Source organism: Columba livia, chromosome 6, assembly GCF_036013475.1.
Source record: "Columba livia isolate bColLiv1 breed racing homer chromosome 6, bColLiv1.pat.W.v2, whole genome shotgun sequence".
Classification (NCBI taxonomy): Eukaryota; Metazoa; Chordata; class Aves; order Columbiformes; family Columbidae; genus Columba; species Columba livia.
The window spans coordinates 38,801,569-38,944,543 of NC_088607.1; the positions used below are offsets into that span (position 1 = coordinate 38,801,569).

The 142,975-nt window shown below is 45.4% G+C and overlaps 6 protein-coding genes across 26 annotated transcripts; 4 read left to right on the plus strand and 2 right to left on the minus strand.

The window, feature by feature from the left end:
• Window positions 1–8,529: 8,529 nt before the first annotated feature.
• On the minus strand, window positions 8,530–20,598 carry CISD1 (CDGSH iron sulfur domain 1). Its single transcript, XM_065068195.1, has 3 exons — window positions 20,465–20,598; window positions 14,609–14,814; window positions 8,530–10,520 (listed from the first exon to the last, which is right to left on the minus strand). The coding sequence occupies exons 1-3, from the start codon at window positions 20,493–20,495 to the stop codon at window positions 10,431–10,433; spliced, it is 327 nt and encodes a 108-aa protein (XP_064924267.1). The 5' UTR covers window positions 20,496–20,598; the 3' UTR covers window positions 8,530–10,430.
• On the plus strand, window positions 20,567–41,624 carry UBE2D1 (ubiquitin conjugating enzyme E2 D1). 19 transcript variants are annotated; one of them, XR_010473595.1, is made up of 9 exons: window positions 21,314–21,368; window positions 29,165–29,228; window positions 29,324–29,355; window positions 32,524–32,641; window positions 34,142–34,219; window positions 34,476–34,581; window positions 36,037–36,130; window positions 38,001–38,250; window positions 39,148–40,001. XR_010473595.1 is itself a non-coding variant. In XM_065068189.1 (8 exons), exons 4-8 carry the CDS (start codon window positions 32,591–32,593, stop codon window positions 39,191–39,193), a joined length of 375 nt encoding a protein of 124 aa, XP_064924261.1. In that variant the 5' UTR covers window positions 21,312–21,368; window positions 29,165–29,228; window positions 29,324–29,355; window positions 32,524–32,590; the 3' UTR covers window positions 39,194–41,624. The 19 variants fall into 19 exon arrangements, 14 of the variants coding, with proteins under 14 accessions (XP_064924256.1, XP_064924257.1, XP_064924253.1 ...); XR_010473591.1 differs by lacking the exons at window positions 21,314–21,368; window positions 32,524–32,641 and adding an exon at window positions 20,567–20,659 and having other exon boundaries at window positions 38,685–40,001; XR_010473592.1 differs by lacking the exons at window positions 21,314–21,368; window positions 32,524–32,641 and adding an exon at window positions 20,567–20,659.
• A 136-nt stretch (window positions 41,625–41,760) lies between these two features.
• TFAM (transcription factor A, mitochondrial) lies at window positions 41,761–49,424 on the plus strand. Its single transcript, XM_065068180.1, has 7 exons — window positions 41,761–41,904; window positions 41,989–42,122; window positions 44,485–44,555; window positions 45,779–45,928; window positions 47,037–47,132; window positions 47,643–47,699; window positions 48,665–49,424. Exons 1-7 carry the CDS (start codon window positions 41,837–41,839, stop codon window positions 48,881–48,883), a joined length of 795 nt encoding a protein of 264 aa, XP_064924252.1. The 5' UTR covers window positions 41,761–41,836; the 3' UTR covers window positions 48,884–49,424.
• Window positions 49,425–50,496: 1,072 nt separating this feature from the next.
• Window positions 50,497–53,275, plus strand: DNAJC9 (DnaJ heat shock protein family (Hsp40) member C9). 2 transcript variants are annotated; one of them, XM_065068199.1, is made up of 5 exons: window positions 50,497–50,753; window positions 50,831–50,971; window positions 51,064–51,318; window positions 51,913–51,996; window positions 52,601–53,275. In XM_065068199.1, the coding sequence occupies exons 1-5, from the start codon at window positions 50,574–50,576 to the stop codon at window positions 52,718–52,720; spliced, it is 780 nt and encodes a 259-aa protein (XP_064924271.1). In that variant the 5' UTR covers window positions 50,497–50,573; the 3' UTR covers window positions 52,721–53,275. The 2 variants fall into 2 exon arrangements, with proteins under 2 accessions (XP_064924271.1, XP_064924272.1); XM_065068200.1 differs by lacking the exon at window positions 50,831–50,971 and having other exon boundaries at window positions 50,517–50,753.
• FAM149B1 (family with sequence similarity 149 member B1) lies at window positions 51,324–69,375 on the minus strand. Of its 2 annotated transcripts, XM_065068197.1 has the most exons (15): window positions 69,220–69,375; window positions 68,021–68,125; window positions 67,313–67,436; window positions 66,206–66,348; window positions 65,480–65,599; window positions 64,743–64,913; window positions 63,169–63,356; window positions 62,768–62,898; window positions 62,144–62,197; window positions 61,566–61,678; window positions 60,757–60,963; window positions 59,060–59,186; window positions 58,611–58,736; window positions 57,567–57,648; window positions 51,324–55,953 (listed from the first exon to the last, which is right to left on the minus strand). In XM_065068197.1, the coding sequence occupies exons 1-15, from the start codon at window positions 69,267–69,269 to the stop codon at window positions 55,898–55,900; spliced, it is 1,797 nt and encodes a 598-aa protein (XP_064924269.1). In that variant the 5' UTR covers window positions 69,270–69,375; the 3' UTR covers window positions 51,324–55,897. The 2 variants fall into 2 exon arrangements, with proteins under 2 accessions (XP_064924269.1, XP_064924270.1); XM_065068198.1 differs by lacking the exon at window positions 62,144–62,197.
• ECD (ecdysoneless cell cycle regulator) lies at window positions 69,345–80,609 on the plus strand. Its single transcript, XM_065068196.1, has 13 exons — window positions 69,345–69,606; window positions 69,702–69,819; window positions 69,978–70,065; window positions 71,867–72,045; window positions 72,791–72,983; window positions 73,856–73,984; window positions 74,474–74,599; window positions 75,538–75,623; window positions 76,399–76,502; window positions 77,357–77,534; window positions 78,667–78,734; window positions 78,861–79,081; window positions 79,735–80,609. The coding sequence occupies exons 1-13, from the start codon at window positions 69,411–69,413 to the stop codon at window positions 79,963–79,965; spliced, it is 1,917 nt and encodes a 638-aa protein (XP_064924268.1). The 5' UTR covers window positions 69,345–69,410; the 3' UTR covers window positions 79,966–80,609.
• The last annotated feature ends 62,366 nt before the right edge of the window (window positions 80,610–142,975 follow it).

Consider the following 142,975-nt stretch of genomic DNA (forward strand, 5'->3'; position numbering starts at 1 on the left):
CCACGACTTGATTAATTCTCTCACTGGGGATGTGCCAGCTTTATTTGTCAGCGTGTAATTGCTACCTTTTCTTTTGCTGTTTCTTTCCTTAACAAAATCAGCTGAACTGTGTGAATATTAGACCTATGCTTTTGCCCTGGTACCCACCAGTATTAAGTGTTTAGCATTAGCAGGACACAAGAATGGGAAGTCCAGGCTGGAGACAGGAAAACGATTTTAGCAGGTACATGACGTTTCCAAAGACTGTGTAAAAATGGGTGGATGCATATCAGTATTGACATTAATGGAATGACAGTTCCTCTAATAGCTCAGCTATTATGTGCCACCTCTTCCCCATCCCAAAACCTGGAGGTGTGGCAGGTGGTTGGGAGAACTGGATGGCGGTTTGGGGGGTTTTCTGGGGAAATTGCAGTGTCAAAGGAACAGGAAGGTCACACAGGGAAGGAGTGTTCAAGAGTGAGAGGAAGGAGCATAGCATGTAAATCTGTCAAAACTGAGTTTCATTAGTTAGTTGTTCATGGAATGATTTCTTTCACTCTCTTAATTGGGTAATATGGGGAAGACAGTGGTAACAACTCAGCAAGATCCTTCCTGAATTAACAAGGCTGGTCTGAGAAGTTTTGTTTCTCCCTCCTGGATATTCCCTTCTCATCATTCATTACTGTCCAGCCCTAAAAATGAGGTATCAGGTGGTTGTAAGCGTAAGCTCCTGTCTTTAGTTCCCCAACACAGAATTTTCCCAGGGGGATGCTGACACAGGAGAGAAATTCCACAGGTTGGTCAACCCTTGCACAAAACATAAACTACCGAGGAGTATAGCGAATGTAAAAAAGCACAAGGGGTACATGTTTGGCAGAGAGGAGGCTCCTGGTCTCGGTAGCAGCAGCTGCTACAAGGTGCGGATGCCAACCTGAGCCTTGCGGAAAGATATTTCCCCCTGCAGAGATGTGAGGCGCTTTGTCTGATCTGGGTCTAAACGCAGAGAGAGAAACGCAGATGCCCTTTCAGACTTATAACACTGCGATCTACCCGAGCTCAAAATCTAAATGGAAAAAGAAAAAAGGAATTAAAAGGCAAAATATTGGAATTTAAAGGCTATTTAAGTACCTAGTCCTGAACTACTACCTTCTAGATATCCTTAGAGCTAACAGAAGTGGATCTGGAGGGGATTAAAAGAAATACGAAGGCACGAGCGACTGGAATAACTCAACTCCAACTGTTTCCTTTTCCCTGATACTTGGTTTAGTCAGATTTATGCACAAAGAAATAAAGTGACGCAAGACTCTGTCTTACGCTCACTCGCTCCACGCTCACGCTTCAGCACACAGAGTTCACTAATCTTATCTGGGAACTCCTAAAATAAAACAAGCAAAACCAGAAGAATACCAGAAATAACAAATAATTCATTTATCCACAGAGTGTGATACTGTAGGAGTTTGCGCTGAAAGCTTAACCTACCAGCAAGGTTCCCAAGGAAACTTCTTGTCTCTGGGCTGTGCAATCGCACTCGAAGAGAAAGTGAAAGATGCTGCAAACAGCTCCTAGAGGTGGTTGGAGGTCTGCCCCCCCCACCCCAACAAAATGCGTTTGGCAAAATTATGCTTAATTCTGGATTACTCTTTGTTGCTGGAAAACAATCGTACCTCACCCAGTCTGGCAAAAATGTAAACACTAACAATATAATCATAATAAATGTTAGGCACTCATTTATTTTCCACAAAGTGGTTTGTGCTGCAGGAGGATGTCTCACTGGCAGATTGCAACTCTCCCCTGAACTGAGCGAGGATTACAGAATAATCACTTTCTGCTGAAATAAAGCCCTCTTCCAAATGCAACAGCTAGTTAATAACTAACCGCAAGACACACAGCAGTTTAGTGCAGGAAATAAGCTCATACTTCAGTGGAAGTTCAGGGGGACAGGCGAGTGGGGCGAGATCTTGGCCAAAATACTGGTACCTTAGAGCTATGCCGACAACAAGCATCGCTGGGTTTTTCAGTGTCCCTTTGCAGGCAGCCGCGCTCGCCAGGCTTCTGCCGGACCAAAAGATTGCGACAGAGCCAACCCGCACCGTCCGTATGGTCCTGATAAGAGACATCGATCAGTGAAATGAGCAATTTGTCCTGCTCGTTGTCACAGCAGCGTGGAAGTGGCAGCCACGTTGCAGTTCTTTCTTTTTTTTTCTTGGTATTCTCTTAAAATAGCTCATGGCTTGTAACGCTTTGATAAATTCGCAGAAGTTCTGTGCTCTTTTGTTCTTGTTAAGTAAAGGAAAATCTAAACTGCCCTTTGTTGTAGCTGTAAAACTCAATGGTGCTGCTGTCCCGCTTTCTTTCCTAGCTACTGCCTTGTCACTTGGGCGTCATATCACACAATGATTAATATTTTACTTGGCTCTGACTGATTTAAACTCTTAGACACTACTCTCCTCCCTGGCAACCAGGTACAGCTGGGCTTTTCCATGATGGGGACAGCGTCAAAATTCAGCTTACCCTCTCCGGGGATAATACAGCACATTTTGGAAGTGACAGTGAGGTTAATTCACAACAGTTGCGTATTTTATGGATCACCTTTTCTACAAACAGAACTGCAGCTGTAAAATTTCGGGTGGTCTGTTTTGTATTAGAAAGTACAAGGACTACAGAGGTGAAAGGCTCATTCCAATAGTTAATTTCTTCCTCAGGGTCCTTGGATTTTTTTGTTGGTGGCGGTGATCATTAAACTAAGCCCAGAAGTTGGAGGAAAGGTTCCTTTTTGGCCTGAGAGGAGGTTAAGGGCTGGGAAGCAAATGGAAGGGCTTTCATGGTGGAGAAGAGGCAGCAGCGGGTGTTTGCTGAGGCTGGTTTTATTCAACATCTTTATTCACAATCTGCACAAAGTCTCCAGGTCTGCAGATGCTCCTGACCTTGTTGGGCACCCAAAGGCCACGGTGACGGCAAAGAAATCCTGCAGGATCTCACAAAACTGGACGGAAGGAACAATGTTGGCAAAGGAGCTTCAGTGGGGATAAACGTAGGACGATGCCTGGAGAGGAAAATAATCAAAACCAAAGCTCTTTGATGCTGATTCTGGAATCATTCTCTGATGGGTAATAGGAACATACCATTAATTAATCAATGAAGAAGATGGAATTAAACCGTGATTTATGGAGAGTCTGAACAAACGAAACATATTTTAGCTGGCTCCAGCCCTAGAAAAGGGCAGTGAGGATGTGTGTGCTTTGACGTCCTTGGGCAAGAAGTTGTGGTTCTTTCTGAAACAGAAGCGCTAGAGCAAAGTCTTCAGCACCATCTCCCGATCTCATGCCTTACAGGTAGCTAAAGATTCCTCCCTTTGTCCCTCTACACAGAGATGTTCACAGTATGATGCTGTATCTCTATCAGGGGGTTGCTCAGGGTTCACAAACGTATGGTGGCATTTTACCAGTCCCATCCTAGTGCTTTAGGGTAACCCCAGTACTTGATTTAAGATGATTAACATGCCAAGCATTTTAATGGGTCCAGATGGGATGCATCCGCGGGTGCTGAGGGAGCTGGCTGAAGCCATTGCTGGACCGCTTTCCATCATCTTTGCCAAGTCTTGGGAAACGGGGGAGGTGCCTGAGAATTGGAGGAAAACAAATGTCACTCCAGTCTTCAAAAAGGGCAGGAAGGAGGACCCGGGTAATTATAGACCGGTCAGCCTCACCTCTGTCCCTGGGAAAGTAATGGAACAGCTTATCCTTGGTGCCATCTCAAGGCATACCAAGGATAAGAGGGCTATTAGGGGCAGTCAGCAGGGCTTTACCAAGGGTAAGTCATGCTTGACCAAGCTCATAGCCTTTTATGAGAATGTAACAAGGTGGATGGATGATGGCAGAGCGGTGGATGTGGTCTACCTTGACTTCAGTAAAGCCTTTGACACAGTCTCCCACAGCATCCTCACAGCTAAGTTGAGGAGGTGTGGTCTAGACAATAGGGTAGTGAGGTGGGTTGCAAACTGGCTTAAGGAGAGAAGCCAGAGAGTGGTAGTCAATGGTGCGGAGTCTAGTTGGAGGCCAGTATCTAGTGGAGAGCCTCAGGGGTCAGTACTGGGGCCAGTATTATTCAATATATTCATTAACGATTTAGATGAGGGAATAGAGTGTACTATCAGCAAGTTTGCTGATGACACTAAGCTGGGAGGGGTGGCTGACACACCAGAAGGCTGTGCTGCCATCCAGAGACCTGGACAGGCTGGAGAGTTGGGCGGGGAATAACCTGATGAAATTTAACAAGGGAAAGTGTAGAGTCCTGCATCTGGGCAGGAACAAGCCCAGGTTCCAGTATAGGTTGGGAAATTACATATTAGAGAGCAGTGTAGGGGAAAGGGACCTGGGGGTCCTGGGGACAGCAGGATGACCATGAGCCAGCACTGTGCCCTTGTGGCCAGGAAGCCAATGGCATCCTGGGGTGTATTAGAAGGGGGGTGGTTAGTAGATCGAGAGAGGTCCTCCTTCCCCTCTACTCTGCCCTGGTGAGACCACACCTGGAATATTGTGTCCAGTTCTGGGCCCCTCAGTTCCAGAAGGACAGGGAACTGCTGGAGAGGGTCCAGCGTAGGGCAACAAAGATGATTAAGGGAGTGGAGCACCTCCCTTATGAAGAAAGGCTGAGGGAGCTGGGTCTCTTTAGTTTGGAGAAGAGGAGACTGAGAGGTGGCCTTATTAATGTTTATAAATATGTAAAGGGTGAGTGCCATGAGGACGGAGCCAGGCTCTTCTCGGTGGCAAACAATGATAGGACAAGGGGTAATGGGATCAAGCTGGAACACAAGAGGTTCCACTTAAATTTGAGAAAAAACTTCTTCTCAGTGAGGGTGACAGACACAGGAACAGGCTGCCCAGGGGGGTTGTGGAGTCTCCTTCTCTGCAGACATTCAAAACCCGCCTGGACATGTTCCTGTGTGACCTCACTTAGGCGTTCCTGCTCCAGCAGGGGGATTGGACTAGATGATCTTTTGAGGTCCCTTCCAATCCCAAACATACTGTGATACTGTGATACTGTGATTTAAAATGCCTTTCTCTAGAGACTACTTACATTGCCTCCACCTGCAGCAGGATCAAGCACCTGTTTATTGACTAAACCCACTGCCAACTGGCATTAAGAAGTGTCTCTTCTATTAAACAGTATTCTACTCCCAGACTTTGAGAAGCAACAGAATTTCAATCCTTAAAAAGCATTTTAACGTGGGCAGACGTTGGAGCCAAGAACAAGATTGAAACAGCAAGATCACACTGTTTGAAAAGAGCAACAAATTTAATAATTACTGAAGTGAAAGTCTGTTCTGGCCGTTGTTTTACTACATGAGTCTCCAGCAAGAGTCCCGGCAGTGAACAGACAGTGCGTCTTGGCCATGTCTTATCCTTGTATGGTTATATTTGCCAGCTGCAGAAAAGTATTTGAGAAAAGTTACGCAGTCAGTGGCCTTATCATTAATTTTGCTGTTTCTGTTGCCAGCCAACTTGACAGAACAGCACAAACATTCCAGCTACTGAGCAGATCCTTTGCAGTGCGCTGGATTTTGAATGCTTCACACATTAAAGCTGTAATTTCTGGCATGCTCAGGAAGCTCCTCTTTTCTGCACAGGCTACTCCAGGAGAGCAGAAGGCCTCTTGTCTTTTTATTCTGTATAAATCACAGAATCACAGAATCAACTGGGTTGGAAGAGACCTCAGCGATCATCGAGTCCAACCCTTGGTCCAACTCTAGTCCGTTTACTAGATCATGGCACTAAGTGCCATGTCCAATCTCAGTTTAAAAACCTCCAGGGACGGTGAGTCCAGCACCTCCCTGGGCAGCCATTCCAATGCCTGACCACTCTCTCTGTAAAGAATTTCTTTCTAATATCCAGCCTCAATTTCCCCTGGTAGAGTTTAAGCCCATGCCCCCTTGTCCTATTGCTGACTGCCTGGGAGAAGAGACCAATCCCCACCTGGCTAGAACTGCCCTTCAGGTAGTTCTAGAGAGTGCTGAGCTCACCTCTAAGCCTCCTCTTCTCCAGACTAAACAACCCCAGCTCCCTCAGCCTCTCCTCATAGGTCTTATGTTCAAGTCCCATGTGCCATGCATTCAAAACCACCAAAATAAAACGGCAGTCTGCATGACAAAGAGGACGCAGAGCAGATTAAGGGCAGCGCAATGTCAAATCAGAGAGGAAGGATGTTTCCACCTTCAGCTGGAAAAATATAACAGCGGAAACAATCCCTCTGTGCTTAAGTGGGACATATGTAATTTCTGTGTATGGAAGAAAACAGAAGTTGCTTGAGAACCCCCAGGAATCCTTTCTTACCAGTCCAAACTGCACATGAGAAAGGTGGATTGAATTCTGCTTTGCTACAAGCAGGTAAAACCACTGTGATTTTACTGACTCCAGGGAGCATACTGGTAAATACTTCTATTTATTATAATTACACATCTAATTAAATACTTTACAAAGGTGGGTGTGTGGGAGCGTCAGACTAACCGGGGACCCATAGCATGAGCGTGTGTTGCTTTCTGTCCAGTACTGTGGGATTTCACAAACAGTTCAGGAGGAAAAAATGCACTAACAGATGTCTGCTGGAGATACACAACCCTGAAGTCTCAGTTCTGAGGGGTTTTGGCTCACAGAACCACTTTGATGAACAGCCACTTCGTACATCTTGTGCTTGGTCTCTTAAGAGATCTAACAAAATGCAACACATCATTTTCTGTACTTTGATTTATTCCTTTAGCCACCACCTAGCAATGCTACACAGTGCTAAATCTCTTCTAGCTTATGCTCTCCTCCCGTCTGCGATTTTATTTCTTCTTTCTCCTTCTCGTTTCTCTCTGCACGTTTGATTTATGTTATTTAGTTTTTATTCAGCTCCTCCCTGCACTACCCTCGTCATCCTGCCGGAGAAACACACTGTGCACCACAGTGACCCCACTGGTACAGGGAACAGCAGGGAGCTTCAAGCAGCACCTCCCCGTACCCATCCTAAATTAATGATGGCTCTTGGAAAACTATCGTTCTCCTGCTGGTGCAGAGAAGCCACTCATCAAAGCAGGAAAACCAGGGCTGAACAAGCCAGGGGACACAAAGCAATTGGGAGAACCAGAGAGTGGCTGAGCACTGATCAACTCAGCTACAGGGAGATTGTGCTCTTCCACCTGATCCAGCCAGGGTGTGAGGTGGGTTCAGTCAGCTTTGAAGCTTCAGGAGTTGAAGCAAAAAGCAATTTAGTAAGAGACTTCCATGCTCAGGGTGCCTAGAGACAAACCAGCCGACAAGAAAGTTTCTTTGCAACTTCGATGTTTAGTTTCACGCCTACGTTCTTATCCTTCCTGCTGTTATAAAATGTTCTTCCATCACTGGAGTGAGTGACTGTGATACAGCAGTGACTCACAGCTCCACGTCTTTATCTAGCTGCATTACACTGAGAGGAAAATCCTGATCCAACTGCTGCGCAAAATGGATTTTACAGACGAGCAAGAGAAAGAGGTTCAAACTGCAGCAACGTGGTGAAAATGTTAGTAGGGCCTGCGGTCAGATATGGCTGTTGGGAGCTAAAACAGCTGCTAGATTCAAAGCGTATGAGCCTCCGAGCACAGAAAGCTGCTTAGTTGCAAACGTGTTAACGCAGCACTTCCAGATGCCTGGGCTCTGACAGGCAGCAATGCTGCTAAGAAAAAATGCACATAAATATATGTATGTATAAAAAAACCCTTTAAACCGGCATTGCCCACACCAAGGAGTGTATCCATCCACAGCGTGTGTTTCCTCCTAGTGGGCTGGTGTAGGATTGCAATGCTGGCCTCCATTGGAAATTAGCTGTTCGATTGACAGTGCCTGAATTAAATGTGCAAAAAAATACCTGTGCCTTACAGCCATCTCCTCTTGAAGAATACGGATTCTAGAAGCACTTGAATATTTGACATTCACATTATTTTGATGAGTCACTCTCACACTCTCAATTACTGCAGAATCGGTCCTTTGCTTACCTTATTGATGAACACTTACATGTTGAAACAAAACAGAAATACAGATTTCCCCTGGGACAGGAAACCCATCTGTCATGGTACTAATGAAAAGAATGAAGTGTTCTCTGTGATGCTCATCAAGACTGCTGGCAAGTTTGTCTTTTCATGATCACGTTCAAACATGAGTAACAGGAACTTCCAGGTACGGTACAGAAAGTTGCACGTACATCACAATCAAGTTTAACCACTTTATATCAACATTTATAACTGTGACTGTTCACAAAAACAAACTCACCAGGATGTAAATTAGCCATCTTTACTTCCCAGGATCACAAACTTCTCACGGAGCACACGTCCCTGGTGCCCAAACTTCAGGAGGTAAGTTTTATGAGTCGAGAGACTTATTTGAACATTAATGCGGCTTTCAGTGAACTTTGCTGCTACCAGGAAAGGGAGTCTCGGAGGAGAAGCCAAGCCCGACTCAGGTTTATGATCACAGCAGCACTGGCGTACAGCACTGCTCACAGTGTAACCCACCCTGAAACACAGACATGACAACCTCGAGATTAAGATGAGCTCTGTGTATTTGACAAAAATACAGAAATATCCAGTGCCATATTCTAATAAAACAGAAATAACTTTGTTTTCAATAAAAGCAAGATATTTGATAATTTAACGTTAAAACAGCTTTCCATATGCATCAGTACTCAGCCACGTAAAAAATAACAAGTACCTTTACAGTCAAGACAGGAAAAAAAGACGGAACTAAATCTATTTGACTGCCGCTTCTTACAGGCAGAGGTCTCTCACAGACAGCGGTTGCCCCAAACCCTTTCTCCACCTCTGTGGCACCTTCTCTTCTCTTCTTTTTGTGCCTTCTGCCGAAGTTCAGACCAGTCAGCCAAGACCTCGGCCTCTGAAAGTCTCACACTGAGAATACGCAAAACATTTTCTTTAATCAGAACCAGTTCTATCAACCAAACCCTTTAAAACAAAACAAAACCAAACGTCTACTGCCCCAAACACGTGGAAGAATCCTTTAGGATCCAGGTTGAAATGTCAGTTTTTGACAAGGCCTTTCTCCAGCTCTGAGGTAGTCTCTGTCCCAGGACACCGAGACTAACAGACCAGGTTTAATACAAAACTGCCCTCTGCCACCCCACTCTTTGGGTTTTGCTTTGTAGTCATTTGCATGTTAATAAATCAGAGCTATTTAATTTAAGGAAACCAACATGATAGCCATTAATGCAACCATGTCAGACAAGGGCCATACGGAAGAAGGGTAAGAGCTCTCCTTGTCTCATCCTTTCTTTCCCCTTTGTTTTTTGCTGTCGTCAAAGCCCTTCCGTGTCTATGTCAGTTATTTCGGTAAAATTAGCTGAACCACATTAACAGGTAGCCCAGGGAGGAAGGAGTTTTAAGACACAGAGCCTAAGGCCACTTAGTAAGAATGGTGTACCTCCCCTCCGCAGCAGGACAAGGCCTCCGGAACCAGCCAGAGCAAGGATGGAGCAGACACTAAGAGTGTGGGTGGCATTTTAGTTTTTATTTTTGCTTCTGGAATAAATTGGCATAGCCTCCCCCACAGAAGTGTCCTGTGGTCTGGGGACATTAGCTTAAACTGCTAGAGACCGCAAGTGAAACTAAGGCTTTCTGGCAGCAAAGACAACTCTGCCAACCCCTGCCCATCACTCTTGGAGCACTCGGAATCATCCCACTCGCCCGTTAAGAAAGCTCTCGCAGAGACCACCTTCCTAATCCCGCTCTAAACACAGGTCTGCAGTTCCAGTAGTGTGTTCAGTAGTACGGTACGTATGGTAGTAGGGTCAACTTTCAACACTGCTGTAAAATCAAAGGTAAAGTTGCCCTTTAGCCTCATCCTGCTGTAAGCCTTTAATGTTTGTCTGTTCATAGTTAGCAATTTAAAATTTGTTCTTTTACAGAAGCCACACAGAACAGCAGTGTAACGGGCCAAACATGACACCTGCAGAAAATGCAGCACAATCAGAGGTTAAGCTGCATTTTGGCCCCATGACTTCTCCCCTGACATTGCCTTTTACATAGAAATCTATCCAGACCTGTGACTTTAGAACCTCTCCAGGATTTTAGGACCTACATTTTGAACACACATTCTACTGAATAGCCTCATAGTACACGTGTATTTGAAAAAAATTTAATACCTATTTTCTGATGACGTACATTCTGTGCGTCATTTTAGTTTCATACTCAATTAGATGGTTCAGCTACTTCACAGGACAAAAAATTTAAACCATGGCTATTTAGTAAATTATGCATTGTAGTGATTAAAACAAGACAAGCACCAGAAAAAATACACATGCTGAAGCCTGATGTATAGACTACACTGGAAAGGCTTCAGCGACACGACAAAGAATTTGTGGTTTTTCCCCCGGTTACAAGTGAGCAGAGGATTTGTCAGACATTCATTTTGTAGCTTCTACTGTCGGCTCTACGCCTCCTTCCTCTTGATGATCAGAGGCCCAACGTTGTCACCAGTTTCCTCGTTGTGCTTTATGTGAGAGCCATCACACAGCGGGAACTGCAAAAAAAAAAAGGAAAACAAAAAGAAAATAAACATATCTAAAGTACATCCAAAGTCGGAATTAAGAACCTAGGCTGAAAGTTCATTAGAACATCCTCATTAAACCCATTGCGACCTGCGAGCACAGCTTCTGTGGTGCTATCTTGGGTCTCCCTGAGTTCTGGCTGAACGCTGGTTTTGTCCGTGTGAGCAGAGAGGGGATGAGAGGCCTGTTATGAAAAAACAGCAGCTCAGCTCCACTCTATCGAGTGTTCCTGCCTCAGCCAGCATTCAGCGCTATCCCACCTGCAGGGTCTTGCTCTCAGCCTTGCCCCACACTCTGTTTTCCCAGGTGACAGCTGGAGTTTGGTGCAGTCACAGAAGTGGGGTGAGGAAGAGAAACAGCAGGAGATCCTGAGCTGAATTTCCTTCCTGTTTTTCCACAGCACATGATGAGGAAAAGCACAGTTTCTGTAGCTCATCTCTTATTTAGGAGAAACACATACATATTAGTCTTGCCTCCAGGCAGCTCGAGTGGTGAGCTGCCTTTGCTCCCTCCCAACACAGCTAGCTCAGCTCACAGACAGTGTGCAAACTGGTTCTCACATTAGGATGTTGAGCCATTAATGGAAATGAACTGCACTTCCACCTAACATGGCTATCCAAAGGCTCTGAGGAAGTAACTTGAACCACACAGAATCCCAGAATGTGAGGGGTTGGAAGGGCCCTGGAAACCTGATCCAGTGCAATCCCCCCATGGAGCAGGAACACCCAGATGAGGTTACACAGGAAGGTGTCCAGGCGGGTTGGAATGTCTGCACAGAAGGAGACTCCACAACCTCCCTGGGCAGCCTGGGCCAGGCTCTGACACCCTCACCGGGAACAAGTTTCTTCTCAAATTCAAGTGGAACCTTTTGTGTTCCAGTTTGAACCCATTACCCCTTGTCCTATCACTGGTTGTCACTGAGAAGAGCCTGGCTCCATCCTCCTGACACTCACCCTTTATGTATCTGTAAACATGAATGAGTCCCCCCTCAGTCTCCTCTTGTCCAGCTCCAGAGCCCCAGCTCCCTCAGCCTTTCCTCACACGGGAGATGCTCCACTCCCTTCAGCATCTTGGTGGCTGCGCTGGACTCTCTCCAGCAGTTCCCTGTCCTGCTGGAACTGAGGGGCCACAACTGGACACAATATTCCAGGTGTGGTCTCCCCAGGGCAGAGCAGAGGGGCAGGAGAACCTCTCTGACCTACTGACCACCCCCTTCTAACCCACCCCAGGTACCATTGGCCTTCCTGGCCACAAGGGCCCAGTGCTGGCTCATGGTCATCCTGTTGTCCCCAGGACCCCCAGGTCCCTTTCCCCTACGCTGCTCTCTAATAGGTCATTCCCCAACTTATACTGGAACCTGGGGTTGTTCCTGCCTAGATTCAAGACTCTACTCTTGCCCTTGTTATATTTCATTCAATTTTTCCCTGCCCAGCTCTCCAGCCTGTCCAGGTCTCTGATGGCAGCACAGCTTCCAGTGTCAGACACTTCTCCCAGCTTGGTGTCATCAGCAAACTTGCTGACAGTCACTCTATTCCGTCATCCAAATCATTGATGAATATATTGAATAGTACTGATCCCAGTACTGCCCCCTGAGGCACTGCACTAGATACAGGCCTCCAACTGGACTCTGCCCCATTGACCACAACTCTCTGGCTTCTTCCCTTCAGCCTGTTCACAGTCCACCTCACTACCTGATCATCCAGACTGCACTCCCTCAGTTGAAGAAACTTGAAGAAATGTTTGTTCCATAAAAACCCCCCTAAAACAGCCTGGCCAGAGCAAGACCCACGGGGACTCATTCAGCCAGCCCAGGTCCCAGACCAGGGGCAAGTGCTCTGCTCCTGGGCAGCTCTTTTCTTGGGCAAGAGCCAAGAGACATTATGCAAAGCAACCAGAGTGAGGCTGGATCCCATCGCTTCTCAAGGGTGTGTTTTCAGGGTTATTCTTCCTCTGCAGGGGAAACTCTGGAGACAACCGCAGAAACCACACAGCAGTATTTTGCATTCAGTTACTATTTTGTTTACTCAGAAGTGATAGTAGTCAAAGTTGGGCATTACTCAGCTTTTGCCTTTGCAGCAGTGTCACAATCAGTCTTTGACACTCCACTGATCCCAATGTTCATGCCTCACTCATAGCCCTTGAAAATAAATAATGCCCTATCACCCATGTTTAATTAGAATATAAGATTTCAAAGTACTGTACAAAACCAAAAACCAAAGCCCAAACCAAAACAAAGAGCTCTAGAAATAAAGCCATATGCCCTGTAGGGTAGTGTTGGGGGGCAGAGGTGTGAGGTGGCCTTTTTTCGTTTTTCACAGGTACAAAATGTCAAAGCCCACACTAAAAATAGCAGGTGATGTTTCTAAATAAAGAATCCCTGAATCTGGAGAATACACGTGTAATCTGATTCATGCAGGAACTTTATCACCACATCAGTCATTTGCGACTCAATGAGCAGGTACTGACAGATCCTTGGAAAAAATCTGAGCAAACAAGAATATGTGTTCATGGGACGCTGACTGGCTTCCAACCCAGATGCTCCCAGGCCGGCTGTTTTCCTAAGCAACACCACAGGTCTTCACAGAAGCGTCAGCTCCATTTCCATCAGACAATAACGTCTCACATACCCCAAGGAAGCTAGACCAAGGCACACCTACAGTAACATCATCACTTCAAGTTTGAAAGTGATGAAAAAGTCACAGGCTTCGGATAGCACTGCGAAATCTTCAACAACTACTGACTGATTGCTCCGAATCATCCTCTGGGTCAGCTGGTCTCGGAACTGCTGGCTCCCAGAGGCTGGGACACTAGACTTGAGCTTCTCAGGAAAAAACCAAAATACCACCACTTCGCCAGAGGACCAGAGACTGAACAGATGAATCCTGGACCTGACACAACACATCTTTGATTAAGATCAAGTAGGCTAGCAAGAGCAGCCAAAGCTCAGAGCCTGGGGGAACTGCACAGTGATCTGGACAGCGCAGCTTATTTCCCTCGGCACTGAATGGGTTTGGATTCTCTGCCACTATGTTTTCTCATGTTCTGCGGCAGTATTCCTTGACCCACAGCTGGGGACTAATACTTATCTGGAAGACACAGAGCTTGCAGGTCATTGCAAAAGAAAGCAAATTAAATTTTTCCCCCACCAGCTCACACACTTAAAAATGCAGAATAAGAAAACAAATGTTCTAACTGTAAACTAATTACAGTTGGGTTTTACGACAAAACTCTTGTCTCTACACTGGTAAATCTGAACACTGTCTTTTCCCACAACACTTGACAGGCAGTGCTATGAAGTACCTGCAGAGCACAACACGGAATGGGAACGGGTCACTTAAAGAACTACCTACCACCTGCTTTAGAAGATAATTACATCCCAAGACAGACTTATTGGAAGATATGGCCTGTCTTTTTTTTTTAAATACATCCACTCCACAAGACTTTGAACAGCACAAACAAAATAACCTTCGAAGTACACTATTTCAGAAAAACAAAACAGAAAACGAAACAAAGAAACAAACCAAACAAAAACAAACAAACCCCCAACCAACCTGAATATATTCCTGCTTATTTTTTAAGAATTACTCCCAAACACCCTGGCATGGACCAACTGTTCTGTTATTCCCTATACAGGAGGAATGGCACACGAAGTCGGCTGTAGTGCACGCACCCCAGCCAGGCTCTTCCCAAAACAATTCCGCACTCGCTCGGTCTACAAGATTTAACGATGGGCTCACACGTCGCACGTGACAATTTGACACTAGCTTCTTAGTGTTATTAACACCGTGAACTGGTAGCAAGGTACTTTCTGACAGAGTGAGCTTCCAACTTCCTCTAGTACGAGGTGTTAAGGTTCTTTCAGAGCCCTTATTCCTGACTTTGTTCGCTAATAGCACTGATCTGCAGGCTTTACTCTGAATGACAGAGTCTACGTAGTGTTATTGATTAGAATACTGCAGAATAGGTGAAGTTAGTTTCCTCTAAATAAAGCAGTTTGAAAATAGCTTTGTAGAAAGACACATACACCCGAACAAAACTGGACCATTTATTCTTCTCTTACCTTCTTGGATCTCCAACAACGACAGTACACAGCCTTGTCTCCCAGATCTTCCACATCAAATGCGTGGACTACCTTGGGGTTATCCTTCTGGACACTGGGATTCACCATTGCTTTGCAACATTTGTCTTTAGAGAGAAATTTTTTGTAAGCTAGATACCCAACAGCAGCTGCTCCAGCAGCTAAGGAGACTGCAGCAATCCATTCAACTAGAACAAAAGAGAAGATAAAAAGAGTGACTGTAGGGTTTTGACCACAACGTTCTTTTAAAACTACTCAGTAGTAAGTGTCTTCATGCTTGTGGCAACACCTTTACTTTTCAACAGACCTTTTTGTTCCATAGTAGTAACACAGAAATGTAGAACCATATTTTCTTTTGACACTCACCTAGTTAATCTATTCCTTTCTACTGACCAGAGTTCTCCTCCACCCCAGTCCCTTCTACACAAGGATGAAGATTAACCTGGCAGGGTTTTGGGGGATTTTTTTAACCTTTTATTTGGGAATCTCTGATACCAACATCCACAGTATAGTGTTTCCAAGCTAGGCACATTAAACCAGCTATAATACACCCTGTAGCAGAAACAAAACAACCCCTGTTTGTTTCAGTTGCAGGAGAGTCACTGCAGAACACTCAGTGTTAGAAAAGAAAGCAGGATCCCCTCAAGCCATGGGTGCTGAGTGAGTAGTTCTTAATATAACGCATCTGGTAACTAAAAGTTAACTGGTGTTTGGCAATGGGGAATTTAATATACCACCACCAGTAACAAAAGACAGCTTAGATTAAATCCCTACTGTGGTATACAGGAAAGAACAAGGATCAAAAAACATTTAGGAATAATAGCACTAGTTTATTCTAACGGAATTAGGTTCCAACTCTGAAAGACAACTTCCATTAAAAAAAAAAAAACTCTTTCCACTACCTCTCATCTACATTTTTCCTCCCTCTAGTTCTCTCCAAATCTTTACAGTCTCACTTAGTATAATTTCCTTTTCTACAAGGAATTTTCCTACTTTTTTGGGGGCTCTATCGTTTTCTCTCTGTCTCATGAAAACATGCTGGACTTCGGCCCCAAGGTTCTGATTGTAGCAAGAGCTACAATCCTCAAAGCAGCAGGTGGCTGCTTGCTCTTTGCCTTTTCCACCGCCTCTCCTCACACATGTACTTGTAACATGTACATACAGAGTCTGGCTGACTCCACAAAGAAATCAAACAGGGATTTAAGTTTTAGCAAATTTACACCACTTAAGAAAAGTAGAACAGTCTCCAGTGGGAAATTTCTATCCTGCATGTTTGCATCAGATTTGAAAAATGCCAAGCCAGATGGCATCCTCAGAGCAAGAAACTTCGCTGCAGCAAAGGCCAAGGAGAAACAAAAAGCCTTTGCTAGCTCGTGCTGCCTTCCACTGCCAAATGACTTGCTGCGTTGCCCCTGTGAGCATGCACTAACAGGATCAAGAGGGTTTCTACCCCAGCCCACAGCCTTTTTGAAGACCTATACCAAGGCCTTTCCTCAGCGAAAACACCGTGGTACCTCATATGCACCAAGCTGGATGTAGCAACACACGGAATTAGATAAATATTTGTACCATTTCTTCAGCCCTGTAAGATCGGGGAAGGCAGGCACTCCTTTAGAGTCTTACTCTAGGAATAAAAGATGCAAAAATGCTTTAGAGTCAATTTTCTTACTAAATGAAGCAGAAGAGACCAACAGACACTGAGACCACCCCTGCAACAAGTGACAAACCCTCCCTGGAACAACAGGGTGATATCAAGGTGCAGAAAACCATCTTTAAGCAAGAAAATTAGGGCACGTTTCATTGCTCCCAAACTCCTTAAACGAATAAAAGCCCCAGAGAGCATACTCCAAATCCAGTGGTTTATATCCATCCAGAGAGTGCTCCCCAGAGCCTCTGAGCACCCCACAGTCTCACAGCACATCCAGCTCAACCAGCACAGATTCATTTAAAGCAACTGTCACCTCATATCTCAATGACTCTACTTCTTCCCTTGAGGGTGAAATTAATCTGTTACACAGGCACACTGTATACAAACAGCTTAATATATATGTTTTTTTTCTTATAATAGATCACAGTTTCCTTTTTACTGTATTAGCTTTTTTCCATTGCTCCTCTGGAGCTGTATGAGGGTGGAAATGGTATCAACCAATAATACATGAAATCCAAACACTTAAAACACTTTAGATTTCAGCACTGTCTTAATAAACATCGTGTAAATTTATGAAAGCTTTTTAAATTTGACAAACAGGCTCTCTCTTACGACAGTATCATCCTTCAGGGTTTCAGAGGCAGCAAGTTTTGTTGTCAACTGTTGTTTCACAAACAGATTTGGAACAGCTGAAATGCCCATTTCGCCTTCCAAATTAAGTTAACCTAAAAGTGCACCTGGAAGGAAAACACTTGTCAGGAGTTTTAAAATATTCAAAGTTCTGTTTCAAAAGGCCTCCAGTGCCAATTTAACAGTTCACTGCAAAACACTTAAAGTCATACATATAGTACATGAAAAGGCAACTGTTAACAGAGTGACATTGACATGGAATGTCAAGGAGTTTAACTTATTTTTTAAACTAAGACACTAAGAGCAAATCCCAATTCTGGTATAAAAATACAAAAACCAAAATTCTGGTATAAAACCAAACCAAAATTTGGTATAATACCAAAACTACAGGCCTGTGTAACGTGGCAGAAAAAAATGTTTCAACGTCATAAGCACGAAACAGTGGAGAAGATCTGGCTAAAACTCCAGAAAAATTAACACACAAAGCAGATATAAAAAGGGAAGACAGATGGGAAGACGAAACCAGAAGCCCCAAGAATGCAACCCAGGAGAGCAGACAGCGCATAGGAGTAAACAAACCAATCAGCAGATAAAACAGTAACAAGCCAAGAGCAGGATTTTGATTTTTCTTTTTAATATTCTTTGGTCATACCCTAATGAACACGAGATCTGGATCACAAAATTTCTCCTCTCTCTAAACAGATCACATATTACTCTAGATGTTTCCAGATCTAGGTTACAGAGATACTCGAGGACCTACCAGCAAGCTCAGACGTATTTTACCTGCAGGAAGAACACGATTCACCATCTACACTGACAAGCACATGAAGAAACTGACCCAGTCTTGGCTCCAAGCAGGAGCACACGATCCTTGTTACAACGCGGATCAATTTACCTTCCAGGAACTGGCACCAACACGGGGAATAGCTGCACCCCGACAAAGTTAGTCCAAGACAGGTCTAAGAGACAATTTTCAAGTTACCTCTGCTGCTTAAAAAACATTCATGTTATTTGAAAGTCAGCTACAGAGTAATAACCCCAGACATGAAAAATTTGTATTTTTTTTTTCTTCAGAAGCACTTATAACTTCCAAGTGTTGTTCTCCTCCTCTTGTTGCCAAGGCAGAGGCTTTTATTGTCTAAGACTTGATTACGACAGGCCAGTAGTGTAAACTGTCACAGTATCACAGTATGTTTGGGATTGGAAGGGACCTCAAAAGCACATCCAGTGCAATCCCCCCATGGAGCAGGAACACCCAGATGAGGTTACACAGGAAGGTGTCCAGGCGGGTTGGAATGTCTGCACAGAAGGAGACTCCACAACCTCCCTGGGCAGCCTGGGCCAGGCTCTGCCACCCTCACCGGGAACAAGTTTCTTCTCAAATTTAAGCGGAACCTCTTGTGTTCCAGCTTGATCCCGTTACCCCTTGTCCTATCATTGTTTGCCACCGAGAAGAGCCTGGCTCCATCCTCATGGCACTCACCCTTTATATATTTATAAATATTAATGAGGTCCCCCCTTAGTCTCCTCTTCTCCAAACTAAAGAGACCCAGCTCCCTCAGCCTTTCTTCATAAGGGAGGTGCTCCACTCCCTTAATCATCTTTGTTGCCCTACGCTGGACCCTCTCCAGCAGTTCCCTGTCCTGCTGGAACTGAGGGGCCCAGAACTGGACACAATATTCCAGATGTGGTCTCACCAGGGCAGAGCAGAGGGGAAGGAGAACCTCTCTCGATCTACTAGCCACCCCTCTTGTAATACACCCCAGGATGCCATTGGCCTTCCTGGCCACAAGGGCACAGTGCTGGCTCATGGTCATCCTGTTGTCCACCAGGACCCCCAGGTCCCTTTCCCCTACGCTGCTCTCTAATATGTAATTTCCCAACCTATACTGGAACCTGGGGTTGTTCCTGCCCAGATGCAGGACTCTACACTTTCCCTTGTTAAATTTCATCAGGTTATTCCCCGCCCAACTCTCCAGCCTGTCCACGAGAGATCAGATCACCTTCCTGCAGTCCACGCCTGGAGAAACGTCACGTTTGCTTTCTGAAGAGTGTCCCAGAGAACTGGCTGTACAGAAAGCCTAGTAGTGAAAGTCAAGCAGATAACTCACTTTTACCACTTCACGGCATCCAGAAGAAATGGGATTATGACCAACAGACTTAATTTAACTGAAACCATAAGGTAAAGAGGCCACCTGAGAGAGAAGGACTGTTGGATCTGGGCAATAAGCAGCAAAAGACAAGTCACCGTGATCAGATCTGTGGTCAGCATGGGTCACACCTGCCAACAACTACATTACTCAAGACAAAAAGCACCCGCTGAGCCCTTCACCACCCCTCAAATGGAAACTTTCCAGCATCTATGCACCCCAACATGCACAGAAGCAATTAACTCTCCAATTATTCCCAGGAATTAAATCCCACAAAAATACGGTAAGGGCCTAGTGCCTAATTTTCAGTAGGGCATAAGGAATCCATATGATTCCCCAAATTAATCAGACTGGGACACACACGAGCTGCAGACAAAGCTGTGGCCTCGCCAGTCGCCGGCCAAGTCTAATCTGGACAGAAATCACATTAAGCCTGTGTCACTGCCTCCCAAACAAAGCACCTCCAGGCACCGCGCGGCATCTCCGCTGCTCTCCTGGAATAAGGAGGACGTTTCCAGTTTGATTCGGAGCAGGTTCTTCTCCCTCCCCCACAAACTAAATTTCCTTCTCAATTCCTAGTATACAGGAGCTGTTTTGGTTCTTGCAAGCTTACAAGTGATAGCAAACCGCCCTTGGGAACGCAACCTGGCTGCAAACTCTCATCAAGTCATCATCCTCAGGGCTTCGGTTATTTTAATAAGCACAACCTTTCATTGCTGTAACACAGTCTGGACTATGCTGATGCCTTTGCCAACACTTCTGTACCAGGAGTGTGCCCCCCCCCCCAAAAAAAATCTATCTAGATAGAGGCCCCCGACTTAAGGGCATAAACCACGAGCAGCTTTGCAACTGGGGACCACAACCGCGCGTTTTTTCCAGAGGAAATCGGGTAATCCAGCTGTTCCACTCCACCCGTCCATCCCCAGCCTTCCGTCCCGCCCAGGGGCGCTTCGGCCACACGTGTCTCTGGTCCCCCGCACAGCGCCCGTGTCACCGACATCCCTCCCGTGCGGCACCGGGCCGTGAGAAACTGTTAAAACGCCAGATATTTACAGGATGCAATGACATCTACACCTCATATCAACTACGAGGCCTCAACAAAAGCACCACCCGGCCGCCAGGAGCCCAAACGAACCGGCGGTACCTGAGCGGGCGCTCAGTGGGGGAAGGCGGGCCGGGCCGGGCCAGGGGTCCCGCCCGTCCCGCTGCGGAGGGGATCCCGCTCACCCCGGGGACACCCGCGTCCTCGCAGGGCGCCGCCATTTTGTCCCCGGGGGGGGGGGGGGGGGGGGAGGTCGCCCAAGGGCGGCACCGCGCCATTCACACGCCGCGCCATTCATACATCGCCCACCCACCCCCCTCCCCCGCTGGCACCCGGGGTGGCCGCGGCCGCCGCCCCCATCCCCATACCCCGCACGGGCGCGTTCTGCCCCAACCCCATGGCCGCCGCTCCACACGCCGCCCCGCCGCTGGGACGCGCCGCTCCGCGCGCATGCGCAGGCCGCCGGCCGACCCTCCCACTACAAAATGGCGGCCGGGCCCGCCCACTTAAAGGGAGCGCCGCCAGGAAAAGGGGCTCTCGGGGCGGGCGCGCTGCGGGGGAAGGTGGGCTCCGAGGGTGCTCTGAGCGGGTGGTGGGTGTTGCTGTGTGACCAGCCCCGTGGGCAGGCTCTGCGAGTGGAGCTGTCTAGGGCCTACTCAGCCGTCTTGTCGACTAGTACGCCCCTCCTGTTCACTCTGAACACAGGGGGTTCCACTGAAAGAGGAGAAGAACTTGTTCCCGGTGAGGGTGGCAGAGCCTGGCCCAGGCTGCCCAGGGGGGTTGTGGAGTCTCCTTCTGTGCAGACATTCCAACCCGCCTGGACACCTTCCTGTGTAACATCGTCTGGGTGTTCCTGCTCCTGCTCCACCGTGAATGTGACACGCGGGTGTCCCTGGCAGCCCCGGCGCCCTGCGCCGTCCATTCCCTCCGTTCCTCCGCGCACCTGTGAAGGACGCGACCTTCAAACACCTTTTGTCCTCTGAGCACAAACAGCCCTCATAGCGATTTAGTTTCCCAGTCATCCACCGAATTCCCAGGGGGAGAGGACAAGATCAAAGACAAGCCTGCTCACCAAATGCTGGTGTAAAGAAAGTAAACAGTTGTCACAGCCGTGGCCCGGTGGGGTGGGGTGCGCACCCCCAGCCGCCAGGGGGCAGCAGCAGCGTCGGCGCGCAGCGCGGACACAAAGGGCCCGTCCCGCCCCGCCCGGCCCTCCCGCCGCGCTCCCGCCGCCCGGCCCGCGCTTCCATGGCTCTGAAGCGGATACAGAAAGTGAGTGGGGCCGAGCCGGAGGGAGGGAGGGAGGGAGCGAGCGATCCTGGGGGAGCCGCTTCCCGCCTTGTCTCCGCCTGACACCGGTCCTGACGTCCTTCTACCTGCCGTTGCGGTCACCGCGGAGCGGTCCGGTCCGGCCCGTGAGGGGCCCGGGCGGGGCGGGCGGAGGTGGAGAAGGGGAGGGCAAGGCAGGGCGGCTTTTGTCCCTCTCCTCGGGGCCTCGGGACCCTTCGCCTCCTCGACCGACCTCTTTCCAGTCAGCGTTTCAAGCTGTGGTTTATACAACATCCGAGATATTTCCCGAGGTTACGAACTGGGGGGTGAAAAGCGACTTTGTGTTGGCGGGTTATCTTTAGCAGAGGTGTAAATAAAATATCCGTTGCCAAAATATCGTGCTCCAGGGGCGCACAGCTTGGTTTGCTCCGTGTGGAAAGTGTTGTTTTGGTCAGGTGTGACCTCTGGGTGTATCCCAGCTGGAGAGTTTGGGGTCATATTTGTGAATGACCAGGCTTTGCTTGTGGAGTAAATGTCTATATTCCTTTTGCTTGACAAGATCATTCGTCATTGCACAGTACTGACAAAAAAAAAAGCGTTATGGATGGTAAAGAGAGAAGCTGAGTTAGTGTCAGTGCATTGGCCGCCTTATAGAGCCCATGGTGTTTTGTTGCTGTTGACGGGCGCGTTCAGTTGGTGTTTGTGCTGTCCTGGCTCTGTGGCTGTGCGGTAATTTCTTGTTCTGGATCCTCTTTTGCTGCTGGAAAACGTTGCTCTTACAGAAACAGGATTCTCTAATGACCGGTTGACCCTGCAGGGAGTTGATTTAAGATACTGCACAGTAGGTACAAAGTTATTTGGACGGGTTTTTACCAGAAGTCTCATGCTACAAATCTTATTGTGCGTTTACAGGCAATGTAATTAAGGGAGATTTTTGTTACTTCACATCACATATTTATTGTGAATGTTGTATTTGTTAATTATATCAAATATTAATTAATAACTACAGTGATTTTTCTCTGGCAATAACTGTCGTGCTTTTACATATTATGGGAATGCTTTACCTTTTGTTGCCTTCTAAATTTTGCAGCTTTTCTTGACCATCTCCTGACTTTTGTGTTTATAAGAAAAGGATTGTTCTGAATACCTTCTCTTTCCTCTTCTTGTTCAGTTTCATTCTGCTAAGGTGAGCAAAGTGCAAAGTCTGGTAGTGTTCTGGTATTTTTGAGGTAGTTTGTGGCCTTCCAAATTATCTCCCGCTAGAACAGGATTTTTCTCTGTGTTTTTATCTTAACCACATTCTGTGTGTAACTTTTACTTCAGCTTTAGAGACTTCCATACATATTGGAAACGCGCAGTTTTCTTTATGTGGCATTTGATAACTTTGTGTTCAATAGAAGTGAAATTATGAGTAGGCTATGAAGTAGTATCTTTCATCCTGTAAGATGTATTAGACTCTCTTTCTACTCTTTGAAAATGAAGATCGTTGACTTCAAGGTAGTGTAAGATTTCCTAATTACACAAGAACTTTTAACTGAAAAATGAAGAGACATTGGGGAAGGACCTATAGAGACCAATAGAGACTAGATTCACAACTAGTTAGCTCTTGTTTCTAGTTTGCTGCAGAAATTACTATTGCTGGTTTTATTTTTGTCATTAACTTCCATCATCGCTATCTGCTGCCTTTCCAGGGTAAGGAAAAGTATATATTCCAGGGTAAGGAAAAGAAAATATGACTGGAGAGATTTGGCCAGCATCCTGCCTCCAAGCAGTAGAATAGGAAAGTGGCAAGAAAATAGGATTGTTTCAGATGGAAAGCTAAAATAAAGAGGAGAAATTGAAAAGAAGCTATCGTGATGTCACTGTAATGTATAGAGCTTTCCTGAAAATGATGTATTTGTATGACGGTGTGTTTGTCCCATCTAACTTCCTGATGCTTCAGACTGGCTGAAAAGGTTGATTGCTATTTTATATCTCAAGGGCAGGAAGGGGTAAGATCTGGAGTAGAGGAAAAGCTGTAAGGACTTCATAGTTTCATAGAGGGCCTAGAGGAGCTCTTTGGGGAGCAAAGAGTTATTGGGAAACACAGTGGTGTTACTTGGGAGCTTGTCAGTCTAGATGTGCTCTCTGAACTGCGCTTCAACACAGCCAAGGGATTTTGGTGTCAAGCTTGAGTGTTTGTTCACGATAATTTTGATAAATTGCTTGTTCAGGGTGGTAGTACCTACAGAGAAAGCAAAGCTGTAATATGTAGGAATGTTAGTGAGCATATTTTGTCTCGTACAGCTCGGGACTCCGGTTTCTAAATGTCATTGCTGTTGTGGTCTGTGTTGTTGCATCCCGCCTCTTGTCGATCAGCCTTGAGGGGCTCATCCAAGGAGGACAACGTGCGGACCTCAAGATTACACACTAGTAACAGAGCAATGCACTGCGCTCGGGAGCTTTCGTACAAAGTGAGCAACTGAATAACAGCTGAACGCGCTGATCGCATGCAAGCACGTTCAGCTCCGCGCTGGGGGTGGCAGAGCAGCAAGGACATCCAGCCCTGCTGTGCCAGCACAGCTGTCAGGGCCGCCCCCGGCACAAATGCATCCCAGAGATCCTCAGCGGATTGCAGGAGGACGGGGGATTCTTGTTCATCTTCAGCTGGGGAGCCTGTGCCGGTTTACCTTGTCAGTGCCTGAGAGAGGCATCGTGCTTCTACACTGTCACAAGCTTGAGGCTGCACCCTGTGTGTGATGTAGCACAGATGTTCCCTGGGGCGGGAGCTGCTTCTCTGCAGTCTGACACACTAATAAAAAGAATAACCTGGGATTTTGTGGGGTGTGTGAATTGCAGATGTTGCAAATCATGAAAACAAAACAAATAGCATAGATTTTAGTTGGAAAAGGTAATTGTGCAAAGAAGACTATCTTTACCGCCTCTGGAAATCAAGACACCGTGGCTGTTGTGCAAAGTAGAAGATAATTCAGGTTATGCAAGTTAGTGCGTAGGTCAGTTCTGCCTGTCCGTCCTGTGCAGCACCGTTGCTGTTCTGAACTCTTTGTTCATATATCGAACATATCCCATCTAACATATATCCCATCTAACATATATCCCATCTAACATATATCCCATCTAACATATATCCCATCTAACATATATCCCATCTAACATATATCCCATCTAACATATATCCCATCTAACATATATCCCATCTAACATATATCCCATCTAACATATATCCCATCTAACATATATCCCATCTAACATATATCCCATCTAACATATATCCCATCTAACATATATCCCATCTAACATATATCCCATCTAACATATATCCCATCTAACATATATCCCATCTAACATATATCCCATCTAACATATATCCCATCTAACATATATCCCATCTAACATATATCCCATCTGAGTTTGTTGTCCGGTCAGCTCAGTGTTACAGCTGAGGAGACAGTTTTCATCACAAATCCTGTGCTTCTGGGTGCTCCTCTGGTGTTAATGTTCTTCTTGTTAATGGCTCAGGCTATTAGCAAAATACATATAAAACCAGTGTTTACTGCTGTTAAAGGTGTGAAAAACTTGGACTTGTAAGAGACTTTAGAAGATATTTTGAAACCAGTGAGAAGAGATGTTTGAAGGCTGGTTTGAAAATAGCTGTTGTCTTTTTTTATCTTACTGGTGCATAGTGCTTGATTGTTCTTCTCCCACAACTCAGTAAGAATACGAGCATTCAAACGTTTAGCTGTGTCAGTGAACTGTGTGCCTGTTGGTTTCAGTATGTGTTTCATATATGCGTAGACTACACAGGACATATGGACTTGGATATTTACATTGAAAATAACTTTTCTTACTGTAAATTGACTCAGATAAATAAAATTTTATCAATATTTGTGGTTTAGGGTTTGACTTTAAACTGTTGAGTCGCATGCTGTCTTTAGGTGGTAATAAGCATACTGAGGGAGCTTCTTTTTTGGATCTGTAATAGCAAATGTTTTAATTCGCTTTCAAAACACCAGCTGTGATATCACAGCAATATTATTTTTGCATTAAAGCAATGTATAAAATAGAATATATACTTTATTACGAAGACTTACCTTCGTATCAAAAAATGATATGGTAAGTGTTTCTTTACATTTATCCGAGTTCTGAGGAACAGAGAATCCTTTAACTCGTCTAAGGATAATCACTGTTTTTTTGACAGATGGTTTCAAACGTCATTAATAGCAGCAGCGTACGCATGGAGTTGGTAGGAAGTGAGTCCGTGGTCTATCAAGCATTTTGTGCGAGAGATGAAGAACATAGCTGGCAAATATGAAAGCCTATCTTTTAAATAACAGCGTGGAAAAGTTCTCTGGCTGTGGTTTTCTGTTGCTTCAAGAATTAAAATAGCTTTTAGTGATGCTGCCTTCAGTTTATTTTGGTCTTCTGATAGTCTGCAGCTTTTTTTTTTTTTTTAAACTGAGAAAGGAGGCATTTTTAGGGCTTTTTTTTTTGTTGTTGTTATTATTCATGTTCATAGCCATTGAGTGTCAATGAGTACTATCCTGAGAATATCTATCTCCTTGTTATCCAAGTGTCCTTTATGCTCTTGTTCCAGTAGCTTTTTGGAGAGAAGCCTGACTGCTCATGAAGCGTGTAAGTGTTAAAAGAGCCTTCCAGTCTTCACCCAATTCATACTTTTATGAGATACATCCTGTATTACACTCTGACAATAAATACTAGTCCCGCACATTCAGGAATATTGTCAGGCTTTATAATTTACCGTAGCATGTGTTTTACAGCTGTTAAACTGGATTTTGATGTTTTTGCTTCATGCTGCCCACAGAGCTATTCTACAGCGTGTGTGGTGCAATAAAAGGCGATAATTTGGAGACTTTGTAATATTTTTTATGTTTGAGAGGATTAGAGGATTATTCCTATCACTGTCCTCAGTTTAGCTGTTTTCTCCGTACGAGTTTATCCTGGCAGTACTGGGTTATTGTGGCATGTGTTGGAGCTCTTGGCAGATGCTTTGATGTTCACCAGTGTTTTAAATAACTGATACTTGTGTTTCCATTTCTTGCAGGTCAAATTTTGGGTTTGTGTATTCTTATAAGAGACATTGCACAGGTGCACACTGCAATTTGTAGTGTTGAGTTTCTCTTTTGAAACAGAATCTGCACTGCTTTGAGTAACAGATCCTGTTTGTTAGCCCATGTACATCAAAGTACGTCACCGGCGTTTTCTATACCGGTGACTCAAAATATCGGTGTAGATGAGGCCTTGGAGTAACCAGACCTGCATCACGCAGCTACATAGTGATAATCCATAAAACACGGTCAGAGATGCTATAGCCAATTAACTTAAAATTACAGAGAAATCCTTAGTGTTGGCTGTGTAATGCCTTACATGCAGTTCTCTTGCACATCTTGATGAGATTTCAGCACATGGTGCTTTGTGCAGCAAACGCTTTGGGCTTCTTGGGAGAATTTGCTTTGTACAGAGAATTCTTGTGTTCAGCTTCTCGTTCTTTTGTGAATATGTAAAGTCATGAAGCAGGTTTTCTATGTCTGTTTGAAGAGAGCCTTTTCATCATTATTAGGGAAATATTAATGACAGGAGTTGGTAGTTCTGGGTCTCGCTGAGGTATAATTAAAAACATGTAGCTTTTAATCACAGACAAATTTCAGTGCCTTTAGTCTGAACAAAATGAAAATGCACACCTGAGGAGCCTTCCCCAGCTCCTGCCAATTCCGGAGTAATTGTGTATATATGAAAGGAAACCCATTTCTGTGAGTTGAGGGTATGTAAAGAGCTTGAGGAAAGCATCTAGCAAATGAGAGTGCTGTTATACGCTTGTCACTCCAAATCAAGTGCTTGCCTAGCAGTTTGTATATGCATAATATTTTAGAGACTTTCTGAGGAGTTTAAGCTACGTATTTTTCCCATCATTGCCTTTAGTTTAGTAGTCCACCATGGCTGTTGTAAGATGCATGACTTTTAGGCTTTGAATTCTCTCTTGGCTAACATTCTTGTGTAGCTGGGTTGTTACTTTTTAGTGTATGTACAAGGCTTAATATTCACTTGTTCAGTTAGATCTTGAGTTGCAAATTAGAGCAGGCAGAGGCTGGAACTGCTGTGCTGCCATTAATACTTGTTACAGCTCCTGTGACTCTCGGAAATTTGAGACTCGTTGACTCCCTTCGCATATGTGCAGATTATCGGTTCTCTGTATCATTCCCCTACTGAAATTTGAATCCTCTGATTAAAAAGGGAACTACATTTCTAAGGGGTTTTGCTCTTGCCTTTATTAGCCCAAGTCTAGCTTGGGGCGTTTCTTGTGGACCAGCACACAGTTTCACCAATGGAATAAAGTTAAGGGCAGAAACACTAGTTGGAAAATGGAGTTTTTTCAGTATATCAAAGGGCTGCCTCTTTTGTTTTGAATCGCGAGGATTATGAGGAGTGACTTCAGAGCATTATTGACATTACCCCTCTATTAAGGGGCTGAAGATGTGTTGCAGGGAGGGGCCCTGTGGGAAGTGTGCATGGATTTAGGTGCCAAGTCCATGGTAAGCTGGGTCCCTCCAGGAGGGGACTCTGCCAGTCAGAATGTTTACTGGGTGTAAATGGATAAACGTGTCACAGTAGTTGAGAAGTGCAGAGTTCTAATGCTTCAGTTTGTACGTAAGGTCAGATGATGCCACATAGACAAATTCTACGCTGGATTTAAACCTTGATTTTTGAAGTAGTTGTTTTGACTAATGGTTTTTTTTTTGGTAGAAATGTTTCCACTGTTATTCCTCATGCTAAACTTGAGATATTTGCAGACCTGTTTATGTCTATTGCTGACTTAAATGTGTGTGTTTTGAGCGCCTTATGAACAGTGGTTTAACACACATTTTTTTAGCTTATTTTGATGGAAGTATTTAAACATATTCATTAAACTTATCACAGCACAGTTTTTACCAGCTTGGAGTTGGAAAAAGTTGTTGTTATTAGAACAGTAAATTTTCAGACATCAAAAGTAATATATTGAATTAAACAAGGAAAATGAAACAACACTGATATATAGCTTGTTTTGCATTTGATATAGTGATGATAAATTTGATGGAAAGCTGAGCTGGTTTTGTGTAATTAAATAATAATTTTAAATTATTTGGGACTGTATGGACTTCTGTAAGAGAAATAAATCAGCTGACCTGCAGAAGACTCTCTGAATGCTTCTCTTAAATTTCAACTTTCTTGGTAGTTTTGCGGAAATCATTTTGAAAAAAAAAAAAGCACACAAGGAATTAAATCAATGTATATTAAATACCGTCTAGAGCTAGTGTTTTTCCTTTATTTTCTAGTTTACTCAGGAACCTTGATGTTGTGTTCCTATATCATCTAGGCAGACTGCAAAACTTTTGTGAGCTAGTCTAACTCGGCTAGTGTACATACGCTAATACAAGAAGCTTTTGTAAAATCAAAAGCTAAAGCAACAGTCAGATTAGCATGTAAATTTCTAAATTAAGCATTGAGTTTACGGACAAGTCAAGAAACCATTTTCTTGATTATTTTTTTTTCTCTCCTGTGTCTAATTCAGCCCATTATGAACTTGACTATAGCTCTTAGATACTTTCAGGTGTTAATTTATAGCACAATGCTGTCCTTAGCTGCAAAAAATGCATTTCAGTATCAACGGATATTTCCAGTGTTGATTTCTTTAAAAGTGCCACGGGCCTATTTAATAAAATCTGTTTGCTTTCTCACGTTTGGTGCTGCTGAGCGGTGTTTCTTTTCATGTGGATGCCTTTCAAACATTTGTGTGTTTCTTATAGGAGCTGAGTGACCTGCAGCGAGACCCGCCAGCCCACTGCTCTGCTGGGCCTGTTGGAGATGACTGTAAGCTCCTCATAGTGCTTTGTCACTGCCGACCTTTTTTTGGTTGTGAGAAAGCTCAGCAAAATCTCTAATTGTTCTGTCTTTTTGACTTTCAGTGTTTCACTGGCAAGCAACAATTATGGGACCTGTAAGTATATCATTCGTGCCCCTTAGAAAGAAGACCTCATTTCCCTTTTTGTTGTAGAGGATTTGTTTGGGTTTCTGTAAACGTGGCAGTCAAATTCCGCTGTGCGCGTGTGAAGATTGAGGGTGGTATCGTTGTTCTTCTTGGTCTGGCACCAGTTTCTTTCTGTAACTGTTCAAAATCCACCCTCTGGGTGCAGCCAGGGGTGCTTCATCAGTCAGCTGCAATGTTTGAATTGGTGATGGGGGCAGCAAAGTGAAAAGCTCATTTTTCAGAGGTGATAATTTCACTTCTAGGAGATACATCCATCCAAAAGGAGGAAGAATGCGTGTAGTCTGTTATAAATAAGAGCCAATAAATCGATTCTGAGTCAATCAATCGATTTTATTTAGCAAGCGGTAATTAGGCAAAACAGCGCTGGGTGACCGGGGGAAGCTCAGTTCCACCAACAGGCACACCAAATCAACCTTTCGTATGTGCTTATATACGTTATGCGTTCGTTTACGTGCTGGGAATTTCCGTCTCTGGAACTTTTGTTATCTGTTGCAACATCCGAGCGCTTTGTTATCTGTAACACCATCCGGGATTCCTATTATCTGTGGCACCATCCGGGAGTCCTGTTATTTATGGCACCATCCGGGAGTCCTGTTATTTATGGCACCATCCGGTAGTCCTGTTATTTATGGCACCACCTGGTAGTCCTGTTAGTTATGGCACCATCCGGTAGTCCTGTTATTTATGGCACCACCTGGTAGTCCTGTTAGTTATGGCATTGTCTTTAACTACTACTACAAGGTTCTACAAAACATAATCAAACTCGCACAAGCACAGTTACTGCTTACAATAATATGCATAATACAATTGAACAATTTTGACCATCACTTATTACATAGTCCAGTGTTCAAGTTGGGGGCTTTTAGATAGAGCTTGTTTGATGGCTGTGATGTGACTCTGGATTTGCAGACTGTAGGCTGGCGATGGTGGGTACTTTGGTGTCTGCGTGCGGAAGGGCTCATGGAGATCTCTAGACACCCCATTTATGACTCTTGTCAAGGACATGACGTAAGGACAGACAATAAAGCTGAAGAACAGAAAGTTTTAAAGGAAAACTGAAAAGAGTTTTGGCAAAAACAATAAATATACATGACCTGAGGGAAAGGGTGTTTGTTAATATAACGCTGAGGAGTCTGTATTCCTGGTGTTCTCCTTTTGGACCTGTTAATTTCGAAAGAAGTGTCTCTGGTTCAGATGGTGAGCTGAATCATTGTGTGAGTTGAAATTTTGAGACAATACTTAATCCATTAAGATGCAGCATCACGTGGTGGAGAAAAAGGGAATTGTGTGCTTTGAGGCTATTTTTGCATTTTTAGCAGAGCTGCTCTGAAGCACTGAAGGATTGGTTACTAATTTGCCAGTGCTGTGCTGGAGTTTGGTGTCCACCTTGTCGATGGCCCAGCAACAACTGAAGTGATTGTTTCAAGTTTTTCTGTAGGACACTAAGGCTTTTGCCATTTTTCTTTAACAACTGTGTTATTTTTGCATAGAAGGTCATTCTGACCCTTATCTTTCTGCTTAAAGGTGAATCGCAAAATAGCAAAGAAGAGTTAACGATTGCTGATTGCCACCAATAATGTCTCTGTCCTGAATGACTCTGATGACCTGAGTAAGGGAAATACTAGCACATAAATCTTGGCTTGATTTCCATTTTTTCTTCCAGCTTGCAATTCACCTGCCGTATTCTGTAGTGGAAAATACTGTTTTCTTTGCTTCAGGTTCCTTAGATTTCTCTAGTTAAGAATGAGCCTCTCTTGCCAACCTTTAACTCAGCCATATCTGCTGAAATACAAGAAAAGAACACTGTTAGGATATTAATCTTTTATCATGATAACATAAGGAAATAGGGATGCACATCCTATATGTTTCCTGGTGGCCTGAGGGAGGCATAAGACTGAAGTTTACCTTGAGAATTCATTTCCAATGTGTGGGAGCAGGGTAGCCTCCTGTCTATAGGCGTCATCAATTCATTTTATATACCTCATAATACATGGTGTGATTTCACTTGTGTCCAGTTGTGGCCCCTCAGTTCCAGCAGGACAGGGAACTGCTGCAGAGAGTCCAGCGCAGCCACCAAGATGCTGAAGGGAGTGGAGCATCTCCCGTGTGAGGAAAGGCTGAGGGAGCTGGGGCTCTGGAGCTGGACAAGAGGACACTGAGGGGTGACTCATTCATGTTTACAGATATCTAAAGGGTGAGTGTCAGGAGGATGGAGCCAGGCTCTTCTCGGTGACAACCAGTGATAGGACAGGGGGTAATGGGTACAAACTGGAACACAAAAGGTTCCACTTAAATTTGAGAAGAAATTTCTTCCCAGTGAGGTTGACAGAACACTGGAACAGGCTGCCCAGGGGGGTTGTGGAGTCTCCTTCTGTGCAGACATTCCAACCCGCCTGGACACCTTCCTGTGTAACCTCATCTGGGTGTTCCTGCTCCATGGGGGGATTGCACTGGATGAGCTTCCCAGGTCCCTTCCAACCCCTGACATTCTGGGATTCTGTTACTTTGCCTTCTCTCTGAAACTGAACTTGTCTCATCTTCAGCTTATTTTAACTTTGACAAATCCATTTAGTATGCATGCAAGCAGCTTTTTCAAACCTAATTGGAAGTACAGTGGCAATCTCCTCTGATGTTACCTAATGCTGGCTTCTTAGCGATTCTATATATAACCTGCCTTACATTGCAACACTGTCTGCATTTTGAGTGTGTAAGATGGCAGGTCTTAGTGGACCATTTGTGACTTGGCCTCTTATATTCATCTCTCAAAATGTAATTTTCACTCACTTACAAGGTAAATGTTTTATTTTAAACACAGTCTGCCTTTGGTTCCTATAAGGAAACTCAAAAGCTTGATGTTCTGCAGCTTTGCTGAGATTGAGTTCCTCTGTTGCTGTTTTAAACTTACCAAATAATGAGAGTGGTTTTCCCCTCTTTCATTTTTATTAACTAGAAAAGCGAGGGGTGAAAGTCTCAATGCTAAATTATAGAAAGCAGCGCTGTAATTTCTGATTAATGTCCTCAACAGATGACTGCAACAAAGTTATTTCTATCTATTAACTGTGTGCAACCTGGACGTAAACCTGTGCACATGTTCTCTAACAAAATGCATGTTCGCAGGTTTGTACAGGTCACAAAGATCTTGTGTGTTTTAAAACTCCCTGATGTCATCATGATCACCTGAATTATGTTGGAAAATCCTACTCTTTGCACCTGCAAAGAGAAACCACTTGTTAAGGTGAGTATATTTGTAGCTTAAGGCTGGAGGAGGACCAGAGCAGCTGTGGTGTTGCATGGAGAAAGGATTTGGAAGACCAGCTGTGGGTTTTGTTTCCCTTGGTGCAGTGGAGTTGATGGATCAGCAGTTCCGTGGCTCCACCAGTCAAGCGCTGCTCCCTCCCTTCACAGTATCACAGTATCACAGTATGTTTGGGATTGGAAGGGACCTCAAAAGCTCATCCAGTCCAATCCCCCTGCTGGAGCAGGAACGCCCAGGTGAGGTCGCACAGGAACATGTCCAGGCGGGTTTTGAATGTCTGCAGAGAAGGAGACTCCACAACCCCCCTGGGCAGCCTGTTCCAGTGTCTGTCACCCTCACTGAGAAGAAGTTTTTCCTCAAATTTAAGCGGAACCTCTTGTGTTCCAGCTTGATCCCATTACCCCTTGTCCTATCATTGTTTGCCACCGAGAAGAGCCTGGCTCCATCCTCATGGCACTCACCCTTTATATATTTATAAACATTAATGAGGTCCCCCCTTAGTCTCCTCTTCTCCAAACTAAAGAGCCCCAGCTCCCTCAGCCTTTCTTCATAAGGGAGATGCTCCACTCCCTTAATCATCTTTGTTGCCCTGCGCTGGACCCTCTCCAGCAGTTCCCTGTCCTTCTGGAACTGAGGGGCCCAGAACTGGACACAATATTCCAGATGTGGTCTCACCAGGGCAGAGTAGAGGGGAAGGAGAACCTCTCTCGATCTACTAGCCACCCCCCTTCTAATACACCCCAGGATGCCATTGGCCTTCCTGGCCACAAGGGCACAGTGCTGGCTCATGGCCATGCTGTTGTCCACCAGGACCCCCAGGTCCCTTTCCTCTACACTGCTCTCTAATATGTAATTTCCCAACCTATACTGGAACCTGGGGTTGTTCCTGCCCAGATGCAGGACTCTACACTTGCCCTTGTTAAATTTCATCAGGTTATTCCCCGCCCAACTCTCCAGCCTGTCCAGGTCTCTGGATGGCAGCACAGCCTTCTGGTGTGTCAGCCACCCCTCCCAGCTTAGTGTCATCAGCAAACTTGCTGATAGTACACTCTATTCCCTCGTCTAAATCGTTAATGAATATATTGAATAATATATTGAATAATATTGAATAATTGAATAATATTGGCCCCAGCACTGACCCCTGAGGCACTCCACTAGATACTGGCCTCCAACTAGACTCGGCACCAGTCAGACTCCCTTTCTCTCCCCAAGAAGAGCAGCACTCAGTAGCCACTTTGGCTACTGAAGCAGGAGCCGTGGTTGGCTCTGCCGCAGCTCTGCAGGCCAGTGGGAGGGTTCGGTTCCCTCTGCGCCTTCCCCGTGCACAGCCCGCAGTGGGCGATAGGCTGTGTGCTGGGGAAAGAAATGCATTTTCTAAGATACTCACAGCTTTGGGAAGTTATCTGCATTCAGAAGGGAAGCTCCAAAATAATTGAAATATATTAATGTGTTTTGTTTTGTTTTTTTTTTTCCCCACAGCCTGATAGTGCATATCAAGGAGGAGTATTTTTCCTCACGGTACACTTTCCAACAGATTATCCTTTCAAACCACCAAAGGTAAGTCTTTTCTCTCAAAACCTAGGCAGTATTTTTGGTCAGTTTTGTTTTCTGTGTCTTAGTTATTTGAGGCTTAATTTTGAAAGTTCAAACCAGCAATGGGATACATGTTCATAGCGGATGAACAGGTAAGACTGTAAGATAAACTGCATTGGCAAATCTAATATGACTGGAGCTAAAGGGACAACGTGAAGGATTCCATATGTAATTAACACTATTTGATGTTACTTGGTTTTCTTTTTATTTTTTATTCCAGATTGCTTTTACAACAAAAATATACCACCCAAACATAAACAGTAATGGCAGTATTTGCCTCGATATCCTGAGATCACAATGGTCACCAGCTTTGACTGTGTCTAAAGGTAAACTCACAGGTTTGCTCATGTGTTTATGAAATTGCCTATACAGCCGCAGTGCTTTTTCTTTACTATTGTTACAGAAAGTTCTCAAGCCACTCAGAAGGTTAAACAGTTCATGTCTTGCTTCTGTGCTTGAGAGCTCTTTACACCATGCGTTGTTTTAAAACACTCTCATCATGTTTGTACAAGCAAGGGAAAAATTGTTAGTCTCTGCCCAATGGAAATTGCTCCGTGCAAGTGCGATTGCGATACCTTCTTGAAAAAGCAGCTCGTGCTCATGTACAAGGATCCTGTGCAGGAATCTCACAAGCGAAATAAAATCTGAATTTAATACTATTTCATGGAATAGTTGCTGAAGAATTACATTAATTACTTTTGCATGTAGTTAGTATTATCTTTCCACAGAACTTCGTTGTTGTATTGCTGAGCAAAAATTGTCTTTTTTCTAGTTATTCAGAAGGTATTTAGCAAATGAAAGTTGGCACTTATAACGTGTTTAACAGTTGGCATTTAGAACTGGAAAATCTTAAATCTTTTTAGATCTTCAGCATTTTCTGTGTATTGTTGAGCTTCAGATATATACTTCGGATATAAAGCAAAGCAGTCTTACTGGTCTTAAGTGCTCTGATTTGATGAGGTTTTAAAATGGTTGCGCACCATATAACTCATAAACTGAGGATTAGCTCAGCGGCTCAAGGAAGTTTCAGTGTGAAGTGGTCAAAGTTGCTACAGCCGAAAATAGGTGTCAGTCCGGCTCTTTGGTAACTAGGTAAAGCAAGGAAGAAAACCCAGACCAGTTATAGAGTAGATCCAAATTCCCTTTCACGACACGTTTAGACTTGTTTTACTGTGTGCCCTTGTATTCCTATTAGTTCTCAGTATAAAAATAGGAATTTCCTGAATAGTATGGACTGAAAAATATTAGAGAAATCAAACATCCTTGGTTCAATACCAGGAAACCTGCATATAATGCTAATGATGTATTTTCCCAAAATGGAAGTGAAACATATCAAATTAGGTGAAATGCTCATATGAAGAAGAGAATGACTGTCAGCACAGAAGTGGAGAAGGATACGCACAGAGTATTGCGTGGCAATGTAATATTAACAGTATTAATTAATAACTGTGGGTGGAATGGCCTAGTGTGATCAAATATGTATCTGTAACTATGTAGTCTGTAGTTTGTTTAATGCTCACAGGTTAAAACATGGGGGAGGGATCATTACAAAAGCTACAGGTCCATGAGCTGCAGGTTCTCTAGGCCGGTATCACATGGTGTTTACTTAAGAGCTAGAAAAATGATGCTGCAGAAACATTTCTGAGCAATATGAAAGCTTAGTGCTAATATGCATCCTTTTTCCAATATCCCACCACCCTCCTTCAGTGTATTGGAGTATATTAAATTATTACGGAAATAAAGCAAACTAACTTGTTTAATCTAGTGTCTCTTTTGTTTAGTTTTATTGTCCATATGCTCCTTACTTTGTGATCCCAATCCAGATGATCCTTTAGTACCGGACATTGCACAGATCTACAAGTCAGACAAGGAAAAGTGAGTATAACATATAGATAATTCTGTGTGTGGTACTTGCAGATGGTTATCTGCTTTGCACCTTCTGTCTTAACTTTTAAAGATATTCTTTTCATAGGTTTCTACAGGATTAGATTTTTAAATCTTGAAAATATCCATCAGTGGAATGGGAAGCAGAAAACTGTAGACATGCATGACTGTTAGGTACTTTGTTTCTTGTACTTAGTTACATAAAACCATCACACTTTTGTGTTTAATCTTTATATTAACTGCATGAAAAAATAATTTCCCAGCTATGAGCTGTTTGTTGCTATTGCGATGCTCTGGTTGTAAAACCTGTGCCTTTAGTCAGATGTTAGGTATGAAGAACAAATATATGGTTTCGATACCGTTGTGGGATAGGCTCTTTTCAGTGCTAAGAACCATCATTACATTGCAATTTACAGCATCTTACAGAGGAAAAGAACTTTTTTTTTACTTTCTGGAACGGCTGTAGAACTTGCAGGAAGTTTCTGATCTCGGGAAGGTAACATGGATAGCACGTAACTGAAGTATTACATGCTTCTGGACCAAATCTGATTTTGATTTGCGAGGTTTTAACTCTATTCTGAGATCTTTTACTGTTCTGAGATCTTTTACTTACAGTGCGGAACCAGCTGGATTTCCCCAAGTTCAGTTTTCAGGCTTGCTGGCTTCTTGCACATCCCTCCTAAGGAGGGTTTTGAAATGCTGTCTGGTAACTACACGCATGACTGAGCACTCACAGGGTCAGATTTAGAGGTCACCAGCAAGCCCGGTGCTTTGGCACAGTGGAGTTTCCTCCCAGGCCACTACTACTCTGCAGTGATTCTTTTGAGCACTAAAATCTGAACTGTGGCATCTGTGCGTATCTAAGTGATGCATTGGTTTCCTGAGAGTTTATTGCGGTTGTAGGTGGCAGGAAGCTCAGGCCCTTCATTCCACAGATTAACCTGCGTGATTTCCAAGGCTTTTTTCCATCTTTAGTGCTTTCTGCTGATATACCAGTTACCTTCTTCTGGGCTTATAAACTTTAAAAAATTTACGCATGGGAAAGGTCACAGAATCGGTAATCCAGGAAGGAAATAATGGTTTGCTTGCCACTGGGAGATTTTGTTGAACTCTGCTGCTATAGGTGTTTTGAGCACAATCAGGGTGTAGTCTACAGTCCATCAGCATGGCCTGAGCTGTCTTCTGTAACTGGATTTTAGTACCTGTGGATTTTCTAGGCGTGTGAGAGATTAAGAAAGACTGACACACAAGATCAGTTTAGGACAGTAACAAGGAGTAGGCATCTCTGAGGTTTTCCAAATACATCCAGTTCTAATTCCCCAAGAATGAAATAAGCTTCCCCAAAAATAATGTGCTGCAAATTTTCTGGTGTCCTTGAGCAGAAGTTAAATAGTGATAGCCCTGCCGCACGTTGACAGACAGCCCGGCCACCACTGTTTATCTGACTTCTTCAGGCTGTGGAGAAGGTTATGAGTTTAGTCTGGGGCAGGCTTTTTATCCTTGCTGCTTCAGCTGCTGTTTGGTAACCTTGCTGCTAACTATTTAATTGTTAGACTCTTTGTTTCAGATACTGCGGAATGTTTGTGATGTCCAAAAGGGTTTCTTTTACTTTCTCGTTAACCGACTGAGAAATTGTTTGGTGCCTATTTTTTTAGTACTGAGCTGTGGAAGACTCCTTGCAATGCATGTTAATGGCCTGTGGTTCATCACAGATCACAGGTCCACGAAGATCTGACTATTGCTTTTACCTTGGCCTGGATAGAGGAGCAGTGATGTAGAAGTTACATGGAAGTCTGTGCTATAGTATTTCTCTCCCTAGAGTAAGAATTATTAAAATGGCTTTTTTTTTTTTTCCTGACAGTTGGATGTCTGATACAATCAAAAGTGGGTTCCAAGATTTGAAGTGGTTAAAGTCTGTAGCTTGTACTGCAAAGCTGGTAGTGTTCGAGTTGAGGATGTTGTGCCTCAGTTTCTCCCCATTTGTGTCTCAGCTTTTGTCCACCTACTCACTTAATAGGGATTGCAGCCCTTGTGCCTCCCGTTTGTGAATGGAAGTGAACAGGGATATTTCTCTGTCTCCAAAACTCAACATCTAATCATTGCTAGAGAAGGTGAGAGACCATATGGTCTTGATTACAGCTTTATCTTCTTGTGTTGATCACCTATTAAATTTTTTTTAGTCTCATCTTGGATTTAGGAAATGAAAGATATGGCCAGTTACCCCAAGCGTTTATCTGTGGGTATTTTAGTATAAGTCCAAAGACTTCTATGGTAGCATATTCTTAAAAAGAAAACCAATTAGTCCATTAGTTGCTGTATGGTTTGTAAGAAACAGATTTTAAAACTTGTCAGCGTTTTCTCTGAAGAACTTAGAAAAAAAAGTGAATCTAATTTAAAGAGTGGAATGTAATGAATGTGAGGACCAGAGGGGAAGTTACTGACTCTCTAGGGACATTCACCTTGGGCAGTGCTAATCGGCTTCAAAGCAGAGGAAAAGGCCTAAGACTTAAGATCCAGTCAAAAATGTAGGACGTTTTCTTTTCAGGTTCTGAAATGCAGATGACAGTGCAGAATGGAGAAGAAAAATATCACTGTGCCTTCTGTCCCCACCTTTTCCCCAAGCAGTTAATTATACTGAGTTTTATGCAACTAAAATGTGTGAACGCTGTCAGAATGTTAACAGCACAGACATTTAGGAATAATTAAGAACAAATTCCTGTTAAGGTACAAATAAGGGAGCTGGTTGTGAAATGGGAATTAAGTGTGCACGACGATATGCGTTTGAGTACAAACCTGTGAGACTGGTTTTGAGTCTAAACATCTGTGGTAGGTAACCTTAGAAATGGAACATACAGTGTGTTTCTTGGCTTTTAGACTATTTTAGTGTTATCTGAACCTACGCTAAGGGGTTTTTCACCCCTCAGTAATGTGTTTTAAATAAAGATGTGGCCGTTGTCAGTGTATCACTAACAGCTCTTCACTGTAATCCCTTCTTTCTGCACGTACAGATACAACAGACATGCGAGAGAATGGACTCAGAAATATGCAATGTAAACTTGTGAAGACTTTTTCATATACCACAGAGTACTGTAAATTCTAGGGTTTTTTTCAAAATTAGAAGGAAGTGGAGCACAGTTTACTGTTTCAATATATCATGTTCCCTCTTGAAGTTTTTTCACCGGTGTGTGTTTCTGGAGCGAGAGAGAACAAGCTTCCAAAAATAACCTTATGACTGTGATAAGAATATTTATCCTTTTGCAGAAGACATTTATTCTGGTTTTTAAGAGTTCGACATCTGCATCTTCAGGCTACGAGACCCACAGTGGGGTTTTAAAGCAACCAAATTATTTTTGCTGGAAAAACGAGCTGTTTTTATGTGATGAATACTGTACTTAAAGTACGTTGCCTAAGTACGTTCAAATTTCATTTTGTTTGTTCACCTGTATAACTTGTGGTTTTTTACTGTATAGACTGAATGTTTTATTTACTGTGTAAGTCATTTCATTTTAGACTGACTTGCTTGTGCACAGTATTGACAAGATACAACTGCTAGTAAGAAAATAATTGGAGTATCCCATGCATTAGGATACTCTGAAGATTGACTGCAGATGTCTTGAAATTATCTTTGCACTGTAACTCTTTGTACACTGATTATGGAGAAACACCTGGGTTTGATTCTGTTCCATACGTGACTTGATTTTATTGCCATGTGAACCAATTGCGTTGCTCTGTAGAAAGATACGTAACCATTTTGTTGCTATTCACAACTGAGTTTTGACGTGTGGGCAAGATAACACTATCGCAGACCTTTTACAAATCTAAATGTAGCCTTTTCCGTATCAATAAAATGCATTTTCTACTACTCGTCTTGGCTATTAAAAAAAAAAAATGCATATCCTTAAAGTGCTTGTTGTAGAGAATCGAAATTTTAAGTGTGCACGTGTCTTGTAGACAGAAGGGAAAGTAAAGCCATGCATCACATACAACTTAGAACCGTGTTGCAATTGATCTTTATGCTAGCTTTAGCCGAATCTACTTAGCATGTGGTGCGCATTGTTTTATATAGGATTCCGACTAGCTTAATGACCGTTACGTGGGGTATTTCCTCTGTGAGTTAATATACAAGTGTTTGAACATCGAACGCTTGAGTTAACGTGGTTTATCTGCAATATCAGAGTTACAGTGAACTTCTCGTGCTTGAAACTAACTTCATTCAGTGGCTTTTCAGTTGCTTCAGACTATGCATGTGGAAAACTCACAGTGCTGAAGAGGGGCAGTCTCTTATAAAGCAGATTAAAAACTTATATCCTGCAGTCTGTTCTTGGCTATCTGAAAATAAAAACATGTCACTAGTGCTCTTCTCTGTACCTTTCCCATGAAAGCAAAGTGGCCTGCAGTTGGGAAATTTGTCAGCATAAAATACATTTTTAAGGTGGTAATTTTTGAACTCTACTGTAGCGAATGCTGCCTGTATAAGTGGGTCACCTATGGGGAAATGTTACTTTTGTGCTGCTGTTTCATGGTGTAACCATGACTTTTGGAACAAGAGCATGGCGCGGGGTGGCTCTCTTAAGCTTCGACTATCCTTGTTCTCTTCAGACTGTACTGGATACGTGAGAGGTTGTTATTAAAATGAGCGCTTTATTCTACTTGAACTCGTACGACGTAGTTAGGAGGCAAAGCCATGGTTTGTGCTTACTGATAAAATGGTGGTAGGAAACTGACCATCAGAATGCGTTCCCAGAGCTTTGTTTTGCTAGATGGGTAGAATATGTTTGTACTAGAAGTTATTTGAATGTTGGTGACATCTGTGCGAATGAAGTAGGAAGGTCGACTCGCCCCTCTCTGTTGGTTTACGGGTTTGTATTAGGGATGGTTTGCGAACATCTGTGCTGCAACTGGTGATTTTCCGTATGTCCCAGAATGACTTTCCATCGCGGGCTGAGACCAGCAGGACAAGTGAAAAACAACATGAGCAAGGTGTGTTTAAATACTAAAACCAGAACTTCTGTCTGATGAACGTGCTATGCTATAGGCATAAGGCCACGTTTTGGTCCTCAGAGCAGTTCAGCCTTTCTGGTTTTGGGGTGCTGTCTGAGGTAAATACACGGGTTGAAGCTTGAGTGTTTCAAAGAGTTGGTTAGATTTCAGCTAGGGAGACAAACATCTCCTCTACTTCTCACTCTGTTCCTCTCTTAATGATTTTTTTTACATGAATGCTGTTTTAAGGGGGTGGAAAATTACAAAAGTGGTTACTCTCTCCTGGGGTGTTTGCTGTGATGGAACAAACTGGCCTCATCTCTTCGCCTTGTTTTCCCTTCAGTGCTTTCCCCATCTCTGGTTTGGAAGGAGGACATTAATGAAACTCTACTGTTAGTTTCTGGCTGCAGCTCGTCCGCTTAAGTTTTTGATCTCTGTACTGATTTCTGCGGGCACGTACCCCCTCCGGCCTAATAAACGTGGCAGAATTGCTGTTCAGACCGTCTCCCATCGTGTCCCGTGTGCATTAACCGGGGGCAGGCGGGGGCCGGGGGGTTGAACCGGGAGCGGGCACAGGGACCCAGCGCGGGGTCACCTTGGGTCCGGGGAGGGGGCGGTGCCTCTTTCCTCGCCCCGCCCCTTCGCGGGCGTCATAGCAACAAGCAGCCAATCCGCAGGTCGCTGTCCCAGCGTGCCGTGCGGCGGTGCGGCGGCAGCATGGCGGGCGCGCTGGCGCTTCTGGGCCGGGCCGCGGCCTTGCTGGGCGGCGCGCAGCGGCTCCTCAGGTGCGCGGGGTGCCCGGCGGCGGCGGGCGGGGCGCTCTGGCTCTCCCCGTGCCCGCGGCGGTAACCGCGGTGTGTTGTGTGCAGGGGCGGCGGCGCTGGCCTGGGCGAGAGGTGCCTGTCCCGGGGGAGCGGCGCGGAGGAGCGGCCCAAGCGGCCCCTGACGGCCTATTTCCGATTCCTGAAGGAGCAGCACGCGGCTTTCCGGCAGAGGAACCCGGGTGAGGCCGCGGGGCTTCGTGCTGCTGCATCCGGGGGTGGGTTAGAAGGGGGTGGTCAGTGGGTCAGAGAGGTTCTCCTGCCCCTCTGCTCTGCCCTGGGGAGACCACACCTGGAATATTGTGTCCAGTTGTGGCCCCTCAGTTCCAGCAGGACAGGGAACTGCTGGAGAGAGTCCAGCGCAGCCACCAAGATGCTGAAGGGAGTGGAGCATCTCCCGTGTGAGGAAAGGCTGAGGGAGCTGGGGCTCTGGAGCTGGACAAGAGGACACTGAGGGGTGACTCATTCATGGGGATCAATATGGAAAGGGTGAGTGTCAGGAGGATGGAGCCAGGCTCTTCTCAATGACAACCAATGGTAGGACAAGGGGTAAGGCGTATAAACTGGACCACAAAAGGTTCCACTGAAATCTGAGAAGAAACTTGTTCCTGGTGAGGGTGGCAGAGCCTGGCCCAGGCTGCCCAGGGAGGTTGTGGAGTCTCCTTCTGTGCAGACATTCCAACCCGCCTGGACACCTTCCTGTGTAACCTCATCTGGGTGTTCCTGCTCCATGGGGGGATTGCACTGCATGAGCTTTCCAGGTCCCTTCAACCCCTGACACTCTGTGATTCCTTGAAACACAGAGATCTGAGCCCCTCGGGTGCTCGGGGTTCCCCAGAGAATCTGCCGTCTGTCCCTCCGGGTGCTACCAGTGCTTCCTAAAGGGAAACTGGAACAAAGTATCACTTTGTGAAACTGAGTGTCACCAAGTAGCTGAAGCGAATTTACCGTGGTTTTAGGAGACCTGAGCTATCTCATTGTCTGTATTGTACCCCAAAGAGATTCAGCATTGCCATAATTCCTGCCTCTGCATGTGTGAACTTAGTTTTTATACTCAATAAGCTCTGAAAGTTAATGCTTTTCTGTAACTTTAAAAATGCTTGAAGGAAGAGCTCACCTGGCAGTATGTGTTAACAATAATTTGTGATTTTTATTTATCTTTAAATCCGTATGTATTTGAAGTGCACTATTGCTGATACAATGAGCTGGATATGATTTTATTTTGCTGCTTAGTAATTTAAAAACTATATGTACTGGATTACCTCGATGTATACGTGAGAAAAAGCGACTGTAGTTAGAAGAAAATGTTTTTTCTGTTAATGTGTTAAATGTGTTATCTAAAAATTCGTTCGTAGGCAATGCGGTTGCTCTTGTCAGGTAGCAGCAAAATACAATGCTGTGCCGATTTTGAAAATACTGTTGAAATGAGTGTTAAAATATTTAAAGATCCATGGTCACATTGGGCGAGTGATGAGGTAAATCTGAGTATAGAGCCCCTTTGACACCCTGTGTTGCTCGGTAGTTCAAGAGCTCAACAGTCTGAAAGGCTGAGACCCTGAACTTGCAGAGGTTTTTGTAGGTGTGTGCCACGTTTCCAAAATGTGAGTAATCTGCAAATAAGTGCACTGCAAATTGAGAATTCGGGGCTTTCTTGTTCCAGTAGAGGTAATGTTCAAAAATGAACTTTCTTTTTTTTTTTGGCAAAGCATTGTATTTTCAAATATATATATATATATATATAGCTCAGTATACTTGGACTTAAGACGCTCCACCTGTCTTGGTTTTGCCAGAATTCTGAAAGTCAGGTTACTGATAAGAGCTTAATTCTACTGTTAAATGGCTGAACTTTACATTTGAGAGACAAAGATTTATTATTTCTTTCAGCATGAAGCAGAGCAAAAGCCTGGAAAGGGTTTTTCAAGAAAACAGAAGCTTATATCTTCTTTCTACCACCCGCTGGGTTCTTATTTGTTTTTTAATTATTTTGCTTTCCCCATTTACAAATTCAGGTCTGGCTGGAAACCTCATCAAAGCACCATAGTGCAAGGGCTTTGTCAAAGGCAGTCAGCTGAAAACCAAAGCACATTCAGGTCACTGTAATTTTGTTTGCGAGAGAAGGAAATTATTTTTTTTTAACCTTCTATTGAATAATATTGTAAATGAAGGACTTTATTTTAATAAAGATCAAGCACGTGTGCCGTATCAGGTGGATGAAGTCACATTATACTTGCTTTGAAGAATCCAGCAGACTCTTTTTGCCAGAAACAGAGAAACTTGTGGAGAAAGTGGTAGCTGTCTGTCTTGGAATGGTGCTTCTGTTTATAACTCTGTGTTTCATTTGAGTTTGCAGCAAAAGCAGGGACTCTTCCCCCAAATATTACAGTTCCCTTTAACTGCCCCAGTAAGTTGGTTTTATAAAAGGAGGACAATGCATTTGTACAGGAAAAATATTCTAGTGACAGCTTTTCTTGGAAAAAATGGAAGCAGTTTGCTAAAGATACAACATTGATCTTTGTTTTCTTGCTTTCTAATCTTAACGGACAGAAATAGGCAACGTGGAGCTGGTTAGAAAAATAGCAGGTGCTTGGAAGGAGTTACCAGCATCACAGAAGCAGGTGAGTTTGTATCTTTGCCCTGTGTACTTTGAATTCTATAGAATCTTAATGATGGGTTTTGTTTGGTGTCCTCTGTGCATTTTCTGTTTTGTGTGGTGATTTTTTTTCTTTGTTTGCTGGGGTTTTTTTTTTAAAACAACATTTAAAAGGCACTTTTGTACAAAGGTTTAGACATAAATACAGTTCTGAAGAGAATTTGGATCTTTGAAGGACACAGGGAAAGAAGCTTTGATACTTGTGGCAATGGGTTTTGTGTTTCTAATCTGACACAGGTCTTGCTCTCTGTGGCTGCAGAACCAACATCTCATTTCTTTTGGAAGGGTAATTGCAGATGTGTGTGCGTTACGTGTATAATAACTTAAGTATTGTAAAGTTGTTCTACTTTTATATACATGTTAGGTGAAACTTCAATTAATTTTGGTGAAAGGACCAGCTTTTTTTTTTCTGCTGATTAGATAGAGACTAAACTTACAGGTAACTTGCTTGAAGTTTCTTTTTGTCGTAGGCGCTGAAGTTTCTTAAAGAGTGGCAGTTTCAATGGATAATTTAAAACAACAGAATTGCTAATCATTGCTGATTATAAGTGCATTTATAGCAAAATGATTGTTCTTCCTTGATTGCAGTCAGCAATTAGATTCAGTTAGGAACTAATTGCAGATTTCTAGCTAAAATCATGTCTTTGTTCAATGGAATTGAAGTACTTTTCTATCCCTTCTGGGCTTCTGCCTCCGTGTGCTTTAGTATAAATCTGCCTTTCCGTTTGTTTGCCGAAATGGAGAGCAGGGTGGTGATTTTTCAGGTCTGCCTGGGTGCTGGTTGTCCTGGCTCAGCTCTGCTTGGTGCCCAGGCCATGGTTCTATACCTGATATTGGCAGGTGTAAGGATCTCTTTGGTGACTGGAGCACCCGTGTGCTGCAGCGGGTAATCGTTTCAACCGCGCTTCAGCATTTCCTCCATGTATGGAACATTGTTATCGCTCTGAGCTGCGTCTGAAGACTCGTGCGGCGTTACCACATTAACAGATCATTAATGGGACAGGCGCAGGTTTTGAATCAGAGTTCTGAATCCATTCTAATCAAACATCTGAAATTACTTTAAAAATATTGTGCTCCAGGGTGGTCTGCGTTTATTTTTTTTAGTAGATTAGAAGTGTTAGCTTGTTAATGGTCGAGTGCTTCAGGCTGACAGCGTGTGTTTAAGGTTGGTGATGGTTTGCTTTGCAGATTTATGAGGACGCTAGAAAGGCAGACTGGCAAAAATACCAGCAGCAGCTGGCCATGTATAAAGCACAGCTAACGCCAGCCCAGGCCGCGGCTCTGAAAGAAGAACGGAGAAGACGACTGGCAAAAAGACGATTGTTCAGGGTCAGAAGAGTAAGTACCTTGAAGCTGAAGGTTCTTTTCTATTTGTCTCGTATACAGAGCACAGCTGAAGCATGCTTAGAAATAGAAAAGCGACTCTTAGAATAAAAATCCACAACACGCCACCACCAAAACACACCACGAACGCCGAACAAAACCCCATGGACTAAAATAATTGCTGGTGGTAGCAGTTATTTCAGTGGTTTTCCTGTGTTTGAAGACCAGAATTAGAACTTTGTGCTCACAGGTAGCTTTTCCATGCGTTTTACTTCCATTTCCTAAAGCTGCCCTGAGGAATGAGGGGTAATAAAAGACATTAGAAGCAGCAGTGCTTTGTGTGGTTGCGAAGACATCCAGAAACAGCTTCTCACAAAGGCCTTGTGTCTGTTACTTTCAGTTGTCCCTGCAAGGTGGTGGCTGTTTGAAGTCACCTTTTTTCCTTCCTCTCTTTGGATTCTGCCACTTTGCTCCCTGGGCGGCTGCTGGCACGTTGAACTAGAACTGTGTAGAGGCACATCTGGTAGTGCCCTTTATTGACTTATTCACGCAGATCGTCTTCCCTGTTCGCTTTTAGCTGGTTTATATACAAATCCTGAGAGACAGGACTATCTGTGAAAGCACAATCATCCCTGTAGGCAAAGCATTCTGATAGCAGAAACCTAATTTGTTCTTTTTTTACCTTAGAAATCTGCTGGTTCTGTTCCACCCTCTCACCTCCCACCAAGCAGGGTATCTGCCCTCCTCTCAGCAAGCGTTTCACACCAGAAACCAAAGCCTTTCTAAGATAATAGAAAGCTTGTCAGCGTGACTTTCATACTGAGTGGAATGTAGTAACAGTTTTTGTTTTTCTGCAAGACTCAGCTGAAGTAAGGAGCAGTTTTAAAATGCCTTCTTTAATGTGTGAGAATTCATGTTGTTAGCTTTTCTTAATATAGTTTACCATTAGCCTCGACAAGTGAGAATAGCTAAAGCATCTTTACATACAGTCCAGGTTGCAGAATAAACCACCAAAAATTAATTTGAGTCTGATTTTTGTATAAAACATAAAGACAGATGCTAAATTTTGTTTCAGAAAAAGTACATGCTTGGTGGATTGAATAACTTTTCTTGTTTTTTAAAGGAATTGACTGTCCTTGGAAAACCTAAAAGACCTCGTAGCGGCTTTAACATTTTTGTGTCAGAAAACTTCAAAGAAAGTGTGGGAGTTTCACCTGCGGTAAGGCAGGAAAGGTTGTCCATTAAAACAGATCTATTGTATCGAGAAAATCTGTTTTATATTCTGTCATTTTCAAATAAACCGTCCTGTAGTTCAGTGTTCAGTTCACTCCTAAAGTGGCACAAAGTTTCCTGTGGTCACAGTTCACGTTTATGTGGGCTTGCCTTAAATTAGGGTTTGGTTTAAATGAAACCAAAATGCGGGGTGAGGTGTAGTCTTGTTGCTATAAATCAGCTCAGTTGTTCTGCTTGCCTGCTTTTGTGGCAGTCTAAGTAATTTAAACTGCTTTGTGCTTTTATCACCTGTAAATGTAGCTCAGATGATGCCCGGCAACTTGTTGAACTGTGTCATTTATTATTTACATTAAGGGGGTGTAGTAAGCCCGTGTGACTGTGCGTTTTTACCTTGATTTATACTTGGTCTTCACTAGTTTGGCACTTATCTGCAACCCTCTGTGGTGACTCTGCTGTTGAAATAATCCTAATTTATTGCCTATTCCGTATCCTGTAGGCGAAGATGAAGCAGTTATTTGACTCATGGCAAAAACTGTCCACTGCTCAAAAGCAGGTACGTCAGTGGGTTTTGGTGAGGCGGTGATCTGATGACAAACTCGAATCAAAGTCAATACATTCTCACAGAATCTTGAACTGGATTGTTCAAATATAATACTGAGGAAAATACTCCAAGGTCGTCTTTGTGCATCTTGGGAAAGACGGTCAGTCATTATTTTTATTCCAGTAGTGACCATTCCTTCCATGGTGTTGGTGAAATGTGAGCAGGTGGGATAGGATGCAAGTTCTGTATGGCTGGAAATGGGTGTTGAATGGCATCTCAGGAGGAAGGTGGAATAACATACAACAATTTGATTTATTTTTTTTCCTAATCTATAATATTTTTAAATGGCAGCGTATTAATTTGCTGCTCATTGCAAGACCTGACAGGTAAAAGCAACAGAAATCTACAAGTGATGTGTGCACAGTAATTTATTAACTTGGATTTTCTTGGGCATGCTTTTCTGCCAGTTTTCTCAGTGTATCAAAATACGAACCTGCAGATTGGGGGTGTGAAAATCAGAGGAGATGCGATACCGAAATCTGACCTAAGCCTCCAGATTTTCAGGTATTCTGTATGTTCCTCCTGACTGACCTTACGGAGTGTTTTGAACGTGTACTTAGAACCTTCGCTAAGCGCACGTTTTTGTTTTGTTGTAGAAAAAGTTGTGCAGAAATACCATGTTCTGTACTTGCCAGCTCCCTCAAACTAGTACTCAAAAAGCCTTAATGAATACATTTCCTCTTCAGGAATGGCCATCTGTTGACATAACCATAATTCAATGCTAAGATTTCATTTTTTTGGTGCAAATTTGAGGTTTTTTAAATTTGCTGGAGGCAGAAGTTCGTGCCTGGCGTGCACACGTAGGTCTGGTAGTGAGTCACCTTTGTATCAAAGGGAGGATGTGACCTGGCAGTTATCCCCACGCAGCCCCTTCCATAACTCTTTGTATTTCCTAACCACACATAATGTTCTTCCAGCCGTACCTGCAGCTTGCTGAAGACGATAAGGTTCGGTACGAGAATGAAATCAAGTCGTGGGAAGCAAAAATGATTGAGCTGGGACGTGAAGACCTGGTACGTTCCGAAAAGCAAAAGCCAAAAAAGCCGACTCGGGAAACGGCCAAGAAAGCCGAAACAGCCAAAGCTTCCTCACGTGAAAAGGCGGCAAAGCTAAAGTTGAAAAAATCGGAAGAATAGAATGGTGAAGTATTTTGTATTTAATGCCCTTTGGTTGTCATGCCTTTGTCTGGGGGTGTAAATTCTGCAGCCAGCGTTAATGCTGAAATTGGGGAAACCCGTAAAGGGCGACACAGAGAAGGGGCTGAGGTGAGAGAGGACCCGTGGTCTCTGGAACTGACTGAAATAATCATTGAGGCTGTAGCCTGAACTGTACAGTTACCGGTTAATCAAGCTGTGAATAGTGATACTGACATCAGCAGAGCTCTTCAGTAACGGTAGGTAACAGCTGGCTTTTATAAGATATTTTTTTATGAAAGCGAGAATATTCTACTGTGTTACCGTCTAAATTCAGTAAATAAGAGCTGCAATATGAGTTTTAACACTTCTGTTTTATTCCCTCCATGGTCATGGTCATGAAGAGATATGTTCTACATTTCAGCAAGAGGCACAAGAAATGTAAAATACCTTTATTGTATGCATCTGTCTTTTTGTACGTATCAATCTGTGTGTACCACTTCTGTTGCATTTCATTAAAGACCATATGATTTTTTTCTATAAACATCTTTATCGGACTCTAATTCCATGGTTTTGTTTGGATACCTGCAAACACTTTTGCCTTCCTGTTGTCGTATTTGGAACAGCCTGGATAGAAAACACACAAACTGGTGGAACTTTGGGTCTTGGTGGAATAAATACAGGTATTTTGAAGAGCTGCTTGTTTTTTATTTTACTGGGCTTGGTGTGTTTTAGTAGAAGTCTCACAGGTGTTCTGCAGAACCTGTATTTGTAGAAGGAACGCTTGGTCAGTACTCAGGGGTGTCAGCCTGCAGAGCTGCCTGACCCACAGAGCCGCTTGTTTACCCATGTGGACTGCAAAGCCACACAGGAGGTTTTCTTATTATTATTTTTTGTTTCTTCTTTCTTATTTCCTTTTCTTACTTTCTAAAATTTTCCTTCCTCTCTCCCTCCCCTATTTTTCCCCTCTTTTTTTCATTTCTTCTCTCTTACCTTTTTCCCCTCACTGCTCTTGGTGTCTCTCCCAGCCGGGAGGTTCGTCCCTCACGCACAGTTCCCAGCAGGTCCCTGAGGGTACCTCGAACCTCCTTCCACGCGCGTGTGGGAGAACTCGGGCCCGGCGGTTCGGGACTCGGCTCCCCGGGGCGGTTCGGGGACCCGACTCCCCGGGGCGGTTCGGGGGCTCGGCTCCCCGGGGCCGTTCGGGGACCCGACTCCCCGGGGCGGTTCGGGGGCTCGGCTCCCCGGGGCCGTTCGGGGCTCGGCTCCCCGGGGCCGTTCGGGGGCTCGGCTCCCCGGGGCGGGTCGGGCGCTCGGCTCCCCGGGGCGGTTCGGGGACCCGACTCCCCGGGGCGGTTCGGGGACCCGACTCCCCGGGGCGGTTCGGGGCTCGGCTCCCCGGGGCGGTTCGGGGGCTCGGCTCCCTGGGGCCGTTCGGGGGCTCGGCTCCCCGGGGCGGTTCGGGGCTCGGCTTCCCGGGGCCGTTCGGGGCTCGGCTCCCCGGGGCGGTTCGGGGCTCGGCTCCCCGGGGCCGTTCGGGGGCTCGGCTCCCCGGGGCGGTTCGGGGGCTCGGCTCCCCGGGGCGGGCGGGGCTCGGCTCCCCGGGGCCGTCACGTTCCCGCCTCTCGCACGGCTCTCGCGATATCCGTGGCTGCGCGGCGCGGCTGGCGCTGTGAGGCGGGCGGCCGGCGGGATGGGGCTGCTGGAGCAGTGCGAGGCCGCCTTCGGCTCCGCCGACCTCTACCGCGTTCTGGGCGTCCGCCGAGAGGCCTCGGCCCAGGAGGTCCGCCGGGGCTACCACCGCACCTCGCTCCGCGTCCACCCCGACCGCGCCGAACCCGATGCCAAGGAGGAGGCGACGCGGCGGTTCCAGGTGAGCGCGGGCGGGAGGGACGGAGGGATGGCGGCCCCGGGCTGACCGAGCGAGCGAGCGGCCCGTGTGTCCCGCAGATCCTGGGCAAGGTGTACGCCGTGCTGAGCGACGCGGAGCAGCGCGCCCTGTACGACGAGCAGGGCACGGTGGACGAGGAGAGTGAGGCGCTGAGCGCCCAGCGCGACTGGCAGCAGTACTGGCGGCTGCTCTTCAAGAAGGTGAGAGCGCTTCGGGTTTCTTTAATGCCGTCCCTCACATCCCTCTGGCGAATAAATCCTGTAACTCGAGGGCTGTCCCCTCTTTGTTTCAGATCACTGTAAAGGATATTGAGGACTTTGAAAAGAACTATAAAGATTCAGAAGAAGAGCTAGCTGATATTAAAGCAGCGTACGTGGATTTTGAGGGCGACATGGACAGGATACTGGAGTCTGTGTTGTGTGCGGATTATACAGATGAACCAAGAATACGGAAAATCATAGAAAAAGCCATTGACTCTGGAGAAGTCCCATCCTACAAAGCTTTCGTAAAAGAGTCTAAGCAGAAAATGTCTGCAAGAAAAAGACGGGTAGGTTATGTCAATCAGGCACCAAAGGGAAACATTCTTTATTATAAGCTTTTAATGTCCCTTGGTAGAAATAAATGAAACCGTTCTTAAGACAAATACTCGCCACTGGTTACAGGTTTTGCTCAGTATCTTTGATTTTCACGTTCAGCCACCTGTGTTCTCCACCCCGACACCCCCAAATTGTGAAAGCTTTTGTTGCCTATTAAATCTTTCTTTTATTGCATTATTACATACAATGGCTTATTACAGTTTAGCATGTCAGCGCATCTACTCACGGAGCCGTGAGTTGCTGAAGTTAAGAAGTGTAGGTGGGGTGAAAATATATTATGCTTGCCTTCTGACAAGCGTGAAATAACATTCTGTAGTAAATGCACCTCTTCTCCACCCTGGAGATGGTGGCTGTGTTGTTTGTTTTCTCGCTCTGCTAAACTGCAGAACCAGAACAGGCTTTCTCTCACCTGTGGCCAGACTGGGACATTGTTTGTGTTTCCTTGCAGCTATTTCTATACAGACGCAAAATAAAGTGTTTGGTAACTACTGTGAGACTTTGTCAAATAACATGCGAAATACTTTTTAACTGTTTTGCTATTTTAGGCAGAAAAAGAAGCTAGAGAGGCAGAAAAGACTAAGGAAGAACTGGGCCTTGGTGGAGAAGATGACTTGAAAGCGCTGATTCAAGTAAGGCTTTTTGTATCTGTTAAAGATAATTTTGTTACTGGCTTATAATTGTGTTTTCCCTGAGCATCTTTGTATTTTGGATCCTTGTAACTCTTCTGAGTTCCTGAAGTTAAAATCTGATCTTCATGTTAACTATGGGTAAGGTATGGTTTTCATTACTTGTGTCTTTTGCTTGTCCTTATTGCGCACACAGTCAAAATATTTAACTTACAAAGGAACATACCGTTCACATTCTGTTTTGGGGGATGTTTTCTGTTTCATTTTTCATTCTTCCACAGGCTTCCTAGAATGTTCATGCCTAATCATTCCTTAAATTATAATAGTTTGGGGTCTAAACTAGAAATAACTTTGCTTTCCTAGCCTTATGTTGTGGGGTTTTTTTATAGCCACTCTTTACCTCTGTCTTGATACTTGGGGAAGTATAGAGTATACAAGTAGGGTCTTGCTTGACAGTGCTATACCTCCTGTAGCTTGTGTTCCTTGCTTAATATATGCTGAGATTTTATGTAGCTATCTAACTTCAACAGAATAATCTGTATTGGGAAGTAGTAAAAGTTGTGGTGTTTGATTTTTTTTTTAATATATTTTTTTCCCCCTCCCCTAGAGCAGAAATAAGGATCGAAAAAAGGAGATGGATGACTTTTTGGCCCAACTGGAAGCAAAGTATGGGAACGATGCTAAAAAAGGAGGGAAGAAGACTACAGCCAAGAAAGGAAAGAAATAAATAATTGTGTAGGCTGAGATATCAGGTATCATTTTGTACGGGAACATGTAGATATGGGAGAATTCCAGAGTTTTTCTGGACTTCTGTTTCGGAGTGTGTGCGCGTCAATTTGCTGTGATGGGGAGGTATGATGCAGAACACATCGTGAACAAAACAGACAAAGCATTCTGGTGCTACTGTTTAAAGTCCTTTGGGAGCTTTTCGGTGAAGGTCAGATTCTTGACTATAAAAGTGTTGTTACAGCAAGGAATGCATGTGATGCTTGTTAAACTTGAGCTGAAGCACTTTCTGTCCAAACCGCTAATGGGTATCGGTGCAGCTGATGGCAAAACGATGCCATTCCACACCTTTGAGAGTCCTCAGTGCCGACTCCCGCGGTTTCCAAGTTGGAAGCCTTATCTTCTCGCTACTCATGCATTTCTTCTGTAACAAACCTCCTGCTGTTTTTAAAAGGCTTTGCAGTTCAGCTCAACGGGTGTTTTTTGGACATTCGGGTGTATTTATAAAGATACTTTGGAAAATGGCAGATTTAATAAATGAAGAGTTTTTGCAGAATTCTGTGCTATGTTGCTTCCCAAGCCCTCTATGTTTTCTAAGTAGCTGTTCAAAACAAACTGACCGTGTTGACTCTCCCGAGTGATGTAAATTAAGCAACTGCTACATACTCCTATAGCACCAGGAAACGTGGCTGCATTGTTAACTGTGGCATCAGCGCTGGTAGATGAGAGGGCCATGGGCTGTTTGGTCTTTGATTTCCTGTGGCAGATGCCACAGGAAGAATGTGAGGCCACAGCACGTGTGTGACTACGCAGAAGTTCTCCAACATGCTGATGTGAGGTAATAAACTTGAAAATGCACAGAACAGAGTCGGTTCTGTGTATTTCTAGGGTTCGTGATGACAAGGCGTTTCAAAGCTTAGAAATGTAGTGCATGTTAGTTCAACAGCGTCACCGTCAAGTCTGCTGGAGGATGGTAGTGATGAGCTACTTCATTGTATTTGTCAACACTTCTGTTATTTTGTAAGCAAAGTGCTTCTGTAAGATGTGCCAACGGTTTAAAGGTTTTTGCTTTAGCTATTTTTAATCCACTTGACATAGTGTGCTGGGGTATGAATTTGAAGGGTAACTTGTTTTCAACGTACTACAGCCCAACGGCATGAGGCTGGCTTTATTTCGTGGGTCATTTTTCAAAGGCTTACGAGCCACAGGCTGAACACTGGCTGTGGGTCGAGGTCCTTGCTGCTGCATTGGTGGGCTCAGGAACAGACCGTTTAATAGAGCTTCCTTGGTGGAAGCCAGAGGTGGATGGGAACTCTGTTCCCTTTTATTTGGCTGCTCATAATTCTTCTGACCCTGAGAGTCCAGCAAATCATTATGTTGCCTAACACAAGACAGGAACGTTACTTTCACTATACAAAATAGATATCTATCAGCCCAGGAGAAGTCTCTTACATCAACCATCTGTACAGAAACAGAAAAACCTATTCTATGATGAGAATGCTTTCGCTTTTTTAGCACACCGACTCATCTGGGCTGTGAAATACTGCATTATGTTACTAGAAGCCTATTGGTGTATTTTTGTAACTTACGCACTGGGGCTCCCTGAGGAATGGCACTGATACAAAGGGGATGCTTATCTCCAGTTACCTTGAGATAACAAAATGACACTTTGTACAATGTTCCAGTAGTCTTTACGGTTTAAGAGAAACGGTCTTTTGAAAGGGTTTAGTGAGTAGAGGCCTCTCTTTAGCATCAGATTATCTCCATGCAAATTTAAGAGATTTAGTTTGAGCCCAGAGCTCTTTTTACCCCTCTAGAAATGCAAAGGAAAGTTAACCCAGTTACATTTGCACAGTTCTACTTTGCTTTCTTTTCCCTTATTTTTGATCAGAGCAGACTTGTATCAACTGGACTCAAGAACTTCAATATTAAAATAATTAGCTGTTCTGTAGGTACCGTTAATAGGTACCTACAGGATGCATAACACAGAGTGGGGAAACAGGGGAGCCACTTCATAAAGAATACTGACAAGTTGGTTTTTTTTTCCATTATTAGCTGTAATTTGAAAAATATTTATAAGGGAATTTAGAAAAAAAGTGCTCTTGAATTGCTCTTTAGAGGAACAACTGTTTTCATGCAGTGTCCTGACTTTGTTAAAATACAGTAAGTGGTTGTTCCACCGTGTCTTTACACTTGTAGTCTGGTAGTGGTTGGGAGTAAGACCTTCAAGTAATCTCTCATTTTGAGAAGCTTGTATTTTGTGTTTTTCTTTTATTTGGAGCAACTACAGCTAATACCCGTGGTATGTCTGCCACACAGTGCAGAATACATCTATTAAAAGCTATGTTGCATCTGCGAATTGTGGAACTTCATGGTGGAGCGCAGAAATCTTGTATAATTGCAGGTATTTTTAGACTGACCTATTCTGTGAAATTACCATAGAATATCTCACCAGGAAAACAACGTCACTTTCTTTGCATAGTGTCCAGAACTACTTGGAGTAAGACACTCCTTTTTGCCTCTTAAATCTTCTTCAGTCACTGAGGAAGAGGTATAAGTGTGTAACACAGGAAAAGGCAGTGGTATGCTACCGTTAAAGCTGTCAGTTCTGTTCAGCTGCTTTGCTACCTTATTTTTACACAACTGTGTTAATATCTGCTGCGATTACTACAGGATTCATAACTTGACTAAGCTGAGTTGTAGAAGCAGTATCACGTTCAGTGCGTGCTTTTGGTAGAATAATATTGCTTTAAACATATAAATACAGTTTAAAAAAATCAAGTTACTACTGCTGTGAAAGGCCTGATTAGTGTTCTGTAGAGCTAATGGAAAAATGAGCAGGTTCTGCAGTACTTGTCTGTAACATGAGTCAGTCACAAGCCAGTACTGGGAAAACAGCAACAACTGAGAGCGTTTGCTGGGTTTTCTAGGACTTTACTGTCCACTGGAGTGTATTCACCCTCCTACTGGAGTAAAACTACTGGTAGAAAATGGAATGTTTAAGTAAACCACTTCTAATCTTTGGCGGCTGCTTCTTAGGTTTATACAAAAATAATTATTGATAAGGAAGGGTGTTTGAGAACTCTCTGTAAACAATGTTGAATTGCTGAGAACAAGAGGTGGTTCCTGACTCTGGAGATGGACAGATGGGCACTTCAGGGCATGTCACAACCCCTGTTTACTTTTTGTGACTGATGCACTTCTCACCTTTCACAGAACCACGCAGCTGAAGACCTAATAAACAGAGATCAAGTAGAATTTTAAGACTTGTGGAAGGTATTAAATCTCCTTTAGCTTAAAACTAAAATGCCTTTTTTTTGCCTTTTTTTCTAATACGTGGCCATCAATGCATTATGTATAACCTCTGCAAGTTTGAGACAAGTGACTGGCCTTCTAAAGGGGCAAAGTTTGTGCTTTCATTGCAGGGAACTAATGTATTTCGTGGAGTATTCCAGCCTACAAAGTTCTGCTGATTTCATTTTTTTTCTGTTAATATAGCAGTCATTATACTCATCTTGCATTTAAAGATACTAGATTTTGTTGGGTTTTTTTTGAGGAGGAGCAGATATTTATTTTAATTTCAGTAAGAACCACTTCTTTTTTGTTTTAAAACAAGTTACTTCAATTTAGTGCCTTTGTTAAACTCTGGTTGCCTTTTGTATCCCTTATATTAGTGGCAGTAGGCCATTGAGGTATTAAACAAGCTCCTGTCCTCAAATAATCACACATGTGCTTGCTGCCTTAACCTTTGCAGCTTCCACCCTATCTTGTTAGTGTATTTTTTGTGGGGGGGATTCTGACGACTCCCTCAGGACTCCCGAAACAGCGATGCCAGGAACCCAGAGTACCCTGCCTGGACAGACCTAGTTTGTGTAAGGTGCCTCTAACCCCCTGCTCTGTGCCACCCCCTCCAGGTGGAGGGGACACTCAGCATCAACCCAAAGTTAACGGAGGGTGCTCAAGGTGAACTCGGGGGAGGGTTACAACGACGGCATTTAGAAAAGCTGTTCCAGGGCACAGAATTTAACTTTTGCTCTACTCTAATCTCTGAACAAACTCCCTTTCCACTGACTAGACTAGACCATGAGGTGAAAAACCTAAAATTCTGAAGGCAAAGTTAAGTAAGGTTCATTGTTTCACTCTAGCGCTTGTGTACACGCGTAGAGCTTAGTCTTGTACCTTCCTGCTAGTAAAAAACCCTATAACGCTGGTTGTGACTGTGTAGCTATTCTGAAGCATATATGGTGACTATTTTCAAAGTGTATTAACCACAAACACTTTAAGGAGATGACTTTGCAGTAAAGGAAGAGAAACTGGAGGGAAGAGTTAATCCAGTTGTTACAAATTAGACAGTAAAAGCATATTGTGATTTCGGGGCATGCATGTGAAGTGTACAGTTACTGGCTTTAAAATATACCTTGAGTTCATCTAGTGCAATTCTATGACCTAGTGCAGATCTAGTACAATCTCTTCCAGATACAGTGCAAATAAATTTCTTTTGGACATAATGCAGTTTTTTTTCATTTGTAGCTGAGCAGAAGAAAAATCCTTGGACAGAAAGCAGTTATTGCTAATCCTAGTTTAAACTGGTAACTACGGCTCTTAACTTTGACATGAGAGGCGTTGGGGCTGATTACATTAAACTTCCTTAAATGATTTAAAATACTAGGTGGTAATAAAAAAAAGAATACCCAAACATACTCTATATGTAAGTATAAAACTTGTGTACTGGAAAGTTTAGAACATGGAATAGAACTTTGAAAAATCTCTTCAATGCAATACATCTTTGTCTCAAAAGCCTACACCTCTTGCTTCATCTTATTAAATCCTCTGGCTGATGAGCGTACCTGAACCTGTCGATCCTCTGCTTGTCCAAGATTGATTGCTATAATCAGTAACAGTGCAAGAACGGCGGTGCTGTGGGTCTGGCTGAAAAGACAGTTCAGGTTATTTATCTTGGTGTGAAAAATTCTGAGCATCAAGATTATCATACAAACTACTTAAACAGATGTATTTCCTAATTTGTAAGATGTTGTAAAGATCTAGGTAGAGCTTTTACAAGTTTAAGGGATGTTAAATCAACCTCAAGTACAACTCCTACTGAGTAAAGACACTTTCAGAGCAATCTTACTTAGAATAATCACTGGGCCAGTTAAAGGCATTCTCACCACTTCTGAAAATGGTTTTGTTTTAAAATAGATTTTAAGTTTGTACACTCAACTACTCAGTCAAGGATGTTGAAATTATACACAGAAACCAAACCAGCAGTTACTTAGTGTCTCTCGTTAAAATTACAGCTTTTAAAGCTTAGATAAAAATACTTTGTTAGATAGGACAAGATATTGGCAGAGTGGGTGTTTCAATAAAATAAACCAAGAGCATTTGGTGGTGAAACAGACTGGACATTAACAGCACAGCAAACCTGTGCAAGAAAGCAATGAAGGCTATTCTACCCCTGTGTTTCTGAATACTGCTGTAGGAATGATTTCCCAAGTTTTGTGCAAAACTTGAAGCATCGTCTCCTGCCCCACAGTTCTTAAGCCTTCACAGAAGATGCTACATTGACTATTACGCCTTAAGGAATGATTAGCTTTTTCCACAAGTATCTCAGACTTGGATTCATCAAGAAAAGTGTAGGACCAGCAGCTGCTTGTTAGGTGTAGTTAGGAGGTGGCTGTGGGCAGCATGGTGAGATTGTTATCCACAAACAGGTGATTTCTCCTGTTTGTTTTGGAAACACCAAGCAATGATGTTTCTGTTAACCCATGAGTATCAGATCAAGTGGGGAACTTGATGAACTCCCTGGCACTGATCAGCTGTCACATAGTTCTCAAGGAATGTTTATTGCCCAAGCGCCCTAGGATGATTTGGTATAATTTGCCATACTTTACCAGTAATGTGTTGGTTGTGTTAAGCCTGGAGAAATGATCAGGTAAGAAAAGCCTCTCCTGAAGCTGCTGGTGGGTATCTTCATGTGTTGTTACACTGTGGGCTCGACTTGAGTTCCCTCGAGGTTTCTGCATTGAAGAATAACAGTTATGACTTTTTCATATTGCACTAGTACATTTAAAATAATTAGCCTAGGAATTAAAGCTATTTTTCAAATCAATCATTCCACATCTACTCATGGGGATGAAAAAAATGCTGGCATTAATTGGAGTTAAAGCATTCAGCTCTGGGTGATGCTGTTGGTCAAAATGGATGCAGTGTTTTTGTGCATCTCCATCAGTTGCTATCACTTGCAAGAAAAGTAACAAACTGGAACTCTTGGGTTTGGTAATTTGATCGGCAGTGATTACGTTTTTAGGCGATGCAATAGCAGAACTGTTGTGCCTGTTACCATTTGCCTCTGGCATCCTTCAGTGCTCGTGTGCTCTGCCACGGTGGTGGTAGTAATAGGTGGTAGGAGATTTTTTCGGTTTAGCAGCAGTGGGGAGGGTGAGGTCAGCTGCTCATGTGCAGTCAGACTGAAATGCATCAATGAGAACAGAAAAAATACAGTTTATACATTTGGCATTGTGTAAATATAGAGCATTGTCAGTTTGTTTGGCATTATATGGACGAAGAAAGTTAAAACTAAGAGCAACAGCTGCAGAAGTTTGCTACAAGATGCTGGTCTTAGGGTTGTCTATCAGAGACTAGATTTAGAAGAGTTCTGCAGTGGGTAAAGTTTGGCAGAAATCTTCATCTATTAACACAAACTTCTAGTTTTTGTAATGTATAATATTAAGCATATAGGCAAAGTGAGTCTGAGCAGAAATCCTGGTAATGGATTGATGACCCATCCAGTGCATTTGGAGGAGTCTGCTGGGCGGCTGGTACAGCAGAATGAAGGTGTGTGTATGAAGGGGTCCTCATGGGCAGTTACCACACCACGGCAGAATCCTCTGCCCATTCCCAGACACCACGTTATTTTCTGATCTTTGTTCATATTCTTTAGCATTAAGTACTGCTTACTGCTAACTTCAGCCTAGGAACTGAAGATAAACAGCGAGCCTAGAAAACAGTAGTGGGCCATATTTTAAAGTAGAGCAAGTAAAAATTCTCCGTAACACATATTGTAGCTCTTTGACTTATTACACTGTCCTGGTTTTCTTAAAAACAAGTTTCTCTTTTAGTGAATTTGCCTGTCAGCTAAAGCCTTCATATTAACTGCATTTTCCTGGAGAACCAGATCCATGTTTTGGTAAACCTAGCAATGGAATGCAAACTTATTGATAAGCACAGATGGACATCTCGTGAGAGGGGCGACAAGAAGAAAGAGACCAAGAAACTGACCAACTGTGTATAACATTCCATTCACTTGAATACTTCATATAAAGTGGGAGATCACGAGGATCTCGTCCCTTTTTGCCCTTTTCCCTTCTGCTCATGGCCGACATTAGGAGAGGACCTTGCTAGTCGTCCCTGCGAACCGAGGCTTAGTGACAGACTGAATCCAGCTCCGGTTGGCTGCAGAGTCCAGTCCAGGACTTTGGTTGCCGGCTCTGCAGTTGCTGAGACTTTCAAGATTGGTTTTGTATATTTTGTATTATTTTCTCTATTCTTATTAGTAGCATTAGTAAAACATCTTTAATTTTTTCCAACTCTCTTCACTCTGTGCTTCTTTTCCTCCCAATCACCTCTCCTTAGTGGAAAGGGGGGAGAGGGAGGGGGAAGTGGTGGGGGGAGAGGGGGTTAACAGTACATCTGCCAGGGTTTTATTGTCACCCTGCAATCAAAACCCTCGACATACACGCATCAAATAAAACATCTAGGGGTAAAACAAGGCTTCTGCCTTCTCCATATTTGAGTACTTGAAGGAACAGGTGCCAGACACTTTTAGAAGCCTTCTAAAGGAGGTAAACCCATCTAGCTGCACAAAATACTAAATTAATTAAGCATTAGTCACCGAAGGAATGTATAAGTGTTGATATAAGTAAGGATAAGTGTTCTGTTTTCTAGATACAGCATTTTCACATGAACGGTGTCTGAATGCTTTTTGCATAAGCTGGGTTCTCTAAATACTTGCAGTGAGAAACTGGTTTTGAGACGTACAGTCGCGTTCCCCTGAAGACGTCGTCGACAGCCCCGGGGGTCCCAGCACGAGAGTGGCTGGTGTTGATGGGGTGCAGGGTACGTGGCGGTGGCTTTCGCCTTCTTGTGGAACGTGATAGCGATGATGTGCTGAGCTCAAGAGGACGACTTGGCCACACTCTGCCAGAGAGGATGGAACTGGAGCCTGGCCATCTGTCATCCAGATCCCTAACAAAATAATGGCAAAACCAAAAGAGATATGGTTAGCATGACTGAGAAATACTCTGTTAGCAAAGTATGCATCCACAGGTGACGCTAATAATATTATGTGTGGATAGAGATGATTTTTTTTTTTACGTAACTATATAAAGTAATTTACAGTCAAATTAGAAAAGAATAGGTGATGGAAAAGAAAAAAAGAAGGCTGTTTTGTTTTGTTATTTTTAATGAACTATGAACTTTCTGATTGAAGATTCTGGTATAAAAGTAAAAATAAATCACAAAACTACTGTCAAACCAGTTTTCACACCCACAGCCTAGATGTAACTAACACAAGTCCAGTTCTAGGAACTGAGCAAATAATTCAGGATGTCATTTTGTGCCAAGAGTAATGCCATTAAATGTTCACTGCGTGGTAAACCAGCTGCAACCAAACAGAAAACCCGTCCTAGAAGTATACTGTTTCATAGAGAGCAAATAAATAAACAACCAAGCAGGAAAATAATTGAGAATTGCGCTCTCCATTGTATAAAGTTATATGGCAATGTTTTGGGTTGACTCTCTGTCACCATGAGAATGCTTCACTTCACAACACGATATCTAGTTCTTACAGTGTTTTCTCCATTACAGGCAGGTGCCTTTGCTGTAACTGGATCCCATGTATCACCATCAAGCCATTTAGATTATGCTGAGAGCCACCACTTGACCCTTGAGAGAGATTTACCTGAAAAGTTTAAAAAAAACCAAAAGTAAATTACTGTCTAGCAGGGACATACGCACATATTCACAGATTTTGTCCTTGCAGATAATCCTGGAGGAAATAAACTAATTTCTTCCATGACACCCAGATATATATACTCATTTATATTATTTCCCCATCTAAGATAGGCATCTTAGCATTCCATTATTATTGCAAATACTACTGCTTAGAAAATGTATACTACTGTGCTATGTCATACTTAATATTTTCCAACTGAGCTTCTCATTTGCGTGACAGGATCTTCCAAAAATGGCTATAATCAGAAGCTTTATGAAACTAATTTTCAGTGCATGTTGACATTTAACATCAAGAACAGAACTGCAACTCCTTTCTTGGAATACAGGCTGATCTGGAAAGACATCCAATTCCACCCACCGTAACGAGAGCAAATAGAAAATACCAGAGCTTTAATCTCTCCAGCATACATACTTGAGGTGTTTTTGTCCTCTTTTTGCTTTTGCGGCCACATCTGGTTTTTGGGCTCTATACATATAGTACAGGGAATGTGAGGAAGGGGCAAGGCGTAGAAATAAAGGAGAAAGAAATAAAAAAATATAAGAAGGAAAGAATTGAATTAAAATGGAATAAACAGATAACACTCTGGTGCCCACCACTCTAGGAGCAGATCATCTAAAGCAGATCATACAGTCAAATTCAGGGGCTGAGGAAAAACCCTGTTACGCAGCTGCACTGAGATTTGTCCTCTTGCTATAGATAAGCTAGTGAGAATAGGATCTCGCACACACAATGCTCCACCTCACAATTCAGTTCAAACATTATTGAAATGTGGAAAGAACTACATCATTCATCAATGGTCACCACATGGTTGTCCAATACATATAGGAAATATATTAAGTTTGAAAGAGAAAATTAGGAATTAAAACTTGCAACTGAGGAATAACAGAACTTAAGTGGTAGAAGGGACAGTCAGCATTCATACAAAATCCACGCCAGTTGCATATCTAACGGCCCCCTGACATACTCAAATCTGTGTGCTTAGGTAGTGCTGTATTGATTTGTCCCTACACAAACGAGCTGGCTAAAAATACTTACCAGATTTGATGTCAATGAGAGCGTTTTAGTTTGCGGCACACGAGGTAACAATGCCGGCAGAGGGTCAAACTGCAAAGGGCTTCCTGCACCTGCTCTGACTGTTCCTACTGTTATGATATTCTTCTCATCATCTATGCAAAGCAACAGAAAATTCCTGTAAATACAGACTATTGGCATTGCTGTTTATGGACAGTGCTGTGTATCCAAATATTTTAAAGAGAGTCCTCTTAGATGCTAAGCTCTATTAAATCTTTGTAGGCACGTCTCACATAGTTATTAAAATAACTTTTTTTTCCCTCTGAAGAGATTATTCCCAAATACATCTCTCTCTCATTGCATCCTTGCAAATTTAACTAACTGAAATCCCTTTTTTAATGTGCAGTTTGAACTGTGATCCTTACCAGAGGCTGACGCTTCCCAGTGCCTGCAGATTAATTCTTCCATGCAGCCTAGGACTTCACTCCAGACATCATCAAACACAAATGTGAGCACAGAATCCTTCATGCAGTAATATGGGGACAGAGGAGGAAACCCCAATTTCCGTCTACCAGAGGACAGTCCCATTTTCTTCTCATGCAACTCTTCCTCCCTATAAAAATGTAAGCATCACCAGCACCATAAACACATTGTCTTTACATTTTGCTGCATTTATTTAATAGGATTAAAACATCACCTAAGGCTGCATTTCTGTTTTGTTTTCTCTTAAACTGAAACAGGTCAGGGCAGCTGGCTGAATAGTTTGAAGACTTCAGGAGAAGTTTTGTATGCATCACACAGTAAGTTTTGTATTTATCACAGAGAGCTGGCAGTTTAATAAACAGCAATATCAAATATCAGTCTAATACTGAAAGAAGCAACCTCCTGTACACTGGGCACTTGAACTTCTATTCCTTCCGGAATCTACCACTGATGTAAATAAGAAATGACTGAAACAATCACCTTATTACTGCCCACCTTGTTTTCCCCACCCAGAATGACTATAAATGATACTTCATGAATAATAAATAATTTACCAAGGAGATCAAAGTCTCATTTCAAAATAAATAGTTACAGTGATGTTTGTTCATTGTTAGGCTCCATATCTAATGTCACTACAGGATTCTGAAGACCAGAGAGAAGAATGTTACTACTCATGACTGTTTAATGCCACTCTCAGCCTGTTGCTCTAACAGCCAGAAAGTGTTCCGGGCACAGACTTAATTAAATTTTAGACAATTAGATGTATTCAATGAGAGAGGAGAAAAACCATAAATCACAGCAGCAGCCTCTGCTGCAAACTCTTCCACAGTGCAAGAGGTATTCTGAAGTATGAAACCTGGAAGACAACTGCTAAAATGTTTATTTTCATCTGCCAAAAGAAACTTTGTAGAAGGGAGAAAATAGTACTGATGCCAGCACATTTATTACGGCTTTCATATCTGAATTAGCACTTAACATCAAAAAGTTACAAACCTTGAAAAAAAAATAAGGAGATGCAACTAGGAAAAGGTGTAATACCATTATTTTACAGAGACAGCAATATTGTTTGCTGCAGCAATGTCTCTCTGGCCCGGCCAAAGCAAGCCACTTACCAGTCTGAATGTAATCAATGCAGCTAAGTGGCTTTATTTATTAAAACCAATTAAGTAGTTAGCAACTGACAGTACTATCCAGAGTCCTTGCCCAGGCCATATGTTCATATTGTTGGGTTGAATAAGGTAAAGGGCAAAAAGAATCCTATTCATGCCACCCTTATTCCTTTCTTCTTAAGATAATAATAGTGGTAATTGTTTCTTGGCAAGCATCAAATCCACTCTAATGCTTAAATTACCACTGAAAATCTGGAGAGGTACAATTCCACACAAAATGCCAGTACAAACCCAAAGCGGCACACTTGCATACTTGATCAACTAACATCAAACCCAAATACTTATATCTGAACAGCAGGAATTCCAGGACACTGCTACTAGTTGCTGTCTTAATATTAGATACCTACACGTCTCTGCGGTCAAATGCTAAATATTCCTCCATTACGCCTTCAGAGATAATTACTCCGTCTTCACCTTCTTCGCTCTCTGGAGAACACAAGGTCGGAGACTTGGAACGGTCAGCCTTTTTGTGAACAGGAGTAACAGAAAGAGGTACCTTCTTGCCAAAAACACTGAATCTGAACAGGTGACAATTTTCAGAAGGCAGAAATGAAAATAAGTTGTTATTCCGCTTAAAATAACAGCATTTGGTGAGCTGACAGACAATACAGTAGATAAGGCCAAGCCATAGCGAGGCCAAAAAGTAAACACTCTTGGTTTGGATATTTTTAATTTTTGCTAAGGAACTTGAAGCTTCAGAACAAAAATTCAAAGCTAATTCAAAAACATGAAATAATAAAAGTGGTACTAATGTAGTGCTTTGTATTTTTGATGTACTAATCAAATGTAATAGATGATTAACCATAAAGCCAGCTATAGTACATACATATTCTTAAGAAGTCAGCAGCAGCAAAGTTTTATTTACTGATCCGTTTACTGTAGTCAGCAACAAGCACAGCTACGTAGTCTTGCTATTCTGAAGGTCCTACTTTTAGTCGAAAAGAGAAAAACAGTGTGCTTTGTTCAAAATTCAGCCTAACAAATGAATTAGGCTTGACATGTTATGAAGCGGATCACTGCACTTCACTGAGAACTGCATTACCTTCCCACCTTGGTGTGGTCTGGATCAACCGCTGGCACTTACTCGTTAGAATCTTTTTCTCGTGGTGAACTCACATCTGAGGAACGTAAACTGCCAGAAGGTGAACTCGAATACCATCCATACCCTTCATCCGTGGGGATCACCATCTGCTTCCCCACCACCCTGCCGTGGCAAAAGCGAAGGATAAATGAATCAGAAAATATCACAAATAAGATTATTGACACGTACAAGAACAGGCAGCACCCAATCCTCAAAATTCTGTAGGGAAGCTGTGTGTTTTTCTCGGTGATGGTTAACGTGGTTTATGTTGTTTTCCCTAGTATAGATTGCTTTGAGTCAGCTAAGTACATTAAGAAAATTCTGCTTCTTTTTTACGCTCTGCTAATTATAAGACATTTGAATATGGACAAAACTGTTCAAGTACACATGATGAAGAGGTAAAATTTAAATTCTCAGATAGCCATAAGGACTGCTGAGCTAGGCTAAGAGGATTTTAAACTTATTTTAAGCCCCTGGCTTTTAGATATACCACCCATCTTTTCTAAGAGATTTTTGCTATGTTAAGGCCAAGTCAGTTGCAAATGACAATAATCCCTCAGCCAGGAACCGAACATGAGATAGCAGTATGTTTATTAATGACAATGGCAGGCAGAATACCAGAGTGATCTTTTTATCTCTATCTACTGTGTAATTGCACAAAACCACCCTGCTACTAATGCCATTTTAAAGCCAACTGTTTCCATCCCTGTTAGTCTATTGATAAAATACCTGAGATGAGGGAAGTTGGATGCCCACTGGTGACATTCTTCCCGCAGTCCCTCGACACGCACATTTTCTTTCTGCTCATAGAGAAGCTCATCGATTTGTCTGAACATTTGCTGAACCTGTTGTGTGGCAGCTTTATCAAATTCCTAGAAAGGAAAGTTATCCCATAAATACTTAGCGGATAGCATTCAGAGGGGTTTTTATTAATTTTTTTTTTTAAATAATTGAAAATTACAACTATTTCTTTAAAGTTTAGCAGGATTGATTCAAACAGGTCTATTTCTTTTCCATAGCAAGACTTTAAATAGTTTTCAACCCAAGATGATGAAGGGCGCTGTTAAGACTGATGGTAGCTACATAAAACATTGACACATCAGAAAAAACTACTAAAGCATTTTGAAGTATCTGTATTATATTAATTTAAAGACATAGTAATTTACATAACATAAATCAGAACAGGAAGGATAAAATTCAGTGACATTTTAATGAAATGGAAAATGTATTGCTTGCAACATCCACCCACTACAGCAAAACAAAAAGCAATGCAGAGTGGTGTGAAACTCTTGAAGTGAAGGATGTTCAGGACCTTTGTCACATGTTCCTGTGTAGCTAGAAAATGGGGTCAGTTCTTGGGTAATTTAATCAGTTCCACCAGACCTCACCAAAAGCAATAGCACACTTGGTTTTGGTAGACGGAGAATAAAACCAGTATTTCCAAATGAAAATAATGTTTTAGGGGCTTGCTATATTTTGAGAAGCACATAAGTATGCAGGAGTTTGATAAACTCACACCAAGTGTCTGAAAGTGATCCACTCACATTTGGGATTCCACAATAACAGCATTTACTATTTTGTATAGATACACTTATGCGTTAAATGATTTGAATTTCCAAATTTTTAGATGGAAATACAGAATGTTAACTGAATAATATGAGCCTAACATGTTCTGATCTGAGAGAAAGACAGGGAAGAAGTAAAAAAGATGTCTTTTCTATAACCGCTATCACGATTTATTGGCAGATCCAATCCTCATTTTTATCCTGAAATGTCTTTCCAATGTCTTCCTGCTCAGTGTGCCAGATTTGGTTTGGATGATGCCGTTCTACTCACATCATAGCCCCAGGAGAGGACTGAGCTGTCTTCGGTGGAGGTGTCAGCATAACTCTGACAAGCAGACTCTGAATTCCCATCATCGGACGGAGCAGCAGAAGGGTCATCTGATTCTTTCTGCTCCCTGAAACGCACATGTTGAGGGGAAAAACAATAAAAAATTCCAACAATATACAATGACAAGTAAACTCCGTAAGTAAACTTATTTGTGTACAATAAAGCATATATATATATATCAGAAGAGGTCTTAGCAGTAACAGAGTTTTCATAGGGTAAATATTTACTGCTGAGGCATTTAAGCAGAAGGCATAATACACAAGTAATTATAACAACTGTAACTCCTAATAATCTCAGTGACATAGGAAATCTAGAGGTCAAGCAAAACAGATTTTTCGAAAAATTATCTCACTTAAACTGCAGACTATTTCTAGTCCCGGTTCTACACCACTGAGGTATTATTTTTATCTTTTCTCCTCTTGTTTCAGCCATAAAATTAGATGACCCAGGCTATTTGCGACCTGGGAAGAGAACACGGCTACACACATTTTTACTGTTTCCAAAACAGGAAGGACACGTTCTGAAACGAAACAGCTCTGAGGTAACGCCTGAGCCTGCCAACCGCATTACTTCTGTACGGGTAGCTCAGCGCAGAAGTGCCTGGTTCTGCCGTTGTCTCCAGACAAGGGTTCACGTCATGTTATAACGTACCTGGAGATCTCGCTGTCGTTTCCAGCCGCGGGTGCGGCTGCGCACACCTCCGCTTGTGGCTCCGGCGGAGGATGATGCCGCAAGGCATGTTTTGGAACTCCTTGTCTAAAACAAGAAGTAAGACTTGACATTACCTATAAGAATTAACATCTACAGAGTTCCCAAGCTTTACGGGGATTTTCTTCTGCTTTCTGCACTAATTTACATACTAGAGATCATTTATTACTCTTAGAAGGCTAATTCTTGTTAACGAAGCTTTAGAAATAAGGCATCAAAATTAACTCTAGGCCAAATAGTTAAAGGTCTCTGCTTAGAAATCAGTGCCTTCCTTTAAATTTAAAATGTTGTGAATTTGGCTGAAGCTCTCCAACAGCAGGTAGAATGTCACTGTCCCCGTAGCAGACTTACATAGTACAAGAGCAGCCACTGAACCAAGCAGGGGCAAATTAGAAAAACAGGCTGAGGGAGCTGGGGCTCTTTAGTTTGGAGAAGAGGAGACTAAGGGGGGACCTCATTAATGTTTATAAATATATAAAGGGTGAGTGCCATGAGGATGGAGCCAGGCTCTTCTCGGTGGCCAACAATGATAGGACAAGGGGTAATGGGATCAAGCTGGAACACAAGAGGTTCCGCTTAAATTTGAGGAAAAACTTCTTCTCAGTGAGGGTGACAGACACTGGAACAGGCTGCCCAGGGAGGTTGTGGAGTCTCCTTCTCTGCAGACATTCCAACCCGCCTGGACATGTTCCTGTGTAACCTCATCTGGGTGTTCCTGCTCCAGCAGGGGGATTGGACTGGATGATCTTTTGAGGTCCCTTCCAATCCCAAACATACTGTGATACTGTGAGCACGCTCGGCGGGCAGGATGGGCGTCAGGCCGCGGCCGCGACTGCCCTCACCCCGGCACAGGGGATCCGCATAGCCCGCGGTAACCCGGCCCGGCCCGGACCCCCCCAGCGCCGGCCCCGGCCCCGGCCCCGGGACACGCATCCCCGCCCGGGACACGCATCCCCGCCCGGGACACGCCGCCCCCGCTCCCAGCACAGGGCCCTCAGGCTGAGTGGGGTGCAGGCGGGCGGGCAGGCCCGAGCGCAGAGCCCAAGCGGGAGCGGGACCAGGCCGGGCGGCGGGGACCAGGGCGGCGGGGGCCGGGGCGGCGGGGACCGGGGCGGGGGAAGGCGGCACCGGCGACGACTCACATCTCCAGAGCGCCGGGGGACACCGGCTTCCGCGCGTATCGCGAGATCATCCTCAGCTCCGCCGCGCCGCCGCCGCCACCAGCCGCCGGCCCGCCGCCATGGCGACGGCCCTCCCCGGGAGGCGGAGCGTCCCCGCCCCGCGGCGCGGCCCGCTGTCTCTCGGCTCGGCCTGCTGGCCCTCGCTCGGCACCATGGAGGGGCTCGGGCGGCCCGCGCTGGCGGAGGACGCCGTGCGCTACCGCCTCTTCGCGGCGGCGGCCAAGGGGGACGGGGCCGAGGCGCTGCTGCGGCGCTGCGCAGACGCCATCGTGGTGCGGTTCGCGCCGCTCCTGGCCGCCTACATCTGGCAGCGGGAGCCGTTCCGCCTGCGCTACGCGCCGCCGCGGGGTGAGCCCGGGAGCGCTGCGAGGGCGGCGGGAGCGGGGAGCCCGGAGCCCGGCAGCGCGCTGAGCCGCCTCTCTTCTCTCTCTTTCCCCGGCCAGGCGAGACCCCGGCGCACATCGGCGGCACCACGCTGTTCGGGGACAACGTTGAGGACGAGTGGTTCATCGTGTACCTTGTCCGGGAGATCACCAGGGAGTTCCCGGGGCTGGCGGGCAGGTAACGGCCCCGGCGGCTGGGGCGGGGGCAGCGCCTTCCCTGGCAGGGCCTGGCGGAAAGTCGTGGCTCTTTAAAACACGCAGTCACGCATTTAGAAGCCTGAGTTGTTGTGCTGTGCGAGACCTTCCCAGGTAAGAAACCCATTTTTCATTGGCCAGGGTTGATGACAACGATGGGGAGTTTCTCTTGATAGAAGCAGCAGATTTTCTCCCGAAGTGGTTGAATCCTGAGAATAGTGACAACAGGGTGAGTAAAGCTTCTGTAGCAATTGGTGAGTGGCTCACAGTGGCCTTTCACTTACCACTTGGAGTTTTCTCTTGCACCTGTATCTAGCCAAGTGGTCTGACTGCTGCTGGAAATCACAGTATCACAGTATGTTTGGGATGGGAAGGGACCTCAAAAGATCATCTAGTCCAATCCCCCTGCTGGAGCAGGAACGCCCAGGTGAGGTCACACAGGAACATGTCCAGGCGGGTTTTGAATGTCTCCAGAGAAGGAGACTCCACAACCCCCCTGGGCAGCCTGTTCCAGTGTCTGTCACCCTCACTGAGAAGAAGTTTTTCCTCAAATTTAAGCGGAACCTCTTGTGTTCCAGCTTGATCCCATTACCCCTTGTCCTATCATTGTTTGCCACCGAGAAGAGCCTGGCTCCATCCTCCTGGCACTCACCCTTTATATATTTATAAACATTAATGAGGTCCCCCCTTAGTCTCCTCTTCTCCAAACTAAAGAGCCCCAGCTCCCTCAGCCTTTCTTCATAAGGGAGGTGCTCCACTCCCTTCATCATCTTCGTTGCCCTGGAGTATTGGTCGGACTCAAGACTTGTTTTAATTAACAGCAGGTTTTGTTCAGCACAGTCTGGTTTTAATGCGCTTTGTGCTTGCTCTGGGTGCTGAATGAGAAGCTGGACCACTGGAAACCTGATACTCGATTCTGCTCCGTGTGCTCTTGCAGAATGCTGTGTAGAGTGTGTCCCGAGAAACTGCTGTAGAGATATATTGAAATTGTTACAGGTATCAAGGGGTTCTTCTAGAGTTGGCTTGTCGATGGAAGGAAGACAGCATTCTTATGCTAATATGTTCTTATGCTAAGGGCAAAACTATGGAGAGTATGGCAGAAATACAGACCCTACAGACCTGCCTGCCAGGCTGTTAAACTGCGGTGTTCAGCTGGGTCTGGCTGGTGCACATAAATCATTCTTTAGGAGTTGTTTCGTCATGCAGAAACTGACTGAACTTGTTAAAACTTGCTACTCGTGGTGGCAGATGTGAAGGCGGTGAAGCTGTCGTGCTGTTGATTGATCTGTAAAATCAGTAAGTTTGGCTTGCTTGGATTTTTTGCACCGTGTTCTCGAGGGCTCGCTGCCCTCAGACTGGGGGATGCTCAAGACTGGAGCATTGCTGATGCTACAGAGAGACAGACTGGGCTGGCATAGGGGAATTAACAGCCACATCGTTGCAAATAGTTATGTCACTGGCTTTTTTTTTTCCTTCTACTACAAGGCCCTTAAAAAGGGGCAGAACACAACACAAAAATTAATTGCAAACCTGTATCTGGACTATCAGCGTGATATTTTCCTTCCATTTGGAGGAACCGGTGGAGTGAGAGAGTTCACGCTAACTCAGTTCTTTTGTTAGGATCAGGAACCAACAGAGGTCAAATGTGGCCCCAAAATAATACTTTTTAGTCCTTTTCCTATCCCTTCAGCAGTTAGATTATACTGTCTGATTCTCCTGAAGCAAATCTCTAGTTGAAGAGAAACTTTTGGTATTACTGTTTTTAAGGAAACAAGATATATTTGACCAAACTTGTTGGTAGTTAAAAAAAGGGGGTTTATTTTGTGGTTGGATCATGATCTCTGGCACCTGTATTTACCTTATCTCCCATTTAACAACAAAATCCACAGGAAAAAAAAAAAAACAAAACCCTAACTGTTTCCTGTTTTATTTTTCTATGTGTAATTCAGTATTTTCTGTGTTTAAACAAATATGTATGAAACTAAATCTTGTGTTGCTTCGCGTGTGACTGTTCTTATCCCATCTGCCAGGTGTTCTTTTACAAAGGAGAACTGCACATCATTCCGCTGTCAGAGGCTCAGGAGCAGGACTGCGACCCATCTGCTGCCAGTCCAACAATCTCACAGGTGCTGAGGCTGTTATCCAGCCGTTCCGAGGAGTTCCTGGCCGCGGAACCCATTAGAACAGCGCTGTATAAACGCATCAGTGGGTACGTGGGGGTTTTGTTTTGGTCTTCTGCAACAGTCAGTTTTGATTCTGGGCTGTCTGGGGCGCTTTCATGTCGTCTTACCAATGTGGGGATTAAATTTTTGTTAGCCGGGTATATTTTTATATATGTATATATTTTAAACAGGCATTTCAGGTGTTAGATTAGCTGAGTTTTAACTTTAGTTTAGAATAATCATCATCATAATATAGATGAATAGCAACACGACTGGTGAAGGGACTTGAACATAAGACCTATGAGGAGAGGCTGAGGGAGCTGGGCTTGTTTAGTCTGGAGAAGAGGAGGCTTAGATGTGAGCTCAGCACTCTCTAGAACTACCTGAAGGGCAGTTCTAGCCAGGTGGGGATTGGTCTCTTCTCCCAGGCAGTCAGCAATAGGACAAGGGGCCATGGGCTTCAACTCTGCCAGGGGAAATTTAGGCTGGATGTTAGAAAGCAATTCTTTGCAGAGAGAGTGGTCAGGCATTGGAATGGCTGCCCAGGGAGGTGCTGGACTCACCGTCCCTGGAGGTTTTTAAACTGAGATTGGACATGGCACTTAGTGCCATGATCTAGTCAATGGACTGGAGTTGGACCAAGGGTTGCACTTGATGATCTCTGAGGTCCTTTCCAACCCAGTCGATTCTGTGATTCTGTAATATTAAAGTGAAAATGGGAATAACACTTAAAAAGGAGTGGTTTGGGCTTGCAATGCACTTAATACGCTCTGTTACTATTGCGTGATACAGATATCCTGAGAAAATTCAGGCCTCGCTTCACCGCGCGCAGTGCTACCTGCCGGCGGGCGCCGCAGCCGTGCTGAGGCAGCGCCCGGCCCTGGTGGCTGCGGCCGTCCAGGCCTTTTACCTGCGGGATCCCATAGATTTACGAGCCTGTCGCTCTTTTCACATTTTCCCTCCAGACCAGCGTGTGATGACTGTAGTAAGTGATCCTTCTGATGTGATTCGTCACTTAATTAGGTTCTGTAACTGATGGTTCTGTGGTCAAGCGATATAAATACGTGTGTTTCATTTTCAAAATAGCACGTTTTCTGATTTTTTTGTTTTGACACTGGGCATGAATTTCCAGTTTGTCATGTTAACAGCTTTTCTGCCTTCGGATTGACATGGGTAGACTTTCAAATGGCTAATAATGAGAGAAGTGTTTCTGAAATCAGAGGTTACCATTAATAGTTCCTCTGCTGAAATGGTTGCTGAGTAAATGGATTTAGTTCTGTGATCAGAGCAGTTTGACAGCACTGCCAGCCAGCATAACGAATTGCTCCTAACTACCCCTCGCTGTTCATTCCAAGGCTTTTCACCTTCTCAGCTGTGCTTACGCAGCTCTCTGAAAGCTGTTTTATGAAATGTTTGGTGAGCATTGTCCAAGCAGCGTTGTATCTGATACGTTTGCATTACAGAGTTATGCTCTCTAGACTCCTTAAAAATAAGCTTTCGAATAAAATTTTAGACTTCTGGACTGTTTTCAAAATCTCGGCTCTGGTTTCATCAATTGAAAAAAGCCTTTACATTTTCCAAAATATACCTTGTTAGCATGAATACTGAGGATTTTTTCTAATTTATTTAGATTGCATGAAATTAATGTTCTTTTAGTGATATCAACTTGGAATATACTTTCTAAGATCTGAAAAGCGACATATCTTAGGTAAATGTATCTAAGACGTATTTTCAACACCATCTCGGGTATTGTCTGTAATCAAACGCTTTAAAACAAAGTAGAGGTGAGACTGGTTGAAAGCTGATGCCAACACACAACGCAGTCACACTGCAGTGAGTGTTCTTTTGCTTTTTCAGGTTACTTTCACAAAGTGTTTATATGCACAGCTGGTGCAGCAGAAGTTTGTTCCGGATAGACGCAGTGGATACACACTGCCCCTCCCATCTCACCCTCAATACAAAGCCTATGAACTGGGCATGAAACTGGTAATTACTTTTTTATGCATTTTGTACTTAGTCTTTGGTTTACTTGTTTACATGTGTCAGAGAAATGACTCTTTGCTTGTAAGTTGCCTGCTTGTACAGAAAAATGCAAGCAAATTCACGGCTACCATTCTTCTGGAAGTACAATATCATGGGATTTTACAGAACAGATCTCTCTTGTACTTACTTACATATATTATAAATCCAGGTAAAGTCTTCATGCTTATGTGAGGAATATCTTGTGCACTATAGATCTGTCTTCTAGGTTGCTTTGTCCATGTAGAGAAACGTTGCAAAGTCTAAACAATCTGTTACTGTGGCAGAAAGATTCTGCTTCCAAATGAAGAACCTGATATAGAATTGGGTTTGTCACCTGCTTCTCAGATGGCAGCATCGGAGCTCAATGACAGTCAGTTCTTGATGCGATCATTGAAAGTTGCACTTAAATTTCTTACATTTGGAGAGTCTCTTGATGTTGCATCTTTTATACAGGCTCATGGCTTTGAAATCTTGTGCTCCAAGTGCAGTAAAGTATCTCATGATTCCAAGAGAAATGTGTTAAGTGGTCCCCTGTGGGAGAGATTCCTCAGCAGCCTGAAGGAAAACAATTATTTCAAGGTGAAGTTGTGTGTGTTCATCTTTTAAACATTCCAGGAAAAAGCACCTTTTAGCTCTTGAACTTGTGTAAGTTGGTATAGCAGGGCAAGAAATCTGATGCTTCCGTCTATGGAAAATGAATAAATATCTTTAAAGGAGGTAGATGCAGTTTGTTCTGCTTTAAACTCCATTAATTTATTTTGGACATGAAGTAGAAAAAAGCAGAATTTGGGGATGAATTCATTCATCTAAAGAAAGGGGAAATACACTCGAATAAAGGAAACCACAATATGGTTCTGTGTCAGTTGAACTGTTTTCATTGTTTTACACTTCATCTGCATTCCTGTGGACTTAAATATTCTTAAATATTCATACTTAACACCCATGGACCCATTTTGGCCCATGTAAGTGTATTTTTTTGTGTGTGTGTGTTTTGGTGTGGGTTTTTTTGTGTGTTTTTTTTGTTTGTTTGTTTGTTTTTGTTTTTTTTAAGATGGCTTTGGCTACTTATTCGAACTTTGCAATTTGGTCATAAATTGACTCCTTATTTGAAGGTTATGAAATTGGGCAATTCTATGGGAATACTTAGGTTAATATCTTTAAAAGACAGGAAAAGCGGCATGTTGTTACAGTACTGCAATGCCACGTCTGTGAATAATTCCCAAACACCAAGAGACTAATTCATAATTCCTGTACCACTGGAACCTGTGTGTGATAAATCCACCCTGTTGTGGGAATCGTAGTATTGCCTTTGGTTGTTTTTATGATGTTGTAGCATAAGTCTAATTCATACCAGACTGAAGGCACCTTATGTTCATTCCATATACTCTGTTCCAAATATATACTGTAGGTCAGTGTTTTCTCAGCACTAAATTTCTGTGGGATGAAATAATCGTCATTGTGCACCTGACTGTGAGGGTGAGATGTTTAGACTCATGCTTGTGACTTGCATTAAATAGGGAGAAATGGAAGGATCTGCCAAGTACTTGGAACTGTTGTGTATGGCAGAGGATTACTTCCAGCGATCTGTTACCAAGCCGGAGTGGTAAGAGCTACTTGAAATTCATGAGTAATCATACACAGTACCTACAAGTACTTTAACTTAACTTTTTAAACACTTGTTACAAAAAACCTGAGCCCTTTTCTCGCTTGTACACTTAACATAGGTGCTCTGGCTAGGAGACATGGGTATTAATGCCTCTAGAATACTCTCTACTAGTAGAACTTATTACTTGAGTAACTATTTATCTTGGTTTTGCAAAATGATAAGCTATTCCAAGTGGGTTAAGAGGTGACTAAAAAGCATCATTTGGTTGCTTGGCTATAGAAAGTGTTTAAAAGTTTCATTGACAAGCAAACCCAGTGAATAATAAATACAGAGTAACCTGTCTGCTTTACCTAAGACAGCCAGCTCGCTGTAGATTTCTCCAAAAGATCAAATCCAAAAACTAGATCATTGCAAAATATCTGAGGGTTTGCCAGCTCGTAATATCTTGACTGTTAGCTGTTTAAATTTCTAGTCTGTGCTTTTTGGGATCTGGCAATCCTGATGTTTACCAACACAAAGAAGGAAACATGAGAAATGGGCTTTGGAGCCATCAACAAGGAATTACAGTAATTGACCATGTCTTATTTTGGCTAATACTATCTGTGTAGTGTTTTGGTACTTGCCCCAAATTCGCTTCTGGTTTTGATGTTGTTGCACAGAAAGAGTAATGAGGAACTTAAATGAAAACCTGTATGTACAGTGTGTGACGCCACTGGCATTGTAATGCTAGTAAAAATCCATTTCAGAAAATTGAGGGCTTTTTTTCTTCTAGCTCTGAAGAGAGCCCAGGTGATGAAATCTTGACATTGCTACAGACAACAACCATTGACATGAAGGAATTTGAGAGGGAAGCAGCTTGTCTTCCTCCTGAAGATGGTGAGCGGCATGGGGGGTGGACTGTTCCCACCAGAAATGATTATTTGTTGGGAGAGATGGTGAATGTCAACAGCACCGGACCAGCCTCTGTATCTGCTTAGTTTGTCTCCTCTCCTGTGACTGCTACAGGTGTTACTCATGGGCCGTCATTTCACGTTGAGGTGAACAGTTAAATTTTTATAAGCCACAAAGTTTGTGGAATTGGCAAGATCTGCTCTCTAGTTGGTGGTTTGATACTACTAGATCAGGAGCACCATGTGTGCTGACACCAGATGAAGTACTTTGTGTCACCTCTCTACCAGACAGAAAGTATTTAAACGTTTTGTAATAATAAACCAATTCCAATACTGACAATACAAAGTTAATTACCATCTAGTTTGCTATGATGCCCAATGTAAGACCAGCATAAACTTTAGATAATAGGGTTTTTTTCCACTCATTTGACAGAAATGTAGTTGCCAGTGTGCAGTACAGGTCACATCAGTATTTCTGAATGGTGCAGCAGCTCACAAATGCAGCATTCAGTGTTAATTATCATAGTCAGAGCTTGGATTGTCTCTCCCTTTATAGCGTAAGCCTTTTCTTCCTTCTTTTAGTGGCATAAGGATTATCTGTGACGAGAAAAATATCTGCTAGTTTGAAGCAGCATATAAAGCAGAGTTTTAAAGTAGTAAAATGAACTCTCTTCTTCAGTCTCCCACTGCTTTATATCCTGTCTTATCCAGTATCAGCATGAAAACTTAGTAGTGCAAAAATAAGCTACAAAATGCTGTCAGTACTCTCAACCATCTGGCTTCGGCCTTGTGGGCTAACAGACTTGTGCAGAGTAACAAATATGTCCTGTATTCTTTCAGATGACAGTTGGCTGGAGATTACACCGGATGATTTAGATCAGATGCTGAAGGAGGCAAGAAGCGAGTCCCACTCTTCTCTGAATGAGGAAGAGCAGAAATATGACTTGGAAGCAGTTGCTGAAAGTATGAAAGCTTTTGTATCCAAAGTCTCAACGCATGAAGGAGCAGAAATGCCATGGTAGTAGCATTTTCAGGTTTGGTGTCTGGTTTAGAATGTGTTTTGGTTGTCCTGCAGCCCTTTGGTTGATTCTGTAAAGCAAAGAATCCAAGTCTGAAAGTGTTCTATTTAGCAGAGGCATGAAACAAATCCATGTTGTCAGTAAATATGTGCTTGCTTTTAAACCAACTTGTGGCAACTCTGACACTGGAACAGGTAAAAATGCCGGAAATTGCACTATTTTCCAGCACTCTTAGTTTGGGTTTGTGGTTTTAAAAAATTTGTAACCCTTTTACATTGAAGGCTTACTGTTGTTCTTTACCATAGTTCTTAGCACTGTTATTAAAATGTACATCTCAAGTTCATTTGTGCTGGAATTTTTCTTATGTGAAGGACTAAGTATTCAGACTGCTAAGATTCTTTTGATGAGGCCATCCAGAAATAAAAATGAAACTTAAGGTGAGGGAGTCTGTCTCTGTGAATTAAGAATGTTGATTTTTGTGGTACAGCTGTATTTAGATTTCTCGTAGATTACTGTTTTGAATGTACTGGGCGTGTTTTTGCAGTCCTGCAGCACATACTGTACACCTGAAAGCAGGAGAAAAGAATCACTGTGGATCCCTCTCACTGTTCCCAACAGCAGAAGAAAATGCTTAACTGAAGATACTTAACTATTTAGACAACAGCAGAATGCCACTAGATTAATTGTTCGAGTTTAAAAAGTGTATGTGAATGTGTGGACAGGCCTTTAAAATTAAAAACCAGAGAGCTGGGTAGTTGCATATTGTCCAGGTTCTTTTTAAGACTTTAATATTGAGAAAATAATGCTGTGTAAGCTGTATCAAGCATATAAGAATCTACTCAGTTTATCCCTTAACTGTTTCATCATTTTTAATGAGTGCTGGTGTTGATGTCTGAGTTATAATGTAGAGTTTTTTCAACAACTGACAAACAATTGAAGTTGTTTGTTTTTATTTTTTCCTTTCTTGCCAGGAATTCCTCCACTTGTTTCATTTCTAAGCACTTCCAAGACCACCAGCTCAAATGTCCCAACTTTAGTTTGGGCTTCAGAGAAAAAGAAAAAAAATGTGTCTGTGTCACGCTCATGGAAGCATAAAAGCTTTATTTATTTAAAAATATTTTTATATTTCAGGTCATCTGATGAATCCCATGTTACCTTTGACGTAGATTCTTTCACAAGAGCATTAGACAGAATTTTAGGTGAGATTGCTTCTTTGTTTGCTTTGTTGGAATAACTCATGGTTATTTGGCTTCCCTGGGTTTTCTGATCACCCATGGGCACTGCGCGGATTTGTTTGCTGTCTACTGACAAAAAGCAATGCACAGGGGAGGACTCAGAAGAGCTGGATTCTGATGATCTGGATGAAGAGCAGGAGTTTAATTTCTCAGATGAGGACAATGAAGACTTAGATGCTGAAAATCAAAGGCAAGAAGAGAAGGTATTGCCTGATGAGCTTATAGGCAGCCTCAAGTCATATATGGATGAGATGGACCGGGAACTGGCACATACCAATGTTGGTAAAAGTTTCACCACCCAAAAGAAAGGGGTAAGTATGCCTTGAGTTCTAGTTCGTGGCATAATAATTTCAAGAGCTTTAGTAGGAAAGAGGAAATATGCTAGAAGTGGTCATTCTGAGTAACGTGATCAAAAACTTCTGTCTTCTGACCGTGTGCTACCTAATTATTAAAAAAAATAAGGCCACATGCAAGCAAAATGTGCTGCAATTGTATATTTTTTGGACACAAAAAGTTAGCTATGCTTTAACTTGCACATCCTTTCCAAGACTTAGTTTCATTTCCCTTTTGTACCCTGCATTAGTAGTAAGGTGAGAAGCTGCAGCTTGGCCGGTGGAATTCCTGTAGTAGGTTACTCCTGTAGTAGGTTACTCCTGTAGTAGGTTACTCCTGTAGTAGGTTACTCCTGTAGGAAGCTGAGCCAGCACTCAGTAACCCGCTCTGTCCTTCTGGAACTTAATCTGTATAATGTAAAGCGATGATGTTTTAACTGGCATGAGCATTTGTTGACTAAATTCCTGCCTGTCAAGACAGTGTGTAATGTACTGAACTTTGTTGGCTGCAGAAGTGTTTCCTTGTTTCTTTTTTCTTATGGTTAGTCTGGTTTGTTTGTTGTTGTTGTTGGTTTTTTTTCTAAACCTGTTTATACCATTTGATGAAACTTTTCTCTTTTTACTTGCCATAGGCAAGTTCTGTTAAAACAACTGCATCTCAAAGCACTGGCCCTGATTCTGGAGCTGAAGATACTGAGCTGACACCAGTCGATGTGGATATGAACCTCATAACTAACCTGCTGGAATCCTATAGTGCTCAATCCGGACTGGCAGGACCCACTTCAAACATTTTACAGAGCATGGGTGTGTATTTACCTGAAAATGCAGATCGTGTCGGCTCTAATAAGGGAGCAACAGAATAAGAGACTGTCTTAATTCAGAAGACATGATTGACTGAGAAATAAAGCACCAAAAGACTAGCAGTATTTGGAAGAAGAGATGAAAGCTTTGCATTTAAAGCCTTTTATGCGTTAGTTATGTGTGACTTTAAAGATGCAAAGTGAATTTGCCTGCAAAAGCCATCTGTTCTGATTCTATCTTGGATAGAAATCAGATTTTTCTAGTGCTAACGTTTTCAGAAAACCGAAAAATGATGTTGTGACTTGAATGAAACTTTTGTTGCAGAACCTGTTTTCAGTTTTTCAAATGGATGATCCAATTTACCATATTTCTAAAATGTCCTTTTACCCTTTACTGGGTGGTTTCACGCTCTGTAAAGCAGTGCATGTTCTGAAAATCGTGCTGCCGCCAGGGGGGGACAGAGGAATACCATGTTATAGGAACAGATTTCTCTTGGCGATTCGGGAATGCTGGTTAAATGTTCGGCAGACACTTAATATTTCTTCCAAAAGTACAAACACTTCATTGTAAGAACTGCTAATTACTGTAAGAATGTGTTTTTCATTAACCAGAACAATTTAAAGAGTAATTGAATTGAATATGTAAATGTGGGCCACAAGTTTTTTTGGTGTGTTTTTTTTTTAATAAAAACAGAAATACAACTGGAGATGTTTGGGTTTTTTTCTTTGAAGGTATGCCTGGCTTCCTCAGTACAGTATCAGAAATTCATTGGGGTTAAAATATTTTCATAATTGGGCATTTTTTGAATTCCATTACTGCTGACTGTTGGTATTGTACCAGCAGTAGCTATATATGAGCACAGTATGAACAGTTTTGTTTTGCTTTTCAGTGAAAATGTAGCTAGGAGGTATTCAGCATGTTGCTTTCACATGGAATGAAAAAACTGTTCCAGGTATGATGGCTTAGTTTTAACAAGACAAATTAGAAATAAAATATGTAGAAATTCTTGATTCACAGACAGGAAGAAGGCAGTCCTGCCAGATCTGAATTGGTTTCTGCAAATCTTCTCTTTATTTTTTTTTCTTCCACACAAAAATAAATCAAGTGTCTTTAACTGGTAGAAGAGAAGCTCAGTGGTTGCGTTTTTGGTTTTTGTTTATTGCCTGTGAGAGTGAAAACTCATGGACTCCACACAATTCCATATGAATTCAAGCGAAGCCATTTATTACAGAAACAAGCCTCCTTATATATGCAGTTATTTCCTGATCACGCGTCCACGCTCCAAGCATGCATTAGCTGATTGGATATTATCTACATTCACGAGCTGTCCATGCGCCCGAGTCTCGCTGCTAATAGGTCTGTTGATTGATGTCATGTTGAGCCCCTGTTATTGTAGAACTGCCTCACTCCCACAGCAGGTCCTGTTTTCAGCTTTCAAGGTGGCCCTGAAATTCCTTTGGGCCTGGCTACTTCAATAATAAATCTCCATCTAATAGAAACCCATCCACACAACAACCTCAAGAAAATCCCTCAAATCTCCCACAATTCCCGCTTTTAGCTTTTGAACCAGCCAGGCCTTGTTTACAATGTGCTGAATTATCTTTGAAATACACTGCAGCGTACAACATATGATTAACAACGATGATGACAGTTACATATAATGTAGCTAAGCCTTACATAATAAGATCAAACAACTACCCACCTATTTCCAAGCTTTTAAACCATTTGCCAAACCTTAATTCTACTATGACAATCTTATTAACATGCTGTCTTAGTTTGTCTAAAGTACTATGAATAGATCCAGAATTATTAAACAAGTTAATACAACATCTTTCTCTTAAATTCGTCACAACCATGTCCTTACGATAACAACAAAAATCTATAGCAACACGATTTTGAAGTGTAACATGCCCAATACCATCAACATCTACTATTAATTGAGTTAGTATCTCAGAAGTTAGATTAGCCTGTTTAAAAGACCAATAGCTTAACTTTGATATGTCTCCTAAAGCTTTACCAGCTGCTAGACTAGGGAGAAGGAGTGCAGTAGATACTATGGTAAGAATGTCTCATAATTTTACGTCATTTTTGCATTGACTAAGTGTAATATCGCCCTTTTGGCTCTCCTGCTGTTTGTTCAAATTTTCATTCTCCACAGAAGGTAAACCACCTGTTTGCTCATAGGCCTTTAGACCACCAGGTCTGTGAGTATCTGTAACACTGAATTAGAATCCATGGTTTACATCTGAAAGAGTCCTCACAACTTATCTCCCTCCTGTCCATCTGCATCCGTTAAATCCTTGTTGTCTTTATTCAGCCGTGGCTTGACCCATTTTGCGGGAATCCACTTAAATCCTTGGCCTGCAATGACACAAGCATAACCTTTTTCCCATGTTATCAATTGATGTGGCCTTTTCCATTGACCATTAACTAGCGATCTGACCATAACTAACGTAGGTTCTTTCTGATTTAGCATGTTTTTGGGTCACATTTGCAAAGTGTTTCATCACAGGGCGAATTTGGGCTGCACCACTTAGATACAAGTGATTCATCACAAACAATGCTTTTGACAATTGATTTTGTGGTGTTTTCCCTACTTCTCCCCACTTTAAGAAAAAAAAAAAAGAAAAAAACCCAAACAGTTCAGAATCAGATGCATGTGTTGGACCTTGACTACATACTCAGAATCACAAATCAAATTTAGAGGTTCCTCCTTAAAAAGCTCTAAGTAATGTAAAGCTGCGCCAAGTTCTGCTAATTGGATTGAACCTTCAATAATTTTTACAGAGTGATGCCAATTGTTATCTTCACTACAGCTTTATGAGACTTCCCAGAACCATCAACAAAAACTGTGCAAGTATGTAGGATCAGACCAAATACAAGTATGGCCTATGGCCTGATGTGAAAGACTTGCAGGTTCTGCAGCAATTTACGTTTTACATTTATGCATGCCAAAAGCTGTGCTGTTAAGAAAACCAGCTAGTGCAATTTACAAAGACATAGATTACAAATAAAATTAAAAAATCAGAATTAAATTTCACAAATGGTACATATATGACAAAAGGATCATGGCCTATTGAAACTTAAATTCATTCCCTGCTTTTCTTGATCAGAGTAAAAAGCAGTATATCAGTCTGCTAGCAATCTCATCATACTGTTCCACAATAGCCACAGGTTGTTTCTATGTTGTAGCTATAAATAGACAAATCTGCAAGTCCAATTGAATACAGTCAACCTGTAAGGTTGTCATAAATTTATTCCTCAAAGTTTCCAGCTCCATTTTGGCTGTCATATTTATTGGATATTGTTTTCCCTTACCAGATCGAAGTCCTGTTTCAGATCAATCAGTGTAGTATTTGCTTTATCGAAACATTGGCTGTTAATACTAGTGGAAATACAGCATTTGAAATTTCCTTGGAGATTTCTCACTTGCAGCAAGCAGATATGCGCCATCCAAGCAGCTTCTTGTAGGCCATGCAACTAAACAGAATTCTCAGAAAACGTTATTTGAGCTTGCAATTTACTTAACAAATCTTGACCTAGGAGAGGTATAGGAGTTTCTAACAACTATAAGAGTTCATGTATTTAAACTTTGTTCCAAATTTGGCATTCCATTGGTCTCAAAAAACAGCCTTTCTTTCGTTCTCTCTCATGACATCAAAAACCAGCATGATGAATTTACTAAGAAGTCACTTACAACTAATTACCACAGAATAAGTCTATTAACAAATTTTTGGTTTAATTTTCCAGTTTCATTAGAACTAAGGATCCACTGGTGACGCCTTTAAATTTCACCCTCAGAGTCCTTCATGCAGTATTACAGCTCTCTAGCAGTAATATTGCTTGGGGGAGGGGCGGGGGGGGATAAAACTTCCCTCTCGCCCCCATCTGAGATGGCAAGACGTACAGCCCAGCATGAAAACACATCAGTTGAACTCCACATCAAACCAATCTGGCTCCACTCTGCACTCAAATCAGTACCAGTCTGACCCAGAGAAGCACTGAACACTGTGACCCCCCAAAGCTGACCAGTGTGAAAAGACTGACTTCAGCAAGGAGGTAGAATTATGAGCTCTTTCCCCCAGATGTGCCCAAACCTAGGAAACAAGACAGAAGCAAAAATAAACAACACCAACAACCCCTGATTCAAAGCCGAAAAACAACACAATGCCACAACAAAAATGGATGACATAACTTCAGGGAAAGAAAAAAAAAAGGACAGAGCGGGGGGAGTAAAGCCCCCCTTTCTCTGCTTTAAAAGCGGGCAGCCAGGTTTTTCCAGTTGTTTTTTCTTTCTCTTCCTGCTGCAGTTTTAGATATAACCAAGGTCACGCAGCTGGCATAATGGCTGGTACAAAGTAGGAGGTTCTGGGAAACTTCTCAGTTACAATGAGCTGCACACAGGCCTGGGATATTTTGCTCTTTTGTTTACCCATTTCATTCCAACTACAAATTTCAAGTAGCTCAGAAATAGTTACATTCCTTAGCTTCATTTACGTTTTACAATTTAGAGGTGTCAAAAAACAGTATAAACCAGTATAATAAACATAAATCCATTAGTCTATTTTCCTAGATCCAAATCAGTTAATATTCTAGCAATTTTTAAATACAACCTCTTCCAAATTCACAGCTATCATAGCATTTTAACAATTTAAATGCTTTTCTAACAATATAAGCGATTACTTTAATGTGTAAGGATGCATCCTAAGGGGGAGCAAGGTGGAATTTTAGCAGTGGAACCGGTTCACATTTTGTAATTATCTCCCCAAACAAGATTCTTTTGGTACCAAATATGAATATGCAAACTAAAATACTGAGCTCAGATGTGAAAACCATATACCAAGTTCAAATAAGCAGATGGATCACAGTTACACCAATTTAAGACAATATCTCAATTTTTTGCATTGCACCTTTGGGCTGCCTACTGCTCAGCCAGGTGGAGGTACCTCTGGGTCTCCCTGACAAAAAAAGTCAGTGCGCACTGGAGCCCCATCGGCCCCCGCAGCGAGCTGGACTGGGCAAGGCCTTTTTTGTTTTATTTTGTTTTGTTTTAGTGTCTCATCTGGTGCGCCACAGCTGTTATGCCAAAACCAGGATTCTTTACATGATGTGCATACGGAAAAACCAAATCCAGCACACCGAGATGAGACACAGCCTGTCACAGAGTTGCGCAAGTCTGAATGCCGGAATAAAGGTAGCATGCTAGAGAAAAGAAAAAAAAATAACAGCTACTACACACAAAATTTTACCATCACATTCACGCAGTGAAGAACTAAATTACTTATGATCTTCTGTATTATCACAAAACACACATTTTGAGTCAACGGATTCTCATAATTTAACAGACTGTAAACTTATCGTACCATATAATAAAGACCTACCAAAATTGCAACATGCTTAAACCGATACCCACAAAGAAAACAGGTTAATGAGGGAAGCATCTTGCAGACTTCAGCAAGTTTACTGTGACATGTGTGTTATCAGTTAACTCTCTCTCAGCTTGTTGACGTTCAAATCGTTCCAGCTGTAAAACTGTCTGTAATGATCTAATGATCTCTTGTAGAGATTTATTTTGTCCTGCTCTTCTCATCTTAAAAACAACATTAATTGCAACAAAATTCTATTCTCCGGACACTTTTCCCAATCATTTAACGTAAACAGCAGCGAACACTGATTTCAATATTTAACAAGATCTTCCTTCCTCATAATTCCGAGTGCTTTCCTAAGTTTTAAAACACCTCCCAATACTGATTTTTCAGGAACACAACTGAAAACAATTATTCCTGACCCCGTCTTGCAAGTAAAACCTTGAGAATGGGGAGGGAGGGGGAGAAAACACAGGGTGCTTGCAGCACGACTGGGAAAAATGGGGACAGAGTTTTACGGCGCACTGAAAAACAACTAGTAAAACAATTAACTCACATTCCTGACAAGCTGCTTGATTTTCAGAGAGGCAATACACAGAAGCACATAATATGTACTGTAAAACTTGCAGATAACACATCGGTAGCAAGCATTAGCATTCTCTACTGCTAATTTCAACATTAGTGCTTCCTTAACTTCTAAGTTTTCAACCCGCTTATTGATGGCCTCTTGAAGATGGTCAATAAATTGCATGTAATTCTCACTGGGACCCTGATCAATAGTTGCAATTGATTTGGCTGCATTGTTGGTTTCAGGCACCTTTATCATAGCTTGATATGCGAGGTCTGGTGACTGCCTCAGGATTTTAGAAAGTTATCGTGCCTGTAGTTGTGGTGTGTCAATTAGTGTCTCTTCCAGAAACACACGGGGTCCCGTGGTTTAACTGTAACTGAAAATGGGGGTAAATCCCAGCTTTTTGGTAAGTTCAGTTTACGCTCTGAAACTCCACCCCCACCCTCAGGAATTCGCTTTTTAGCAGCGTGGGAGGGAGGCGGGGGCAGGTTGGGGGGACCCAAATCCATAGGAATTACGTTATTTGGCTCAGTCTGGCTCACCACAGGGGGTCCTCCCCACCTAAATCTCCAGGCAAGGGGGGATAGGAAAAAAAATGTCCATTTTTTTCTTCCGCAACTGATAGCGGCGGGGCAGAGGGTTGAACTGTGATCAATGGCGGTGACGCAGACGGCGGAACCGCGGTTGATGATGGTAGAGGAGAGGTTCGAGCCGTGATTGATGACAGCGGAGCGGTCGGCCGAACGCATTGCTCCGACCGGTGTTTCGAGGGCCCCTCCCGAGATCGCACATAACCCAACGCTGTTTTTTCATGTGAGTCTTTCATAGCTTTTATCTGATCTCAGGGCCACACACATGTATATGAGTCTTTCATAATTTTTTTCTGATCTCGGAGCCACACATACGTATGCTCCTTCTTTACTCCTTTTAACTTTCCAAGAAAGTGCCGCGGATCCTTATCCGTGTCAGATAATACGGACTTGGGTGGTTTTGACGAATCCTTAGTAACAGGGGAGGTTGGAGTAGTACTTAATCTTGCCTTTTCCTCCGAATCTGGCCCAGGAGAGCCAGGAAGACCATCCCCCTCCGCCGCCTCTGCCTGTTGCTGTTTTAACTCTTTCAGAGTATCTGATAACAAGCACCACGTCGTTAACAGTTCAGATGCTTCCTTGGACCCTTGAGTAGCACTGTCAAGCAGTTTATCCCCCAAGTCCATCCACTGTGACACACTAAATGCTGTCACAGGATTAACCTCTATACCTTGTGCTTTGCCCCATAGTAACATTTTTCTTAAAGTCAGTTCTGGAAGGCTAACACCCTGCTTCTTCAGAAGCAGCTTCCATGTAGATAATATAGTACCCTCTTCTTTAGATAAGTTTCAACCCCCCTGTTCCCGGTAACTCACCTCCTCCTTAGCGAGATGTCTTTTCAACGTTCCGGACCTTCGGCAGCTCTCCTCGGCTGCTCTTATCAGCTGTACTGGGCTCCGTCTCCACAGCTCTTCTCCAGCTGTTCACAGCTTCATGCTGTCACCTTGTCATGCGAGATCCTCTTCAGGCAGGATCATGTCGGGGTCACCATATGTCGCGGTTGAGACAGACAAATGACATGGACCAAGATCTTTCAAGATGAAAGAAATGGAGTGCCATTTATTGCTACAAGTACATTTTTATACAATTCAATCAGTTCATGTGTCTTTTCACTATTGGTTACAAGTTACAGCACTAACATCTCATTGGTTAATTTTTCTATCATCCATGTTATTCTTCTATCCCTTTCTCTCTCACGGGTACATCTCTCCTCTCTCCGCATACTCCTTTACTCCCATCCTTCTCAAGGGCAAATCTTAATATCTCAAGGCTGATCTCTAGTTTCATATTTTCTGTCAAGGATTCCACATACCCGCTGCAGTTTCCCACAACACACACACTGTCTAATTGGGTTTGTGACACACACACGCTGTCCAATGGTGTTTGTGACACACACGGTGTCAAATGGGGTTCGTGACACACACAATGTCCAATGGGGTTTGTGACACGCACGCTGTCCAATGGGGATTGTAACACACACACGCTGTCTATTGGTGTTTGTGACACGCATACTGTCCAATGGGGTTTCTAACACACACTCTGTCCAATGGGTGATGTGACACACACACTGTCCAGGGGGGTTTGAGACACACACACTGTTTAAAGGGGTTTGTCACATACACTCTGTCCAATGAGGTTTATGACACACACACTGTCCAATGGGGATTGTGACACACAGACACTGTCCAATGGGGTTTGTGAAACACACACTGTCCAATGGGGATTGTGACACACACACTGTCCAATGGGGATTGTGAACACACACATGCTGTCCAATGGTGTTTGTGACACACAAACTCTGTCCAATGGGGTTTGTGACACACACGCTGTCCAGTGGAGATTTTGACACACACACGCTGTCCAATGGGGGTTGTGACACACACAATCTATCCAATGGGCTTGTGAAACACACGTTGTCCAATGGGGATAGTGACACACATGCTGTCCAGTGTGTTTTGTGACACACAAACTGTCCAATGGGGTTTGTGACACACACACTTTCCACTGGGTTTGGAACACACACGCTGTCCAGGTGAGTTTGTGAGACACACGCTGTCCAATGGGGTTTGTGACACACACACTCTGTCCTGGACAGCGTATTTTGGACAGGGTATTTTGACTCACACACGCTCTCCAATGGGGTTTGGTCGCACACACTGTTCAATGGGGTTTGTGACACACACACTGTCCAATGGGGATTGTGGCACACACATGCTGTCCAATGGGGTTTGTGACACACACACAGTCCAGGGGATTTTGTGACACACACTGTGTTCAATGGGGTTTGTGACACACACGATGCCCAATGGGGTTTGTGACACACACACTGTCCAATGGGGATTGCGACACACGCTGTCCAATGGGGTTTGTGACAGACACACAGTCCAGGGGGTTTTGTGACACACACTGTTTTCAGTGGGGTTTGTGACACAGAGACTCTCCAAGGGTGTTTGTGACACACACGCTGTCCAGAGTGGTTTGTGACACACACACTGTCTAATGGGGTTTCTGAGACACACACTGTCCGGCGGGGTTTGCGACACACACAATGTCGAATGGGGTTTGTGACACACACTGTCCAATGGGGTTTGTGACAGCCACACTGTACAGGGGGGTTTGTGACACTCACACTGTCCAATGGGATTTGTCACACATACTCTTTCCAATAGTGTTTGTGACACACACACGCTGTCCAATGGGGTTTGTGACACACACGCTGCCCAATGAGGTTACTGACACTCACACTCTGTCCAATGGGGCTTGTGACACACACGTGGTCCAACGGGTTTCGTGACACATACGCTGTCCAATAGGGTTTGCAACACACACACTTTCCAATGCGGTTTGTGACACACACGCTGTCCAATGGGTTTTGTGACACACACGCTGTCCAATAAGGTTTATGACACACACACTTTCCAATGGGTTTTGTGACACACACGCTGTCCAATAGGGTTTGTGACACACACACTGTTCCAGGGGGTTTGTGACACACACGCTGTCCAATGGTGTTTGTGACACAGAGACTCTCCAGGGGTGTTTGTGACACGCACGCTGTCCAGAGGGGTTTGTGACACACACACGCTGTCCAATGGGGTTTGAGACACACACACTGTCCAATGCAGGTTGTCACACACACTCTTTCCAATAGGGTTTGTGACACACACATGCTGTCCAATGGGGTTTGTCACACACATGCTGTCCACTGGGGATTTTGACACACACATGCTGTCCAATGGGGATTGAGAGATACACACGCTGTCCAATGGTGTTTGTGACACGTATGCTGTCCAATGGGTTTTGTGACACACACACTGTCCAGTAGGGTTTGTGACACACACATTTTCCAATGGGGTTTCTAACACACACGCAGTTCAAATGGAGCTTTTGACACAGACAGTGTCCACGGGAGTTTGTGACACTCACGCTGTCCAATGGGGATTGTGACACACACTCTGTCCAATGGGGTTTGTCACACACATTCTGTCCAACGAGGTTTGTGACACACACACTGTAAAATGGGTATTGTGACACACACACGCTGTCCAGTGGGGTTTGTTACACACACTCTGTCCAATATGGCTTGTGACATACACGCTGTCCAATAGGGTTTGTGACACACACACGCTATCCAATGTGGTTTGTGACACACACAATTTCCAGTCGGGTCTGTGACATACGCACGGTGTCCAATGTTGTTTGTGACACATACACTGTCAAATGGGGATTGTGACACACACACGCTGTCCAATGGTGTTAGTGACACACAGGCTGTCCAAAGGGGTTTGTGACACACACTCTGTAAAATGGGGTTTGTGAAACACACGGTGTCAAATGGGGTTTGTGACACGCACACTGTCCAGGGCGGTTTGTGACACACACGCTGTCCAATGGCATTTGTGAAACAGAGACTCTCCAGAGGTGTTTGTGACACACACGCTGTCCAGAGGGTTCTGTGACACACACACTGTCCAATGGGGTTTGTGACACACACGCTGTCTGGCTGGGTTTCCGACACACACAATGTCCAATTGTGTTTGTGACACACACGCTGTCCAGGGGGGATTGTGACACATGCACTATACAATGGGGTTTGTCACACCCACTCTGTCCAAAGGGGTTTGTGACACACACACATTCCAATGGGGTTTGTGACACACACCCTGTCCAATGGTTTTTGTGACACCCATGCTGTCCAGGGGGGTTTGTGACACACACACTGTCCAGGGGGGTTTGTGACACACAGACTGACCAATGGGGGTTGTGACACACACGCTGTTTAATGGGGTTCATAACACACATGCTGTCCAGTGGGATTCGTGAGACACACACTGTCCAATGTGGTTTGTGACACACACACTTTCCATTGGGTATTGAGACACACACACGCTGTCCAATGGGGTTTGTTGCACACAAGAGCTATCCAATGGGGTTTGTGACACACACATTTTCCAATGGCGTTTCTGACACACTCGCTGTCAAAAGGGGTTTGTGACAGACACACTGTCCAATGGGGTTTGTGACACATGCACTGTCTATTGGGGTTTGTGACACACAAGCTGGCCAATGGGGATTGTGATACACACACTGTCCAATGGGATTTGTGACACAGACACTCTCCAATGGGGATTGTGACACACACACTGTGCTGGGGGGTTTGTGACACACACACTGTCCAATGTGGTTTGTGACACACCGCAGTCAAATGGAGTTTGTGACACAGAGACTCTCCAGGGTTGTTTGTGACACACACGCTGTCCAGAGGGCTTTGTGCCTCACACACTCTCCAATGGCTATTGTGACACACACACGTTGTCCAATGAGGATTGTGACACACACACTGTCCAATGGGGTTTGTGACAGACAGGCTGTCCAACGGGTATTGTGACACACACACTCTGTCCCATTGGTTTTGTGATACGCATGCTATCCAATGGGGTTTGTGACAGACACACTGTACCGGGGGTTTTGTGACACAGACGCTGTCCAATGGGTATTGCGACACACACACTGTCCAGGGGGGTTTATGACACACACGCTGTCCAATGGTTTTGTAACACACACACTGTGTAATGGGGTTTGTGATACACACACGCTGACCAATGGGGCTTGTGACAAACACGCTGTCTAATGGGGTTTGTGACACACACGCTGTCCAATAGTGTTTGTGACACACACTCTGTCCAATGGAGTTTATGACACACACAGTGTCCATGGGGGTTTGTTACACATGCGCTGTGCAATGGGGTTTGTCACACACACTCTGTCCAATGGGGTTTGTGACACACACAATGTCCAATAGGTATTGTTACACACACACGCTGTCCAATGGGAGTTTGTGATACACAAACACAGTCCAGGGGCGTTTGTCACACCCAGTCTGTCTAATAGGGTTTGTGCCAAACACACGCTGTCCAACGGTGTTTGTGACACACACTCTGTTCAAAGGGGTTTGTGAAACACACTCTGTCCAATGGGGTTTGATGACACACACACAATGTCCAAAGGGGATTGCGACACACACACGCTGTCCAATGGTGTTTGTGACATGCATGCTGTCCAAAGGTGTTTGTGACAAACACAGTGTCCGTTGCGCTTTGGGACACACACACGTTATCCAATTGGGTTTGTGACACACACACTTTCTAATGGGGTTTGTGACACACACACGCTGTCCAAAGGTGTTTGTGAAACACACGCTGTCAAATGGGGTTAGTGACACACACAGTGTCCAGGGGAGTTTGTGTCACACACGCTGTCCAGTGGGGTTTTTGACACACACACTCTCCAATAGGGTTTGTGATAAACACACTGTCAAATGGGAATTGTGACACACAAACTGTCCAATGGGGATTGTGACACACACACGCTGTCCCATGGGGTTTGTGAAACACATGTTGTCCAAGGGGTTTTGTGACAGACACAGTGTACAGGAGGCTTTGTGACACACACGCTTTCCAATGGGGTTTGTGACACAAACATGCTGTCCAATGGGTTTTGTAACACACAGGCTGTCCAATAGGGATTGCGACACGCACACTGTCCAGGGGGGTTTGTGACACACACACTGTCTAGGGGGGTTTGTGACACACACGCTGTCCAATGGGGTTTATGAAAAACACACTGTCCAGGTGATTTAGTTACACACACGCTGTCCAATGGAGTTTGTGACAAACACGCTGCCTAATGGGGTTTGTGAGAAACACACTGTCCAAAGGGTATTGTTACACACCCTCGCTGTCCAAGGGGGTTTGTGACGCACACACTGTCCAATGATGTTTGCGACACACACGCTGCCCAATGGGGCTTGTGATACACACGCTGTCCAATGGGGTTCGTGACACACACGCTGCCTAGTGGTTTTTGTGACACACACACTGTGCAGTAGGGTTTGTGATACACATGCTATCCAATGGGGTTTGTGACATACACACATTTGAATGATGTTTGTGACACACACATGCTCTCCAATGGTGTTTGTGACACACACACTCAGTACAATGGGGGTTGTGACACGCACACTGTCCAATGGGGTTTGTGACACATACACGCTATCAAATGGGGTTTATGAAACACACATTTTCCAATAGCGTTTGTGACACACACACGCTGTCCAATGGGGTTTGTCACACCCACTCTGACAAATGGGTTTTGTGACAAACACACACTGTCCAATGATGTTTGTGACACACACGCTGTCCAGGGGGGTTTGTGACACACACAATGTCCAATGGGGTTTGTGAAACACACACACTGTCCAATGGGGATTGTGACACACACGCTGTCCAGTGGGGTTTGTGACACACACGCTGTTCAATAGGTTTTGTGACATACACACGCTGCCCAATAGTGTTTGTGACACACACAGTGTGAAATGGGGTTTGTGACACACACAATGTCCAGGGGGGATTGTGACACACACACTGTCCAATGGGGTTTGTCACACCCACTCTCTCAAATGGGGTTTGTGACAAACACACGCTGTCCAATGATGTTTGCGACACACACGCTCTCCAGGGGGGTTTGTGACACACACACTCTGTCCAATGGTGCTTGTGGAGCACAAGCTGTGAGTTGGGGTTCGTGACACACACGCTGTCCAGTGGTTTCTATGATACACACACTGTCCAATAGGTTTTGTGACACACACACTGTCCAGGGGGGTTTGTGACACACACTCTGTCCAATGGGGTTTGTCACATACGCTCTATCCAATGGGGATTGTGACACACACAGGCTGTCCTATGGGGTTACTGACACACACGCTGTCCAATGGTTTTTGTGACACACACACTGTCCTGGGGGTTTTGTTACACACACGCTATCCAGTCTGGTTTGTGACAGGCAAACTATCCAGTGGTGTTTGTGACACATACATGCTATCAAATGGGGTTTATTGAAAACACATTTTCCCAAGGGATTTGTGCCAAACACGCGCTGTCCAATGGGGTTTGTCACACCCACTTTGTCCAATGGTGTTTGTGACAAACACACTCTGTCCAATGGTGTTTGTGACACACACGATGTCCAAAGATTTTTGTGATACACACGCTGTCCAATGGGTTTTGTGACACACACACTCTGTCCAATGGGAATTGTGACACATACGCTGTCCAACGGGGTTCGTGACACACACCCTGTCCAGTGGGTTTTGTGACACACACGCTGTCCAATGGGTTTTGTGACACACACACTCTGTCCAATGGGAATTGTGACACATACGCTGTCCAACGGGGTTCGTGACACACACCCTGTCCAGTGGGTTTTGTGACACACACACTGTCCAATGGGTTTTGTGACACACACTCTGTCCAATGGGGCTTGTGACACACACATTGTCCAATGGGGATTGTGACACACACACGCTGTCAAATGGGGTTTGTGACACACAAACAAAGTCCAGCGGGGTTTGGCACACCCAGTCTGTCCAATGGGGTTTGTGACACACAAACTGTGCAATGGTGTTTCTCACACACACTCTGTCCAATGGGGTTTGTAACACACACGCTGTCCAATGAGGATTGTGAGACATGCACTGTACAATGAGGTTTGTGACACACACACTCTGTCCAATGGGCTTGTGACACACACACTGTCTTAAGGGGTTTGTGATACACACACGCTGTCCAGTGGGTTTTGTGACACACACACTGTCTAATTGGATTTGTGGCACACACATGGTATCCAATGGGGTTTGCGACACACACAATTTCCTGTGGGGTTTTTGACACACACACTTTCCAATGGGGTTTCTGACACACACACGCTGTCCAATGGTGTTTGTGACACTCACGATGTCAAATGGTGTTTGTGACACACACAATATCCAGGGGGGATTGTGACACACACACTGTCCAATGGGGTTTGTCACACCCACTCTGTCCAATGGGGATTGTGACACACACACACTGTCCAATGGGAAATGTGACACACACATGCTGTCCAATGGGGATTGTGACAGACACATGCGGTGCAATGGTGTTTGTGACACGCATGCTGTCCAATGTGCTTGTGGCACACACACACAGTCCATAGGGGTTTGTGACACACATGCTGTCCAATGGGGTTTGTGACACTAACGCTGTCCAGGTGGGTTTGTGACACACACACTGTCCATTGGAGTTTGTAACACACACACGCTATCCAATGGAGTTTGTGACACACAGAATTTCCAATGGGGTTTGTGACACACACACTGTGCAATGGGATTTGTGACACACACTCTGTCCAATGGTGTTTTTGACAGACACACACTGTCCAATAGGGATTGTGACACTACACACGCTGTCCAATGGTGTTTGTGACACACACAGTGTCCACGGGGATTCTGACACACAAGCTGTCCAATGGGGTTTGTCACACACACTCTGTCCAATGGGGATTGTGAGACACGGACTGTCCAATGGGGTTTGTTACAAACACGCTGTCCATTGTGGATGGTGACACAAACATGCTTTCCAATGCTGTTTGTGACACAAACGCTGTCCAAAGGGGTTTTTGACACACACACAGTCTGTCCAATGGGGGTTGTGACACACTCTGTCCAATGGGGTTTGTGACAGACACACTCTGTTCAATGTGGCTTGTGACACACAAGCTGTCCATTGGGGTTCGTGACACACACGCTGTCCAGTGGGTTTGTCACACACACACTGTCCAATAGGGTTTGTAACGCACACAGGCTATCCAATGGGCTTTGTGACACATATACTTTCCAATGGGGATTGTGACACACGCACGCTGTCCAATGGAGTTTGTGGCACACACACTGTCCAATGGAGTTTGTGACACACACGCTGTCCAATGGGGTTTGTGACACACAGACCCTCCAGGGCTGTTTGTGACATACACAATCTTCAGAGGGGTTTGTGACACACACACTGTCCAATGGGTATTGTGAACACACACGCTGTCCGAAGGTGTTTGTGAAGCTGATGCTGTCCAATTGCATTTGTGACACGCACACTGTCCAGGGGGGTTTGTGACACACTCGCTGTACATTGGGGTTTGTGACGCACACACTCTGTCCAATGGGGCTTGTGAGACATACGCTGTCCAATGGGGTTCGTGACACATGCGCTGTCCAATGTGGATTGTGACACACATACGCTGTCCAGAAGGTTTTTGTGACACTGATGCTGTCCAATTGGGTTTGTGACACACACACTGTCCGGGGGGGTTGTGAGCCACACTGTCCAGTGGGGTTTGTCACACAGACACTGTCCAGGGGGGTTTGTGACACACAAATTGTCCAACGGGGTTTGAGACACACGCTGTTCAATGGGGTTTGTGACACACACACATTGTCCAATCGGGAATGTGACTCACACACGCTGTCCAATGGGTTTTGTGACACACACGCTATCCAATGGGTTTTGTGACACACACGCTGTCCAATGGGGATAGCGACACACAACCTGTCCAGGGGGGTTTGTGAAACACACACTGTCCAGGAGGGTTTGTGACACACACGCTCTCCAATGGGGATTGTGCAACACACACTGTGAAATGGGGTTTGTCACACACATTCTGTCCAATGGGGTTTGTAACACACACCCTGTCCAATGAGGATTGTTACACATGCGCTGTACAATGAGGTTTGTGACACACACACTCTGTCCAATGGGCTTGTGACACACACACAGTCTTATGGCGTTTGTGATACACACACGCTGTTCAGTGGGTTTTGTGACACACATGCTGTCCAATTGGATTTGTGGCACACACATGGTATCCAATGGGGTTTGTGATACACACGCTTTCCAGGGGTGTTTGTGACACACACTCTGTCCAATGGGCATTGTGAACACACAGACACTGTCCAATGCTGTTTGTGGCACGCATGCTGTCCAATGTTTTTTCTGACACACACGCTGTCCAATGGGGTTCGTGACACACACACTCTTTTCAATGGTGCTTGTGACACACACACGCTGTGCAATGGGATTTGTGACACACACTGTGTCCCATGGGCTTTGTGACACACACACTGTCCAATGGGGACTGTGACACACACACGCAGTCCAATGGGATTTGTGACACACACACTGTCCAAAGGCGTTTATGACATACACGCTGCGCAATGGGGTTTGTGAACAAACACATTGTCCAGGGTTGTCCACGCTACCAAATGGGGTTTATGAGACACACACTTTCCACTGGGGTTTGTGACGCACACACTCTGACCAATGGGTTTGTGACAAACACTCTGTCCCACGGGGTTTGTGACACACACACTGTCCAATGGCGATTGTGACATACGCACGCTGTCCAATGGCGTTGGTGACACACGCACTGTCCAATGGGGTTTGTGACACGCATGCTGTCCAATGGTCTTTGTGACACGCCTGCTGTCCAGTGCGGTTTGTGAGACACTCATTGTCCAGCGGGGTTTGTGACACACACGCTGTCCAATGGGGTTTGCGACACACACGATGTCCGATGGGGTTTGTCACACACACTCTGTCCAATGGGGTTTATGACACACACACTGTCCAAAGGGCATTGTGACACACACACTCTGTCCAATGGGGTTTGTGACGCACACACTGTCCAATAGGGTTTGCGACAAACACGCTCTTCAATGGCGTTTGAGACACACGCGCTGTCCAATGGGGTTTGTGACACACACGCTGTCCAATGGGGTTTGAGACACACACACTCTGTGCAATGGACTTGTGATACACACGCTGTCCAACGGGTTCGTGACACACACGCTGTCCAGTGGGTTTGTGACACCCACACTTTCTAGTGGGGTTTGTGACACACAAACGCTGTCCAATGCTGTTTGTGACAGGCATGATGTCCAATGGGTTTTGTTACACACACGCTGTCCAATGGTGATTGTGACACACCACACACACTCTGACCAATGGGGTTTGTGACACACACACTGTCCAATAGGGTTTGTTACACACACACGCTATCCAATGAGCTTTGTGACACATACACTTTCCAATGGGGTTTGTGACACACACAATCTGTCCAATGGTGCTTGTGACACACACACTGTCCAATGGGTTTTTTTGAAAAACACACGCTGTCCAAGAGGGATTATGACACACACGCTGTCCACGTGAGTTTGTGACACACACGCTCTCCAATAGGTTTTGTGACACAGAGACTCTACAAAGGTGTTTGTGACACGCACACTCTACGCAGGGTTTTGTGACGCACACACTGTCCAACGGCTATTGGAACACACACACGCTGTCAAATGGGTTTTGTGAAACACACACTGTCCAAGGGGGTTTGTGACACACACGCTGTCCAATGGTCTTTGTGACATGCATGCTGTCCAGTACGTTTTGTGACACACACACTGTCCAGGGGGGTTCGTGACACACACGGTGTCCAATGGGGTTTGTGACACACACACTGTCCAAAGGGTATTGTGACACACACACGCTGTCCAATGGGGTTTGTGACACACACGCTGTCCAATGGGGATTGTCACACACACACGCTGTCCTATGGGGTTTGTTACACACACACGCTATCCAATGGGGTTTGTGACACACACACTGTCCAATGGGTTTTGTGACACACATGCTGTCCATGGGGGATTGTGACACACACACGCTGTCCAATGCTGCTTGTGACACACATGCTGTCCAATGCATTTTGTGACACACAAACTGTCCAGGGGGTTTGTGACACACACGATGTCCAGTGGGGTTTGTGACTCACACACTCTGTCCAATGGGGGTTGTGACACACATGGTGTCCAATGGAGTTTGTGACACACACAATCTTTCCAATGGAGCTTGTGACACACACTCTGTCCAATGGGGTTCGTGACACACACGCTGTCCAGGGGGGTTAGTGACACACACACTGTCCAATGGGGATTGTGACACACACTCTGTCCAATGGGGATTGCGACACACACACGCTGTCCAATGGTGTTTGTGACATGCATGCTGTCCAATGGTGTTTGTGACAAACACAGTATCCATTGCGGTTTGGGACACACACACGCTATCCAATTGGGGTTGTGACACACACACTTTCTAATGGGGTTTGTGACACACATGCGTTGTCCAAAGGTGTTTGTGACACACACTCTGTCTAATGGGGATTGTGACACACACACGCTGTCCAATGCTGTTTGTGACACGCATGGTGTCGAATGTGTTTTCTTACACACATGCTGTCCAATGGGGTTATGACACACACAATCTATGCAATGGGAGTTGTGACCCAGATGCTGTCCAATGGGGTTTGTGACAGACACACTCTTTTCAATGGGGCTTGTGACACACACACGGTGTGCAATGGGATTTGTGACACACACTCTGTCCCATGGGGTTTGTGACACACACACTGTCCAATGGGGACAGTGACACACACACGCTGTCCAATGGGGTTTGTGACACACACACTGTCCAAAGGCGTTTGTGACACACATGCTGCGCAATGGGTTTTGTGAACAAACACATTGTCCAGGGGTGTTTGCGTCACACACGCTGTCCAGTGGGGTTTGTGACACACACACTGTTCAATGGGTTTGTGATACACACACGCTATCAAATGGTGTTTATGACACACACACTTTCCAAAGGGGTTTGTGACACACACACGCTGTCCAATAGGGTTAGTCACACACACACGATTCCCAATGGTGTTTGTGACAAACACGATGTCAAATGGCGTTTGTGACACACACGCAGTCCAGTGTGGTTTGTGACACACACACAGTGAAATGGGGTTTGTCACACACACCCTTTACAATGGGGATTTTGACACACCCACTCTGTCCAAAGGGGTTTGTGACACACTCGCTGTCCAATGAGGAGTATGACACACACACACTGTTCAATGGGGATTATGACACACACACACTGTCGAAAGAGAGGTTGTGACACACACAAAGTCCAATGGGGTTTGTGGCAGACACGCTTTCCAATGGGGAATGTGACACACACACACTGTCCAATGGGGTTCGTAACACACACACTGTCCAGTGGGGTTTTTGACGCACCACACACACTCTGTGCAATGGGGTTCTTAACACACACTCTGTCCAGTGGGATTTTTGACACACACGCTGTCCAATGGGGTTTGTGACACACACACTGTACAATGGGGTTTGTGACACACACACTGTACAATGTGGTTTGTGACACGCATGCTGTCCAATGGTGTTTGTGACACACACGCTGTCCATTGTGGTTTGCGACACACACAGTTTATAAAGCGGTTTGTGTCACACACGCGGTCCAATGGGATTTGGGACACACACGTTGTCCATGGGTATTTGTGACACACACTCTGTCCAATGGGATATGTGACACACAAACTGTCTAATGGGTATTGTAAAACACACACGCTGTCCCATGTGTTTTGTAACACGCACACGCTGTCCAATGGGGTTTGTGACAGCCACACTGTACAGGGGGGTTTGTGACACACACAGTGGCCAATGGGGTTTGTGACACACATGCAGTCCAATGGTTTTCCTGACACACCACACAAACTCTGTCCAATGGGGATTGTGACACGCCTGCTGTCCAATGGGGTTCTTCACACACACGCTGTCCGGTGGGGTTTGTGACACACACACTGTCCAATAGGGTTTGTGAGACACACACAGTATCCAATAGGGTTTGTGACACATACACTTTCCAAGAGGGTTTGTGGCAAACACACGCTATCAATAGGGTTTGTCACACACAGACGCTGTCCAATGGGGATTATGACACACACACACTGTCCAATGGGGATAGTGACACACACACGCTGTCCAATGGTGTTTGTGACACACCACACACACTCTGTCCAATGGGGTTTGTGACACACACACTGTCCAATGGGGTTCGTGACACCCACGCCGTCCAGTGGGGTTTGTGACACACACTGTCCAATAGGGTTTGTGATATACACAAGCTATCCAATGGTGTTTGTGACACACACACATTCCAATATGGTTTGTGACAAACACACGCTATCCAGTGGGGTTTGTGGCTCCCACACTGTCCGATGGGCTTTGTCACACACACTCTGTCCAATGGTTTTTGTGACACACACTCTGTCTAATGGGTATTGTAACACACACAGGCTGTCCCATGGGTTTTGTGACACGCATGCTGTCCAGTGGGGTTTTTGACAGACACACTGTAGAGGGTGGTTTCTGACACACACGCAGTCCAATGGGGATGGCGAGACACACACTGTCCAATGGAGTTTGTGACAGACACGCTGTCCAATGGGGATTGTGACACACAAACGCTGTCCCATGGGGTTTGTGACAGGCATGCTGGCCAATGGGGCTTGTGACAGACACACTTCACAGGTGGGTTTGTGACACACACACTGTCCAATGGGGTTTGTGACACACACACTGTCCAATGGGGTTTGTACACACCACACACACTCTGTCCAAAGGAGATTGTGACACACACGCTGTCCAATGGAGTTTGTGACAGACACGCTGTCCAATGGGGATTGTGACACACAAACGCTGTCCCATGGGGTTTGTGACAGGCATGCTGGCCAATGGGGCTTGTGACAGACACACTTCACAGGTGGGTTTGTGACACACACGGTGTCCAGTGGGGTTTGTGACACACACACTGTCCAACAGGGTTTGTGACACACACACCCTATCCAATGGGGTTTGTGACACACACACTTTTCAATAGGATTTGTGGCAAACACAAGCTATCCAATGGGGTTTGTGACACACACACTGTCCAATGGGGATTTTGACACACAGACGCTGTTCAGTGGGGTTGGTGACACGCATGTTATCCAATGGTGTTTGTGACAAACACTCTGTCCATTGCGGCTTGGGACACACACACTTTCCCAAGTGCTTTGTGTCACACACGCTGTCCAATGGGGTTTGTGACACACACGCTGTCCAATGGGGTTTGTGACACAGAGAGTGTCCAAGGGGGTTTGTGACACACATGCTTTCCGATGGGGATTGTGACATACAAACGCTGTCCGATGGGGTTTGTGAAATGCATGCTGTTCAATGGGGTTTGTGACTCACACACAGTCCAATGGGGTCTGTCACACACATTCTGTCCAATGGGGTTTGTGACACACACACAGTCCAATGGGTATTATGACACACACACGCTGTCCAAAGGGGTTTGTCAAGAAACTCTGTCCAATTGGGTTTGTGACACACACACTGTCCAATGGCGTTTGTGACACAGACATTGTACAGGGGGGTTTCTGACACACAAACTGTGCAATGGGTTTTGTGACACATACGCTGTCCAACGGGGTTCGTGACACACATGATGTCCAGTAGGTTTTTTGACACACACACCGTACAATGGGGTTTGTGACACACGTTATCCCAATGGTGTTTGTGACACACACAATGTCCGATGGGGATTATTATACACACACACTGTCCAATGGGGTTTGTGACACACACAAGGTCCAATGGGGTTTGTGACACACACGCTATCCAATGGAGATTGTGAGACACACACTCTGTCCAATGCTGTTTGTGACACGGATGCTGTCCAATGGGGTTTGTGACACACACTCTGTCCAATGGGGTTCGTGACACACATGCTGTCCAGTGGGGATTGTGACACACGCACTGTCCAATAGGGTTTGTGACACACACATGCTATCCAATGGGGTTTCTGAAACACACATTTTCCAGTAGGGTTTCTGACACACACGCTGTCAAAAGGTGTTTGTGACACACACTCTGTCCAGGGGGGTTTGTGATACACATAGACAGTCCAGTAGGGTTTGTGACACACACAATTTCAATGTGGTTTGTGACACACACGCTGTGCAATTGGGGTTTGTGACACACCACACACACTCTGTCCAATGGGGATTTTGACACACACACTGTCCAATGGGGTTTGTGACACACACTATGTCCAATGGGCTTTGTAACACACACACACTGTCCAATGGAGATTGTGACACACACACGCTGTCAAATGGGGGTTGTGACACACACGCCGTCCAGAGGGGTTTGTGACACACACCCTGTCCAATGGGGATTGTGACACACACACACTCTCCAATGGGAATTGTGAAACACACAGTGTCCAATGGGATTTATGACAGACACTCTGTCCAATTGGCTTTGTGACACACACACTGTCCAATGGGGTCTGTGACACACACACTGTCCAATGGGATTTGTGACAGACACTGTGTCGAATGGTGTTTGTTACACACACACTGTCCAATGGGATTTGTGACACACACACTGTCCAATGGGGATTGTGACACACACACTGTCCAATGGGATTTGTGACAGACACTGTGTCGAATGGTGTTTGTTACACACACACTGTCCAATGGGATTTGTGACACACACACTGTCCAATGGGGATTGTGACACAAACACACTGTCCAATGGGGTTTGTGACACACATACACAGTCCAGGGGGGTTTGTGACACACACACTGTCCAATGGGGTTTGTGACACACACGCTGTCAAATGGGGTTTGTGACACACCACACACACTATGTCCAATGGGGAATGTGACACACACGCTGTCCAATGGGGTTAGCGACACACACGCTGTCCAGTGGGGTTTGTGACACACACACTGTACAACAGGGTTTGTGGCAAACACAGGCCACCGAATGGGATTTCTGACACACACGCTGTCACATGGGGTTTGTGACACACACTCTGTCCAATGTGGTTTGTGACACACTCACACTGTCCAATTCGGATTGTAACACACACATGTTGTCCAATGTTGTTTTTGACATGTATGCTGTTTAATGGTGTTTGTGACAAATACGCTGTCCAATGAAGATTGTGATACACACATGCTGCCCCATGGGGTATGTGACACGCATGCCCTCCAATGGGGTTTGTGACAGACACACTGTACAGGGAGGATTGTGACACACACACTGTCCAATGGGGTTTGTGACACACACACTGTCTAATGGGTATTGTGACACACACAAGCTGTCCACTGGGGATTGTCGCACATACTCTGTCCAATGAGTTTTGTGACACACACATGCTGTCCAAGGGTTTTTGTGACACACACACTGTCCAATGGTGTTTCTGAACACATATGCTGTCCAATGGGGTTCGTGACACACACGCTGTCCAGAAGGGCTTGTGACACACACACAGTCCAATAGGGTTTGTGACACACACACTGTCCAATGGGGATTGTGAAACACACTCAGTCCAACGGGTTTTTTGACACACACAAGGTCCAATGGGGTTTGTGACACACACACTCTGTCCAATGGGGGTTGTGACACACACGTTGTCCAGTGTTGTTTGTGACACACAAGCTGTCCAGTGGGGTTCGTGACACACACAAGCTATCAAATGGCCTTGATGAAACACACACTGCCCAATGGGGATTGTGACAAACACACGCTGTGCAATAGTATTTGTAGACACACACTCACTATCCAATGGGTCTGTGACACACACACTTTTCAATGAGGTTTGTGACACACATGGTGTCCAATGGGTTTTGTGACAAACACCTTGTCTAAAGGGGTTTTTGACACACACACACTGTCCAATGGGGTTTGTGACACACATGCTGTCAAATGGAGTTTGTGACACACACGCTGGCCAAAGGGTTTTGTGACAAACACGTTGTCTAAAGGGGTTTGTGACACACACACAATGTCCAATGGGGATTGTGACACACATGCGCTGTCCAATGGGGTTCATGACACACACGCTGTCCAGTGGGGTTTTGACACACACTCTGTCCAATAGGTTTTATGACACACACACGGTCCAATAGGGATTGTGACACACACAGTGTACAATGGAGTTTGTGACACACACTCTGTCAAATGGGGTTTATGACACACACACTGTCCAAAGGGGATTATGACACACACACACTGTCCAATGGGGATTGTGACACACACAAGGTCCAATGAGGTTTGTGACACACATGCTGTCCAATGGGGATAGTGACACACAGACACTGTCCAACAGTGTTTGTGACATGGTTGCTGTCCGATGGGGTTTTCGACACACATACACAGTCCAGCGAGGTTTGTGACACACACACAGTTCAATGGGGTTTGTGACACACACGCTGTCAAATGGGGTTTGTGACACAGCACACACACTCTGTCCAATGGGGTTTGTGACACACACGCTGTCTAGTGGGGTTTGTGACACACACACTGTCCTATAGGGATTGTGACACACACATGCTATACCATGGGGTTTGTAACACACACACTTTCCAAGAGGCGTTGTGACACACATGCTGTAAAATGGGGTTTGTGACACCCACTCTGTCCAGGGGGGTTTGTGACACACAGACGGTCCAATGGGGTTTGTGACACACACACTGTCCAATGGTGTTTGTGAACACATATGCTGTCCAATGGGGTTCGTGACACACACGCTGTCCAATGGGGATTGTGAAACACACTCAGTCCAATGGGTTTTGTGACACACACAAGGTCCAATGGGGTTTGTGACACACACACTCGGTCCAATGGGGATTGTGACACACACAAGGTCCAATGGGGTTTGTGACACACACGCTGTCCAATGGGGATAGTGACACACAGACACTGTCCAACAGTGTTTGTGACATGGTTGCTGTCCGATGGGGTTTTTGACACACATACACAGTCCAGCGAGGTTTGTGACACACACTCTGTCCAATGGGGTTTCTGACACACACGCTGTCCAATGGGGATTGTGATATACACACGCTGTCCAATGGTGTTTGTGATACGCATGCTGACCAGTGGTGTTTGTGACACACACGCTGAATATTGCGGTTTGGGACACACACACTTTCCCAAGGGGTTTGTGTCATACACGCTGTCCAATGGGGTTTGTGACACACGCCGTGTCCAGGGGGGTTTGTGACACAAACGCTGTACAGTGGGGTTTTTGACACACACACTGTCCAATGGGGTTAGTGACACACACGATGTCCAATCGGGTTTCTGACACACACACTCAGTCCAATGGGGCTTGTGACACACACGGTGTCCAATGGGGTTCGTGACACATATGCTGTCCAGTGGGATTTGTGAACACCCAAACTTTTCAATAGGGTTTGTACCACAGACACGCTATACAATGGGTTTTGTGACACACACGCTGTCCAGGGGGGTTTGTGACACACACGCTGTCCAAAGGCGTTTGTGACATACAATTGTCCAATGGGGATTGTGACACACACACGCTGTCCAATGGGGTTTGTGACACACACAGTCTAATGGATTTTGTGACACGCACGCTGTCCATTGTGTTTTGTGACACACACACTGTTCAGGAGGGTTTGTGACACACACACTGTCCAATGGGGTTTGTGACACACACACTCTGTCCAGTGGGGGTTGTGATGACACACGTTGTCCAATGGGGTTTCTGACACATGCACTCTGTCCAATGGGGGTTGTGACACACACGATGTCCAATGGGGTTTGTGACAAACACACGCTATACAATGGGGTTTGTGATACACACACTGTCCAATGGGGTTGGTGACAAATACACGCTATCCAATGTGTTTTGTTACACACACGCTGTGCAATGGAATTTCTGACACACACACTGTCTAATGGGGTTTGTGACAAACACACTGTCCAATCCGGATTGTGACAGACACAAGCTGTCCCATGCTCTTTGTGACACGCATGCTGTCCAAAGTGGTTTGTGACACACACATTGTACAGGGGTGTTTGTGACACACACACTGTCCAATGGGGTTTGTGACACATAGGCTGTCCAATGGTTTTTGTGACACACACACTCTGTCCAATGGGGCTTTTGACACACACACAGTCCAATGGGGATTGTGACACACACACTGTACAGGGGGGTTTGTGACACACCCTGTGTCCAATGGGATTTGTGACACACACACTGTCCAATGGGGATTGTGACTCACACAAACTCTGTCCAATGGGGTTGGTGACACAGATGCTTCCCAATGGGGTTTGTTACACACACACTTTCCAGGGGGGTTTGTGACACACACGCTGTCCAGTGGGGATTGTGACACACACGCTGTCCAGAGGGTTTTGTGACCCACACACATTCCAATGGAGATTGTGACAGACACGCTGTCCAATGGGGTTTGTGAAACACACACACTGTCCAATGGGGATTATGACACACACACGCTGTCCAATGTTGGTTGTGACACACATGCTGTCCAATGGTGTGTGTGACAAACACGCTGCCCATTGCGGTTTGGGACAGACTCAATTTCCTATCTTGGGCCTTGAAAAGCAAGTCCTTTGGCGACACGGTACGCCAGAAAGAATTGAATCAGACAACGGTACTCATTTCAAAAACAGTCTTATAGACAATTGGGCCAAAGAACATGGTATTGAGTGGGTATATGATATTCTATATCATGCACCAGCCTCTGGGAAAATTGAAAGGTACAATGGTTTGCTAAAAACTACACTAAAGGCACTTGGTGGTGGAACCTTTAAAAATTGGGACTCACATTTAGCAAAAGCCACTTGGTTGGTCAACACCCGGGGATCAACCAATCGAGCCGGGCCTGCCCAATCAGAAATTCTACGGACTGTAGAAGGAGATAAAGTCCCTGTAGTACACATGAAAAACATGTTAGGAAAGGCAGTCTGGGTTACTCCTGCCTCAGGCAAAGGCAAGCCCATTCGTGGGATTGTTTTTGCCCAGGGACCTGGCAGCACCTGATGGGTGATGCTTAAGGATGGAGAAGTTCGGTGTGTACCTCAAGGGGATTTGAGTTTAGGTGAAAATATTCAATACTGAACTGCATGATGTGAATTGCCATGCTAACAGTGTTTAATAAGTGTCTTCCAGATCAAGACAATGATGATGAAACCAGAGCTAGCTTCTTCGAGTGGCGCCTTTCAACTTCTTCGAAGTTGATATCTTTAACCCACAAACAGTGGTAATGAGATGCACTTGTACCATTTTTCCTGCCCTGAGAGACTGTCGTGACAAAACGAACTTAATGAACTTTTTAAAGGATGGTCCACTGATTAATTACTCCTGTGTATATATGTACATATGTATATATAGATATATAGTTGTAGTGATTAATTAGATTATATTGATAGATTGTATTGATAAGGTTTAAGCATTCAGTGAATGGCGTATTATAAGGGGTGGAATGTCCTGGTTTTTTTAAAAACAAGTATCTCTTTCAGTGAGTTTGCCTGTCAGCTAAAGCCTTCATATTAACTGCATTTTCCTGGAGAACCAGACACATGTTTTGGTAAACCTAGCAATGGAATGCAAACTTATTGATAAGCACGGATGGACATCTCGCGAGAGGGGCGACGAGAAGAAAGAGACCAAGAAACTGACCAACTGTGTATAACATTCCATTCACTTGAATACTTCATATAAAAGTGGGAGATCACAAGGATCTCGTTCGTTTTTCCCCTTTTGCCTTTTTCCCTTCTGCTCATGGCCGACATTAGAAGAGGACCTTACTAGTCGTCCCTGCGAACTGAGGGCTAGTGAGAGACTGAATCCAGCTCCGGTTGGCTGCAGAGTCTAATCCAGGACTTTGGTTGCCGGCTCTGCAGTTGCTGAGACTTTCAAGATTGGTTTTGTATATTTTGTATTATTTTCTCTATTCTTATTAGTAGCATTAGTAAAACATCTTTAATTTTTTCCAACTCTCTTCACTCTGTCCTTCTTTTCCTCCCAATTGCCTCTCCTTAGTGGAAAGCGGGGAGAGGGAGAGGAAAGTGGGGGCGGGGAGAGGGGGTTAACAATACATCTGCCAGGGTTTTATTGTCACCCCGCAATCTTAACCCTCGACACACACACAGTGTCCAAAGGGGATTGCGACACACACGTTGTGCAATGGCGTTTGTGACACAGAAACTGTCAAGGGGTGTTTGTGACACACACACTGTCCAGGGGGGTTTGAGACACACACGCTGTTCAATGGTGTTTGAGACACAGAGGCTGTCAAATGGGGATTGTGACACACAGGCTGTTCAATAGGGATTGTGACTCACACACGCTGTCCAAAGGGGTTTATGGCACACACACTGTGCAAATGGGTTTGTGACACACACACACTGTCCAATGGGGTTTATGCCACACATACTCTATCCAATGGGGTTTCTGACACACAAGCTTTCCAATAGGGTTTGTGACACACACGCGCTGTACAATGGGGTTTGTGACACACACATTCCAATGGGTTTTGTGACACACATGCTGGCCAAAGCGTTTTGTGACACACACACTGTTTAATGGGTTTTGTGACACACACTCGCTGTCCAATTGTGTTTGTGACACACACGCTGTCAAATGGGGTTTGTGACACACACGCTGTCCAATGGGATTTGTGACACAAACGCTGTATAATGGGTTTAGTGACACACACACAATCTAATGGGGTTGTGACACACAATCGCTGTCCAATGGCGTTTGTAGACACACATGCTGTGAAATGCTGTTTGTGACACAGACACTGTCCAGGGGGGTTTGTGACACACACACTGTCCAGGTGGGTTTGAGACACACACGCTGTCCAATGGGGATTGTGACATGCACGCTGTCCAATAGGGTTTATGGCACACACACACTGTCCAAAGGGGTTTGTGTCACAGACACTTTCCAATGAGTTTTATGATACACACTCTGCCCAATGGGTTTTGTGAAACACACACAGTCTAAGGGGGTTTGTGACACACACTCGTTGTCCAATGGTTCTTGTAAAACACACATGCTGTCCAATGGGGTTTGTGGCACACACACTGTCTAATGGGGTGTGTGAAATACACTCGCTGTCCAATGGTGTTTCTGACACAGACACACTATCCAGTGGGGTTTGTGACACACACACTGTCCAATGGGGTTTGTGACACACATGCTGTACAATGGGGTTTGTGACACACACAGTGTCCCCTGGGGTTTGTGACACACACGCTGCCCCATGCCTTTTGTGACACACACGCTGTCCAATGTGGATTGTGACAAAAACATGCTGTCCAATGGGGTTTATGGCACACACACTCTCCAATGGGTTTTGTGAGACACACACACTATTCAATTGGGATTGTGAAACACACACATTCCAATGGGGTTTGTGACACACACGCTGTCCAAGGTGTTTTGTGACACACACACTGTCCAATGGGGATTGTGACACACAGGCTGTCCAATCCTGTTGATGACACACACATGGTCCAATGGGGTTTGTGACATCCACACTGTCCAATGGGGTTTCTGGCACAGACACTGTCCAACGGGGTTGGTGACACACAAAGGCTGTCCAATGGGGTTTGTGACACACATGCTGTCCATGGGTTTTGTGACACACACGCTGTCCAATGTCGTTTGTAATACACATGCTGTCCAATGGGGTTTGAGACAAAAAGGTTGTTCAATGGGTTTTTGACAAACACACTGTCCAATGGGGTGTCAGACACACATGCTGTCCAAAGGCGTTTGTGACACACAAACTGTCCAATGCGGTTTGTGACACACATGCTGTCCATTAGGGTTTGTGACACACACAAGCTGTCCAATGGGGTTTGTGACACACACACTGTCCCATGGCGCTTGAGGCACACATGCTGTCCAATAAGGATTGTGACACACACGCTGTCCGGGGGGTTTGTGACACACGCTGTCGACTGGGGTTTGTGACACACACACTTTCCATTGGGGTTTGTGACACACGCACGCTGTCCAATGGTGTTTGAGACATACACGCTGTTCAATGGAATTTGTGACACACACAGTGTGCAGGGGTGTTTGTAGGACACTCGCTGTCCAATGGGGATTGTGACACACACACGCTGTCCAATGGGGTTTGTGACACAGACACTTTCCAATGGGGTTTATGATACACATGCTGTCCAATGGGGGTTGTGAAACACACGCTGTCCGATGGGGTTTGTGACACACACGCTGTCCAATGGTGTTTGTGACACACCCATGCTTTCCAAAGGGATTTGTGACACACACACGCTATTCAGTGGGGTTTCTGACACCCATGCTGTCCAACGGGGTTTGTAATCCAGAAACTGTCAAGAGGGATTTGTGACACACAAAGTGTCTCAGCTACCTGAGACACTTAGACTAAGCCTAAAATACGCAGATCTCTCCATAAGGATGGTATTCATACTGTACGTCCACAATCTGCTGGCAGTACAAAAAAAATAAGCTGTAGATCTCCTTAGGCTGAGTCATGGTGCTTTGGTGCAAGGATCAGGCATATCATGGGAATATTTCACCATTTCTGCCCTCGTTTTCAGTGTATTACACCAAAACACCCACTTGCTGATTTCCTTTCAAGAGGAAAGGCTGCGATTTGCAGAATACCTCTGTTTTGGGGAAGTGAGAAATTGCTGAGTTGACACCAAGTCAGTCAGTGTCCCTGTCACCTGCAGAGTCACCGCATCCTCACCACGGTAGCGGGCATTGTGACAAATTACGATGTCAGCTGGGTGTGACAGAGAGCCGCCCCCTAGGGGAGGAGGAGCCTGTCAGCCCCGGGCCTGTCACTGCCTGCTGTCCCCCTGTTACCAGCCAGGCCTCTGAAAACTGGTCAAACCATGCCCAGACTTGGGGCCAAAGGGGCCCAAAGTCTCCAACAGACAAGTCTGGAAAAAAGATATGGGGCAGAGGGAGAAAGCGAAGGGAGCAGAACAAAAGGAAAGGAAGAATAAAAAGTAGTGTTGGGCTGCAGGAGTGAGATGGATGAATTGCCATTAAAGAGGCAGGAAGCAGGAGAGTGAGAGAAAAGGAAAGAAGAGACATGCAGCCAGACGAGGGGTTAGTGAGAGAGGGTGGGACAGAGAACAGGATGAGAAGGAAATAAGGCAAGGCAAGGACAGGCAAGGATAGGCAAGGCAAGGCTAGGCTGCAGGACATTTTTTTGCTTTTTAGTTTCTAGCACATTCGTCTTCAGACGTGGTGGATAGCCATAAGACCGTATGGATTAGGCCCAAGCAAAAACCCCAGCTACTTGAGACACTTAGCCTAAGCCTAAAATACGCAGATCTCTCCATAAGGATGGTTTTTATACTATACTTCCACAATCTTCTGGCAGTACAAAAACATAAGCTGCAGATCTCCTTAGGCTGAGTCATGGTGCTTTGGTGTAGGGATCATGCATATCATGGGAATATTTCACCATTTCTACTCTGGTTTTAGTGTACTACAGCAAAACACACACCTGATGACATCCTTTCAAGAGCAAAGGCAGCAATTTGCAGAATTTCGCTTCTTAGAGGAAGTGAGAAATTGCTGAGCTGACACCAAGTCCTGCATTGTCCCTGTTGCCTCCAGAGTCACCGCATCCTCACCACGGTAGCGGGCATTGTGACAAAGGTTCTATGTCAGATGGATGTGGCAGACGAGCGCCCCCTAGGTGATGGGGAGCCTGTCAGCCCCGGGCCTGTCACTGCCTGCTGCCCCTGCTGTCACCAGCCAGGGCACTGAAAACTGGTCAAACCATGCCCAGACATGGGACCAATTTGGCCCAAAGTCTCCAACAGACAAGTTGTGAAGAAAGATATGGGACAGAGGGCGAAAGCGAAGGGAGCAGGAGAAAGGGAAGGAAGAATAAAAAAAGTGTTGGGCTGCAGAAGTGAGATGGTGGAATTGCAAGAAAAGGGGCAGGAAGCAGGAGAGTGAGAGAAAAGGAAAGAAAGAAGAGACATGCAGCCAGACGAGGGGTTAGTGAGAGAAGATGAGACAGAGAACAGGATGGGAAGGAAATAAGGCAAGGCAAGGACAGGCAAGGACAGGCAAGGCAAGGCTAGGCTGCAGGACATTTTTTTGCTTTATAGTTTTAGCACATTCGTCTTCAGACTAGGAGGAAAGCCAGAAGACCGTATGGATTAGGCCCAAGCCTAGACCCCAGCTACTTGAGACACTTAGACTAAGCCAAAAATACGAAGATCTCTACATAAGGTTGGTTTTTATACTGTATTCCACAATCTGCTGGCAGTACAAAAAAATAAGCTGCAGATCTCCTTAGGCTGAGTCATGGTGCTTTGGTGCAGGAACCATGCATATCATGGGAATATTTCACCATTTCTGCTCTGTTTTTCAGTGTATGACACCAAAACACCCACCTGATGACATCCTTTCAAGAGCAAAGGCAGCAATTTGCAGAATTCCGCTTCTTTGGGGAACTGAGAAATTGCTGAGCTGACACCAAGTCCTGCAGTGTCCCTGTCACCTGCAGAGTCACTGCATCCTCGCCACGGTAGCGGGCATTGTGAAAAAGGTTCTTTGTCAGATGGGTGTGGCAGCCAGGCGCCCCCTAGGGGATGGGGAGCCTGCCAGCCCCGAGCCTGTCACTGCCTGCTGTCCCTGCTGTCACCAGCCAGGCCTCTGAAAATTGGTCAAACCATGCCCAGACTTGGGGCCAATTTTGCCCAAAGTCTTGAAAAGACAAGTCGGGAAGAAAGATATGGGACAGAGGGAGAAAGCGAAGGGAGCAGGAGAAAGGGAAGGAAGAATGGAAAGCCCGAATTAAGAGGGAAATCAGCAGCCCACTTGACGTGCATGTACACTAATGCATGCAGTATGGGCAACTAACAAGAGAAGCTGGAAGCCATCGTGTATCAGGAAAGCTATGACATAGTTGCCATCACAGAAACATGGTGGGATGACTCATATGACTGGAGTGCTGCTATGTGTGGTTACAAGCTCTTCAGAAAAGATAGGTAGGGTAGGAGATTTGGAGGGGTGGCTTTATATGTTAGAGAGTCACTCGACTCTGTTAAACTTGAGGTCAGTATGCAGGTTTGAGTTCCTGTGGAGCAGAATCAGGGGGAAGTCCAACAAGGCTGACATCCTCGTGGGTGTCTGTTATAGACCGCGCAACCAGGACAATGAAGGAGATGAATTATTCTACAAGCAGCTGGCAGATGTCTCAAAATCGATGGCCCTTGTTCTTGTGGGTGACTTTAACCTGCCGGATATCTGCTGGGAGGTCAATACTGCACAGAAAAGGCAGTCTAGGAAGTTCCTAGAGTGTATAGAGGACAATTTCCTTCATCAGCTGGTAAATGAGCCCACCAGGGGCAAGACCCCGCTAGACCTACTGTTTACAAACAGAGAAGGGCTGGTGGGAGATGTAGTGGTTGGAGGCCGCCTGGGGCATAGCAACCATGAAATAATAGAATTTTCAGTACTCAGAGATGCAGGGAGAACCATTAACAAAAACTCTATGCTGGACTTCCCGAGGGCAGATTTTTGCCTATTCAGAAGTCTAGTTCAGAGCATACCCTGGGAAACAATGCTTAAAAACAAGGGGGCCCAGGAGGGTTGGACATGCTTCAAGCAGGTGGTTTTGAGTGCACAGGAACAGGCTATACCAGTGTGCCGAAAGGCTAGCCGGCGGGGAAGACAACCGGCTTGGCTAAACAGGGAGATTCTGAATGAAATCAGAAATAAAAAGAGACTTTACCGACTGTGGAAAAAAGGCCTGGCTACTTATGAAGGATTTATGGAAATAGCTAGATCATGCAGAAAAAAGATCAGGGAAACAAAAGTGCAATTTGAAGTTAACTTGGCCAATTCTGTCAGGGATAATAAAAAGTCCTTCTTCAAATATGTTAATAACAAAAGGAGGGGCAAGGAAAACCTCCATTCTCTGTTGGACTCTGAAGGAAAAAGAGTTAACAAAGATAAGGAGAAAGCTGAGGTACTTAATACCTACTTTGCCTCAGTTTTTACCAGTGAGACAGGTGGCCCTCAGGACAACTCATCTCTGGAGGTGGTTGACAGAGATAGGAAGCCAAATAGGCCCCTTGTATTCCAGGAGGAAATAGTTGGTGATTTACTGAGCCATCTGGATCCTCACAAGTCTATGGGACCAGATGGGATCCATCCTAGGGTGATGAGGGAGCTAGCAGAAGAACTTGCCAAGCCGCTCTCCATAATCTTCCAACAGTCCTGGCTCACTGGGGAGGTCCCATATGATTGAAAATTGGCCAGTGTTACCCCAGTCCACAAAAAGGGCTGCAGAGCTGACCCTGGCAACTACAGGCCTGTCAGTCTGACCTCGGTGCCTGGCAGGGTTATGGAGCAGATCATCCTGAGTGGAATCACACAGCACCTTCAGGATGGGCAAGGGATCAGACCCAGCCAGCATGGGTTTAGGAGGGGCAGGTCCTGTCTGACCAGCCTGATCTCCTTTTATGATCAGGTGACCCAGCTGGTGGATGAGGGGAAAGCCATGGATGTGGTCTATCTGGACTTCAGCAAGGTCTTTGACACTGTCTCCCATAATATACTCTTGCAAAAGCTGGTAGCCCATGGCTTGGACAAGTGCACTCTACGCTGGGTTAAGAACTGGCTGGAGGGCCGGGCCCAGAGAGTGCTGGTGAACGGGGCTGCATCCAGCTGGCGGCCAGTCACTAGTGGTGTTCCCCAGGGGTCAGTGTTGGGTCCAGTCCTGTTTAACATCTTTATTGATGATTTAGATGAGGGGATTGAGACCATCATCAGCAAATTTGCTGATGACACCAAGTTGGGAGGGAGTGTCGACCTACTGGAAGGCAGGAGGGCTCTGCAGAGGGATCTGGATAGACTGGAAAAATGGGCTGATTCCAATGGGATGAAATTCAATAAGGCCAAGTGCCGGGTGCTGCACTTTGGTCACAACAACCCCCTGCAGCGCTACAGGCTGGGCACAGAGTGGCTGGAGAGCAGTCAGACAGAAAGGGACCTGGGGGTGCTAATTGACAGGAAGCTCAACATGAGCCAACAGTGTGCCCAGGTGGCCAAGAAGGCCAACGGTATCCTGTCCTGTATCAAAAATAGCGTGGTCAGCAGGACAAGGGAAGCGATCCTTCCCCTGTACTCTGCATTGGTGAGGCCACATCTGGAGTATTGTGTTCAGTTCTGGGCCTCTCAGTTCAGGAAAGACATTGAAGTGCTGGAGTGGGTCCAGAGAAGAGCAACACGACTGGTGAAGGGACTTGAACACAAGCCCTATGGGGAGAGGCTGAGGGAGCTGGGGTTGTTTAGTCTAGAGAAGAGGAGGCTTAGAGGTGACCTCATCACTCTCTATAACTACCTGAAGGGAAGTTATAGCCAGGTGGGGATTGGTCTCTTCTCCCAGGCAGTTAGCAATAGGACAAGGGGGCATGGGCTTAAACTCTACCAGGGGAAATTTAGACTGGATATTAGAAAGAAATTCTTTACAGAGAGAGTGGTCAGGCATTGGAATGGCCTGCCCATGGAGGTAGTGGACTCGCCGTCCCTAGAGGTTTTTAAACTGAGATTGGACATGGCACTTAGTGCCATGATCTAGTAAACGGACTAGAGTTGGAGCAAGAGTTGGACTTGATGATCGCTGAGGTCTTTTCTAACCCAGTCGATTCTGTGATTCTGTGATTCTGTGATTCTGTGATTATGTGATTCTGTGAATAAAAAGTAGTGTTGGGCTGCAGGAGAGAGATGGAGGAATTGCAGGCAAAGAGGCAGGGAGCAGGAGAGTGAGAGAAAAGGAAAGAAGAGACATGAAGCCAGACGAGGGCTTAGTGAGAGAGGATGGGACAGAGAACAGGATGAGAAGGAAATAAGGCAAGACAAGGACAGGCAAGGAAGGCAAGGCTGCAGGACATTTTTTTGCTTTATAATTTCTAGCACATTCGTCTTCAGACTAGGAGGAAAGCCAGAAGACCGTATGGATTAGGCCAAAGCAAAAACCCCAGCTACTTGAGACACTTAGACTAAGCCTAAAATACGCAGATCTCTCCATAAGGATGGTTTTTATACTGTACTTCCACAATCTGCTGGCAGTACAAAAAATAAGCTGCAGATCTCCTTAGGCTGAGTCATGGTGCTTTGGTGCAGGGACCATGCATATCATGGGAATATTTCACTATTTCTGCTCTGGTTTTCAGTGTACTACACCAAAACACCCACCTGATGACATCCTTTCAAGAGCAAAGGCAGCAATTTGCAGAATTCCGCTTCTTTGGGGAACTGAGAAATTGCTGAGCTGACACCAAGTCCTGCAGTGTCCCTGTCACCTGAAGAGTCACCGCATCCTCGCCACGGTAGCGGGCATTGTGAAAAAGGTTCTTTGTCAGATGGGTGTGGCAGCCAGGCGCCCCCTAGGGGATGGGGAGCCTGTCAGCCCCGGGCCTGTCACTGCCTGCTGTCCCTGCTGTCACCAGCCAGGCCTCTGAAAATTGGTCAAACCATGCCCAGACTTGGGGCCAATTTGGCCCAAAATCTTGAAAAGGCAAGTCGGGAAGAAAGATATGGGACAGAGGGAGAAAGCGAAGGGAGCAGGAGAAAGGGAAGGAAGAATAAAAAGTAGTGTTGGGCTTCAGGAGTGAGATGGAGGAATTGCAGGAAAAGAGGCAGGAAACAGGAGAGTGAGAGAAAAGGAAAGTAGAGACATGCATCCAGACGAGGGGTTAGTGAGGGAGGGTGGGACAGAGAACAGGATGAGAAGGAAATAAGGCAAGGCAAGGACAGGCAAGGACAGGCAAAGCAAGGCTAAGCTGCAGGACATTTTTTCGCTTTATAGTTTCTAGCACATTCGTCTTCAGACTAGGAGTAAGGCCATAAGACCGTATGGATTAGGCCCAAGCAAAAACCCCAGCTACTTGACACACTAAGACTAAGCCTAAAATACGCAGATCTCTCCATAAGGATGGTTTTTATACTGTGCTTCCACAATCTGCTGGCAGTACAAAAATATAAGCTGCAGATCTCCTTAGGCTGAGTCATGGTGCTTTGGTGCAGGGACCATGCATATCATGGGAATATTTCACCATTTCTGCTCTGGTTTTCAGTGTATTACACCAAAAAACCCACCTGATGATATCCTTTCAAGAGCAAAGGCAGCAATTTGCAGAATTCCGCTTCTTTGGGGAAGTGAGAAATTGCTGAGCTGACACCAAGTCCTGCAGTGTCCCTGTCGCCTGCAGAGTCACCGCATCCTCGCCACGGTAGCGGGCATTGTGACAAAGGTTCTATGTCAGCTGGGTGTGGCAGCCAGGCGCCCCCTAGGGGATGGGGAGCCTGTCAGCCCCGGGCCTGTCACTGCCTGCTGTCCCTGCTGTCACCAGGCAGGCCTCTGAAAATTGGTCAAACCATGCCCAGACTTGGGGCCAATATGGCCCAGAGTCTTGAAAAGACAAGTCGGGAAAAAAGATATGGGACAGAGGGAGAAAGCGAAGGGAGCAGGAGAAAGGGAAGGAAGAATAAAAAGTAGTGTTGGGCTGCAGGAGTGAGATGGAGGAATTGCAGGAAAAGAGGCAGGAAGCAGGAGAGTGAGAGAAAAGGAAAGAAGAGACATGCAGCCAGACGAGGGGTTAATGAGAGAGGGTGGGACAGAGAACAGGATGAGAAGGAAATAAGGCAAGGCAAGGACAGGCAAGGATAGGCAAGGCAAGGCTAGGCTGCAGGACATGTTTTCGCTTTATAGTTTCTAGCACATTCGTCTTCAGACTAGGAGTAAGGCCATAAGACCGTATGGATTAGGCCCAAGCAAAAACCCCAGCTACTTGAGACACTTAGCCTAAGCCTAAAATACGCAGATCTCTCCATAAGGATGGTTTTTATACTATACTTTCACAATCTGCTGGCAGTACAAAAATATAAGCTGCAGATCTCCTTAGGCTGAGTCATGGTGCTTTGGTGTAGGGATCATGCATATCATGGGAATATTTCACCATTTCTACTCTGTTTTTAGTGTACTACAGCAAAACACACACCTGATGACATCCTTTCAAGAGCAAAGGCAGCAATTTGCAGAATTTCGCTTCTTAGAGGAAGTGAGAAATTGCTGAGCTGACACCAAGTCCTGCATTGTCCCTGTTGCCTCCAGAGTCACCGCATCCTCACCACGGTAGCGGGCATTGTGACAAAGGTTCTATGTCAGATGGATGTGGCAGACGAGCGCCCCCTAGGGGATGGGGAGCCTGTCAGCCCCGGGCCTGTCACTGCCTGCTGCCCCTGCTGTCACCAGCCAGGGCACTGAAAACTGGTCAAACCATGCCCAGACATGGGACCAATTTGGCCCAAAGTCTCCAACAGACAAGTTGTGAAGAAAGATATGGGACAGAGGGCGAAAGCGAAGGGAGCAGGAGAAAGGGAAGGAAGAATAAAAAAAGTGTTGGGCTGCAGAAGTGAGATGGTGGAATTGCAAGAAAAGGGGCAGGAAGCAGGAGAGTGAGAGAAAAGGAAAGAAAGAAGAGACATGCAGCCAGACGAGGGGTTAGTGAGAGAAGATGAGACAGAGAACAGGATGGGAAGGAAATAAGGCAAGGCAAGGACAGGCAAGGACAGGCAAGGCAAGGCTAGGCTGCAGGACATTTTTTTGCTTTATAGTTTTAGCACATTCGTCTTCAGACTAGGAGGAAAGCCAGAAGACCGTATGGATTAGGCCCAAGCCTAGACCCCAGCTACTTGAGACACTTAGACTAAGCCAAAAATACGAAGATCTCTACATAAGGTTGGTTTTTATACTGTATTCCACAATCTGCTGGCAGTACAAAAAAATAAGCTGCAGATCTCCTTAGGCTGAGTCATGGTGCTTTGGTGCAGGAACCATGCATATCATGGGAATATTTCACCATTTCTGCTCTGTTTTTCAGTGTATGACACCAAAACACCCACCTGATGACATCCTTTCAAGAGCAAAGGCAGCAATTTGCAGAATTCCGCTTCTTTGGGGAACTGAGAAATTGCTGAGCTGACACCAAGTCCTGCAGTGTCCCTGTCACCTGCAGAGTCACCGCATCCTCGCCACGGTAGCGGGCATTGTGACAAAGGTTCTATGTCAGCTGGGTGTGGCAGCCAGGCGCCCCCTAGGGGATGGGGAGCCTGCCAGCCCCGAGCCTGTCACTGCCTGCTGTCCCTGCTGTCACCAGCCAGGCCTCTGAAAATTGGTCAAACCATGCCCAGACTTGGGGCCAATTTGGCCCAAAGTCTTGAAAAGACAAGTCGGGAAGAAAGATATGGGACAGAGGGAGAAAGCGAAGGGAGCAGGAGAAAGGGAAGGAAGAATGGAAAGCCCGAATTAAGAGGGAAATCAGCAGCCCACTTGACGTGCATGTACACTAATGCATGCAGTATGGGCAACTAACAAGAGAAGCTGGAAGCCATCGTGTATCAGGAAAGCTATGACATAGTTGCCATCACAGAAACATGGTGGGATGACTCATATGACTGGAGTGCTGCTATGTGTGGTTACAAGCTCTTCAGAAAAGATAGGTAGGGTAGGAGATTTGGAGGGGTGGCTTTATATGTTAGAGAGTCACTCGACTCTGTTAAACTTGAGGTCAGTATGCAGGTTTGAGTTCCTGTGGAGCAGAATCAGGGGGAAGTCCAACAAGGCTGACATCCTCGTGGGTGTCTGTTATAGACCGCGCAACCAGGACAATGAAGGAGATGAATTATTCTACAAGCAGCTGGCAGATGTCTCAAAATCGATGGCCCTTGTTCTTGTGGGTGACTTTAACCTGCCGGATATCTGCTGGGAGGTCAATACTGCACAGAAAAGGCAGTCTAGGAAGTTCCTAGAGTGTATAGAGGACAATTTCCTTCATCAGCTGGTAAATGAGCCCACCAGGGGCAAGACCCCGCTAGACCTACTGTTTACAAACAGAGAAGGGCTGGTGGGAGATGTAGTGGTTGGAGGCCGCCTGGGGCATAGCAACCATGAAATAATAGAATTTTCAGTACTCAGAGATGCAGGGAGAACCATTAACAAAAACTCTATGCTGGACTTCCCGAGGGCAGATTTTTGCCTATTCAGAAGTCTAGTTCAGAGCATACCCTGGGAAACAATGCTTAAAAACAAGGGGGCCCAGGAGGGTTGGACATGCTTCAAGCAGGTGGTTTTGAGTGCACAGGAACAGGCTATACCAGTGTGCCGAAAGGCTAGCCGGCGGGGAAGACAACCGGCTTGGCTAAACAGGGAGATTCTGAATGAAATCAGAAATAAAAAGAGACTTTACCGACTGTGGAAAAAAGGCCTGGCTACTTATGAAGGATTTATGGAAATAGCTAGATCATGCAGAAAAAAGATCAGGGAAACAAAAGTGCAATTTGAAGTTAACTTGGCCAATTCTGTCAGGGATAATAAAAAGTCCTTCTTCAAATATGTTAATAACAAAAGGAGGGGCAAGGAAAACCTCCATTCTCTGTTGAACTCTGAAGGAAAAAGAGTTAACAAAGATAAGGAGAAAGCTGAGGTACTTAATACCTACTTTGCCTCAGTTTTTACCAGTGAGACAGGTGGCCCTCAGGACAACTCATCTCTGGAGGTGGTTGACAGAGATAGGAAGCCAAATAGGCCCCTTGTATTCCAGGAGGAAATAGTTGGTGATTTACTGAGCCATCTGGATCCTCACAAGTCTATGGGACCAGATGGGATCCATCCTAGGGTGATGAGGGAGCTAGCAGAAGAACTTGCCAAGCCGCTCTCCATAATCTTCCAACAGTCCTGGCTCACTGGGGAGGTCCCATATGATTGAAAATTGGCCAGTGTTACCCCAGTCCACAAAAAGGGCTGCAGAGCTGACCCTGGCAACTACAGGCCTGTCAGTCTGACCTCGGTGCCTGGCAGGGTTATGGAGCAGATCATCCTGAGTGGAATCACACAGCACCTTCAGGATGGGCAAGGGATCAGACCCAGCCAGCATGGGTTTAGGAGGGGCAGGTCCTGTCTGACCAGCCTGATCTCCTTTTATGATCAGGTGACCCAGCTGGTGGATGAGGGGAAAGCCATGGATGTGGTCTATCTGGACTTCAGCAAGGTCTTTGACACTGTCTCCCATAATATACTCTTGCAAAAGCTGGTAGCCCATGGCTTGGACAAGTGCACTCTACGCTGGGTTAAGAACTGGCTGGAGGGCCGGGCCCAGAGAGTGCTGGTGAACGGGGCTGCATCCAGCTGGCGGCCAGTCACTAGTGGTGTTCCCCAGGGGTCAGTGTTGGGTCCAGTCCTGTTTAACATCTTTATTGATGATTTAGATGAGGGGATTGAGACCATCATCAGCAAATTTGCTGATGACACCAAGTTGGGAGGGAGTGTCGACCTACTGGAAGGCAGGAGGGCTCTGCAGAGGGATCTGGATAGACTGGAAAAATGGGCTGATTCCAATGGGATGAAATTCAATAAGGCCAAGTGCCGGGTGCTGCACTTTGGTCACAACAACCCCCTGCAGCGCTACAGGCTGGGCACAGAGTGGCTGGAGAGCAGTCAGACAGAAAGGGACCTGGGGGTGCTAATTGACAGGAAGCTCAACATGAGCCAACAGTGTGCCCAGGTGGCCAAGAAGGCCAACGGTATCCTGTCCTGTATCAAAAATAGCGTGGTCAGCAGGACAAGGGAAGCGATCCTTCCCCTGTACTCTGCATTGGTGAGGCCACATCTGGAGTATTGTGTTCAGTTCTGGGCCTCTCAGTTCAGGAAAGACATTGAAGTGCTGGAGTGGGTCCAGAGAAGAGCAACACGACTGGTGAAGGGACTTGAACACAAGCCCTATGGGGAGAGGCTGAGGGAGCTGGGGTTGTTTAGTCTAGAGAAGAGGAGGCTTAGAGGTGACCTCATCACTCTCTATAACTACCTGAAGGGAAGTTATAGCCAGGTGGGGATTGGTCTCTTCTCCCAGGCAGTTAGCAATAGGACAAGGGGGCATGGGCTTAAACTCTACCAGGGGAAATTTAGACTGGATATTAGAAAGAAATTCTTTACAGAGAGAGTGGTCAGGCATTGGAATGGCCTGCCCATGGAGGTAGTGGACTCGCCGTCCCTAGAGGTTTTTAAACTGAGATTGGACATGGCACTTAGTGCCATGATCTAGTAAACGGACTAGAGTTGGAGCAAGAGTTGGACTTGATGATCGCTGAGGTCTTTTCTAACCCAGTCGATTCTGTGATTCTGTGATTCTGTGATTCTGTGATTATGTGATTCTGTGAATAAAAAGTAGTGTTGGGCTGCAGGAGAGAGATGGAGGAATTGCAGGCAAAGAGGCAGGGAGCAGGAGAGTGAGAGAAAAGGAAAGAAGAGACATGAAGCCAGACGAGGGCTTAGTGAGAGAGGATGGGACAGAGAACAGGATGAGAAGGAAATAAGGCAAGACAAGGACAGGCAAGGAAGGCAAGGCTGCAGGACATTTTTTTGCTTTATAATTTCTAGCACATTCGTCTTCAGACTAGGAGGAAAGCCAGAAGACCGTATGGATTAGGCCAAAGCAAAAACCCCAGCTACTTGAGACACTTAGACTAAGCCTAAAATACGCAGATCTCTCCATAAGGATGGTTTTTATACTGTACTTCCACAATCTGCTGGCAGTACAAAAAATAAGCTGCAGATCTCCTTAGGCTGAGTCATGGTGCTTTGGTGCAGGGACCATGCATATCATGGGAATATTTCACTATTTCTGCTCTGGTTTTCAGTGTACTACACCAAAACACCCACCTGATGACATCCTTTCAAGAGCAAAGGCAGCAATTTGCAGAATTCCGCTTCTTTGGGGAACTGAGAAATTGCTGAGCTGACACCAAGTCCTGCAGTGTCCCTGTCACCTGAAGAGTCACCGCATCCTCGCCACGGTAGCGGGCATTGTGAAAAAGGTTCTTTGTCAGATGGGTGTGGCAGCCAGGCGCCCCCTAGGGGATGGGGAGCCTGTCAGCCCCGGGCCTGTCACTGCCTGCTGTCCCTGCTGTCACCAGCCAGGCCTCTGAAAATTGGTCAAACCATGCCCAGACTTGGGGCCAATTTGGCCCAAAATCTTGAAAAGGCAAGTCGGGAAGAAAGATATGGGACAGAGGGAGAAAGCGAAGGGAGCAGGAGAAAGGGAAGGAAGAATAAAAAGTAGTGTTGGGCTTCAGGAGTGAGATGGAGGAATTGCAGGAAAAGAGGCAGGAAACAGGAGAGTGAGAGAAAAGGAAAGTAGAGACATGCATCCAGACGAGGGGTTAGTGAGGGAGGGTGGGACAGAGAACAGGATGAGAAGGAAATAAGGCAAGGCAAGGACAGGCAAGGACAGGCAAAGCAAGGCTAAGCTGCAGGACATTTTTTCGCTTTATAGTTTCTAGCACATTCGTCTTAAGACTAGGAGTAAGGCCATAAGACCGTATGGATTAGGCCCAAGCAAAAACCCCAGCTACTTGAGACACTAAGACTAAGCCTAAAATACGCAGATCTCTCCATAAGGATGGTTTTTATACTGTGCTTCCACAATCTGCTGGCAGTACAAAAATATAAGCTGCAGATCTCCTTAGTCTGAGTCATGGTGCTTTGGTGCAGGGACCATGCATATCATGGGAATATTTCACCATTTCTGCTCTGGTTTTCAGAGTATGACACCAAAACACCCACCTGATGATATCCTTTCAAAAGCAAAGACAGCAATTTGCAGAATTCCGCTTCTTTGGGAAACTGAGAAATTGCTGAGCTGACACCAAGTCCTGCAGTGTCCCTGTCACCTGCAGAGTCACCACATGCTCGCCACGGTAGCGGGCATTGTGACAAAGGTTCTATGTCAGCTGGGTGTGGCAGCCAGGCGCCCCCTAGGGGATGGGGAGCCTGTCAGCCCCGGGCCTGTCACTGCCTGCTGTCCCTGCTGTCACCAGCCAGGCCTCTGAAAATTGGTCAAACCATGCCCAGACTTGGGGCCAATTTGGACCAAAGTCTTGAAAAGACAAGTCGGGAAGAAAGATATGGGACAGAGGGAGAAAGCGAAGGGAGCAGGAGAAAGGGAAGGAAGAATAAAAAGTAGTGTTGGGCTGCAGGAGTGAGATGGAGGAATTGCAGGAAAAGAGGCACGAAGCAGGAGAGTGAGAGAAAAGGAAAGTAGAGACATGCAGCCAGACGAGGGGTTAGTGAGGGAGGGTGGGACAGAGAACAGGATGAGAAGGAAATAAGGCAAGGCAAGGACAGGCAAGGACAGGCAAAGGAAGGCTAAGCTGCAGGACATTTTTTCGCTTTATAGTTTCTAGCACATTCGTCTTCAGACTAGGAGTAAGGCCATAAGACCGTATGGATTAGGCCCAAGCAAAAACCCCAGCTACTTGAGACACTAAGACTAAGCCTAAAATACGCAGATCTCTCCATAAGGATGGTTTTTATACTGTGCTTCCACAATCTGCTGGCAGTACAAAAAAATAAGCTGCAGATCTCCTTAGGCTGAGTCACGGTGCTTTGGTGCAGGGACCATGCATATCATGGGAATATTTCACCATTTCTGCTCTGGTTTTCAGAGTATGACACCAAAACACCCACCTGATGATATCCTTTCAAGAGCAAAGGCAGCAATTTGCAGAGTTCCGCTTCTTTGGGGAAGTGAGAAATTGCTGAGCTGCCACCAAGTCCTGCAGTGTCCCTGTCACCTGCAGAGTCACCACATACTCGCCACGGTAGCGGGCATTGTGACAAAGGTTCTATGTCAGCTGGGTGTGGCAGCCAGGCGCCCGCTATGGGATGGGGAGCCTGTCAGCCCCGGGCCTGTCACTGCCTGCTGTCCCTGCTGTCCCCAGCCAGGCCTCTGAAAATTGGTCAAACCATGCCCAGACTTGGGGCCAATTTTGCCCAAAGTCTTGAAAAGACAAGTCGGGAAGAAAGATATGGGACAGAGGGAGAAAGCGAAGGGAGCAGGAGAAAGGGAAGGAAGAATAAAAAGTAGTGTTGGGCTTCAGGAGTGAGATGGAGGAATTGCAGGAAAAGAGGCAGGAAGCAGGAGAGTGAGAGAAAAGGAAAGTAGAGACATGCAGCCAGACGAGGGGTTAGTGAGGGAGGATGGGACAGAGAACAGGATGAGAAGGAAATAAGGCAAGGCAAGGACAGGCAAGGACAGGCAAAGCAAGGCTAGGCTGCATGACATTTTTTCGCTTTATAGTTTCTAGCACATTCGTCTTCAGACTAGGAGTAAGGCCATAAGACCGTATGGATTAGGCCCAAGCAAAAACCCCAGCTACTTGAGACACTAAGACTAAGCCTAAAATACGCAGATCTCTCCATAAGGATGGTTTTTATACTGTGCTTCAACAATCTGCTGGCAGTACAAAAAAATAAGCTGCAGATCTCCTTAGGCTGAGTCACGGTGCTTTGGTACAGGGACTATGCATATCATGGGAATAGTTCACCATTTCTGCTCTGGTTTTCAGAGTATGACACCAAAACACCCACCTGATGATATCCTTTCAAGAGCAAAGGCAGCAATTTGCAGAATTCCGCTTCTTTGGGGAACTGAGAAATTGCTGAGCTGCCACCAAGTCCTGCAGTGTCCCTGTCACCTGCAGAGTCACCACATACTCGCCACGGTAGCAGGCATTGTGACAAAGGTTCTATGTCAGCTGGGTGTGGCAGCCAGGCGCCCCCTAGGGGATGGGGAGCCTGTCAGCCCCGGGCCTGTCACTGCCTGCTGTCCCTGCTGTCACCAGCCAGGCCTCTGAAAATTGGTCAAACCATGCCCAGACTTGGGGCCAATTTGGCCCAAAGTCTTGAAAAGGCAAGTCGGGAAGAAAGATATGGGACAGAGGGAGAAAGCGAAGGGAGCAGGAGAAAGGGAAGGAAGAATAAAAAGTAGTGTTGGGCTGCAGGAGTGAGATGGAGGAATTGCAGGAAAAGAGGCACGAAGCAGGAGAGTGAGAGAAAAGGAAAGTAGAGACATGCATCCAGACGAGGGGTTAGTGAGGGAGGATGGGACAGAGAACAGGATGAGAAGGAAATAAGGCAAGGCAAGGACAGGCAAGGACAGGCAAAGCAAGGCTAGGCTGCAGGACATTTTTTCGCTTTATAGTTTCTAGCACATTCGTCTTCAGACTAGGAGTAAGGCCATAAGACCGTATGGATTAGGCCCAAGCAAAAACCCCAGCTACTTGACACACTAAGACTAAGCCTAAAATACGCAGATCTCTCCATAAGGATGGTTTTTATACTGTGATTCCACAATCTGCTGGCAGTACAAAAATATAAGCTGCAGATCTCCTTAGGCTGAGTCATGGTGCTTTGGTGCAGGGACCATGCATATCATGGGAATATTTCACCATTTCTGCTCTGGTTTTCAGTGTATTACACCAAAAAACCCACCTGATGATATCCTTTCAAGAGCAAAGGCAGCAATTTGCAGAATTCCGCTTCTTTGGGGAAGTGAGAAATTGCTGAGCTGACACCAAGTCCTGCAGTGTCCCTGTCGCCTGCAGAGTCACCGCATCCTCGCCACGGTAGCGGGCATTGTGACAAAGGTGCTATGTCAGAAGGGTTTGGCAGCCAGGCGCCCCCTAGGGGATGGGGAGCCTGCCAGCCCTGGGCCTGTCACTGCCTGCTGTCCCTTCTGTCACCAGGCAGGCCTCTGAAAATTGGTCAAACCATGCCCAGACTTGGGGCCAATATGGCCCAGAGTCTTGAAAAGACAAGTCGGGAAGAAAGATATGGGACAGAGGGAGAAAGCGAAGGGAGCAGGAGAAAGGGAAGGAAGAATAAAAAGTAGTGTTGGGCTGCAGGAGTGAGATGGAGGAATTGCCATTAAAGAGGCAGGAAGCAGGAGAGTGAGAGAAAAGGAAAGAAGAGACATGCAGCCAGACGAGGGGTTAGTGAGGGAGGATGGGACAGAGAACAGGATGAGAAGGAAATAAGGCAAGGCAAGCACAGGCAAGGACAGTCAAAGCAAGGCTAAGCTGCAGGACATTTTTTCGCTTTATAGTTTCTAGCACATTCGTCTTCAGACTAGGAGTAAGGCCATAAGTCCGTATGGATTAGGCCCAAGCAAAAACCCCAGCTACTTGAGACACTAAGACTAAGCCTAAAGTACGCAGATCTCTCCATAAGGATGGTTTTTATACTGTGCTTCCACAATCTGCTGGCAGTACAAAAAAATAAGCTGCAGATCTCCTTAGGCTGAGTCACGGTGCTTTGGTGCAGGGACCATGCATATCATGGGAATATTTCACCATTTCTGCTCTGGTTTTCAGAGTATGACACCAAAACACCCACCTGATGATATCCTTTCAAGAGCAAAGGCAGCAATTTGCAGAATTCCGCTTCTTTGGGGAAGAGAGAAATTGCTGAGCTGACACCAAGTCCTGCAGTGTTCCTGTCACATGCAGAGTCACCACATACTCGCCACGGTAGCGGGCATTGTGACAAAGGTTCTATGTGAGCTGGGTGTGGCAGCCAGGCGCCCCCTAGGGGATGGGGAGCCTGTCAGCCCCGGGCCTGTCACTGCCTGCTGTCCCTGCTGTCACCAGCCAGGCCTCTGAAAATTGGTCAAACCATGCCCAGACTTGGGGCCAATTTGGCCCAAAGTCTGGAAAAGACAAGTCGAGAAGAAAGATATGGGACAGAGGGAGAAAGCGAAGGGAGCATGAGAAAGGGAAGGAAGAAGAAAAAGTAGTGTTGGGCTGCAGGAGTGAGATGGAGGAATTGCAGGAAAAGAGGCAGGAAGCAGGAGAGTGAGAGAAAAGGAAAGTAGAGACATGCAGCCAGACGAGGGGTTAGTGAGGGAGGATGGGACAGAGAACAGGATGAGAAGGAAATAAGGCAATGCAAGGACAGGCAAGGACAGGCAAAGCAAGGCTAGGCTGCAGGACATGTTATAGCTTTATAGTTTCTAGCACATTCGTCTTCAGACTAGGAGTAAGGCCATAAAACCGTATGGATTAGGCCCAAGCAAAAACCCCAGCTACTTGAGACACTAAGACTAAGCCTAAAATACGCAGATCTCTCCATAAGGATGGTTTTTATACTGTGCTTCCACAATCTGCTGGCAGTACAAAAAAATAAGCTGCAGATCTCCTTAGGCTGAGTCATGGTGCTTTGTTGCAGGGACCATGCATATCATGGGAATATTTCACCATTTCTGCTCTGGTTTTCAGAGTATGACACCAAAACACCCACCTGATGATATCCTTTCAAGAGCAAAGGCAGCAATTTGCAGAATTCCGCTTCTTTGGGGAAGGGAGAAATTGCTGAGCTGCCACCAAGTCCTGCAGTGTCCCTGTCGCCTGCAGAGTCACCACATACTCGCCACGGTAGCGGGCATTGTGACAAAGGTTCTATGTCAGCTGGGTGTGGCAGCCAGGCGCCCCCTAGGGGATGGGGAGCCTGTCAGCCCCGGGCCTGTCACTGCCTGCTGTCCCTGCTGTCACCAGCCAGGCCTCTGAAAATTGGTCAAACCGTGCCCAGACTTGGGGCCAATTTGGCCCAAAGTCTTGAAAAGACAAGTCGGGAAGAAAGATATGGGACAGAGGGAGAAAGCGAAGGGAGCAGGAGAAAGGGAAGGAAGAATAAAAAGTAGTGTTGGGCTGCAGGAGTGAGATGGAGGAATTGCAGGAAAAGAGGCAGGAAGCAGGAGAGTGAGAGAAAAGGAAAGAAGAGACATGCAGCCAGAGGAGGGGTTAGTGAGGGAGGATGGGACAGAGAACAGGATGAGAAGGAAATAAGGCAAGGCAAGGACAGGCAAGGACAGGCAAAGCAAGGCTAAGCTGCAGGACATTTTTTGGCTTTATAGTTTCTAGCACATTCGTCTTCAGACTAGGAGTAAGGCCATGAGACCGTATGGATTAGCCCCAAGCAAAAATCCCAGCTACTTGAGACACTAAGACTAAGCCTAAAATACGCAGATCTCTCCATAAGGATGGTTTTTATACTGTGCTTCCACAATCTGCTGGCAGTACAAAAAAATAAGCTGCAGATCTCCTTAGGCTGAGGCACGGTGCTGTGGTGCAGGGACCATGCATATCATGGGAATATTTCACCATTTCTGCTCTGGTTTTCAGAGTATGACACCAAAACACCCACCTGATGATATCCTTTCAAGAGCAAAGGCAGCAATTTGCAGAATTCCGCTTCTTTGGGGAACTGAGAAATTGCTGAGCTGCCACCAAGTCCTGCAGTGTCCCTGTCACCTGCAGAGTCACCACATACTCGCCACGGTAGCGGGCATTGTGACAAAGGTTCTATATCAGCTGGGTGTGGCAGCCAGGCGCCCCCTAGGGGATGGGGAGCCTGTCAGCCCCGGGCCTGTCACTGCCTGCTGTCCCTGCTGTCACCAGCCAGGCCTCTGAAAATTGGTCAAACGATGCCCAGACTTGGGGCCAATTTGGCCCAAAGTCTTGAAAAGACAAGTCGGGAAGAAAGATATGGGACAGAGGGAGAAAGCGAAGGGAGCAGGAGAAAGGGAAGGAAGAATAAAAAGTAGTGTTGGGCTGCAGGAGTGAGATGGAGGAATTGCAGGAAAAGAGGCAGGAAGCAGGAGAGTGAGAGAAAAGGAAAGAAGAGACATGCAGCCAGACGAGGGGTTAGTGAGGGAGGATGGGACAGAGAACAGGATGAGAAGGAAATAAGGCAAGGCAAGGACAGGCAAGGACAGGCAAAGCAAGGCTAAGCTGCAGGACATGTTATAGCTTTATAGTTTCTAGCACATTTGTCTTCAGACTAGGAGTAAGGCCATAAGACCGTATGGATTAGGCCCAAGCAAAAACCCCAGCTACTTGAGACACTAAGACTAAGCCTAAAATACGCAGATCTCTCCATAAGGATGGTTTTTATACTGTGCTTCCACAATCTGCTGGCAGTACAAAAAAATAAGCTGCAGATCTCCTTAGGCTGAGTCACGGTGCCTTGGTGCAGGGACCATGCATATCATGGGAATATTTCACCATTTCTGCTCTGGTTTTCAGAGTATGACACCAAAACACCCACCTGATGATATCCTTTCAAGAGCAAAGGCAGCAATTTGCAGAATTCCGCTTCTTTGGGGAAGAGAGAAATTGCTGAGCTGCCAGCAAGTCCTGCAGTGTCCCTGTCACCTGCAGAGTCACCACGTACTCGCCACGGTAGCGGGCATTGTGACAAAGGTTCTATGTCAGCTGGGTGTGGCAGCCAGGCGCCCCCTAGGGGATGGGGAGCCTGTCAGCCCCGGGCCTGTCACTGCCTGCTGCCCCTGCTGTCACCAGCCAGGCCTCTGAAAATTGGTCAAACCATGCCCAGACTTGGGGCCAATTTGCCAGAAGTCTTGAAAAGACAAGTCGGGAAGAAAGATATGGGACAGAGGGAGAAAGCGAAGGGAGCAGGAGAAAGGGAAGGAAGAATAGAAAGTAGTGTTGGGCTGCAGGAGTGAGATGGAGGAATTGCAGGAAAAGAGGCAGGAAGCAGGAGAGTGAGAGAAAAGGAAAGAAGAGACATGCAGCCAGACGAGGGGTTAGTGAGGGAGGATGGGACAGAGAACAGGATGAGAAGGAAATAAGGCAAGGCAAGGACAGGCAAGGACAGGCAAAGCAAGGCTAAGCTGCAGGACATTTTTTGGCTTTATAGTTTCTAGCACATTCGTCTTCAGACTAGGAGTAAGGCCATGAGACCGTATGGATTAGGCCCAAGCAAAAACCCCAGCTACTTGACACACTAAGACTAAGCCTAAAATACGCAGATCTCTCCATAAGGATGGTTTTTATACTGTGCTTCCACAATCTGCTGGCAGTACAAAAAAATAAGCTGCAGATCTCCTTAGGCTGAGGCACGGTGCTTTGTTGCAGGGACCATGCATATCATGGGAATATTTCACCATTTCTGCTCTGGTTTTCAGAGTATGACACCAAAACACCCACCTGATGATATCCTTTCAAGAGCAAAGGCAGCAATTTGCAGAATTCCGCTTCTTTAGGGAAGTGAGAAATTGCTGAGCTTCCACCAAGTCCTGCAGTGTCCCTGTCACCTGCAGAGTCACCACATACTCGCCACGGTAGCGGGCATTGTGACAAAGGTTCTATGTCAGCTGGGTGTGGCAGCCAGGCGCCCCCTAGGGGATGGGGAGCCTGTCAGCCCCGGGCCTGTCACTGCCTGCTGTCCCTGCTGTCACCAGCCAGGCCTCTGAGAATTGGTCAAACCATGCCCAGAGGTGGGGCCAATTTGGCCCAAAGTCTTGAAAAGACAAGTCGGGAAGAAAGATATGGGACAGAGGGAGAAAGCGAAGGGAGCAGGAGAAAGGGAAGGAAGAATAAAAAGTAGTGTTGGGCTGCAGGAGTGAGATGGAGGAATTGCCATTAAAGAGGCAGGAAGCAGGAGAGTGAGAGAAAAGGAAAGTAGAGACATGCAGCCAGACGAGGGGTTAGTGAGGGAGGATGGGACAGAGAACAGGATGAGAAGGAAATAAGGCAATGCAAGGACAGGCAAGGACAGGCAAAGCAAGGCTAGGCTGCAGGACATGTTATAGCTTTATACTTTCTAGCACATTTGTCTTCAGACTAGGAGTAAGGCCATAAGACCGTATGGATTAGGCCCAAGCAAAAACCCCAGCTACTTGAGACACTAAGACTAAGCCTAAAATACGCAGATCTCTCCATAAGGATGGTTTTTATACTGTGCTTCCACAATCTGCTGGCAGTACAAAAAAATAAGCTGCAGATCTCCTTAGGCTGAGTCACGGTGCTTTGGTGCAGGGACCATGCATATCATGGGAATATTTCACCATTTCTGCTCTGGTTTTCAGAGTATGACACCAAAACACCCACCTGATGATATCCTTTCAAGAGCAAAGGCAGCAATTTGCAGAATTCAGCTTCTTTGGGGAAGTGAGAAATTGCTGAGCTGCCACCAAGTCCTGCAGTGTCCCTGTCACCTGCAGAGTCACCACATACTCGCCACGGTAGCGGGCATTGTGACAAAGGTTCTATGTCAGCTGGGTGTGGCAGCCAGGCGCCCGCTAGGGGATGGGGAGCCTGTCAGCCCCGGGCCTGTCACTGCCTGCTGTCCCTGCTGTCACCAGCCAGGCCTCTGAAAATTGGTCAAACCATGCCCAGACTTGGGGCCAATTTGGCCCAAAGTCTTGAAAAGACAAGTCGGGAAGAAAGATATGGGACAGAGGGAGAAAGCGAAGGGAGCAGGAGAAAGGGAAGGAAGAATAAAAAGTAGTGTTGGGCTGCAGGAGTGAGATGGAGGAATTGCAGGAAAAGAGGCAGGAAGCAGGAGAGTAAGAGAAAAGGAAAGTAGAGACATGCAGCCAGACGAGGGGTTAGTGAGGGAGGATGGGACAGAGAACAGGATGAGAAGGAAATAAGGCAAGGCAAGGACAGGCAAGGACAGGCAAAGCAAGGCTAGGCTGCAGGACATGTTTTCGCTTTATAGTTTCTAGCACATTCGTCTTCAGACTAGGAGTAAGGCCATAAGACCGTATGGATTAGGCCCAAGCAAAAACCCCAGCTACTTGAGACACTAAGACTAAGCCTAAAATACGCAGATCTCTCCATAAGGACGGTTTTTATACTGTGCTTCCACAATCTGCTGGCAGTACAAAAAAATAAACTGCAGATCTCCTTAGGCTGAGTCATGGTGCTTTGGTGCAGGGACCATGCATATCATGGGAATATTTCACCATTTCTGCTCTGGTTTTCAGAGCATGACACCAAAACACCCACCTGATGATATCCTTTCAAGAGCAAAGGCAGCAATTTGCAGAATTCCTCTTCCTTGGGAAAGTGAGAAATTGCTGAGCTGCCACCAAGTCCTGCAGTGTCCCTGTCACCTGCAGAGTCACCACATACTCGCCACGGTAGCGGGCATTGTGACAAAGGTTCTATGTCAGCTGGGTGTGGCAGCCAGGCGCCCCCTAGGGGATGGGGAGCCTGTCAGCCCCGGGCCTGTCACTGCCTGCTGCCCCTGCTGTCACCAGCCAGGCCTCTGAAAATTGGTCAAACCATGCCCAGACTTGGGGCCAGTTTGGCCCAAAGTCTTGAAAAGACAAGTCGGGAAGAAAGATATGGGACAGAGGGAGAAAGCGAAGGGAGCAGGAGAAAGGGAAGGAAGAATAAAAAGTAGTGTTGGGCTGCAGGAGTGAGATGGAGGAATTGCAGGAAAAGAGGCAGGAAGCAGGAGAGTGAGAGAAAAGGAAAGAAGAGACATGCAGCCAGACGAGGGGTTTGTGAGGGAGGATGGGACAGAGAACAGGATGAGAAGGAAATAAGGCAAGGCAAGGACAGGCAAGGACAGGCAAAGCAAGGCTAAGCTGCAGGACATTTTTTGGCTTTATAGTTTCTAGCACATTCGTCTTCAGACTAGGAGTAAGGCCATAAGTCCGTATGGATTAGGCCCAAGCAAAAACCCCAGCTACTTGAGACACTAAGACTAAGCCTAAAGTACGCAGATCTCTCCATAAGGATGGTTTTTATACTGTGCTTCCACAATCTGCTGGCAGTACAAAAAAATAAGCTGCAGATCTCCTTAGGCTGAGTCATGGTGCTTTGGTGCAGGGACCATGCATATCATGGGAATAGTTCACCATTTCTGCTCTTGTTTTCAGAGTATGACACCAAAACACCCATCTGATGATATCCTTTCAAGAGCAAAGGCAGCAATTTGCAGAATTCCGCTTCTTTAGGGAACTGAGAAATTGCTGAGCTTCCACCAAGTCCTGCAGTGTCCCTGTCACCTGCAGAGTCACCACATACTCGCCACGGTAGCGGGCATTGTGACAAAGGTTCTATGTCAGCTGGGTGTGGCAGCCAGGCGCCCCCTAGGGGATGGGGAGCCTGTCAGCCCCGGGCCTGTCACTGCCTGCTGTCCCTGCTGTCACCAGCCAGGCCTCTGAAAATTAGTCAAACCATGCCCAGACTTGGGGCCAATTTGCCAGAAGTCTTGAAAAGACAAGTCGGGAAGAAAGATATGGGACAGAGGGAGAAAGCGAAGGGAGCAGGAGAAAGGGAAGGAAGAATAAAAAGTAGTGTTGGGCTGCAGGAGTGAGATGGAGGAATTGCAGGAAAAGAGGCAGGAAGCAGGAGAGTGAGAGAAAAGGAAAGTAGAGACATGCAGCCAGACGAGGGGTTAGTGAGGGAGGATGGGACAGAGAACAGGATGAGAAGGAAATAAGGCAAGGCAAGCACAGGCAAGGACAGGCAAAGCAAGGCTAGGCTGCAGGACATTTTTTCGCTTTATAGTTTCTAGCACATTCGTCTTCAGACTAGGAGTAAGGCCATAAGACCGTATGGATTAGGCCCAAGCAAAAACCCCAGCTACTTGAGACACTAAGACTAAGCCTAAAATACGCAGATCTCTCCATAAGGATGGTTTTTATACTGTGCTTCCACAATCTGCTGGCAGTATAAAAAAATAAGCTGCAGATCTCCTTAGGCTGAGTCATGGTGCTTTGTTGCAGGGACCATGCATATCATGGGAATAGTTCACCATTTCTGCTCTGGTTTTCAGATTATGACACCAAAACACCCACCTGATGACATCCTTTCAAGAGCAAAGGCAGCAATTTGCAGAATTCCGCTTCTTTGGGGAAGTGAGAAATTGCTGAGCTGCCACCAAGTCCTGCAGTGTCCCTGTCACCTGCAGAGTCACCACATACTCGCCACGGTAGCGGGCATTGTGACAAGGATTCTATGTCAGCTGGGTGTGGCAGCCAGGCGCCCACTAGGGGATGGGGAGCCTGTCAGCCCCAGGCCTGTCACTGCCTGCTGTCCCTGCTGTCACCAGCCAGGCCTCTGAAAATTGGTCAAACCATGCCCAGACTTGGGGCCAATTTGGCCCAAATCTTGAAAAGACAAGTCGGGAAGAAAGATATGGGACAGAGGGAGAAAGCGAAGGGAGCAGGAGAAATGGAAGGAAGAATAAAAAGTAGTGTTGGGCTTCAGGAGTGAGATGGAGGAATTGCAGGAAAAGAGGCAGGAAGCAGGAGAATGAGAGAAAAGGAAAGACGAGACATGCAGCCAGACGAGGGGTTTGTGAGGGAGGATGGGACAGAGAACAGGATGAGAAGGAAATAAGGCAAGGCAAGCACAGGCAAGGACAGGCAAAGCAAGGCTAGGCTGCAGGACATTTTTTGGCTTTATAGTTTCTAGCACATTCGTCTTCCGACTAGGAGTAAGGCCATAAGACCGTATGGATTAGGCCCAAGCAAAAACCCCAGCTACTTGAGACACTTAGACTAAGCCTAAAATACGCAGATCTCTCCATAAGGATGGTTTTTATACTGTGCTTCCACAATCTGCTGGCAGTACAAAAAAATAAGCTGCAGATCTCCTTAGGCTGAGTCATGGTGCTTTGGTGCAGGGACCATGCATATCATGGGAATATTTCACCATTTCTGCTCTGGTTTTCAGAGTATGACACCAAAACACCCACCTGATGACATCCTTTCAAGAGCAAAGGCAGCAATTTGCAGAATTCCGCTTCTTTGGGGAATTGAGAAATTGCTGAGCTGCCACCAAGTCCTGCAGTGTCCCTGTCACCTGCAGAGTCACCACATACTCGCCACGGTAGCGGGCATTGTGACAAAGGTTCTATGTCAGCTGGGTGTGGCAGCCAGGCGCCCGCTAGGGGATGGGGAGCCTGTCAGCCCCAGGCCTGTCACTGCCTGCTGTCCCTGCTGTCACCAGCCAGGCCTCTGAAAATTGGTCAAACCATGCCCAGACTTGGGGCCAATTTGGCCCAAAGTCTTGAAAAGACAAGTCGGGAAGAAAGATATGGGACAGAGGGAGAAAGCGAAGGGAGCAGGAGAAAGGGAAGGAAGAATAAAAAGTAGTGTTGGGCTGCAGGAGTGAGATGGAGGAATTGCAGGAAAAGAGGCAGGAAGCAGGAGAGTGAGAGAAAAGGAAAGTAGAGACATGCAGCCAGACGAGGGGTTAGTGAGGGAGGATGGGACAGAGAACAGGATGAGAAGGAAATAAGGCAAGGCAAGCACAGGCAAGGACAGGCAAAGCAAGGCTAGGCTGCAGGACATTTTTTCGCTTTATAGTTTCTAGCACATTCGTCTTCAGACTAGGAGTAAGGCCATAAGACCGTATGGATTAGGCCCAAGCAAAAACCCCAGCTACTTGAGACACTTAGACTAAGCCTAAAATACGCAGATCTCTCCATAAGGATGGTTTTTATACTGTGCTTCCACAATCTGCTGGCAGTACAAAAAAATAAGCTGCAGATCTCCTTAGGCTGAGTCATGGTGCTTTGGTGCAGGGACCATGCATATCATGGGAATATTTCACCATTTCTGCTCTGGTTTTCAGAGTATGACACCAAAACACCCACCTGATGACATCCTTTCAAGAGCAAAGGCAGCAATTTGCAGAATTCCGCTTCTTTGGGGAATTGAGAAATTGCTGAGCTGCCACCAAGTCCTGCAGTGTCCCTGTCACCTGCAGAGTCACCACATACTCGCCACGGTAGCGGGCATTGTGACAAGGGTTCTATGTCAGCTGGGTGTGGCAGCCAGGCGCCCCCTAGGGGATGGGGAGCCTGTCAGCCCCGGGCCTGTCACTGCCTGCTGTCCCTGCTGTCACCAGCCAGGCCTCTGAAAACTGGTCAAACCATGCCCAGACTTGGGGCAAATTTCGCCCAAAATCTCCAACAGACAAGTTGGGAAGAAAGATATGGGACAGAGGGAGAAAGCGAAGGGAGCAGGAGAAAGAGAAGGAAGAATAAAAAGTAGTGCTGGGCTGCAGGATTGAGATGGAGGAATTGCAAGAAAAGAGGCATGAAGAAGGAGAGTGATAGAAAAGGAAAGACGAGATATGCAGCCAGACGAGGGGTTAGTGAGAGAGGATTGGAGAGAGAACAGGATGAGAAGGAAATAAGGCAAGGCAAGGACAGGTAAGGACAGGCAAGGCAACGCTAGGTTGCAGGACATTTTTTTGCATTATAGTTTCAGGCACATTCTTCTTCAGACGAGGAGGAAACCCAGAGGACCATATAGATTAGGCCCAAGCAAAAACCCGAGCTACTTGATACACTTAGACTAAGCCTAAAATACGCAGATCTCTCCATAAGGATGGGTTTTACACTGTGCTTCCACAATTTGCTGGCAGTACAAAAATATAAGCTGCAGATCTCCTTAGGCTGAGTCATGGTGCTTTGGGGCAGGGACCATGCATATCATGGGAATATTTCACCATTTCTGCTCTGGTTTTCAGAGTATGACACCAAAACACCCACCTGATGATATCCTTTCAAGAGCAAAGGCAGTAATTTGCAGAATTCCGCTTCTTTGGGGAACTGAGAAATTGCTGAGCTGCCACCAAGTCCTGCAGTGTCCCTGTCACCTGTAGAGTCACCACACACTCGCCACGGTAGCGGGCATAGTGACAAAGGTTCTATGTCAGCTGGGTGTGGCAGCCAGGCGCCCCCTAGGGGATGGGGAGCCTGTCAGCCCCAGGCCTGTCACTGCCTGCTGTCCCTGCTGTCACCAGCCAGGCCTCTGAGAATTGGTCAAACCATGCCCAGACTTGGGGCCAATTTGGCCCAAAGTCTTGAAAAGACAAGTCGGGAAGAAAGATATGGGACAGAGGGAGAAAGCGAAGGGAGCAGGAGAAAGGGAAGGAAGAATAAAAAGTAGTGTTGGGCTGCAGGAGTGAGATGGAGGAATTGCCATTAAAGAGGCAGGAAGCAGGAGAGTGAGAGAAAAGGAAAGTAGAGACATGCAGCCAGACGAGGGGTTAGTGAGAGAGGATGGGACAGAGAACAGGATGAGAAGGTAATAAGGCAAGGCAAGGACAGGCAAGGACAGGCAAAGCAAGGCTAGGCTGCAGGACATTTTTTCGCTTTATAGTTTCTAGCACATACGTCTTCAGACTAGGAGTAAGGCCATAAGACCGTATGGATTAGGCCCAAGCAAAATCCCCAGCTACTTGAGACGCTTAGACTAAGCCTAAAATACGCAGATCTCTCCATAAGGATGGTTTTCATACTGTGCTTCCACAATCTGCTGGCAGTACAAAAAAATAAGCTGCAGATCTCCTTAGGCTGAGTCATGGTGCTTCAGTGCAGGGACCATGCATATCATGGAATATTTCACCGTTTCTACTCTGGTTTTCAGTGTATGACACCAAAACACCCACGGGATGATATCCTTTCAAGAGCAAAGGCAGCAATTTGCAGAATTCCGCTTCTTTGGGGAAGGGAGAAATTGCTGAGCTGACACCAAGTCCTGCAGTGTCCCTGTCACCTGCAGAGTCACCACATACTCGCCACGGTAGCGGGCATTGTGACAAAGGTTCTATGTCAGCTGGGTGTGGCAGCCAGGCGCCCGCTAGGGGATGGGGAGCCTGTCAGCCCCGGGCCTGTCACTACCTGCTGTCCCTGCTGTCACAAGCCGGGCCTCTGAATATTGGTCAAACCATGCCCAGACTTGGGGCAAATTTGGCCCAAGGTCTTGAAAAGACAAGTCGGGAAGAAAGATATGGGACAGAGGGAGAAAGCGAAGGGAGCAGGAGAAAGGGAAGGAAGAATAAAAAGTAGTGTTGGTCTGCAGGAGTGAGATGGAGGAACTGCAAGAAAAGATGCAGGAAGCAGGAGACTGAGAGAAAAGGAAAGAAGAGACATGCAGCCAGACGAGGGGTTAGTGAGAGAGGATGGGACAGAGAACAGGATGAGAAGGTAATAACGCAAGGCAAGGACAAGCAAGGACAGTCAAAGCAAGGCTAGGCTGCAGGACATTTTTTCGCTTTATAGTTTCTAGCACATTCGTCTTCAGACTAGGAGTAAGGCCATAAGACCGTATGGATTAGGCCCAAGCAAAAACCCCATCTGCTTGAGACACTTAGACTAAGCCTAAATTACGCAGATCTCTCCATAAGGGTGGTTTTTATACTGTGCTTCCACAATCTGCTGGCAGTACAAAAATATAAGCTGCAGATCTCTTAGGTTGTGTCATGGTGCTTTGGTGCATGGACCATACATATCATGAGAATATTTCACCATTTCAGCTCTGGTTTTCAGTGTATGACACCAAAACACCCACCTGATGATATCCTTTCAAGAGCAAAGGCAGCAATTTGCAGAACTCCGCTTCTTTGGGGAAGTGAGAAATTGCTGAACTGACATCAAGTCCTGCAGTGTCCCTGTCACCTGCAGAGTCACCACATACTCGCCACGGTAGCGGGCATTGTGACAAAGGTTCTATGTCAGCTGGGTGTGGCAGCCAGGCGCCCCCTAGGGGATGGGGAGCCTGTCAGCCCCGGGCCTGTCACTGCCTGCTGTCCCTGCTGTCACCAGCCAGGCCTCTGAAAATTGGTCAAACCATGCCCAGACTTGGGGCCAATTTGGCCCAAAGTCTCCAACAGACAAGTTGGGACGAAAGATATGGGACAGAGGGAGAAAGCGAAGGGAGCAGGAGAAAGGGAAGGAAGAATAAAAAGTAGTGTTGGGCTGCAGGAGTGAGATGGAGGAATTGCAAGAAAAGACGCAGGAAGCAGGAGAGTGAGAGAAAAGGAAAGACGACACATGCAGCCAGACGAGGGGTTAGTGGGAGAAGATTGGACAGAGAACAGGATGAGACGGAAAGAAGGCAAGGGAAGGACAGGCAAGGACAGGCAAAGCAAGGCTAGGCTGCAGGACATTTTTTTGCTATATAGTTTCTAGCACTTTCATCTTCAGACTAGGACTAAGGCCATAAAACTGTATGCATTAGGCCCAAGCAAATACCCTAGCTACTTGAGACACTTATACTAAGCCTAAAATACGCAGATCTCTCCATAAGGATGGTTTTTATACTGTGCTTCCACAATCTGCTGGCAGTACAAAAACATAAGCTGCAGATCTCTTAGGTTTAGTCATGGTGGTTTGGTGAATGGGCCATACATATCATGAGAATATTTCACCATTTCAGCTCTGGTTTTCAGTGTATGACACCAAAACACCCACCTGATGATATCCTTTCAAGAGCAAAGGCAGCAATTTGCAGAATTCCGCTTCTTTGGGGAAGTGAGAAATTGCTGAGCTGCCACCAAGTCCTGCAGTGTCCCTGTCACCTGCAGAGTCACCACATACTCGCCACGGTAGCAGGCATTGTGACAAAGGTTCTATGTCAGCTGGGTGTGGCAGCCAGGCGCCCCCTAGCGGATGGGAAGCCTGTCAGCCCCGGGCCTGTCACTGCCTGCTGTCCCTGCTGTCACCAGCCAGGCCTCTGAAAATTGGTCAAACCATGCCCAGACTTGGGTCCAATTTGGCCCAAAGTCTCCAACAGACAAGTTGGGAAGAAAGATATGGGACAGAGGGAGAAAGCGAAGGGAGCAGGAGAAAGGGAAGGAAGAATAAAAAGTAGTGTTGGGCTTCAGGAGTGAGATGGAGGAATTGCAGGAAAAGAGGCAGGAAGCAGGAGAGTGAGAGAAAAGGAAAGACGACACATGCAGCCAGACGAGGGGTTAGTGGGAGAAGATGGGACAGAGAACAGGATGAGAAGGAAATAAGGCAATGCAACGACAGGCAAGGACAGGCAAAGCAAGGCTAGGCTGCAGTACATTTTTTCGCTTTATAGTTTCTAGCACATTCGTCTTCAGACTAGGAGTAAGGCCATAAGACCGTATGGATTAGCCCCAAGCAAAAACCCCAGCTACTTGAGACACTAAGACTAAGCCTAAAATACGCAGATCTCTCCATAAGGATGGTATTTATACTGTGCTTCCACAATCTGCTGGCAGTACAAAAAAATAAGCTGCAGATCTCCTTAGGCTGAGTCACGGTGCTTTGGTGCAGGGACCATGCATATCATGGGAATATTTCACCATTTCTGCTCTGGTTTTCAGAGTATGACACGAAAACACCCACCTGATGAAATCCTTTCAAGAGCATAGGCAGCAATTTGCAGAATTCCGCTTCTTTGGGGAAGTGAGAAATTGCTGAGCTGCCACCAAGTCCTGCAGTGTCCCTGTCACCTGCAGAGTCACCACATACTCGCCACGGTAGCAGGCATTGTGACAAAGGTTCTATGTCAGCTGGGTGTGGCAGCCAGGCGCCCCCTAGCGGATGGGAAGCCTGTCAGCCCTGGGCCTCTCACTGCCTGCTGTCCCTGCTCTCACTAGCCAGGCCTCTGAAAACAGGTCAAACCATGCCAAGACTTGAGGCCAATTTGGCCCAAAGTGTCCAACAGACAAGTCGGGAAGAATCATGTGGGACAGAGGGAGAAAGCGAAGGGAGCAGAACAAAGGGAAGGAAGAATAAGAAGTAGTGTTGGGCTGCAGGAGTGAGATGGAGGAATTGCAGGAAAATAGGCAGGAAGGAAGAGAATGAGAGAAAAGGAAAGAAGAGACATGCAGCCAGACAGGGGGTTAGTGAGAGAGGATGGGACAGAGAACAGGATGAGAAGGAAATAAGGCAAGGCAAGGACCGACAAGGACATACAAGGGAAGGCTAGGCTGCAGGACATTTTTTTGCTTTGTAGTTTCTAGCACATTCGTCTTCAGACAAGGAGGAAATCCACAAGACCGTATGGATTAGGCCCAAGAAAAAAGACCCAGCTACTTGAGACACTTAGACTAAGCCTAAAATACGAAGATCTCTCCATAAGGATGGTTTTTATACTGTACTTCCACAATCTGCTGACAGTACATAAAAATAAGCTGCATATCTCCTTATGCTGAGTCATAGTGCAGTGGGGCAGGGACCATGCATATCATGGGAATATTTCTCCATTTCTGCTCTGGTTTTCCGTGTATTACACCAGAAACACCCACCTGATGACATCCTTTCAAGAGCAAAGGTAGCAATTTGCAGAATTCCGCTTTTTTGGGGAAGTAAGAGATTGCTGAGCTGCCACCAAGTCCTGCAGTGTCCCTGTCACCCGCAGAGTCACCGCATCCTCGCCACGGTAGCGGGCATTGTGACAAAGGTTCTATGTCATCTGGGTGTGGCAGCCAAGCGCCCCCTAGGGGATGGGGAGCCTGTCAGCCCCGGGCCTGTCACTGCCTGCTGGCCCTGCTGTCACCAGCCAGGCCTCTGAAAACTTGTCAAACCATGCCCAGACGTGGGGCCAGTTTGGTCCGAAGTCTCCAACAGAGAAGTCGAGAGGAACGATATGGGACATAGGGAGAAAGCGAAGGGAGCAGGAGAAAGGGAAGGAAGAATAAAAAGTAGTGTTGGGCTGCAGGAGTGAAATGGAGGAAATGCAATAAAAGAGGTAGGAAGCAGGAGAGTGAGAGAAAAGGAACAAAGAGACATGCAGCCAGACGAGGGTTTAACGAGAGAGAATGGGACAGAGAACAGTATGAGGAGGAAATAAGGCAAGGCAAGGACAGGCAAGGACAGGCAAGGCAAGCCTAGGCTGCAAGACATGTTTTAGCTTTATAGTTTCTAGCACATTCTTCTTCAGACTAGGAGGAAAGCCATAAAACCGTATGGATTAGGCCCAAGCAAAAACCCCAGCTACTTGAGACATTTAGACTAAGCCTAAAATACGAAGATCTCT

Bases quoted from the DNA above. Each gene is read 5' to 3' on its own strand.
- CISD1 (XM_065068195.1), bottom strand. From the start codon at position 20,495: ATGGGGTTGGGGCAGAACGCGCCCGTGCGGG. The intron at 14,815-20,464 runs GTATGGGGATGG...CTTTTGTTCTAG, and splicing joins GCAGAACGCGCCCGTGCGGG to TTGAATGGATTGCTGCAGTC. The intron at 10,521-14,608 runs GTAAGAGAAGAA...TTTTTTTTGCAG, and splicing joins GTTGTTGGAGATCCAAGAAG to TTCCCGCTGTGTGATGGCTC.
- UBE2D1 (XM_065068181.1), top strand. From the start codon at position 20,582: ATGGCGGCCGGGCCCGCCCACTTAAAGGGAGCGCCGCCAGGAAAAGGG. The intron at 20,660-29,164 runs GTGGGCTCCGAG...TGTTTCTTATAG, and splicing joins CGGGCGCGCTGCGGGGGAAG to GAGCTGAGTGACCTGCAGCG. The intron at 29,229-29,323 runs GTAAGCTCCTCA...TTTGACTTTCAG, and splicing joins TGGGCCTGTTGGAGATGACT to TGTTTCACTGGCAAGCAACA.
- TFAM (XM_065068180.1), top strand. From the start codon at position 41,837: ATGGCGGGCGCGCTGGCGCTTCTGGGCCGGGCCGCGGCCTTGCTGGGC. The intron at 44,556-45,778 runs GTGAGTTTGTAT...TTTGCTTTGCAG, and splicing joins TACCAGCATCACAGAAGCAG to ATTTATGAGGACGCTAGAAA. The intron at 45,929-47,036 runs GTAAGTACCTTG...TGTTTTTTAAAG, and splicing joins GATTGTTCAGGGTCAGAAGA to GAATTGACTGTCCTTGGAAA.
- DNAJC9 (XM_065068199.1), top strand. From the start codon at position 50,574: ATGGGGCTGCTGGAGCAGTGCGAGGCCGCCTTCGGCTCCGCCGACCTC. The intron at 50,754-50,830 runs GTGAGCGCGGGC...TGTGTCCCGCAG, and splicing joins AGGCGACGCGGCGGTTCCAG to ATCCTGGGCAAGGTGTACGC. The intron at 51,997-52,600 runs GTAAGGCTTTTT...CCCCTCCCCTAG, and splicing joins ACTTGAAAGCGCTGATTCAA to AGCAGAAATAAGGATCGAAA.
- FAM149B1 (XM_065068197.1), bottom strand. From the start codon at position 69,269: ATGATCTCGCGATACGCGCGGAAGCCGGTGTCCCCCGGCGCTCTGGAG. The intron at 61,679-62,143 runs GTATGTATGCTG...TAAACTTTTCAG, and splicing joins AGAGGACAAAAACACCTCAA to GTAAATCTCTCTCAAGGGTC. The intron at 59,187-60,756 runs GTACGTCTCAAA...GATGCATTTCAG, and splicing joins GTCTTCAGGGGAACGCGACT to TCTGACTGCACATGAGCAGC.
- ECD (XM_065068196.1), top strand. From the start codon at position 69,411: ATGGAGGGGCTCGGGCGGCCCGCGCTGGCGGAGGACGCCGTGCGCTAC. The intron at 77,535-78,666 runs GTAGTAGCATTT...TTTATATTTCAG, and splicing joins GAAGGAGCAGAAATGCCATG to GTCATCTGATGAATCCCATG. The intron at 78,735-78,860 runs GTGAGATTGCTT...AGCAATGCACAG, and splicing joins AGCATTAGACAGAATTTTAG to GGGAGGACTCAGAAGAGCTG.